At 41.9% G+C, this 144,179-nt stretch overlaps 2 protein-coding genes across 2 annotated transcripts; both read left to right on the top strand.

The window, feature by feature from the left end:
* The first annotated feature begins 28,975 nt into the window (after positions 1–28,975).
* On the top strand, positions 28,976–111,556 carry LOC135228870 (zinc finger protein 208-like). Its single transcript, XM_064278012.1, has 7 exons — positions 28,976–29,055; positions 29,571–31,162; positions 61,928–61,931; positions 62,324–63,297; positions 94,584–96,073; positions 100,488–100,601; positions 111,185–111,556. Exons 1-7 carry the CDS (start codon positions 28,976–28,978, stop codon positions 111,554–111,556), a joined length of 4,626 nt encoding a protein of 1,541 aa, XP_064134082.1.
* A 12,914-nt stretch (positions 111,557–124,470) lies between these two features.
* LOC135228869 (zinc finger protein OZF-like) lies at positions 124,471–126,085 on the top strand. Its single transcript, XM_064278006.1, has one exon. It carries the CDS (start codon positions 124,471–124,473, stop codon positions 125,941–125,943), a length of 1,473 nt encoding a protein of 490 aa, XP_064134076.1. The 3' UTR covers positions 125,944–126,085.
* The last annotated feature ends 18,094 nt before the right edge of the window (positions 126,086–144,179 follow it).

Raw genomic sequence — 144,179 nt, 5'->3', positions numbered from 1 at the left:
TGGTCAAATGGACACAGGGAACCCAGGGGATTCCAACTAATGCCACAAAAGAATATCTATGTAAATTTCTTAATATGAAACTAACTTAAGGTGTAATGTTTCACCTAAAGAATAAGAGAGGTTTTTTTTCATCACCCCAAAGAGACACTCTGTACCCAACAAGCAATAAGTCCCCATTTCCACTCCCTCCAGCGCCTGGTAACTAAGAATAAACTGTTCTCTCTGCCTTTGCCAGTTCTGGACATTTCACATAATCGGAATTGTATGAAATTCGTCCTTTAGTGTCTGGCTTATTTCACTCGTCATAATATGTGCTCAAGATTTATCGATCACCTTGCATATACCAAAACTTCATTTCTCTTTCTGGAGGAATAAATATTCAATTTCTTCATCTGTGGCGTTAGTTGTTGATGCATAAATTTGAATAATATTTGTATTCACTGTTCTTCCTTGTAGGCATATGGATATTATGGTGTCATTGACAGTGTTGTAATTCAGGATCTTGAAATGTTCTTTTTGATGATGAATGCGATTCCTTTCCTCTTCAATTTGTCATTCCTGGCATAGTTGTTCATACAAATGTCTGATATGGCCCATACCAGTCCATTTCAGCTCAATAAAACCTAGGATATTGATCTTTATGAGTTCCATTTCATTTCTGATAACTTCCAAAGCTGCAGAATTTCATTAACAACGGTAATGTGGGGCAGCTAACAGGATTGAGAAAATGCTCACCATCACTGGCCATTAAAGAAATGCAAATGAAAACTACTGCGAGGCAGGGAGAGAGGGATATTCACTAACTAGATAGCAGACAAAAATGTAGGCGATGGGAAGTACAACTGAAGAAAAACAAAAGGAATTTCCTCAATACAACCAAAAGCTTCAAAGGCCAGAGTAGTAAGGACAGGTGTCTGGAGACAATGGTTGCAAGGGACATGTCGGTCAACTGGCATAACAAAATGTATTAAGAAACCAGTCTGCATTCCACTTTGGTGAGAGGCCGCTGGGGTTTTAAACGCTAGGAAGCGGCCATCTAAGATGCATCAATTGGTCTGAACCCACCTGGAGCAAAGGAGAATGAAGAACACCAAAGACTCAAGATAAATACGAGCCCAAGAAACAGGGCCAGATAAACCAGAGACTCCACTAGCCTAAGACTCAAAGAACTAGATGGTGCCCAGCTGCTGGTGATCATTGCCCTGGGAGAACACAACAGAGAATACCTGATGGAACAGGACAATAGTGGGATGCAGATCTTAAAATCTCATAAAAAGCCCAGGCTTAATGGTCTGCCTGAGACCTAGGGACCCTGACAGCCATGGTCCCCGAACCCTTAGATAGCCCAAGATTGGAACCATTCCCGAAACCAACTCTACACACAGCGATTGGCCTGGACTATAAGACAATGATGCTGCTGAGGAGTGAACTTCATGGCTCAAGCAGACACATAGGATTATGTGGGCAACTCCTGTGTGGTGGCGAGATGAGAAGGAAGAGGGGGACAGGAGCTGGCTGAATGGACACGGGGAATGCAGGGTGGAGAGGAGGAATGTGCTGTCTCGTTAAGGGGAGCACAGCTAGGACTGCATAGCAAGGTCTGCACAGCTTTTTGTATGAGAGACTGACTTGATGTGTAAACTTTAACCTAAACCACATTAAGTTAAGGAAAACTATGAGCTACCTTCTTACCCCAACATTATTGGCACGTAAGAACAACAACAACAAAAACCCAAAAATCAATGCTGGAGAGGTTGCAGGGATGTCATGGGTTGAATTATGTCCCCCCGGAAATGTATTAACTTGGTTAAGTCATGATTCCCAGTATTCTGTGGTTGTCCTCCATTTTGTGATTGTAGTTTTATGTTAAAGAGGATTAGCGTGGGATATAACACCCTTACCAGGTCACCTCCCTGATCCAGTGAAAAGGGAGTTTCCCTGGGGTGTGGCATGCACCACCTTTCATGAGAGATAAAAGGAAAAAGAAGTGAGCAGAGAGACAGGGGAACCTCATACCGGAAAGCACTGCCGGGAGCAGAGCGTGTCCTTTGGACCCAGGGTCCCTGCTCAGAGAGGCTTCCAAAGCTGGGATAGATTGAGGAGAAGGCTGACAGTAAAAGCCTTTCCCTGGAGCCGACGTCTGAAATTTGGACTTTTAGCCTACTTTACTGTGAAGAAATAAATTTCTCTTTGTTAAAGCCATCCACTTGTGGTATCTCAGTTATACCAGCACTAGATGACTCAGACAAGGGAGATTCGAACTCTTATGCACTGCTGGTGAGAATGTAAAGTGGTACAACCATTTTGGAAGACGATTTGGTGCTTCCATAAAAAGCTAGGAATAGAAATACCATAGGATTCAGCAATGCCACTCCTAGGAATATACCCTAGAGAAATGAGCCATCACACAAATAGACATACCCATACGCATGTTCACTGCAGCATTGTCTACAATAGCAAAGCATGGAAATAACCTAAGTGCCCATCCACAGGTGAATGGATGTCTTAGTCAACGAGTGCTGCTGTAAGAGAAATGCCACAAGTGGATGGTTTTAACACAGAGAAATTTTATTCTCTCACAGTCCAGAAAGCTAGAAGTCTGAATTCAAGGCACTGTCCTCTCCAAGGGAAGTCTTTCTGTCTGTGCTGGCTCTGGAGGAAGTTCCTTGTCATCAGTCTTCCCTTAGTCTGGGAGCATCCCAGTGCAGGAACCTCAGGTCCAAAGGACACACACTGCTGCTGTCGCTGCTTACTTGGCGGTATGAGGTCCCCATGTCTCTCTGATGGTTTCTCTCTTTTATATCTCAGAAGAGATCGCCTTAAGACACTACCTAGGCTTGTAGACCTCATCAATATAAAAAAAATTTTTTTTTTTTTTGCCTGCCGCTAATTCATCTTATTACATCATAGTGATAGGATTTACAACACAGAGAAATCAGAAGATAAAATGGTAGACAATCATACAAGGGAATGATGACCTATCGAAATTGAGAGGTATTTTGGGGGGGATGCAATTCAACCCATGACAATGGGTAAACAACCTATGGTACCTGAACACAATGAAATACTATGCAAACATAATGAATGCTGAATCTGCGGAACTTCTCACAACACAGATGAGTTGGGAGGGCATTTTAATGAGTGAAATGGGTCAATCACAAAAGGACGAATACTGTTCGAGACCACTATTAAAAAACTCAAGAAGTTTTACACACAGAAACAATCTTTGATGGTTACAATGGAAGGGCGAGGAGGGAAAGAAAAATACTAGTGAATAGTTAAGAGGAAGCTTTGATGAAGGCTAAGGCACTAGGGAATACTGGGGAAGTCAGCAGAACTTGATCAAGCCAAGGTCATGGAAACTTCATAGACAAATCCAAATTCCCTGAGGCACCGAATTACTGGACTGAGGGCTAGGGACCTTTGACTCATTAATATTTAGCTCAATTGGCATAACACACTTTAAAAGGTAAGTGTTCTGCATCCTACTTTGTTGAGTAGCATCTGGGGTCTTAAAAGCTCGTGAGTGGCCATCTAAGATACTCCACTTTTCTCACCTTGTATGGAGCAAGGAATAATGAAGAACAGCACAGACACAAGGTAAAGCAGTAATGAACAACTACCACAGCCTCCACCAGACAGTCCAGCACAACCAGATGGTGCCCCGCTATCAACACCAACTGCTCTGACAGGGATCACAATAGAGGATCCCAGACAGACCTGGAGGAAAAAGTAGAACAAAATCCAAACTCACAAGAGAAAACCAGACTTACTGGTCTGACAGAGACTGAGAAACACCGAGAGTATGGCCCCCAGACAGCCTTTTAACTCAGTCCTGAACTCACTCCTGAGGTTCACTCTTTAGCCAAGGATTACAAAGGCACATTAAAAAAAAAAAAGGGGGGGGAGTGAATTGTAGAAAATATGAATCTAGGAAAATTGTAAGTCTCCATCCCTGCTACTCTTTTAACACAAGTCCAGTCCCTAATCATATTTCCCAAATTCCCAGATGTGACAAGGATGTAGTCCCCATTTATTTCCTTATAGCCTTATGAAATGTTTTCTTTCTGTTTTGGAGACACTCCCCCTACACCAGTGATTCTCAACTGGGGATCATTTTCCACCTCAGGATATCTGGCAATATCTGGAAACACTGCGAGGGAGGCACGTGCTAATACACTCTAGTGTTTTAGAGGCCAAGGAGGCTGCTGAACATCCTACATGCATCCTGGGGTATGCAGCCCTGGTGGAAGCCGTTGCACGTGGCCAAAAACTGGCCTAACAGTATGGGACAAAATCCAGGGACACATCAAAACTTCCCTTTTACATAACAATAGCCAACATCTACTTGGAACTTCACGTGGTATTTCTTGTGCTGATGATTTACCATATTAGCTCATTTAATCCTCATATCAACCACATGTGGCACATGTTGTCATAGCCTCTCTTTCCCAGATGAGGAAACTGAGGCACAGGGAAGCTAAGCATATTTCTCAAAACCACCTTCTATTAAGGTGGCATCAAGATTTTCAAGCCAGGAAAGGTAAACCTAAGAGTTCACACTATTAACTGCACTGTTCCATCACCCGTGGACTCACGTGTCCAGCACAGGACATTGGCGATGTCTCTGGCAGGAAGACTCACTGTAGAGAAATGTCTGCAGGGCTCCCTTTATGCCTTTGTTCACCAAGTTGTAGATGAAGCGCTTTGTCATGGAAGCGACCACCGTGTACAGAACGGCAAACACCCCTGCACAAGTGATGTGGATGTAGAACACACAGACATAAGCAGGCAGGCTTCGTAGAACGAGGAAACAAACGAGAGGTGAGACCCACAGGAGAAAATGCTTTATACTTCCCGTTACGGATCAAATCTGTATCCCCCAAAAGTATGTGTTATAAACCTTAATCCCTATACTTGTGGATATAGTCCTATTTGGGAGTGGGGTTTCTTGGTTATGTTAATGAGGCAGTATCAGTGTAAGGTATGTCTTAAGTCAATCTCTTTCGAGATGTAAAAAAAATCAGATTGAGCAAGCAATCAAGCAGACAAGCAGAGCTGGGGGAAGACAGATGCCACACCACATGAAGATAAGCAAGAAACTGAGATCAGAAGCTGAGAAGAGACAAGGACCTTCCCTCAGAGGCCACAGAGAAAGGAAGGCTTCCCTAGAGCTGGTGCCCTGAATTTGAACTTCCAGCTCCCTAAACTGTTGCGAAAATAGCTTTGTTTGTTACAGCCACCCACTTGTGTTATTTCTGTTATATCAACACTAGACAACTCAGAATTTGTTATGGGTCAGTGGGATGCTGCTCTAAAAAATATCTAAAATGTGGAAGTGGTTTTCGAATTGGGTAATAGGAAAAGCCTGGAAGAGTTTTAATGTGCGTAATAGTCAAAGCCTAGATGGTCTTCAAGAGAAGGTCGGTAGAACTATGGACATCAGAAGCAATTCTGGTGAGGGCTCAGAAAGAAGTGAGGAGAGCCCTAGAGAAAATTCTCCATCATTTCAGAGAGTAGGTTGGTGCCATCAACAGAATGTTGCTAGACATGTGGACATTAAATGTGCTTCTGCTGGGGCTTTAAAAGGTGAACCTGTGATTGGACGATGGAGGAGGACTAATTCTTTTTAGGCAACGTCAAAGAGCTTGCCTGAATTATGTCCAAATGTTTTGTGGGAGGCAAAACTTATAACTGATGAACCGGGATATAAGGGCAACGGGATTTCTAAGCAAGGTCTTAAAGAGGTCACATGGTTTCTTCTTTTGCTAATAGTAAAATGCAAGAGGAAAGAGATGGACTTAAAAATGAACTGTGCAACATGAAAACAGAACTTAAAGGTTTGGAAAATTCTGTTGAACAAACTAAGGACACGTGTCCTAGAATGTTTGCTAAGGATGTGGCTGCAAAAGGAAAGACCTCTGCCTCCTGGAATTCTACAGGCAAGAAAATGGGCAGAGGAGCTACGTCTGTTGTCCTCCAAGAGAAGAATAATCCCTGCAGCTGCTCTGAGATCAGTAGAGACGTTGGAAGGAACACTAGAACCAGGGCTGACTGATTGTCGAAGGGTGGAGCCAAGAACTCCTGGGTTTCAAAGGGTGCAGACACACCCTCCTAGGTTTCAAAGACTTAAATCTCCACCAACTCGGTTTTGGCATGTGGGGCTGCCATTCAGTTGTGCCAAGAGGGTTGGTCTGCTGCTGAAAGCTGAGGGAGTGGGGATGGCACGCACAAGGGGCAGGAGAATGGTGTCTGCCACGGTCGAGGGGAAATAGTCGCCGCTCAGGCGGACTAGGAGGATAGGGCTACCTAAAGCCAAGGGAGCAGAGTTGCCAACCCAGTGGCTTTGGAAGTTAGGTGTGAAACCCCAAGCCGAGAGACCTCCAACCAGAATCCAGAAAGCATGGCCAACACCCATGCTCTGGAGGGTGGGAACATTGCCCAGATGCTCTCAGGGAACAGGATTATTTTCAAGCCTTGAGAACTAATGAAATTTGTTCTGCTGGGTTTTGGACTTGGGTGGTGCCCATTATCCCTTCTTTCCCTCCGATTTCCCCCATTTGTAATGGAAATGTTTACCTTGTGCCTGTTCCACCATTGTGCTTTGGAAACAGATAACTTGTAGTCTAGGTTTCACAGGTTTGCAGATGCAAAGGAATTGTGCCCCATATTTCATTTACAGGTTTCAGAAGATGAGATTTTGGCCTTGGAGTCGATTTAAGAAATTTAGGATGGTGGGCCATGGTGAATGTTTTTTGCATGTGGTGAGGACATGAATTTGGGGGAAGTCAAAAAGTAAAATGTTATGTATTGAGTTGTGTCCCCCAGAAATCTGTGTTGTAAATCCTAAACCCTATCCCTGTGGTTATAATTCCGTCTGGGAGTGGGTTTTCTTATGTTAATGAGACAGTGTTAGTGAAGATAGTATGACTCACTTTTCAAATCTCAGAAATCTTACTTAAATCAATCTGTTTTTGAGATATAAAAAGAGAAATTTTAAGCAAGCAACCAAACAAACGCGCAGAGATCGAGGGAAACAGATGCCACATCACGTGAAGATCATCAAGGAACAGAAAAACACGACCTGAGACAAGGACGTTCCCCTGGAGCCGACAGAAAGAGAAAGCATTTCCCTAGAGGCAGCACCCTGAATTTAGGCTTCTAGCCTCCTAAAGTGTGAGAAAACAAATTTGGTAAAGCCACCCACTTCTGGTATTTCTGTTACAGCAACTCTAGGTAACTAAGTCACTTCCCTTCCTTTCTTCAGATGCTCAGTATATAATACGCAGTTTGGCATATATGAAAAGGATCCAAGCAAGAGGAAGAAAAACCATGACGTCTGTCACAATATATAACACAAGGTTATTGATGAAGGTGTTGGAGTAGGCAAGCTTGAGGACTTTGGTGAGCTCACAGAAATAGCGTGGGATTTCAATGCCTGCACAGAAAGTGCCAGCTCAGTCAAAGGGTCAGGGAGAGCACCCAGCATGCTGACAAGCAAAGGGTTTTGAATAACTATGTAGTGCTGAGACAGAAAGGTCCACATAAACCAGAGGGTCCATCACCCTGACACCAGAAGAACTAGATGGTGCACAGCTACCACCAATGACTGCCCTAACAGGGAACACAATAGAGAGCCCCTGACAGAGCAGGAGAAAAGCACCGTGCAGAACTCAAATTCTAGTAAAAAACCAGACTTAGTGGTCTGACTGAGACTGGACGAACCCCAGAAAACATGACCCCTGGACTCTCTGTTCACCCAGAACTAAAACCATTCCCAAAGCCAACTCTTGAGACATAGAATAGACTGCACTATAACGCATAAAATGATACTCATGAACAGTGTGCTTCTTAGTTCAAGCAGATACTCAAGACTAAATGGGCAGCTCCTGTCCAGAGGCGAGATGAGACAGCAAAAGGGATAGGAGCTAGTTGAATGGACACGGAAAATCCGGGGTGGAAAGGAGAAATGTGTGGTCACATTACAGGGATAGCAACTAGGGTCACATAACAATGTGTGTATAAACTTTTGTATGAGAAACTAACTTGAGCTGTAAATTTTCAACTAAAGCACACATACAAAAAAGAACAGGGTGTATTGGGTTTGAGGTGGTGGGGTTGCTGGAGGGATTAGAAGAATGGGGCCGCCCAAGGCAAGGGAGCAGTGTTGCCATCGCAGTGGGCCTCAAAGGCCAAGTTGAAGCTCAGGATTCAGGGGCCTACACCCAGAATCCAAAGATCATGGTCAACACCTAGACTGTGGAATGCAGGGTCATTGCCTGGATGTTCTCAGAGACCAGAGGATTATTTTGAAGACTTGAGGGATAATATATGTTGGGGTGCTGGGTTTTGGACTTATGTGGTGCCCCTTATCCCTTCTTGCCCTCTAATTTGCCCCTCTTGTGATGGAAATGTCAACCTTGTGTCTGTTCTATTATTGTACTTTGGAAACAGATAATTTGTAGCCTAGATTTCACAGGTTCACAGATGAAGAGGAATTTTGTCCGAGGTTGGAATATGCCTCAAGTCTCACCCGTATTTGATCTAGATGACTTGGAAGATGAGATTTTGAACTTAGAGTTGATTTAAGACTTTTGGAATGATGTGATGGGGTGAATGGGTTTTGCATGTGGCAGATATATTCAATTTGGGGGCCAAAGCGTGGAACGTTACAAACTGAATTCTCTCTCCCAAAAGTATTGTCATGAATCCTGCCCTGTATATCTGTGCTTATATTCCCATTTGGGAATGGGTTGCCTTTGTTATGTTAATGAGACAGGATTAGTGCTGGCTGTGTCTTGAGTCAATGTCTTTTGAGATATAAAAGAGACCCAACAAGTAAGCCAGAGAAACTGAGATGGAGGAAGAGAGTTGACAAGCCACATGAAGAACACTCAGAAGCAGCTCAGAAGAGATAAGGACCTTCTCTGAATGTTACTTATTTTGTTGTTGTTGAGTATACACATAGCAAAACATACACCAATTCAACAGTTTCTACATGTACCATTTAGTGACATTGATTCTTCAAGTTGTGTAACCATTCTCATCCTCCTTTTCTGCGTTCTTCTTCCCCCTTTAACATAAATTCATTGCTCCCTAAGTTTCCGATCTAATCTTCCCTGCTGCTGTTGTCAATTTGATCCCACATAGATAGTTCTTAAAAGGGTAGTACCCTCAAGGCATGCATTTTTTAGTAGTTAAGTTAAACTACTGTTCAGTTTTAAGAAGTCTTCAGGGGATATTTTTGGTTTAAGCATTAATGTTTATCTCAGAGCAATAGTTTCAGGGGTTCATTCAACCTTTATGGATTCAAGAAGACGGAGTCCGTGAGATTTTGAAATTCTTATCTGTATTTTATCCCTTTTTAGGAGGATTCTTCTATAGAGTCTTTGATCAAAATGTTCATTAATGGTAGCTGGGTACCATCCAGTTCTTCTGGTCTCATGGTACTTGAAGCAGTTTTTCATGGAGACAATTACGTACACTTCCCTTATTTTCCTTATATTCCTGTCTCACGTTTTTCCTCTGTTGTTCCAGGTGAATACCGACCAACTGCTATGCCTTTCATGGCCCCTTGTATGTGTTTAAGCCACCAGTCACTATGCAACAAACTAGAAAGTATCAGTACTAAGCATGTTATTAGGCCAATTAATCAGAATATGCCATGAAAACGTGATCCTAAACGCCCAACCCAAGAAATCAAATCTGATGAGATTTCAGCAGATTCAGCATCCCTTTTTTTATTGTTGTAAATATGTCTCACAAACCATTTCCTTCTTCATCATTTTTTATTTTTATTGTGCTTTAAGTAACAGTTTACAAATCAGATTAGTCGCTCGTATAAAAATTTATAAAACCTTGCTATGCTGAGATCTTGAGGGCCTATGAATCTGTGTTCTACCCCTCACCCACCTGGATAAGAGACTAGGCTGGATGTGGGGTCTTTACAACTCTAAAATCTCAAATTCCAAGAATCGCCAAGACGTGAGGTTGGGTGGGCATGTCCAAGTCAGACAAGTCCTTGGATAGAACTGTTGATCCACTGGGAGTTCAAAACTAACAGGTAAAAGAAGGCATGTGCAACACAGAGGTTTAGTCAGAGAATTCTCCTTTCTTCCATCTACAACAGTTCATCAACTGTTTTCCTTATCATGTGAGTTGGCTCTCGAATCATGAAAACATATACATTCTGTAGTTTGCCACCTCTCATTTTTAGTTAAATAACCAAGTTGTTTATGTCAGGAAGCTTCTAAATTGTAGTTTTGGTGGAGTAGAATTTGACCTACGGATATCTAAATGTGTTTATTTTCATCTTTTCGTAATGAAAAAGGAGCCCTGTTAGCACAGTGGCTAAGTGTTCAACTGCTAATGGAAGATAGGCGTTTGAAACCCACCAGCTGCTCTGCGGAAGGAAGACGTGGCAGTCTGCTTCTGTAAAAATTACAGCCTTGGAAACCCTATGGGACAATCCTATTCTGTCCTATAGAGTCCTTATGAGTTGTAATCCACTCGACATCAACAGGTCAGTAATCCCAATCTCTGTGCCATGATAGACACGTAATCTAACAATGTGGATACTTCTTTGATTTTCCTTTCCCTCTGTGTAAGAGCTTTCAAAATAGAAGCGTTCGGTGTACCTGAAAAGGCTAGTTCGAGCTTAGGCCTTGTGACTCCATTTTGTTATTTCCGCTTTTACATGACAACAGTTAATTTTCGTACAGGCTTAATCTGGTATCTAAAGAAATGTTTCTCTTTGTAACCGAGCTAAGAAAGAATGTTGTCAGCTTTTCCCCAGGGTCCCTGGATACAAACAGTGTACCTAACCTGTACATTCTCAGAAAAAATTGTCTTGCAAACCTGTGCAGAGAAACTCCTTAACCAGGTGAAGACTGATGACAAGGACTTTCCCCAAGAGCCAAAAGCGAGAAAGCCTTCCCCCGGAGATGGCACCCTTAATTTGGACCTGCAGTATTCTAGACAGTGAGAGAACAAATTTCTGTTTATTAAAGCCATGTGGTTTTTTGTTTTTCAACTGGGAATGGATAGAGGCTGGACGAGTTTTAAAGCGCCCAAGAGCAGAAGCGTAGATTGCCTTGAAGAGAGCGTTGGTGGAATTCTGGACATCAAAGACAATTGTGGTGAGCACTCAGAAGAAAGTGAAAAGAGCTGTTAAAGCCATCCACTTGGGGTATTTCGGATATAGCAGCACTAGATGAGTAAGACAACAGGTGAGCCTGGGGCTCCCTCTACTGGGCACTGGTTTGGGGTTCATGTTCCAAAACGCTATAAGCTGACTTTAGTAGAATTTCGGAATTTCAGTGATCACTTTGGGAAAATGAGTTCCCATTTGCATTGTCTATTTTCCTCTGTGGGGCACTTTTTTTGGTGATCAGGTTTTGGCAGAGGGTCTGATATACCTCCATGTGAGACTCTGGCAAGTTAATCAGTTTTATCTAAAACCTGTGTTTTTGTGGAATTGACTTGATCTTACCAAAGAAATGCTGTATACCGTTTAAGAAACTGGAATCCCTATTTGTTTTCCCTTATGTTGTTTAAGGGTAGAAGCTTGATTTGTGAGCTGGCCTCACAGACCATTAAATTTGTGATGTTCCTCTGTCCTCTTTTGTTCTCAAGCTTGAGTCTGATCTAGTAACTGTAATCATAGTAATCTTTTAGTCCACTCAGTCCTGTGTAGTTACTTTCATTTCTACATAATCCTGGATCAGCAGCAGTCTGTAAACCCATCAACTTCTACACGAGAGTTCTGGAAATCTTAATTCAGCCTAGTGTATTCCATCTTCAAAATATCACACCTTTTTCATACGTCCAATGTAGTCCATCTTTTGTTGGACAATTTTGATCAAGCATTTTCAGTGAGGCAGCAAGATAAAAACTTATATGCAAATGACAAAACTTTAAAAGGCCGTGATTAATTTATAATAGTTCTTAAAAGTGAAAGATCTAATGGAAATTAATTACAAAAGTAATGCAAAGTTAAATGAAGACAATTTAAAAAATTTTAGGAAAAAAATTTCTGAACAATAACTAACCTTATCTTCAAAGAACTTTGGATATAACACATAGTAATCTTGAGATGTACTACTATATAGTCAGGATACCATATTTTTACAGAAATAATGTGTACCTTCTACTTTTGTTTTGCAACCGTGCCTTTTCCCATGAAGTATTTTGCTAAGCGCCGTATGCTAGTTTTTATTACAGCAACATGAAAAAAATTGGCATAGCGGCACTTATGAAAATGCCTTGTGGGGGGAAAGTGCAGTTGGCAAAGAAAAACAGAAGGCCCTCGTTATTTCCGTAAAAATACAGGATACCCCAAGTATAACAAGGTCATCAAGTTTTTGGAGCCCTGGTGCACAGTTGTTATCAGCTCTGCTTCTAAACCAAAGGTTAGTTGGTTCAAATCCGCCAGCCACTCCTTGGAAACCCTATGGGGTAGTTCTACTCAAAATGGAATACACAGTAATAGGTTTGGTTTTGGTGTTTTGGATTAAGTCTCTAAACATCTGAAGAGTAATTAAAAAAAAAACACCCTCCATAGGTAAATGATGGGAATTCCCCATTAAAGACATTGCCTCAGATGATGCTAGATTCAAAAGAAATAATGACTAATTAAAAAATAAAATTATGACAGTATCATGTGCTTCTTGTCTAGTATCAGGCACGCTGACACATAAATTTTTAACCCAAAGAAAATTTGACACTTCTGATTTGACAACACATTTCATGTAACTCATAACATTCAATAAATCTTTTAAACAGTCTTTGTTATATATCTTTTGTTGAATCTAAAAATTTTTTTCTAATGTTTTTGTTTTTGTTGGGAATATGCACAGCAAACCATACACTAATTCAGGAGTTTCCATATGTACAATTTAGTGACAGATGATATTCTTCAAGGTGTGCAACCATTCTCATCATCCTTTTCTAAGCTGTTCTTCCCCTATTAACATAAATTCACTGACTCCTGAGATTCCTGTCAAATCTTTGGAGTTGTTGCTGTCAATTTGATACCTTATAGTCATTAAAAGTTTATAATGCTCAATGCAGACATTTTTCAGTAGTTAAGCTAAACATCGTTTGGTTTTAAGAAGACTTCAGGGAATTCTTACTGGTTTAAGGTTTAAAGATTATCTCAGGGGAAGAGTTTCAGGGGTTTATCCAACATTCATGGCTCCAGGAAGTCTGGAGTCCATGAATTTTTAAAAATTCTGTCCTGCATTTTCCCCGTTTTCATCAGGATTCTTTTATGAAATCTTTGATCAAAATGTTCACTAATGGTAGCCAGGCACAATCCAGTTCTTCTGATCACATGGCAAAGAAGGCAGTTGTTCATGAAGCCAATTAGCCACGTATTCCATATCTTCCTCCTATTCTTGACTCTCCTTCTTCTGTTGCTTCAGGTGAACAGAGTCCACCTGTGTATCTTGGATGGCAGCTTGTAAGCTTTTAAGACACCTGGTGCTACACAACAAACTAGAAGGTAGAACAGAAGCACTAAACATGTCATTAGGCCAATTAACTGGGATGTCCCATGAAACCATGGTCATAAACCTCTAAATCTCATGAGATTTAAGCAGCCTCAGCAAGTACTTTTGTTGTTGTTGTTATTGTTGTGAATATATTACACAAATTTTGCTAATTCAACTTTTTACAGGTTCCAACTTACCGGTAGTTATTAGAATAATCGGCCATGCAACACTGCCCTTAATCAATGTGGTATTTCTATCACCTTTAACCCCATCTCATTTTCGTTTTCCTTTCCCTCTCACCTCAATAACCACTAATGAAATTTCTTCTCCACACATTTGCTTTTCTTGTCTTTTTCCGGAGCCCTGGTATCGGAGTGGTTAAGCACTCGACTGCTAATTGAAAGGTTGGCGGTTTGAACTCACCAGTCACTCCACAGGAGAAAGATGTAACGGTCTGCTTCCGTAAATATTACAGCTTTAGAGCCCTATAGGGCAGTTCTATTCTGTCCTATAGGATTGCCCATGAGTCAGAATCGACTGGATGGCGGTGGATTTGGGTTTGCATTTTTACATCAGTCAAGTTGTACAGTATTTGTCCTTCTGCGATTGACTTATTTCACTCAGCAGAATGTCTTCCAGCTCCATCCGTATTGTAGCATGTGTACTGATAGTTCATTTCTTCTACATTTTGTTTATCCGTTCAAATGTAGATGGGCATTTATGTTGTTTCTACTTTTTGGCTATTGTGAACAGTGCTGCAGTGAACATGGATGTACAAGTCTCTGAGCCTCTGCTTGCAAGTCTTTTGGTTATGTAAGTAGGAGTGGAGTTGCTTGGTCACCTGAAAGTTCTATTTTTAGTTTTTGACGAACCACTACAGTTTTGCTGGAGGGCTTTACCATTTTGCATTCTGACTAGCAGTAGGTGTTTCCAATTTCCCTACATCCTAACTTGTTATTTTTCTTGATTTTTTAAATTTGGCTATCCTAGTGGAAGTGAAATAGTATGTCTATGGTTTTGATTTGCCCCTCTGTAATTGCTACTAAAGAGCATCCTCCTATTGAGTTTCTTAGAGCTATTTTTTACAGAAACTTTTACCCATGGAAGCAGCAGTCAAGAAATCAAATGATGAATTGGGCAAAACTATTGCAAAAGACCAGTTTAAACTGTTAAAAGCAGAAATATCACTTTGAGAAATAAGGTGAACCTGACCCAACCAATAGTATTTCATATGCATAGAAAAGCTGGAAATGAATAAGGAAGACTCAGGAACTGATGCCTTTGAGTTTCCGTGTTGGTGAAGAATAATGAATGTACTATGGACTGCCAGAAAAACGAAGGAATGTGTCTTGGAAGAAGTACAACCAGAATGCTACTTAGAAGCGAGGATGGCGAGAATTCGTCTGACGTACTTTGGCCATTATGAGGAGGGAGAAGTCCCTGGAGAAGGACATCATGCTTGTTAAAGTAGACGAAAGAGAGGAAGACCTTAAATGAGGTGGATTGACACAGTGGCTGCAATGATGGGATCAAGAATAGCAATGGTTGTGAAGATGGTGCAGGACCGGACAGTGTTTGGTTCTGTTCTACGTATGGTGACTATGAGTTGGAACCTACCTGATTGTACCTAAGATCAGCTGTGATTTTGTATGCTTATTTTTTTCCTACTCGTGTGTGCTCTATTAGACAAATAAATTACAAATATTCAATGCTCAATGCTTTCTTGGTTTGAATGCTACCTGGCCATATTACCTGCTTTGCTTGATAAATTCATGAATATTTTCGTTGTTATTTTGTTTTACGTTTTCCCATATGTCCAATGAATGAGATTAATCACTAGTTTCTGTGTTCCTATTGGACTTGTGCTGCTTCTCCTGCCCACCGGAAGCGGAAGTGTGCCTCCTTGGTCGCCGTCCGACCGGTTCCTCCGGTGTGTGGCAGCAACGGCTTCCTGGAGGCGTGTGTGTGTCGCTGCGTGGACAGGTGAGGTGGTGGGCACCAGCGCACCCCAGTGCTGCTTAGGGAGCTGGGAAACAAGCAGGGTCCCGGGTCTCCCGGGCGCCGGGGTCGCTCCCTGTGTGTGTCGGTGCGTGGACAGGTGAGGTGGTGGGAGCCGCTCAGACTTGTGCTGCTCAGGGGGCGGGGAGACATGCATGGTCCCGGGCCTCCCGGGCGCCGGGGTCGCTCCCTGTGTGTGTCGGTGCGTGGACAGGTGAGGTGGTGGGAGCCGCTCAGACTTGTGCTGCTCAGGGGGCGGGGAGACATGCATGGTCCCGGGCCTCCCGGGCACCTGGGTCGCTCCCTGTGTGTGTCGGTGCGTGGACAGGTGAGGTGGTGGGAGCCGCTCAGACCTGTGCCGTTTAGGGAGCTGGGAGACATGGAGGGTCCCGGGCCTCCCGGGCGCCGGGGTCGCTCCCTGTGTGTGTCGGTGCGTGGACAGGTGAGGTGGTGGGAGCCGCCCAGACCTGTGCTGCTAAGGAAACGCGGAGACATGCAGGGTCCCGGGCCTCCTGGGGGTTCGGGTCGCTCCCGGCGTCTGAATGGCGCGTCCCCACGTGTTGTGGAGACACAGGTGCGCGGTTACCTTGAGCTGCTCCTCAGCCCTCAGTCACTGCTGGCCCCTGCGTATATTTACCGTTTACTGAGCTGTTTCTGGAGGGCTGGGCACGGGGTCGAGGACTTCGTCTAAGGGACCTTCTCTGAGCCTCCAAACACCACTGCCAGGGAGCGACGGTTTGTAACGTTTTACAGAAGTCTAATAATCTCGGAGAAATTTAATACCTCGCCCGTAGACAAATATCTACTCAGTGGTAGTGTCTGAACTCAAATGCAAATCTGTTATTACTTCAAGGGGCATAGTGATCACAGTCTGCCTGCCTGAAACGGCTCCTCTTTCTTTTCTGTCCTTCATCAGGCAGGACTTTTGTTGAGTATTAGTGGTCCCGGGGAAATGAAGATTGTGGCGAGGAATATAACCTCCTCCTTTAATGGGTATATGTATTTAGGACTGATGAACAATCAACAAACATGACTTGGAAATAGTACGTACGTTTAGGAGCACGTTTATCCCAGTTTCAGGAGGAAAACATTTAATACAGGCACCTTTCGAGGAATTCCTGGGGCGTTAAGGCAGAAATTTTCATCACGATTGTGTGAGAAACCATACAGCCAGTCGTAGTTGGTCCGATATAAAATGTGATGTTGCTGAACGGTCTTAATGCAGGCGACGAACGATTTATAGAGATCACACACCCTGGGTGTGTAGTCTGTGCTAGATTGGGTACTGGGAATTGAACTGTAACCTAACCACTCGGGTTCTTGCCCTGTCTTATTAGCCGATTGAAATAAGATGGACACTGATTGCAAGGGCAACAGAAAGTGGCAAGTTTATTGTCTGCACATACAAGGAGCACCTGGGGTCTAGTGACCTTATGGCCACGTGCTGGCTGACTAGGGGAGCTGGGGAGCTTTTTGTTTCCAGTGGCCTCAGGGGCTGGGTTTGGTACCTGGAGTCTAATGCCTTTAGCCCTCCCCTGCTTATATTGGGGTGGGGGGAGGGTCAGGTGAAGGATGTGATTTCAATCTGTGCATGCTTCAGGGTGTAACTAGGGCTAGTCAATGGACCCAGCCAGTACCTGCTGCGACTTCCTGCTCAAAACAAGCTTGTGGTTAGCAAGACAAAGGGGGGGGGAGGGGTGTTGCCTGGGGTTTCCACTATGGCTGACAGCCTGTTTCAGAACCATTGTTTCTGCTACCAAAGAAGCACAGTCCTTAAAAAGTCCACGGCTTCTTGGAGCACAAACCCTGCGTATTCCTAGAGTCAGAGCGGTGAAAATTAGGAATGAAGGGAAGGTGGGAGGCCCTTGTAACGCCACTAACCCATATACTTCAGATCTTAGAGGGTCAGCGACACTGCAGTGTTGAAAAGGTCCCTCATCTTGTATAATAATTACTTTACACAGTGAAAGAGTGAAGTAGGGCGGCCCTGGGTGGCGGAAAAGGTTCAGATTATTAGCGGAAAGGTTGGTGGATTGAACTCACCCAGATGTGCCTTGAAAGACAGGCCTGTCTATGTGCTCCTGAAAGGTCACAGCGCTGAAAACCCTATGGAGCAAATTTCAAGTGTCTATATTTCAGTGTCCTGTTGGAGAAATTATTGAGAGTGCCAGTGCTTAATCTTTTTTAAAGTTGCTATGAATTATAGTTCCTGTTTTGTGTGTACATATATATTTAATTATTATTATGGAAGGAGTCTTTTTTTCACATATTAACCAGGTGATCTAGATCTAATTACCTTAAAAAACCAATTCTTTACACACTGCAGTTCTTGAAATGTGATTTTATTTCTTTAGGTTAGTACAGCCTGAGGTTGGTGTGAAATCTTAGAAATACCAGTTTTCCTGTCTATATCCTCACAGTATCTAAAGCTCCCTCCTTTCACTTACATTCCAACCAAGAAACTAAATTTCTTTCTTTCTTCTTAATAGTGTCATTTCATGGTACCTGTGTGTGTGTGTGTGGTAATATAAATATAACAAGTCTTTTTCCTTTTTCAACCATTTTTACATGCAGAATTCAACGTGAATTGCTTTCACCATGTTGTGCAACTATCACCTCTATCAATTTCCAAGATTTTCCATCACCATTAGAAGAAAGTCAGTGTCGCCTAAGCATTAACTCCCCTCCTCTCTCCCATCTTCCCCTAGTAACGATTTGGTCTCTATATACTTGGCTATTACAGATACTTAAGTGAGATTGTACAAGATTTATACTTTTGTGTCTGACTTGTTTAATTTAGCATAGAGTTTTCAAGATTCATCCATAGCGTAACATTTATGAGAACTTAATCTCTTTTTATGGCCGAATAATATTCTATTTTTTTAATCCATGCGTCTGTTGATGGACATTTGTTTTTTTTTTTACACTTTTTTGCTATTTTGAATAGTGGTGTTTGAACATTGGTGTAAAAATAGCTGTTTGCATCCCTACTTTCAAGACTTTTGTGTATCTACTTGTTAGGTATCATTGAGGTAATTTTAGACTCATGGTGAGACCACGTGACAGAGTAGAGCTGTAGTGTAGGGTTTTTTTGCTGTAATTTTAACGAAAGCAAATCATGGCGTCTTTGCCACAGGTGAAAAGTGCCAACTTTTGTTTTCTTTAGTTACATAATTTTATAATTTTGTTGTGGAGAATATACACAGCAAAACATACACCAATTCAACATTTTCTACAGGTACCGTTTACTGACATTGATTATGTTCTTCCAGTCTCACAACCATTCTCACTGAACTTTTCTCAGTTGTTCTCCCCTTAACATAAACTCAGTGCTCCCTAGGGTTCCTGTCAGCTCTTCTGAGTTGCTGTTGTCAGTTTGATCGCACAGAGACAGTTTTCTAAAGAGCAGAATGCTCAAGGCTCATTGTTTACTACTTAAGCTAAACTATTGTTCGATTTTAAGAAGACTCTAACGGATATTTTTGGTTTAAGGTTTAAAGATGATCGCAGGGCAATAGCTTCAGGGGTTCATCCAACCTTCATGGCTCCAGGAAGCCTGGAGTCCATAAGAATTTGAAATTCTGTTGTGCATTTTCCCTCTTTAGATCAGGATTCTGCTCTAGAAGTTTCGATGAAGATATTCCGTAATGGCAGCCAGGCACTCTCCTGTTCTTCTACTCTCATGGCCAATGAGGCAGCTGTTCATGGAGGCAGTTACCACACATTCCTTATCCTCCTCCTTTTCCTGACTCAACTTTTTCCTCGGTTGTTCCAGGTGAATACAGACCAACTTTTGTGCCTTGGATGGCAGCTTGTAAGACCCCAGGCACCACACAGTGAACTAGGAGGTTAAATCACTCAACACGTTATTAGGCCAGTTAACTGGGATGTCCCATGAAAGCGTAACCCTCAACCTCCAAAGCAAGGAACCACGTCCCATGAGGTATATGGTTGTTCATCAGCAGCCTCAACATCTGCTCTTTTTGTTGTTGTTCATACTGTCAGTCTTTTGGTTAGCAAGCGGGTACTTAACCATTTGCACCATCTGCGCTCCTATAAATGGAAATTTCTGGGTCATAGGCTATTCGTATGTTTAACATTTTGAAAAACAGGCACACTTTTCCACAGAGGCTGAACCATTTTGCAACCCTCCGGCAATTTCTTCATATTCTCTCCAACTCTTGTTGTTTCTGATAGTAGCCATCCTCCTAGGGATGAGGTGGTGTGTCTTGTGGTTTGGGTTTGCATTTCCCTAATGACAAGGGCATTCATCATCTTTTCATGTGTTTATTGACCATTTGCTTATCATCTTTGGTGAAATGTCTCCTTCAGTTTTTTGCCCAATTTTATAATTGTTGCTGACACTTAGGAGGTCTTTCTCTGTCCTGGATACTAAACCCTTATGGCATGTATGATTCCCAAATGCAGTGAAACCTGTGAAAGCTGGAACCTCTAAGGTGGAAACCTGTCAGAGTAGGAAAACTCAAATATTTTCCATTAAAGAAGTGACCAAAAAGTGGCAAGGCTGCGCTGCGTAAAAGGCGGAAAAATTGCAAGACCCAGAAAAAGAAGGCAATCCTCTCAAATTCCAGCTCTCACAGGTTTCAGTGTATTTTCTCCCATTCTGTAGATTGTCTCTTCCCTTTGTTGAGAGTCTTAATTGATCTGTTTTGTCTTTTATTCCTTGAGCTTTTTGCTATTGTAGCTCAGAATCCATTGTTGAAAGCTAGTGTGTGGAGAAAAGAAACGTGCTTCTTTTTTTAAATTGTAAAAATATAGTATGAGTCAAAAACTGTAAAACTGCGTACAGTAAAACCAATTTTTGAACAGCAGTTTTAATCTCAACATGGTGTTGAATAATGTGGTGCCTCCTATTTTCCTTCTCTAGAGATAGATATTCTAGGAGTACTCCCATTCTGGATGGGACTTTCCTTTGGAGACATGACTGTTGTCATGTTACTTCATGTCAAATTCAAGCCTTCATTCAAAACTACTGAGTTTTCCTCGGTGAGAATCTAAGAAATGCTCCTCAGATACCATGACAGTATCAGCTTTTTTTTTTTTTTCCAGCGAAGAAAGTTTTCTTCATTTTATTAGATTCTCTTCTCTCTCTCTCTCTCTCTCACACACACACACACGGTAGTCATTTAATTTCTTATTCAACGAAACAGGTTAAACCACATGAAGTTCCATGTTGGCGTTTTTCAAAGTTACCAAAAAGGCAGGTTCACATGCTTCTTCCAAATACGCCTGAGTGTTTACAAAGATCTAAAGAATTCACTGTAACGTGTACAACTATAAGCAGTGGTTCAGTTAAAATAAGGGATGTCTTCACTCAGGAGAAGTCTTCACACAGCCTTGAAAGTCAAGCAGAAAAAAAGAAGCTTTTCATCCAGAAGTTGACTGTAATTACCAGCCCCTGGTCTGCATCAAGCTTGTCCAGTCCCTTAGTACAGAAACCAAATGTCTGCTGTCAGACGTTAGAATCTGTGCCAGGAGCCATTAATTATTTGCTAAAGGCCTCATCCGTGCCAACACTCTGCTCTTCCTCTCCTTTAGCTTGCAGCTTCAGAAGTGGGAATGCAGCCTGTTTCAGAGGACACAGTGTGATTGTTCGTGGCCAGCAGAAGACGGCCCACAGGATGAGATTCAGGCTCCTGGGTCCGAATGGACTCAGACACCAAGTCCTTCCCATAGCCCACCTGGAACACTAAGGACTGTAACGCTCTGAAACCTAACGTGTCCAAGACAGAGCTTTTAAAATCTCACCTGAACAAATCTACTTCTCACCTGGCTTTCCCAGCCGGTAAGCTGCACCAGCCTTCATTCATTCACTGCATTCAGGGAAACAGTCCAAGCTACCGTGAGAGGGGAGCTCCCTTAGGAAGGCAGCTCTGAACTTTCTTCTCCTATTTCTCTTTTCAGAGGAAGTTACAGCCTCCACCCAGCAGCAAGAGGCAGATATCAACAATGTAAACCAAGCCAACTCTCAATCACATCCAGAAAAAATCCACATATTTTACCCTCTTTGGCAAGACCCTCCACATCTGACTTAAATTGAGAACACCCTCATATTTCATAGGCTCTTGACATCTTTTTAGAAAAATCTTTTTCAGACATGTCAACATTTTCCCTGCCTTTCGGCCTTCGCACCAAGTATTTCTGCTGATTAGAGGAAAACTTTTAAACTCTAGGAACCCAATAATTCCTATAATTCTTGTCTCACTTCAAATGTCACCTCTGCAGAAAGTGCCCCTCCTGTCCCCTCAGTTATTCCCACTCATTTCTATGTTTAAATGTCATTGAGGTTTTCAGAACGAGGTAAATCCAGTTGAGGTTGACATTAACCTTCATGATGCAAGTAAAAGCAAACTGAGTGCAATGTTCCATTTCCCTATGTGACAGACTTTTAGCAAGCCCAAAACTATGAAGCTCTGCATTGTGCTGCTGGCAGCTTTCATGCCCTCTCTGCCCTGTTAGTTGCTTAAGGGTCTGGTGAGTTCACTAGAGGTGTGATGCCCATTAGCTGTGTGTTGCTATTTCAATTAAAAGTAATTAAAACTAAAAGTAGAGTTCCTTCTTTGCACTAGTCATATGTTCTGTGGTGAATAGGCACATAGGCCTAGTGCCTACCATATTGGAGTGTACAGAAAGAGAACATGTCTATCTTCACATAAAGTACTCTTGGATAGTGCTGCTGAAGACTATATATAACAGGTAATAATCTGTGTGTGTCCTCAATGATCAGTGTCAAAGGCCAGAAGGAACAAGAAGACAAAATACAGAGTGTCTGCCCATAGATTTATCATCTAGCTTGGGAGACAGTTTTAAAGAAAGAATGAAAAACTAAGGATATGTGATATCTGTATTAAAAAGACCTAACCCGAGAGTGAGGTGCAACTGCTTGAAAAGGGAAATTATCTCAGTGAAGATTCACAAAATGTTTTTTTTTTAGCTACATGCAGTGTTGTGTAGAGCTGATACCATTTTGTATGGGTGGGGGTGGAAAGAGTATTTCAGTTGGGAAAAATAAATGTGTAAATCCCTGAGACAGCAGAGAACCCAGTATTATCTATTCATTGATGGAAGTCAGAAATGATTAAAGCAGAGAAAACAACAAGTGAGTGGTGAGGTTTGTGTGAGCTGGATTGGAACAGATCGTTTAGAACCGTGCTGAATACTCTGGGCTTTTGGAAGGCCCATGGACAGCCACTGATGGGCACTGAGCATTTCCTATGCCGCAGATAGAATTTGGAAGTGACAACGATGATTGAATGATGTCAGGCAGGAGCTTGTTATGAACAAATTAGGGAGGACTGTGAGGAGGCCTAGACGGGCAGATTGATTGTGAATCAGGAAGATAGCCAGTGATACAATAGAGGTGTGGATGGATAAAGGGCATCCCTTCATAGACTGCTCATTCCTGTACATCACTGAATGCTTCTCACGGTTGACTGTCAATGTGCATAACCCCCGGATCTGGTTGAAATGCAAATTTCGATTGAGAAATTCTGGGATGGGACTTGAGTTTTCCACATACTGAACAAGCTCGTGGTTTATGCTGGAAATACTAGTCGAGAAATAATGATGTGAATTAAAATTAGCGAGCTGTATTACAGAAAATAAAAAAAAAGAAGGATAACGTGTAGAGGGGAGACACTGGTGTAAAGATCTTGCAACAGAGAATTCATTGACAGTGAGACCAAGAAATGAAATAGGACTCAAGCTGGAGAGGGAGCAGGGTGAAAAGAAACAGGAAGTGAAGTACGAGACGGGTCCTTCGTGAAAGCATAAAGATTTTCTGATTTATTTGTTGATCTATATCAGGAAAAAAAAGTGTTCAGGAATCCCCCCAGATTTCTCAAAATCTTAGTGAGTGGTGTTCTCATGGTTTGAAAATGAAGGGGGAAAAAATACGAGACAAGTCAAGGGGCAGAAAGAAATGTTAGTTAATTCCAAAGGAACAGAAAAAATACTGATCAGATATTACAGTGTCATAAGTGAGATGAAAAAGTTTTAGAAAGCCACAGTGGAAGGTTTTTACAGCACATAACTTAAAAATAAATGAACCAGGATGAGTTCATTGTCAATATATGAAAAGTATGTTCTTAAAATTTCATCCATGTTAATGTCAGATAACAGTGACATCTGACACCAGGAACAAAGGTACATAGGTAAGCCCACAACTTGAACATTGAATCCCTAAGTCCCTGGAGGAAATCAGGTTCAAGTTTTGTAGCCTGGCCAGGCCTGGTTGCTTCTCATGCTGTGGGAGAGGTAAATTCCTCCATGTGTGATCTTGTTGCAGAAAGGAGAGGCCTGTGGAGCTTCCTGAAGAATGCGGGTGTGTCCTCTGTTGGCTGGAGCCTGTTCTGCCTTTAGTGTAAAGGCCCTCAGGGTGGAGCATTGCCCTGAGCCTGGGAGGAGGCCAAAGGCCTGTCAGTCCCTGCTTCCTCCACACTGTTTCTTCCCCATCCTTCTTCCATTTCAGACCTCAGGTGTGGTGCAGGGAGGACTAGTCCAGTCCAGGCAGCTGGGGACCTCAGGCGACCCTCTGGCACATCCATCAATCACAGGGAAGGATTTCAATTGCTGTCACTGGTGTGTGGACCAAACATTATTCATCTGCCTCCAGACTGCCCAGGCCTCTGCTTCCCGTCCTGTCCCTCTTCCTGGAAGTGGCTTCTTGGGGTCAGAGACGTCATTCCATAGACTCCCAGAAGCTGGAGAAGAAAATGGTGAGTTCTACGCAAAACTGGGTTATCCTTAACATTATGTGGGTGAGGCTGGATCTGAATTGTTGGGGAAGCAGCCGTGTGCTGCGGGACTGTGGTTTCAGTGAAGAAGGCAGTGACAGAGGAGGCTGAGGAACTGAGCCCTAGGAGGCACCCTAATACCTTGCTCCACTGTCTCTGGGCCCTTCATCCTTACATACATGGCATTTGAAGATTTGAATATCTGGTGTCACCTTCCTTATGTGACTCTCAGAGGTAGCATCACACGGTGTTAATATCCCCCCTTCCCCCGTCCCGGTTCTTGGTGTTCTGTGTTGAATGACAGAGTCTTCTGTCCTGAATCTGAAGACAGAGGAGCTCTGGCTGTGGAGGCTGAGCCCCGACCCTCTAGAGCCATCCTTGTCCCATGTCTCTGAACAGTGGTCTTGAGTCCCCCTAGGCACTGGAGCACTTTGAGTCTTTAAAGGATTGAGAGGTATCATACCAGTTTCCTCCACTGCTCAAAAGTGTAAAATTACTCAGCATTTCACTAAGATTAAAAGCCAGATTCTTTTCAGTTGCCAACGAGTTCCCCCGAACATGATAAGCCCACTGACCCCAATCACCCGTCCAGATTCCTAAGACGGTTTTTCATCTGCATTGCATTCGGCTCCAGCCACGCGGGGTCTTTGGCTCTTCCTAAGACATCCAAGACACCTTCACACCTTCTGACCTGTGCTCTGGCTGTTTCCTCCTTCTAGAACGGTTTCTTCTCAGAGACCTGAATTCTTTTATACAACACATTCCCACATAATAGTTATATATACATGTTTATGTATTTAAATTTACTGTCCCCACTCAAAGAATTTACTATCCATGTTCATCGGGGTGTTCGTTTTGTTCACTGCTGTAGCTGCTTTGCCAACGTGCGGTAGCCTCTGTATCAGTAGGACCTGAATGAATTTTAATGAATAAATGTAGCCACAGTTAAGGGTCTGGAGGGAAGAAGTCTTGTCTGAGACACAGGGCTTTGCCAGGAGAAGTATGTCCTGGTTGTAAGAATTGAATAGAATGTTTACCTTTGTCTCCTCTTCCTATTATCCAAGAGGACTTTAGATCATCTACTGGGTTTGGGTTTTTTTTTTTTTTTTTTTTTTTTATGCTGTTATTGGACGGTAACAGCAAAAATAACAACAAAACTGTATGCATATGGACAGAACTGGAGTTGTCAGCAATTTAGACTTTAAAGAGAAATTGACCTGCATTGTGATCCTGGCTCAGCAGAGTTCCATGTGGGAAACACTGAGGATGTGATTAAATGAACATCTCTAACTTTACTCAGCTATGACCTGTCTGAAATAATATCTGCTTAGAAGAGTCATGAAAGAAAAATCACAGTTGCTCAGTACATGGGACATTTCATCATTATTCTATAATAAATATCAGGGTTTTTGATGAGTTTAAAATATATAACCTCGCCCACTGCAGTGGAGGAGACCTTTGGCTTTGGGCTCTGGTTCAAAGTTGCTGTCATCCGATCATACCAGGACAGATTAGAGATGTCATAGGCTGCTCACGTCACCATTTCCCTGAGAAGAGGAGTCTTCTTTCTCTAAAATTACTCTGTTTCAGCACTGAAGGCGTCTTTTAGCAGCCTTTTCTCTCCTCTTGACACGAGGAACCCAACGGATTCCTGCTGTTTCAGAAAGGTCACTCTTACAGACCAGGGGCTTCCAGTGGTCAGGGTTCAGGTAGTCATGGTTAGGTGCCTTCCAGGGGCTGCGAATGTGAGAGAATTCTAAAGCACAGCCCCTAGAGGCTGGTGTGTAAGTCTATTTCCTAGGCTCCACGGGCAATTTAACCGGTAAACCATCTGCATTTCAGCTTACTTATAAAATTAATTTTTTTGTAGTAGAAGTTATACCTAACAAAATCTTTGTCAATTCAACAGTGTTTACATGTATAGTTTGGTGACACTGATTACGTTCATCATGTTTTACAGTCATTCCAACCAAAAACCGAACCAAGTGCCATCAAGTTGATTCCGACTCCTAGCGACCATATAGGACAGAGTAGAACTGCCCCATAGATATTCCAAAGAGCGCCTGGCGGATTTGAAGTGCCGAGCCTTTGGTTAGCAGCCGTAGCACTTAACCACTATGCCACCAGGGTTTCCAAATGGAAATGGTAACCTTTTGTCACTGAGGAAACACAAGGGCGTGCTGTCCTTGTTTCTGCAGAGGTTTTGCTCCTTGTCATCTTCTAACATTAGACTGTGTTTGTGGACCTATCACATTCCCACCTTGGGCCTTGGTGCTCTCTGTTGAATGAGAGTCTCCTGACCTGAATCAGCCACATGCTTATCTCCAAGAGTTGAAGAAAATATGACCAGCTCAGTGTTTGGGTTCCCAGTGTGTTGATAATTGGCCCCTGGTCCTCCCATGGTTGTGAGAAACAAAAGCAAAACTGCCCTTCTGCAGTGTTTACCAGTTACTATACATCATCCTGTCTCCACCCGGTGCTTTATGTTTTGTTGAGTGTGTTCTGGTAGGGCTTACGGAAGGAGTGGTAATTGTTTGTTCACAAGGAAGTGAAGATCTGAATGAGAGCATTTCTCTAATGTCTGCTATGTTTTCTAACCATTCCAGACTGTAAAGAGAGAGGAGAATACGACTGCAATTGGTCACAGTCGAACGGTAGAGAGATAATTTCAGGGCTGGAAGTCCGTGAGACAGAAAGCAATCAGTGAGGAAGTGAATGTAGTTAGTGAAGGGACGAGGCTGATGGCCATACCCTAGAGTAGACCTTGATAGTACACAGAACCTTGTGTCAAATCCCTAAGAATCCTCTGTTCCCCAGGACTGTCAGCCTCACCCTTCATTCTTGTACACACTGAAGTCCATGGTACCTTGCTGATGCAGAATGTGTCAATGTTTTAGGACTCAGTGGTTGTTGAGGATGTGGCTGTGGTCTTTACCCCGGAAGAGTGGGCTTTGCTGGATCTTACTCAGAGGAAACTCTACAGAGATGTGATGATCGAAACCTTCAGAAACCTGGCCTCAGTAGGTAGGACCAGATTCCTTTTTTTTTTTTTTTCGTTTTTCTATTATTCCTTTAGTGAAGAAAACTATTTTACTCATTAAGTTTACTCCAGAATTTGGGCTGAGGAATGAGAATAAATCATTAAATAAAGGAGGCATGGTCCTTTGGCCCACAGAGCTCCTCAGGTATCTTGGCTTTCCGTGAGCACAAAGCAGTATGTATTATACTTAGTTTTCATTTCTCTTGTAATTAAAAGCCTTGAGGCTCTTTAAGTGTTGTAAATGTAAGCACTGGCTAGGGGTCACTTTGGGGCACAGAGAGTATTGTATTTGGGGACCGTGTAGAGTATTACTGTGTTGATTACAAGTTTGACATGATTATTTTGCTGCAAATCAACCCACACCTGTCTATCTTCAGAGACCCTGAAGAGCAAAGTATTGCCTCAATGTCAAGGAACTCCTCATTACTCTTCACTGTCTTCCCTCATGATAAGCGTTTCTTCCTGAGCACCATGTCAGCTCTACCCATTTGTTTTCCCAGAGACACAACTTCACAGAAACCTGAGCTTCCTTTTCTGACTTTAGCAATCCTTTCACAGCTGCAGTTATTTGGATCCTTTTCCTCTTTTAATGTTACATGTATATCGTGTCCAGTATATTTCTACTTAGCTCTAACTACGCTTGTTCATGTCTCCGTCACTGTCAAAGTTCATAGAAGTATGTCCTAGTAAACTGCTTCTAAACCATTGGTAAAGTGCTGAAACAGTGTAATGTGGCTACGTCTTTATTAACAGTGGTCTTTTTTCCCCAAATAATTTCTTTCCATTTGTTTCATATTGCGAACCTCAACTTGAATTATTGGGTCAGACTTTGGAAACCTTAAGGATGGAGAAAAGTTACCCAGCAAAGATATAATGGTGGGATACATAAAAAATAACACCTGGTCCTCCATGTTAGGAGAAACCTCTGAATCACACAGTAAGAAAGATGATCATAAAAACCAAGAGAGTCGCTTGAGGTGAGTGTCATTCCAACAAGAGAAAACGGTGCTTCTGGAGAAAATCCTAAGTTGTGATGACGTTAAAATACACATTCATATGTTGATGTGTATATACCAAGGCTTCCAACTGTTTCAGAACAGTTCAGTAATTGCAAACATAAAGAAGGATGGTGTACACATTGCATAGCCTGTTGGATTTTGACCTGAGCAGAGAATAGTTGGCAGTGCCCTGCACAAAGACGATGTCCCACTACACTGCTTTGAATGTGTGTTGCTTGTCACAGTCCTGTTATTGAGTGTTCTGCAGCAGGTTCCTGACACTTTTTCGAATTCATGCAGATCAGATTATTGACAGTACTGTGGGCAGCGATGCACATTGAAAGCTGTGAGATTGGCTGCCATCTTTGTTCAGGGCTCTGTGGTTTGTTCCCAACACAGGTTGAAATCCGATGGGCAACAGATATCCAACGCGAACACTGCCGTTATTTACGTGGGCAATTGTTGAAGCAATACAAACCAGTTTGAAGCCCTGATATGTGCTTATACATATATAAATATATATATATGTGTACGTATATTGTGTATGTATAAACTTTGCTGAAAACTTACGTGTTCAGAGAATTTTCACAACCTTTTCATAAATGTGTGTCAGACATTGAGTATTTGAAACATATTTCACTTAAACACAATGATCAGAAAGCCTCATATTTTAGAAAAGCAGTGACGATTATGGTACTATTTCTGCTAGATGATTTGAAGTATGAAACAGGAGAGAAGCCAAGCGAAAAACTGCATGTTCGCTTTGTTAGGTAATGGTGAAGTGGAAATAATTGATTTCCAACAACATGTTGCCTGTTTTTAACAGAATTCATACAGTAGAACACCTCCGTGAAAAAAATGGAGACAATCCGTGTGGGAAAACCTTCAGGCGGATTCCAAATCTTACCGTGCAGAAAAGAAATCCTCCAGAAGTAAATCCTTTTGAATGCTCTGACTGTGAAAAAGCCATCATGGATCCCTCATCACATAACCACCATGCCTGTCAGTTTATTGCGTGTAGAGAAGCCTGTGGTGGTACCACTCCTATGAGACCTCTTAGTGGCAAGAAACCCCATAAATGTGAGGTATGTGGGAAGGATTTTATTTGTATCTCAACTCTTAAGAATCCTGTGACAACACTCACTAGTGACAATCAGTATAAATGTAATGAGTATGGGAAAGATTTCTGTAGTTTCTCGTCCTTTTGGACACATGTGAGAGGTCACAAGGGTGAAAGTAAAGAAAGTTCTTCTAGTGACCCTTTATCCCTCCTTTTCTATAACAGAGATAAGCCCTATGAATGTAGGGAATTTAGGAAAGCCTTTAATTTTTCCTCAGCCCTCACTGCACATTTAGGCACTCACAGTGAAGAGAGGCCTTATGAATGTAAGGAACATGGGAAAGCCTTTGGTTGGCCCTCATACCTCACTACACATATAACAACTCACACTGGAGAGAGGCCTTATGAATGTAATGAATGCGGGAAAGACTTTAGGCAATCCTCAAACCTCATTGTACATAGAAGGATTCAAAGTGGAGAAAGACCTTATGAATGTAAGGAATATGGAAAAGCCTTTAAGTGTTCCTCACATCTCACTAATGATAGAAAAACTCACAGTGGAGACAAGCCATATAAATGTACAGAATGTGCGAAAGCCTTTAGTCAGGCTTCATCCCTTATTACACATATAAGAACTCACAATGGACAGAGGCCTTACGAATGTAAGGAATGTGGGAAAACATTTAGGTATTCTTCTAACTTCACTTCACATATAAGAACTCACAGTGGAGAGAAGCCTTATGAATGTAAGCAATGTGGGAAAGCCTTTAGGCAGTCCTCAGGCCTCATGACACATAGAAGAATTCATACTGGAGAGAGGCCATATGAATGTAAGGAATGTGGGAAAGCCTTTACAGATCCCTCACACCTCACCTCGCATATGCGAACTCACAGTGGAGAGAGGCCTTATGAATGTGAGGAATGTGGGAAAGCCTTTAGTCAGTCAGGAAACCTCACTAAGCATATAAGAACTCACACTGGGCAGAGGCCTTATGAATGTAAGGAATGTGGGAAAGCCTTTAGTCTGCTCTCAACCCTCACTACACATATAAAAATTCACAGTGGAGAGAAGCCTTATGAATGTAAGCAATGTGGAAAAGCCTTTAGCAAGTCCTCAGGCCTCATGACACATAGAAGAATTCATACTGGAGAGAGGCCATATGAATGTAAGGAATGTGGGAAAGCCTTTAGTCACTCAGGAAACCTCACTAACCATATAAGAACTCACAATGGGCAGAGGCCTTATGAATGTAAGGAATGTGGGAAAGCCTATCATCAGCTCTCAAACCTCACTACACATATAAGAACTCACAGTGGAGAGAAGCCTTATGAATGTAAGCAATGTGGGAAAGCCTTTAGGCAGTCCTCAGGCCTCATGACACATAGAAGAATTCATACTGGAGAGAGGCCATATGAATGTAAGGAATGTGGGAAAGCCTTTACAGATCCCTCACACCTCACCTTGCATATGCGAACTCACAGTGGAGAGAGGCCTTATGAATGTGAGGAATGTGGGAAAGCCTTTAGTCACTCAGGAAACCTCACTAACCATATAAGAACTCACAATGGGCAGAGGCCTTATGAATGTAAGGAATGTGGGAAAGCCTTTCGTCAGCTCTCAAACCTCACCACACATATAAAAATTCACAGTGGAGAGAAGCCTTATGAATGTAAGCAATGTGGGAAAACCTTTAGGCAGTCCTCAGGCCTCATGACACATAGAAGAATTCATACTGGAGAGAGGCCATATGAATGTAAAGAATGTGGGAAGGCCTTTCGTACTTGCTCTTCTCTCACAAGACATATAAAAACTCATAGTGGAGGACTTAGGAATGTAAGGAGCGTGAGAAAGCCCTTCCCTGTTCATCACACCTCACATCACATATAACATCTCACTGTGGAGAGACTACTCTGTCAAAAGGGGGGTGTTTCATCCTTAATTCTATAATTTCAAACAGCAAATTTCTGAAAGTCAGTGATAAAAGAACAAAGTTTCTCAGTGTGTAACAAAGCAGTACTACCTCCAAGAAGGGGTCATTCGAATTCCTTTGTGCCTATGAAAGTTTCATTTTCACTATGGGCTTGTCCTCATCGGTGTTTGTTACTTTCTCAGTCCAAGCTAAATTTTACCTTTCGGAAAGTCCTTGACTATAACAAATAAGCCTGTAGGGAATAGCCAGGAGGAAATGTGGTTTTACATTTGTTAATACTTTTATGGATGTTATTTTGTATACAATGAAATACACTCTTCTTGTATTTGGTTTAAGAGTGTTTTTTGAAAAAAATTGTATTCCATGGGAATTCCACTTTGGAATGTAAGCTGAGAGTTCCTTCAAAATCTAAACACAGTCCTCCCATTCTGATCTAGCAGTAACACTCCTAGGTATTTACCCACATGAGTTAAAAACATATATCCATATAAAAACCTGCTCACAAATGTTTATAGCAGCTTTCTACATAATTACAATAATTGAAAGCACCCAAAATGTCATTGAATAGGTAAATGGGTAAACAAATAGTGAGACATCCATTCAACGGTGTATTATTCAGTGATGAAAATAATTAAGCTATCAAGGTAGGAAAAGTTATGGAGGAATCTCAAATCCACACTACGTGAAAGAAGCCGGTCTAGAAAAGCTACATCCTGTGTGATCCCAAGCCTATGGCATTCTGGAAAAGTATGAAGTGTAGAGGCAGTACAAAAATCATTGATTGCCAGGGGTTTGGGGAGAGGCAGGAGGAACGAATAGGTGGAGCCCAGGGAATTTTTACAACTGTGTAACTATTCTGTAGGAAATGTAATGATGGACTGATGACAGTATGCATTTGTCAAAACCTATAGGAGTATAAACACAAAGAGTGAACCCTGATAAAGTCTATGTATTTTAGTTGCAAACCACGTCTCACTATTGATGTGCCCGTTGTTACAAACATATCCCACACCACAGGAATGCAACATGTTAACAATAGGAGAAACACTGGGTGTAGGTGGGATGCATGGGGAGTCTGTACTTGATGCACAATTTTTCAGTAAATCCTCATGTCTCTGAAAACAAAGTCAATTTCAAAACTATGAAAACTATGGCATCCCATTTTTGTTTTGTTTTTATAACAGGGGCTGCAGAATCTATTGAAGTTTCTTATATCTTTTTCGTATGAACTAAGTAGACATCATTTGTTTTTGTTTCTTATAAGTGAATTTAAAAACTATTGTAAAATGCATGTAAAAAATAAATTTTGCCATTTTAACCATCTGAAGTGTACAAATGCATTAGTTACATTCACAATGTTGTGCAACCATCAACCCTCTTTCAAAAATTCTTCATCCCATCCCATTTGGAACAAAGGAGAATGAAGAAAACCAAACACACACAGAAAATTTAGCCCAAGGTACTAAAGGAGGACATGAACCAGAGACTGCACCAGCCTGAGACCAGAACAGCTAGATGGTGCCTGGCTGCCAGCAATGAGTGTCCTACCAGGGAACACAACACAGAGTCTCGGACAAAACGGGATAAAAATGTAGAACAGAGCTCAGATTCATGTTTGAGCAGATTTCATGGTCTGATAGAGACTGGAGGAGCCCCCGAGACCTTGGCCCCCAGACACACTGCAAACTGCTAACTGAAACCATTCTCCAAGCCCACTCATCAGACAAAGATTAGACAGGAGTGTAAAACCGGAAGTAATAAGCATGAGGAATGTGCTTCTTAGTTCAGTTAGATTTATAAGACCAAATAGGTAGCTCCTGCCCAAAAGCAGGATGAGAAGGCAGGAAGGGACAGGGAAATTGGTCAAATGGACACAGGGAACCCAGGGGATTCCAACTAATGCCACAAAACAATATCTATGTAAATTTCTTAATAAGAAACTAACTTAAGGTGTAATGTTTCACCTAAAGAATAAGAAAAGTTTTTTTTCATCACCCCAAAGAGAAACTCTGTACCCAACAAGCAATAAGTCCCCATTTCTACTCCCTCCAGCGCCTGGTAACTAATAATAAACTGTTCTCTCTGCCTTTGCCAGTTCTGGACATTTCACATAAACGGAATTGTATGAAATTCGTCCTTTAGTGTCTGGCTTATTTCACTCCTCGTAATATGTGTTCAAGGTTCATCGATCACCTTGCATATAATACCAGAACTTCATTTCTCTTTGTGGTTGAATAAATATTCAATTTCTTCATCAGTGGCATAAGTTGTTGATGCATAAATTTGAATAATATTTGTATTAACTGTTCTTCCTTGTAGGCATATGGATATTATGGTGTCATTGACAGTGTTGTAATGCAGGATCTTGAAATGTTCTTTTTGATCATGAATGCAATTCCATTCCTCTTCAATTTGTCATTCCTGGCATAGTTGGTCATACGAATGTCTGATGTGTTCCATACCAGTCCATTTCAGCTCAGTAAAACCTAGGATATTGATCTTTATGAGTTCCATTTCATTTCTGATAACTTCCAAAGCTGCAGAATTTCATTAATAACGGTAATTTGGGGCAGCTAACAGGATTGAGAAAATGCTCACCATCACTGCCATTAAAGAAATGCAAATGAAAACTACAATGAGTCAGGGAGAGAGGGATATTCACTAACTAGATAGCAGACAAAAATGTAGGCGACGGGAAGTACAACTGAAGAAAACCAAAAGGAATTTCCTCAATACAACCAACAGCTTCAAAGGCCAGAGTAGTAAGGACAGGTGTCTGGAGACAATGGTTGCAAGGGACATGTCGGTCAACTGGCATAACAAAATGTATTAAGAAACCAGTCTGCATTCCACTTTGGTGAGAGGCCGCTGGGGTTTTAAACGCTAGGAAGCGGCCATCTAAGATGCATCAATTGGTCTGAACCCACCTGGAGCAAAGGAGAATGAAGAACACCAAAGACTCAAGATAAATACGAGCCCAAGAAACAGGGCCAGATAAACCAGAGACTCCACCAGCCTGAGACTCAAAGAACTAGATGGTGCCCAACTGCTGGTGATCATTGCCCTGGGAGAACACAACAGAGAATACCTGATGGAACAGGACAATAGTGGGATGCAGATCTTAAAATCTCATAAAAAGCCCAGGCTTAATGGTCTGCCTGAGACCTAGGGACCCTGACAGCCAAGGTCCCCGAACCTTTGATAGCCCAAGATTGGAACCATTCCCAAAACCAACTCTACACACAGCGATTGGCCTGGACTATAAGACAATGATGCTGCTGAGGAGTGAACTTCATGGCTCAAGCAGACACATAGGATTATGTGGGCAACTCCTGTGTGGTGGCGAGATGGGAAGGAAGAGGGGGACAGGAGCTGGCTGAATGGACACGGGGAATGCAGGGTGGAGAGGAGGAATGTGCTGTCTCGTTAAGGGGAGCACAGCTAGGACTGCAAAGCAAGGTCTGCACAGCTTTTTGTATGAGAGACTGACTTGATGTGTAAACTTTAACCTAAACCACATTAAGTTAAAGAAAACTATGAGCTACCTTCTTACCCCAACATTATTGGCACGTAAGAACAACAACAACAAAAACCCAAAAATCAATGCTGGAGAGGTTGCAGGGATGTCATGGGTTGAATTATGTCCCCCCGGAAATGTATTAACTTGGTTAAGTCATGATTCCCATTATTCTGTGGTTGTCCTCCATTTTGTGATTGTAGTTTTATGTTAAGGAGGATTAGCATGGGATGTAACACCCTTTACCAGGTCACCTCCCTGATCCAATGAAAAGGGAGTTTCCCTGGGGTGTGGCATGCAACACCTTTCATGAGAGATAAAAGGAAAAAAGTGAGCAGAGAGACAGGGGAACCTCATACCGGAAAGCACTGCCGGGAGCAGAGCGTGTCCTTTGGACCCAGGGTCCCTGCTCAGAGAGGCTTCCAAAGCTGGGACAGATTGAGGAGAAGGCTGATAGTAAAAGCCTTTCCCTGGAGCCGACGTCTCAAATTTGGACTTTTAGCCTACTTTACTGTGAAGAAATAAATTTCTCTTTGTTAAAGCCATCCACTTGTGGTATCTCTGTTATAGCAGCACTAGATGACTAAGACAAGGGACAGTGGAACTCTTATGCACTGCTGGTGAGAATGTAAAGGGGTACAACCATTTTGGAAAACGATTTGGTGCTTCCATAAAAAAACTAGAAATAGAAATACCATAGGATTCAGCAATACCACTCCTAGGAATATACCCTAGAGAAATAAGAGCCATCACGCAAATAGACATACCCATACGCATGTTCACTGCAGCATTGTCTACAATAGCAAAAAGATGGAAATAACCTAAGTGCCCATCGACAGGTGAATGGATGTCTTAGTCATCTAGTGCTGCTATAAGAGAAATGCCACAAGTGGATGGTTTTAACACAGAGAAATTTTATTCTCTCACAGTCCAGAAGGCTAGAAGTCTGAATTCAAGGCACTGTCATCTCCAAGGGAAGACTTTCTCTCTGTGTTGTCATCAGTCTTGCCTTGGTCTGGGAGCATCCCAGTGCAGGAACCTCAGGTCCAAAGGACACACACTGCTGCTGGCACTGCTTTCTTGGCGATATGAGATCCCCATCTCTCTCTGATGGTTTCTCTCTTTTATATCTCAGAAGAGATCGCCTTAAGACACTACCTAGGCTTGTAGAGCTCATCAATGTAACTGCCGCTAATTCAGCTTCATACATCATAGTGATAGGATTTACAACACCTAGAGAAATCAGAAGATAAAATGGTAGACAATCATACAAGGGAATGATGGCCTATCGAAATTGAGAGATATTTTGGGGGGGATGCAATTCAACCCATGACAATGGGTAAACAACCTATGGTACCTGAACACAATGGAATACTATGCAAAAATAATGAAGAATGATGAATCTGCGAAACATGTCACAATACGGATGAGTTGGGAGGGCATTTTAATGAGTGAAATGGGTCAATCACAAAAGGACGAATACTGTAGGAGACCACTATTACAAAAACTCATAGGAAGTTTTAAACACAGAAACGATCTCTGATGGTTACAAGGAAAGGGCGAGGAAGGAGAGAAAAACACTAGTGAATAGTTAAGAGGTAGCTTTGATGAAGGCTAAGGCACTAGGGAATACTGGGGAAGTCAGCAGAACTTGATCAAGCCAAGGTCATGGAAACTTCATAGACAAATCCAAATTCCCTGAGGGACCGAATTACCGGACTGAGGGCTAGGGACCACTGACTCATTAATATTTAGCTCAATTGGCATAACACACTTTAAAACGAAAATGTTCTGCATCCTACTTTGTTGAGTAGCATCTGGGGTCTTAAAAGCTCGTGAGTGGCCATCTAAGATGCTCCACTTTTCTCACCTTGTCTGGAGCAAAGAATAATGAAGAACACCACAGACACAAGGTAAAGATTAGTTCAAAGCACTAATGAATAACTACCACAGCCTCCACCAGATAGTCCAGCACAACCAGATGGTGCCCTGATTTCAACACCGACTGCTCTGACAGGGATCACAATAGAGGATCCCAGACAGACCTGGAGGAAAAAGTAGAACAAAATCCAAACTCACAAGAGAAAACCAGACTTACTGGTCTGACAGAGACTGAGAAACCCTGAGAGTATGGCCCCCAGACAGCCTTTTAACTCAGTACTGAAGTCACTCCTCAGGTTCACTCTTCAGCCAAAGATTAGAAAGGCACCATAAAAAAAAAAAGGGAAGTGAATTGTAGAAAGTACGAATCTAGGAAAATTGGAAGTCTCCATTCCTGCTACTCTTTTAACACAAGTCCAGTCCCTAATCATATTTCCCAAGATTCCCAGATGGGACAAGTATATAGTCCCCATTTATTTCTTTATAGCCTTATGAAATGTTTTCTTTCTGTTTTGGAGACACTCCCCCTACATCAGTGATTCTCAACTGGGGACCATTTTCCACCTCAGGATATCTGGCAATATCTGGAAACACTGCGAGGGAGGCACGTGCTAATACACTCTAGTGTTTTAGAGGCCAAGGAGGCTGCTGAACATCCTACATGCATCCTGGGCTATGGAGCCCTGGTGGAAGCCGTTGCACGTGGCCAAAAACTGGCCTAACAGTATGGGACAAAATCCAGGGACACATCAAACCTTCCCTTTTACATAACAATAGCCAACATCTACTTGGAACTTCACGTGGTATTTCTTGTGCTGGTGATTTACCATATTAGCTCATTTAATCCTCATATCAACCACATGTGGCACACTTTGTCATAGCCTCTCTTTCCCAGATGAGGAAACTGAGGCACAGGGGAGCTAAGCATATTTCTCAAAACCACCTTCTATTAAGGTGGCATCAAGATTTTTAAGCCAGGAAAGGAAAACCTAACAGTTCACACTATTAACTGCTCTGTTCCATCACCCATGGACACATGTGTCCAGCACAGGACATTGGCCGTGTCTCTGGCAGGAACTCTCACTGTAGAGAAATGTCTGCAGGGCTCCCTTTACGCCTTTGTTCACCAAGTTGTAGATGAAGGGCTTTGTCATGGAAGCGACCACCGTGTACAGAACGGCAAACACCCCTGCAGAAGTGACACACAGACATAAGCAGGCAGGCTTCGTAGAACAAGGAGACAAACGAGAGGTGAGACCCACAGGAGAAAATGTTTTATACTTCCTGTTACGGATCGAATTTGTATCCCCCCAAAGGATGTGTTATAAACCTTAATCCCTATACTTGTGGATATAGTGCTATTTGGGAGTGGGGTTTCTTGGTTATGTTAATGAGGCAATATCAGTGTAAGGTATGTCTTAAGTCAGTCTGTTTCGAGATGCAAAATAATTAGATTGAGCAAGCAGGCGAGCAGAGCTGGGGGAAGACAGATGCCACACCACATGAAGATAACCAAGAAACAGAGATCAGAAGCTGAGAAGAGACAAGGACCTTCCCTCAGAGGCCACAGAGAAAGGAAGTCTTCCCTAGAGCTGGTGTCCTGAATTTGAACTTCCAGCTCCCTAAACTGTTGAGAAAATAGCTTTGTTTGTTACAGCCACCCACTTGTGTTATTTCTGTTATATCAACACTAGACAACTAAGAATTTGTTATGGGACAGTGGGATGCTGCTCTAAAAAATATCTAAAATGCGGAAGTGGTTTTCGAATTGGGTAATAGGAAAAGCCTGGAAGAGTTTTAATGTGCGTAATAGTCAAAGCCTAGATGGTCTTCAAGCGAAGGTCGGTAGAGCTATGGACATCAGAAGCAATTCTGGTGAGGGCTCAGAAAGAAGTGAGGTGAGCCATAGAAAATTCTCCATCATTTTAGAGAATACATATGGTGCCATCAACAGAATGTTGCTAGACATGTGGACATTAAATGTGCTTCTGCTAGTGCTTTAAAAGGTGAACATGTGATTGGACGATGGAGGAGGACTAATTCTTTTTAGGCAACGTCAAGGAGCTTGCCTGAATTATGTCCAAATGTTCTGTGGGAGGCAGACCTTGTAACTGATGACCTGGGATAGAAGGGTGAGGGGATTTCTAAGCAAGGTCTTAAAGAGGTCACATGGTTTCTTCCTACTGCTAATAGTAAAATGCAAGAGGAAAGAGATGGACTTAAAAGTGAACTGTGCAACATGAAAACAGAACTTAAAGGTTTGGAAAATTCTGTTGAACAAACTAAGGACACGTGTCCTAGAATGTTTGTCAAGGATGTGGCTGCAAAAGGAAAGCCCTCTGCCTCTTGGAATTCTACAGGCAAGAAAGTGGGCAGAGGAGCTACATCTGTTGTCCTCCAAAAGAAGAATAATCCCTGCAGCTGCTCTGAGATCAGCAGAAAAGTTGGAAGGAATAGCAGAACCAGGGCTGACTGATTGTCAAATGGTGGAGCCAAGAACTCCTGGGTTTCAAAGGGTGCAGACACACCCTCCTAGGTTTCAAAGACTTAAATCTCCAGCATCTCGGTTTTGACATGTGGGGCTGCCATTCAGTTGTGTCAAGAGGATTGGTCTGCTGCTGAAAGCTGAGGGAGTGGGGTTGCCATGCTCAAGGGGCAGGAGAATGGTGTCTGCCAGGGTCGAGGGGAAATAGTCGCCGCTCAGGTGGACTAGGAGGATAGGGCTACCTAAAGCCAAGGGAGCAGAGTAGCCAACCCAGTGGCCTTGGAAGTTAGGTGTGAAACCCCAAGCCGAGAGACCTCCAACCAGAATCCAGAAAGCATGGCCAACACCCACGCTCTGGAGGGTGGGAACATTGCCCAGATGCTCTCAGGGAACAGAGCATTATTTTCAAGCCTTTAGAAATAATGAAATTTGTTCTGCTGGGTTTTGGACTTGGTTGGTGCCTATTATCCCTTCTTTCCCTCCGATTTCTCCAATCTGTAATGGAAATATTTACCTTGTGCCTATTCCACCATTGTACTTTGGAAACAGATGACTTGTAGTCTAGGTTTCACAGGTTTACAGATGCAAAGGAATTTTGACACATCTTTGATTTTCAGGATTCAGAAGATGAGATTTTGGGCTTGGAGTTGATTTAAGACATTTAGGATGGTGTGACGTGAATGTTTTTTGGATGCGGTGAAGACACGCATTTGGAGGGAGTCAAAAGTGAAATGTTATGTATTGAATTGTGTCGCCCAGAAATCTGTGTTGTAAATCCTAAACCCTATCCCTGTGGTTATAATTCAGTCTGGGAGTGGGTTTTCTCATATTAATGAGACAGTGTTAGTGAAGATATTATGGATCATTTTTGTAATCTCAGAAATCTGTTTTGAGATATAAAAAGAGAAATTTTAAGCAAGCAACCTAACAAACATGCAGAGATCGAGGGAAAGACATGCCAGATCACGTGAAGATCATCAGGGAACAGAGAAACACGACCTGAGACAAGGACTTTCCCCGGAACCCACGGAAAGAGAAAGCATTTCCCTAGAGGCAGCACCCTGAATTTAGGCTTCTAGCCTCCTAAACTGTGAGAAAATTAATTTGTTAAAGCCAGCCACTTCTGGTATTTCTGTTATAGCAGCTCTAGGTAACAAAGGCACTTCCCTTCCTTTCTTGAGATGCTCAGTATATAATACGCAGTTTCTGCATATCTGAAAAGGATCCGAGCAAGAGGAAGAAAAACCATGACGTCTGTCACAATATATAACACAAGTTTGCTGATGAAGGTGTTGGAGTAGGCAAGCTTGAGGACTTTGGTGAGCTCACAGAAATAGCGTGGGATTTCAATGACTGCACAGAAAGTACCAGCACAGTCAAAGGGTCAGGAAGAGCACCCAGCATGCTGACAAGCCAAGGGTTTTGAATGACTGTGTAGTGCTGAGACAGAAAGGTCCACATAAACCAGAGGGTCCATCACCCTGACACCAGAAGAACTAGATGGTGCACAGCTACCACCAATGACTGCCCTAACAGGGAACACAATAGGGAGCCCCTGACAGAGCAGGAGAAAAGCGCGGTGCAAAACTCAAATTCTAGTAAAAAACCAGACTTAGTGGTCTGACTGAGACTGGAGGAACAACAGAAAACATGACCCCCGGACTCTCTGTTCACCCAGAACTAAAACCATTCCCAAAGCCAACTCTTGAGACATAGAATAGACTGCACTATAACGCATAAAATGATACTCTTGAAGAGTGTGCTTCTTAGTTCAAGCAGATACTCAAGACTAAATGGGCAGCTCCTGTCCAGAGGCGAGATGAGACAGCGAAAGGGATAGGAGCTAGTTGAATGGACACGGAAAATCTGGGGTGGAAGGGAGAAATGTGTGGTCACATTACAGGGATAGCAACTAGGTTCACATAAAAATATGTGTATAAACTTTTGTATTAGAAACTAACTTGAGCTGTAAATTTTCAACTAAAGCACACATACAAAAAAGAACAGGGCTTGTTGGGTTTGAGGTGGTGGGGCTGCCAGAGGGATTACAAGAATGGGGCCGCCCAAGGCAAGGGAGCAGTGTTGCCATCTCAGTGGGCTTCAAAGGCCAAGATCAAGCTCAGGATTCAGGGGCCTACGCCCAGAATCCGAAGATCATGGTCAACACCTAGACTCTGGAATGCAGGGTTATTGCCTGCATGTTCTCAGAGACCAGAGGATTATTTTGAAGCCTTGAGTGACAATATATGTTGGGGTGCTGGGTTTTGGACTTACTTGGTGCCCCTTATCCCTTCTTTCCCTCTAATTTGCCCCTCTTGTGATAGAAATGTCAACATTGTTTCTGTTCTACTATTGTACTTTGGAAACAGATAATTTGTAACCTAGATTTCACAGGTTCACAGATGAAGAGGAATTTTGTCCGAGGATGGAATATGCCTAAAGTCTCACCTGTATTTGATTTAGATGACTTGGAAGATGAGATTTTGAACTTAGAATTGATTTAAGACTTTTGGAATGATGTGATGGGGTGAATGGGTTTTGCATGTGGCAGATATATTCAATTTGGCGGCCAAAACGTGGAATGTTACAGACTCAATTGTGTCTCCCAAAAGTATTGTCATAAATCCTGCCCTATATATCTGTGGTCATATTCCCATTTGGGAATGGGTTGCCTGTGTTATGCTAATGAGACAGGATTAGTGCTGGCTGTGTCTGGAGTCAATGTCTTTTGAGATATAAAAGAGACCCAACAAGTAAGCCAGAGAAACTGAGATGGAGGAAGAGAGTTGACAAGCCACATGAAGAACACTCGGGAGCACCTCGGGAAGAGATAAGGACCTTCTCCGAATTGTATTTATTTTGTTGTTGTTGAGAATATACACAGCAAAACATACAGCAATTCAACAGTTTCTACATGTACCATTTAGTGATATTGATTGCATTCTTCAAGTTGTGTCACCCTTCTCGTCCTCCTTTTCTGAGTTCTTCTTCCCCCATTAACATAAATTCATTGCTCCCTAAGTTTCTTATCTAATCTTTCCTGCTGCTGTTGTCAGTTTGATCCCACATAGATAGTTCCTGAAAGGGCCCGATGCTCAAGGCAGGCATTTTTGACGAGTTAAACAATTGTTTAGGTTTAAGAAGACTTCAGGGGATATTTTTGGTTTAAGGTTTAATGTTTATCTCAGGGCAATATTTTCAGGGGTTCATTCAACCTTCATGGATTCAGGAAGTTGGAGTCCATGAGAATTTGAAATTCTTATCTGTATTTTATCCCTTTTTATGAGGATTCTTCTACAGAGCCTTTGATCAAAATGTTCAGTAATGGTACTCAGGTACCACCCAGTTCTTCTGGTCTCATGGTATTGGAAGCAGTTTTTCATGGAGACAATTATCTACACTTTCCATATGTTCTTTATATTCCTGACTCAAGTTTTTCCTCTGTTGCTGCCGGTGAATACAGACCGACTGTTATGTCTTTCATGGCTCCTTGTAAGTGTTTAAGATCCCAGGCACTACACAACTAACTAGAAGGTATAAGTACTAAACATGTGATTAGGCCACTTAATCAGAATATCCCATGAAACCATGATCCTAAACCTCCAAACCGAGTAAACAAATCTGAACAGATTTAAGCTGATTCAGCATCTACTTCATTTTTTAACGTTGTAAATATCTCTCACAAACCACTTCCTTCTTCATCATTTTTTATTTTTATTGCGCTTTACGTAAAAAAAAATTTTTTTTTAAGTTTACAAATCAGATAAGTCGCTCATACAAAAACTTATATAACCTTGCTATGTTGACATCTGAAGGGCCTATGCATCTGCATTCTACCCCTCACCCACCTGGATAAGAGACTAGGCTGGATGTGGGGTCTTTACATCTCTAAAATCCCAAATTCCAAGAATCGCCAAGACGTGAGGGTGGGTGGGCGTGTCCAAGTCAGAAAAGTCCTTGGATAGAACTGCTGATCCGCTGGGAGTTAAAAAATTAACAGGCAAAAGAAGGGATGTGCAACACAGAGGTTTAGTCAGAGAATTCTCCTTTCTTCCATCTACAACAGTTCATCAACTGTTTTCCTTATCATGGGAGTTGGCTCTCGAATCATGAAAAGATACACATTCTGTAGTTTGCCACCTCTCATTTTTAAATAACCAAGTTGTTTATGTCAGGAAGCCTCTAAATTGTAGTTTCGGTGGAGTAGAATTTGACCCAAGGATATCTAAATGTGTTTATTTTCATCTTTTCAATAATGAAAAAGGAGCCCTGTTAGCACAGTGGCTACGTGTTCAGCTCCTAACGAAAGATAGGCGTTTGAAACCCACCAGCTGCTCTGCGGAAGAAAGATGTGGCAGTCTGCTTCTGTAAAAACTACAGCCTTGGAAACCCTATGGGGCAATCCTACTCTGTCCTATAGAGTCCTTATGAGTTGCAATCCACTCGACGTCAACAGATCGGTAATCCAATTCTCTGTGCCATGAGAGACACGTAATCTAACAATGTGGATACTTCTTTGATTTTCCTTTCCCTCTGTGTAAGAGCTTTCAAAATAGAAGCGTTCGGTGTATCTAAAAAGGCGAGCTCGAGCCTCGGCCTCATGATTCCATTTTGTTATTTCCACTTTTACCAGACAACAGTTAATTTTCCGCCAGGCTTAATCTGGTATCTAAAGAAATGTTTCTCTTTGTAACCAAGCTAAGAAAGAATGTTGTCAGCTTTTCCCCAGGGTCCCTGGATACAAACAGTGTACCTAACCTGTACATTCTCAGAAAAAATTGTCTTGCAAACCTGTGCAGAGAAATTCCTTAACCAGGGGAAGACTGATGACAAGGACTTTCCCCAAGAGCTAAAAGAGAGAAAGCCTTCCCCTGGAGATGGCACCGTTAATTTGGACTTGTAGTATTCTAGACAGTGAGAGAACAAATTTCTGTTTATTAAAGCCATCCACCTGTGGTATTCCTGTTATAGCAGCGCTAGGTAACTAAGAATTTGGCAGTAGCAGTGGGGTGGTGGCGTGCTGCTTTGACAGATACCTAATATGTGGAAGCTGTTTTTCAACTGGGAATGGATAGAGGCTGGACGAGTTTTAAAGTGCCTAAGAGTAGAAGCATAGATTGCCTTGAAGAGAGTGTTGGTGGAATTCTGGACATCAAAGACAATTGTGGTGAGGACTCAGAAGAAAGTGAAAAGAGCTGTTAAAGCCATCCACTTGGGGAATTTCCGATATAACAGCACTAGATGAGTAAGACAACAGGTGAGCCTGGGGCTCCCTCTACTGGGCACTGGTTTGGGGTTCATGTTCCAAAACGCTATAAGCTGACTTTAGTAGAATTTCGGAATTTCAGTGATCACTTTGGGAAAATGAGTTCCCATTTGCATTGTCTATTTTCCTCTGTGGGGCACTTTTTTGGTGATCAGCTTTTGTCAGAGGGTCTGATATACCTCCATGTGAGACTCTGGCAAGTTAATCAGTTTTATCTAAAACCTGTGTTTTTGTGGAATTGACTTGATCTTACCAAAGAAATGCTGTATACCTTTTAAGAAACTGGAATCCCTATTTGTTTTCTCTTATGTTGTTTAAGGGTAGAAGCTTGATTTGTGAGCTGGCCTCACAGACTAGTAAGTTTATGATGTTCTTCTGTCCTTTTTGTTGTGAAGCTTGACTCTGATCTAGTAAGTGTAATCACAGTAATCTTTTAGTCCACTCAGTCCTATGTAGTTAATTTCAGTTCCACAGGATCCTGGGTCAGGAACAGTCTGTATACCCATCAACTTCTACACGAGAGTTCTGGAAATCTTCATTCAGCCTAGTGTATTCCATCTTCAAAATATCACACCTTTTTTCACAAGTCCAATGTAGTCCATCTTTTGTAGGACTATTTTGATCAAGGATTTTCAGTGAGGCAGCAAAATAAAAACTTATATGCAAATGACAAAACTTTCAAACGCCATGGTTAACTTATAATAATTCATAAAAGTGGAAGATCTGATGGAAACTAATTACAAAAGTAATGCAAAGTCAAATGAAGTAAATTGAAAAAAATTTCTAAACAATAACTAACCTTATCTTCAAAGAACTTTGGATACAACACATAGTAATCTTGAGATGTAATACTATATAGTCAGGGTACCATATTTTTACACAAACAATATGTACCTTCTATTTTTGTTTTGCAGCCGTGCCTTTTCCCATGAAGTATTTTGTTAAGCGCTGTATGCTAGTTTTTATTACAGCAACATGAAAAAAATTGGTATAGCGGCACTTATGAAAATGCCTTGTGGGGGGAAGGTGCAGTTGGCAACGAAAAACAGGAGGCCCTCGTTATTTGTGTAAAAATACAGGATACCCCAAATATAACAAGATCATCAAGTTTTTGGAGCCCTGGTGGCACAGTTGTTATCAGCTCTGCTGCTAAACCAAAGGTTAGTGATTCAAATCCACCAGCAACTCCTTGGAATCCCTATGGGGTAGTTCTACTCAAATTGACTAGACAGCAACATATTTGGTTTCGGTGTTTTGGATTAAGTCTCTAAACATCTGAACAGTAATTAAAAAAAAACTCCATAGGTAAATGATGGGAATTCCCCATTAAAAACATTGCCTCAGATGATGCTAGATTCAAAAGAAATAATGACTAATTAAAAAATAAAATTATGACAGTATCATGTGCTTCTTGTCTAGTATCAGGCACGCTGACACATAAATTTTTAACCCAAAGAAAATGACACTTCTGATTTGACAACACATTTCATGTAACTGATAACACATTCAATAAATCTTTTAAACAGTCTTTCTTATATATCTTTTGTTGAATCTAAAATTTTTTTTCTAAATTTTTTGTTTTTGTTGAGAATATGCACAGCAAACCATACACCAATCCAACAGTTTCCATATGTACAATTTAGTGACAGATGATATTCTTCAAGGTGTGCAACCATTCTCGTCATCCTTTTCTAAGCTGTTCTTCCCCTATTAACATAAATTCACTGACTCCTGAGATTCCTGTCAAATCTTTGGAGTTGTTGCTGTCAATTTGATACCTTACAGTTTTTAAAAGTTTATAATGCTCAATGCAGACATTTTTCAGTAGTTAAGCTAAACATCGTTTGGTTTTAAGAAGACTTCAGGGAATTCTTACTGGTTTAAGGTTTAAAGATTATCTCAGGGGAAGAGTTTCAGGGGTTTATCCAACGTTCCTGGCTCCAGAAAGTCTGGAGTCCATGAATTTTTAAAAATTCTGTCCTGCATTTTCCCCCTTTTCATCAGGGTTCTTTTATAAAATCTTTGATCAAAACGTTCAATAATTGTAGCCAGGCACAATCCAGTTCTTTTGATCACATGGCAAAGAAGGCAGTTGTTCATGGAGCCAATTAGCCATGTATTCCATGTCTTCCTCCTATTCTTGACTCTCCTTCTTCTGTTGCTCCAGGTGAACAGAGTCCACCTGTGTACCTTGGATGGCAGCTTGTAAGCTTTTAAGACACCTGGCACTACACAACAAACTAGAAGGTAGAACAGAAGCACCAAACGTGTCATTAGGCCAATTAACTGGGATGTCTCATGAATCCATGGTCATAAACCTCCAAATCTCATGAGATTTAAGCAGCCTCAGCAAGAACTTTTGTTGTTGTTGTTAGTGTTGTGAATATATTACACAAATTTTGCTAATTCAACTTTTTACAGGTTCCAACTTACCGGTAGTTATTAGAATAATCGGCCATGCAACACTGCCCTTAATCAATGTGGTATTTCTATCACCTTTAACCCCATCTCATTTTCGTTTTCCTTTCCCTCTCACCTCAATAACCACTAATGAAATTTCTTCTCCACACATTTGCTTTTCTTGTCTTTTTCCGGAGCCCTGGTATCGGAGTGGTTAAGCACTCGACTGCTAATTGAAAGGTTGGCGGTTTGAACTCACCAGTCACTCCACAGGAGAAAGATGTAACGGTCTGCTTCCGTAAATATTACAGCTTTAGAGCCCTATAGGGCAGTTCTATTCTGTCCTATAGGATTGCCCATGAGTCAGAATCGACTGGATGGCAGTGGATTTGGGTTTGCATTTTTACATCAGTCAAGTTGTACAGTATTTGTCCTTCTGCGATTGACTTATTTCACTCAGCAGAATGTCTTCCAGCTCCATCCGTATTGTAGCATGTGTACTGATAGTTCGTTTCTTCTACATTTTGTTTATCCGTTCAAATGCAGATGGGCATTTATGTTGCTTCTACTTTTTGGCTATTGTGAACAGTGCTGCAATGAACATGGATGTACAAGTCTCTGAGCCTCTGCTTGCAAGTCTTTTGGTTATGTAAGTAGGAGTGGAGTTGCTTGGTCACATGGAAGTTCTATTTTTAGTTTTGAGGAACCACTACAGTTTTGCTGGAGGGCTTTACCATTTGCATTCCGACTAGCAATAGGTGTTTCCAATTTCCCTACATCCTAACTTGTTTTTTTTTCCTGATTTTTTTAATTTGGCTATCCTAACTAGAAAAAAAAAAAAAAGTGGAAATGAAATGGTATGTCTATGGTATTGATTTGCCCCTCTGTAATTGCTACTAAAGAGCATCCTCCTATTGAGTTTCTTAGAGCTATTTTTTACAGAAACTTTTACCCATGGAAGCAGCAGTCAAGAAATCAAATGATGAATTGGGCAAAACTATTGTAAAAGACCAGTTTAAACTGTTAAAAGCAGAAATATCACTTTGAGAAATAAGGTGCACCTGACCCAAAAAATAGTATTTTCACTCACCTCATATGCATACAAAAGCTGGAAATGAATAAGGAAGACTCAAGAACTGATGCCTTTGAATTGCGGTGTTGGTGAAGAATATTGAATATACTGTGGACTGCCAGAAAAACGAAGGAATGTGTCTTGGAAGAAGTACAACCAGAATGCTACTTAGAAGCGAGGATGGCGAGAATTCGTCTGACGTACTTTGACTATTATCAGGAGGGAGAAGTCCCTGGAGAAGGACATCATGCTTGTTAAAGTAGACGAAAGAGAGGAAGACCTTAAATGAGGTGGATTGACACAGTGGCTGCAATGATGGGATCAAGAATAGCAATGGTTGTGAAGATGGTGCAGGACTGGACAGTGTTTGGTTCTGTCGTACGTATGGTGACTATGAGTTGGAACCTACCTGATTGTACCTAAGATCAGCTGTGATTTTATATGCTTATTTTTTTCCTACTCGTGTGTGCTCTGTTAGACAAATAAATTGCAAATATGCAATGCTCAATGCTTCCTTGGTTTGAATGCTACCTGGCCATATCACCTGCTTTCCTTGAGAAATTCATGAATATTTTCATTGCTATTTTGTTTTACTTTTTCCCATATATCCAATGAATGAGATTAATCACTAGTTTCTGTGTTCCTGTTGCAGTCCTGCTGCTTCTCCTGCTCACCGGAAGCGGAAGTGTGCCTCCTTGGTCGGCGTCCGTCCGGCTCCTCCGGTGTGTGGCAGCAACTGCTTCCTGGAGGCCTGTGTGTGTCAGTGCGTGGACAGGTGAGGTGGTGGGAGCCGCGCAGACCTGTGCTGCTAAGGAAACGCGGAGACATGCAGGGTCCCGGGCCTCCTGGGGTCTCGGGTCGCTCCGGCGTCTGAATGGCGCGTCCCCACGTGTTGTGGAGACACAGGTGCGCGGTAACCTTGAGCTGCTCCTCAGCCCTCAGTCACTGCTGGCCCCTGCGTGTATTTACCGTTTACTGAGCTGTTTCTGGAGGGCTGGGCACGGGGTCGAGGACTTCGTCTAAGGGACCTTCTCTGAGCCTCCAAACACCACTGCCAGGGAGCGACGGTTTGTAACGTTTTACAGAAGTCTAATAATCTCGGAGAAATTTAATACCTCGCGCGTAGACAAATATCTACTCAGTGGCAGTGTCTGAACTCAAATGCAAATCTGTTGTTACTTCAAGGGGCATAGTGATCACAATCTCCCTGCCTGAAACGGCTCCTCTTTCTTTTCTGTGCTTCATCAGGCAGGACTTTTGTTGATTATTAGTGGTCCTGGGGAAATGAAGATTGTGGCGAGGATTATAACCTCCTCCTTTAATGGGTATATGTATTTAGGACTGATGAACAATCAACAAACATGACTTGGAAATAGTACGTACGTTTAGGAGCATGTTTATCCCAGTTTCAGGAGGAAAACATTTAATACAGGTAGCTTTCGAGGAATTTCTTGGGCGTTAAGGCAGAAATTTTCATCACGATTGTGTGAGAAACCATACAGCCAGTCGTAGTTGGTCCGATATAAAATGTGATGTTGCTGAACAGTGTTAATGTAGGCGACGAACGATTTATAGAGATCACACACCCTGGGTGTGTAGTCTGTGCTAGATTGGGTACTGGGAATTGAACTGTAACCTAACCACTTTGGTTCTGGTCCTGTCTTATTAAAAAAAATTGAAATGAGATGGACACTGATTGCAAGGGTAACAGAAAGTGGCAAGTTTACTGTCTGCATATACGAGGAGCACCTGGGGTCTAGTGACCTTATGGCCACGTGCTGGCTGACTAGGGGAGCTGGGGAGCTTTTTGTTTCCAGTGGCCTCAGGGGTTGGGTTTGGTACCTGGAGTCTTCTGCCTTTAGCCCTCCCCTGCCTATATTGGGGTGGGGAGAGGGTCAGGTGAAGCATGTGATCTCAATCTGTGCATGCTTCAAGGCATGACTAGGGCTAGTCAATTGACCCAGCCAGTGCCTGCTGCGACTTCCTGCTCAAAACAAGCTTGTGGTTAGCAAGACAAAGGGGGGAGGGGGGAGGGGTGTTGACTGGGGTTTTCAGTATGGCTGACAGCCTGTTTCAGAACCACAGTTTCTGCTACCAAAGAAGCACAGTCCTTAAAAGGTCGACGGCTTCTTGGAGCACAAACCCTGCATATTCCTAGAGTCAGAGCGGCGAAAATTAGGAATGAAGGGAAGATGGGAGGCCCGTGTAATGCCACTAACCCATATACTTCAGATCTTAGAGGGTCAGCGACACTGCAGTGTTGAAAAGGTCCCTTATCTTGTATAATAATTACTTTACACAGTGAAAGAGTGAAGTAGGGCGGCCCTGGGTAGCTGAAAAGGTTCAGATTATTAGCGGAAAGGTTGGTGGATTGAACTCACCCAGATGAGCCTTGAAAGACAGGCCTGTCTATGTGCTCCTGAAAGGTCACAGCGCTGAAAACCCTATGGAGCAAATTTCAAGTGTCTGTATTTCAGTGTCCTGTTGGAGAAATTATTGAGAGTGCCAGTGCTTAATCTTTTTTAAAGTTGCTATGAATTATAGTTCGTGTTTTGTGTGTACATATATATTTATATATTGGTATGGAAGGAGTCTTTTTTTCACGTATTAACACGGTGATCTAGATCTAATTACGTTAAAAAAACAATTCTTTACGCACTGCAGTTCTTGAAATATGATTTTATTTCTTTAGATTAGTACAGCCTAAGGTTGGTGTGAAATCTTAGAAATACCAGTTTTCCTCTCAATATCCTCACAGCATCTAAAGCTCCCTCCTTTCACTTATACATTCTAACCAAGAAATTAAATTTCTTTCTTCTTAATACTGTCATTTCATGGTATCTGTGTGTGTTAAAATATATATAACAAGTCTTTTTCCTTTTTCAACCATTTTTACATGCAGAATTCAACGTTAATTGCTTTCACCATGTAGTGCAACTATCACCTCTATCAACTTCCAAGATTTTCCATCACCATTAGAAGAAAGTCAGTGTCGCTTAAGCATTAACTCCCGTCCTCTCTCCCAGCTCCCACTAGTAACGATTTGGTCTCTATATACTTGCCTATTACAGATACTTAAGTGGGACTGTACAAGATTTATACTTTTGTCTCTGACTTGTTTAACTTAGCATAGTGTTTTCAAGGTTCATCCATGGCGTAACATTTATGAGAACTTAATCTCTTTTTGTGACCGAATAATATTCTATTTTTTTAATCCATGCGTCTGTTGATGGACATTTGGGTTTTTTTTTTTTACACTTTTTTGCTATTTTGAATAGTGGTGTTTGAACATTGGTGTAAAAATAGCTGTTTGCATCCCTACTTTCAAGCCTTTTGTGTATCTACTTGTTAGGTATCATTGAGGTAATTTTAGACTCATGGTGAGACCACGTGACAGAGTAGAGCTGTAGCGTAGGGTTTTTTTCCTGTAATTTTAACGAAAGCAAATGATGGCATCTTTGCCACAGAGGTGCTGGGGTGGGTGGAAACTGCCAACTTTTGTTTTCTTTAATTACATAATTTTATACTTTTGTTGTGGAGAATATACACAGCAAAACATACACCAATTCAACATTTTCTACAGGTACCGTTTACTGACATTGATTATGTTCTTCCAGTCACACAACCATTCTCACTGAACTTTTCTCAGTTGTTCTCCCCTTAACATAAACTCAGTGCTCCCTAGGGTTCCTGTCAGCTCTTCTGAGTTGCTGTTGTCAGTTTGATCGCACAGAGACAGTTTTCTAAAGAGCAGAATGCTCAAGGCTCATTGTTTACTACTTAAGCTAAACTATTGTTCGATTTTAAGAAGACTCTAACGGATATTTTTGGTTTAAGGTTTAAAGATGATCGCAGGACAATAGCTTCAGGGGTTCATCCAACCTTCATGGCTCCAGGAAGCCTGGAGTCCATAAGAATTTGAAATTCTGTTGTGCATTTTCCCTCTTTAGATCAGGATTCTGCTCTAGAAGTTTCGATGAAGATATTCCGTAATGGCAGCCAGGCACTCTCCTGTTCTTCTACTCTCATGGCCAGTGAGGCAGCTGTTCATGGAGGCAGTTACCACACATTCCTTATCCTCCTCCTTTTCCTGCCTTAACTTTTTCCTCGGTTGTTCCAGGTGAGTACAGACCGACTTTTGTGCCTTGGATGGCAGCTTGTAAGACCCCAGGCACCACACAGTGAACTAGGAGGTTAAATCACTCAACACGTTATTAGGCCAGTTAACTGCGATGTCCCATGAAAGCGTAACCCTCAACCTCCAAAGCAAGAAACCACGTCCCATGAGGTATATGGTTGTTCATCAGCATCCTCAACATCTGCTCTTTTTGTTGTTATTCATACCGTCAGTCTTTTGGTTAGCAAGCGGGTACTTAACCATTTGCACCATCTGCGCTCCTATAAATGGAAATTTCTGGGTCATAGGCTATTTGTATGTTTAACATTTTGAAAAACAGGCACACTTTTCCACAGAGGCTGAACCATTTTACAACCCACCGGCAATTTCTTCATATTCTCCCCAACTCTTGTTGTTTCTGATAGTAGCCATCCTCCTAGGGATGAGGTGGTGTGTCTTGTGGTTTGGGTTTGTATTTCCCTAATGACAAGGGAATTCATCATCTTTTCATGTGTTTATTGACCATTTGCTTATCATCTTTGGTGAAATGTCTCCTTCAGTTTTTTGCCCAATTTTACAATTGTTGCTGACACTTAGGAGGTCTTTCTCTGTCCTGGATACTAAACCCTTATGGCATGTATCATTCCCAAATGCAGTGAAACCTGTGAAAGCTGGAACCTCTAAGGTGGAAACCTGTCAGAGTAGGAAAACTCAAATATTTTCCATTAAAGAAGTGACCAAAAAATGGCAAGGCTGCGCTGCGTAAAAGGCGGAAAAATTGCAAGACCCAGAAAAAGAAGGCAATCCTGTGAAATTCCAGCTCTCACAGGTTTCAGTGTATTTTCTCCCATTCTGTAGATTGTCTCTTCCCTTTGTTGAGAGTCTTAATTGATCTATTTTGTCTTTTATTCCTTGAGCTTTTTGCTATTGTAGCTCAGAATCCATTGTTGAAAGCTAGTGTGTGGAGAAAATAAACGTGCTTTTTTTTTTAAACTGTAAAAGTATTTGTATGAGTCAAAAACTTTAAAAATGCGTACAATAAAACCAATCATTAAACACCACTCTTAATCTCAACATAGTGTTGAATAATGTAGTGCCTTCTATTTTCCTTCTCTAGACATAGATATTCTAGAAGTACTCCCATTCTGGATGGGACTTTCCTTTGGAGACATGACTGTTGTCATATTACTTCATGTCGAATTCAAGCCTTCATTCAAAACTACTGAATTTTCCTAGGTGAGAATCTAAGAAATGCTCCTCAGATACCATGACATTATCAGTTTTTTTTTTTTTCAGCCAAGAAAGCTTTTTAATTTTATTTGGTTCTTTTCCCTCTTTTTCTCTCTCTCTCTAACACACACACGGTAGTCATTTAATTTCTTCTTGAACAAGACAGGTTAAACCACATGAAGTTCCATGTTGGCGTTTTTCAAAGTTACCAAAGAGGCAGGTTCACATGCTTCCTCCAAATACGCCTGGGTGTTTACAAAGATCTAAAGAATTCACTGTAACGTGTACAACTATAAGCAGTGGTTCAGTTAAAAGAAGGGATGTCTTCACTCAGGAGAAGTCTTCACAGAGCCTTGAAAGTCAAGCAGAAAAAAAGAAGCTTTTCATCCAGAAGTTGACTGTAATTACCAGCCCGTGGTCTGCATCGAGCTCGTCCTGTCCCTTAGTACAGAAGCCAAATGTCTGCTGTCAGACGTTACAATCTGTGCCAGGAACCATTAATTATTTGCTAAAGGCCTCATCCATGCCAACACTCTGCTCTTCCTCTCCTTTAGCTTGCAGCTTCAGAAGTGGGAATGCAGCCTGTTTCAGAGGACACAGTGTGATTGTTCGTGGCCAGCAGAAGACGGCCCACAGGATGAGATTCAGGCTCTTGGGTCCCAATGGACTCAGACACCAAGTCCTTCCCATAGCCCACCTGGAACACTAAGGACTGTAACGCTCTGAAACCTAACGTGTCCAAGACAGAGCTTTTAAAATCTCACCTGAACAAATCTACTTCTCACCTGGCTTTCCCAGCCGGTAAGCTGCACCAGCCTTCATTCATTCACTGCATTCAGGGAAACAGTCCAAGCTACCGTGAGAGGGGAGCTCCCTTAGGAAGGCAGCTCTGAACTTTCTTCTCCTATTTCTCTTTTCAGAGGAAGGTACAGCCTCCACCCAGCAGCAAGAGGCAGATATCAACAATGTAAACCAAGCCAACTCTCAATCACATCCAGAAAAAATCCACATATTTTACCCTCTCTGGCAAGACCCTCCACATCTGACTTAAATTGAGAACACCCTCATATTTCATAGGCTCTTGACATCTTTTTAGAAAAATCTTTTTCAGACATGTCAACATTTTCCCTGCCTTTCGGCCTTCGCACCAAGTATTTCTGCTGATTAGAGGAAAACTTTTAAACTCTAGGAACTCAATAATTCCTATAATTCTTGTCTCACTTCAAATGTCACCTCTGCAGAAAGTGCCCCTCCTGTCTCCTCTGTTATTCCCACTCATTTCTATGTTTAAATGTCATTGAGGTTTTCAGAATGAGGTAAATCCAATTGAGGTTGACATTAACCTTCATGATGCAAGTAAAAACAAACTGAGTGCAATGTTCCATTTCCCTATGTGACAGACTTTTAGCAAGCCCAAAACTGTGAAGCTCTGCATTGTGCTGATGGCAGCTTTCATGCCCTCTCTGCCCTGTTGGTTGCTTAAGGGTCTGGTGAGTCTACTTGAGCTGTGATGCCCACTAGCCAGGTGCTGCTATTTCAATTAAAAGTAATTAAAACTAAAAGTAGAGTTCCTTCATTCCACTAGTCATATATTCTGTGGTGAATAGGCACATAGGGCTAGTGACTACCATATTGGGCTGTACAGAAACAGAACATGTCTATCTTCACATAAAGTACTCTTGGATAGTGCTGCTGAAGACTATATATAACAGGTAATAATCTGTGTGTGTCCTCAATGATCAGTGTCACAGGCCAGAAGGAACAAGAAGACAAAATACAGAGTGTCTGCCCATAGATTTATAGTCTAGCTTGGGAGACAGTTTTAAAGAAAGAATGAAAAACTAAGGATATGTGTTATCTGTATTAAAAAGACCTAACCCGAGAGTGAGGTTCAACTGCTTGAAAAGGGAAATTATTTCAGTGAAGATTCAGAAAATTGTTTTTTTTTAGCTACATGCAGTGCTGTGTAGAGCTGATACCATTTTGTATGGGTGGGAGTGGAAAGAGTATTTCAGTTGGGAAAAATAAATGTGTAAATCCCTGAGGCAGCAGAGAACCCAGTATTATCCATTCATTGATGGAAGACAGAGATGATTAAAGCAGAGAAAACAACAAGTGAGTGGTGAGGTTTGTGTGACGGATTGGAACAGATCGTTTAGAACCGTGCTGAAAACTCTGGGCTTTTGGAAGGCCCATGGACAGCCACTGATGGGCACTGAGCATTTCCTATGCCGCAGATAGATTTTGGAAGTGACAACGATGATTGAATGATGTCAGGCAGGAGGTTGTTATGAACAAATTAGGGAAGACTGTGAGGAGGCCTAGACGTGGAGATTGATTCTGAATCAGGAAGATAGCCAGTGATACAATAGAGGTGTGGATGGATGAAAGGGCATCCCTTCATAGACTGCTCATTCCTGTACATCACTGAATGCTTCTCACCTTTGAGTGTCAATGTGGATAACCCCCGGATCTGGTTGAAATGCAAATTTCGATTGAGAAATTCTGGGATGGGACTTGAGATTTCCACATAGTGAACAAGCTCCTGATTTATGCTGGGAATACTAGTCGAGAAATAATGATGTGAATTAAAATTACAGAGCTGTATTACAGAAAATAAAAAAAAAAGAAGGATAACGTGTAGAGGGGAGCCACTCGTGTAAAGATCTTGCAACGGAGAATTCATTGACAGTGAGACCAAGAAATGAAATAGGACTCAAGTTGGAAAGGGCGCAGGGAGAAAAGAAATAGGAAGTGAGGCACGAGACGGGTCCTTAGTGAAAGCATAAAGATTTTCTGATTTATTTGTTGATCTATTTAATACCAGAAAGAGAAAGTGTTCAGAAATCCCCCCAGATTTCTCAAAATCTTAGTGAGTGGTGTTCTCATGGTTTGAAAATGAAGGGGGAAAAAATACCAGAAAAGTCAAGGGGCAGAAAGAAATGTTAGTTAATTCCAAAGGAACACAAAAATACTGATCAGATATTAGTGTCATAAATAAGATGAAAAAGTTTTAGAAAAGCACAGTGAAAGGTTTTTTACAGCACATAACTTAAAAATAAATGAACCATGATGAGTTCATTGTCAATATATGAAAAGCATGTTCTTTCTTAAAAATTCATCCATGTAAATGTCAGATAACACTGAGATTTGATACTAGGAACAAAGATACATAGGTAAGCCCACAACTTGAACATTGGATCCCTAAGTCCCTGGAGGAAATCAGGTTCAAGTTTGGCAGCCTGGCCAGGCCTGGTTGCTCCTCATGCTGTGGGAGAGGTAAATTCCTCCATCTGTGATCTTGTTGCAGAAAGGAGAGGCCTGTGGAGCTTCCTGAAGAATGCAGGTGTGTGCTGTGGGGGCTGGAGCCTGTTCTGCCTTTAGTGTAAAGGCCCTCAGGGTGGAGCATTGCCCTGAGCCTGGGAGGAGGCCAAAGGCCTGTCACTCCCTGCTTCCTCAACACTGTTTCCTCTACATCCTTCTTCTATTTCAGGTCTCAGGTGTGGTGCAGGGAGAACTAGTCCAGTCCAGGCAGCTGGGGACCTCAGGCGACCATCTGGCACATCCATCAATCACAGGGAAGGATTTCAATTGCTGTCACTGGCGTGTGGACCCAACATTATTCATCTGCCTCCAGACTGCCCAGGCCTCTGCTTCCAGTCCTGTCCCTCTTCCTGGAAGTGGCTTCTTGGGGTCAGAGACGTCATTCCATAGACTCCCAGAAGCTGGAGAAGAAAATGGTGAGTTCCACACAGAACTGGGTTATCCTTAGCATTATGTGGGTGAGGCTGGATCTGAATTGTTGGGGAAGCAGCCGTGTGCTGCGGGACTGTGGTTTCAGTGAAGAAAACAGTGACAGAGGAGGCTGAGGAACTGAGCCCTAGGAGGCACCCTAATACCTTGCTCCACTCTCTCTGGGCCCTTCATCCCTACATACATGGCATTTGAAGATTTGAATACCTGGTGTCACCTTCCTTATGTGACTCTCAGAGGTAGCATCACACGGTGTTAATATCCCCACCCTACTCCCGGGTTCTTGGTGTTCTGTGTTGAATGACAGAGTGTTCTCTCCTGAATCTGAAGACGGAGCAGCTCTGGATGTGAAGTCTGAGCCCCGACCCGCTAGAGCCATCCTTGTCCCATGTCTCTGAACAGTGTTCTTGAGTCCCCCTAGGCACTGGAGCACTTTGAGTCTTAAAAGGATTGAGAGGTATCATACCAGTTTCCTCCACTGCTCAAAAGTGTAAAATTACTCAGCATTTCACTAAGATTAAAAGCTAGATTCTTTTCAGTTGCCAACGAGTTCCCCCGAACATGATAAACCCACTGACCCCCAATCACCCGTCCAGATTCCTAATCCGGTTTTTCCTCTGCATTGCATTCTGCTCCAGCCACGTGGGCCTTTGGCTCTTCCTAAGACATCCAAGACACCTTCACACCTTCTGAGCTGTGCTCTGGCTGTTTCCTCCTTCTAGAACGGTTTCTTCTCAGAGACCTGAATTCTTTTATAGAACATATTGCCACATGATAGTTATAAATACATGTTTATGTATCTAAATTTACTGTCCCCACTCAAAGAATTTACTATCCATGTTCATCTGGGTGTTCGTTTTGTTCACTGCTGTATCTGCTTTGCCAATGTGCAGTAGCCTCTGTATCAGTAGGACCTGAATCAATTTTAATGAATGAATGTAGCCACTTAAGGGTCTGGAGGGAAGAAGTCTTGTCTGAGACACAGGGCTTTGCCAGGAGAAGTATGTCCTGGTTGTATGAATTGAGTAGAATGTTTACCTTTGTCTCCGCTTCCTATTATCCACGAGGACTTCAGATCATCGAGTGGGTTTGGGTTTTTGTTTTATTTTTTTTGTGGTGTTATTGGACGGTAACAGCAAAAATAACAACAAAACTGTATGCATATGGACAGAACTGGAGTTGTCAGCAATTTAGACTTCAAAGAGAAATTGACCTGCATTGTGATCCTGGCTCAGCAGTGTTCCATGTGGGAAGCACTGAGGATGTGATTAAATGATCGTCTCTAACTTTACTCAGCTATGCCCTGTCTGAAATAATATCTGCTTAGAAGAGTCATGAAAGAAAAATCACAGTTGCTCAGTACATGGAACATTTCATCATTATTCTATAATAAATATCAGGGTTTTTGGTGAGTTCAAAATATATAAGCTCGCCCACTGCAGTGGAGGAGACCTTTGGCTTTGGGCTCTGGTTCAAAGTTGTTGTGACCCCATCATACCAGGATGGATTAGAGATGACATAGGCTGCTCACGTCACCATTTCCCTGAGAAGAGGAGTCTTCTTTCTCTAAAATTACTCTGTTTCAGCACTGAAGGCGTCTTTTAGCAGCCTTTTCTCTCCTCTTGACACGAGAAACCCAACGGATTCCTACTGTTTCAGAAAGGTCACTCTTACAGACCAGGGGATTCCAGTGGTCAGGGTTCAGGTAGTCTTGGTTAGGTGCCTTCCAGGGGCTGGAAATGTGAGAGAATTCTAAAGCACAGCCCCTAGAGGGCTGGTGTGTAAGTCTATTTCCTAGGCTTCATAGGCAATTTAACCGGTAAACTCTCTGCATTTCAGCTCTACTTATAATATTAATTTTTTTGTAGTAGAAGTTATACCTAACAAAATATTTGTCAATTCAACAGCGTTTACATGTATAGTTTGGTGACACTGATTACGTTTATCATGTTTTACAGTCATTCCAACGAAAAACCAAACCAAGTGCCATCAAGTTGATTCCGACTCGCAGCGACCGTATAGGACAGAGTAGAACTGCCCACATAGACTTTCCAAGGAGCGCCTGGCGGATTTGAACTGCTGGCCCTTTGGTTAGCAGCCGTAGCACTTAACCACTATGCCACCAGGGTTTCCAAATGGAAATGGTAACCTTTTGTCACTGAGGAAACACAAGGGCGTGCTGTCCTTGTTTCTGCAGAGGTTGTGCTCCTTGTCGTCTTCTAACATTAGACTGTGTTTGTGGACCTGTGACATCCCCAGTTTGGGCCTTGGTGCTCTCTGTTGAATGAGAGTCTCCTGACTTGAATCAGCCACATGCTGATCTCCAAGAGTTGAAGAAAATATGACCAGCTCAGTGTTTGGGTTGCCAGTGTGTTGATATTGGCCCCTGGTCCTCTCATGGTTGTGAGAAACAAAAGCAAAACTGCCCTTCTGCAGTGTGTACCAGTTACTATACATCATCCTGTCTCCACCCGGTGCTTTATGTTTTGTTGAGTGTGTTCTGGTAGGGCTTACGGAAGGAGGGGTAATTGTTTGTTCACAAGGAAGTGAAGATCTGAATGAGAGCATTTCTCTAATGTCTGCTATGTTTTCTAACCATTCCAGACGGTAAAGAGAGAGGAGAATACAACTGCAATTGGTTGCAGTCGAACTGTAGAGAGATAATTTCAGTGCTGGACGTCTGTGAGACAGAAAGCAATCAGTGAGGAAGTGAATGTAGTTAGTGAAGGGACGAGGCTGATGGCCATACCGTAGAGTAGACCTTGATAGTACACAGAACCTTGTGTCAAATCCCTAAGAATTCTCTGTTCCCCAGGACTGTCAGCCTCACCCTTCATTCTTGTACACACTGAAGTCCATGGTACCTCGCTGATGCAGAATGTGTCAATGTTTTAGGACTCAGTGGTTGTTGAGGATGTGGCTGTGGTCTTTACCCCGGAAGAGTGGGCTTTGCTGGATCTTACTCAGAGAAAACTCTACAGAGATGTGATGATCGAAACCTTCAGAAACCTGGCCTCAGTAGGTAAGAACAGATTCCTTTTTTTTTCTTCTTTTTTCTGTTATTCCTTTAGTGAGCAAACCTCTTTTACTCATTAACTTTACTCCAGAATTTGGGCTGAGCAATGAGAATGAATCATTACATAAAGCAGGCATGGTCCTTTGGTTTATAGAGCTCACGTATCTTGGCTTCTCCGTGAACACAAAGCACTACGTATTACACTTAACTTTCACTTCTCTTGTGATGAAAAGCCTTGAGGCTCTTTAAGTGTTGTAAATGTAAGCATTGGCTTTAGGGGTCACTTTGGGGTGCAGACGGTATTGTATTTTGGGACCGCGTAGAGTATTACTGTGTTGATTACAAGTTTGACATGATTATTTTGCTGCAAATCAACCCACACCTGTCTATCTTCAGAGACCCTGAAGAGCAAAGTATTGGCTCAATATCAAGGAACTCCTCATTACTCTTCACTGCCTTCCCTCATGATAAGCGTTTCTTCATGAGCACCATGTCAGCTCTACACATTTGTTTTCCCAGAGACACAACTTCACGGAAACCTGAGCTTCCTTTTCTGACTTTAGTGATCCTTTCACAGCTGCGGTCATGCGGATCCTTTTTCTCATTTAATGTTACATGTATATTGTGTCCAATATCTTTCTACTTAGCTCTAATTACGCTTATTCATGTCACCATTACTCTCAAGGTTCCTAAAAGTATGTCCTAGTAAATTGCTTCTAAACCATTGGTAAAGTGCTGAAACCGTGAAATGTGGCTACGTCTTTATTAACAGTGGTCCTTTTTCCCCTAATAATTTCTTTCTGTTTGTTTCATATCGCGAACCTCAACTTGAATTATTGGGTCAGACTTTGGAAAGCTTAAGGATGGAGAAAAGTTACCCAGGAAACATATAATGATGCGATACATAAAAAATAACATCTGGTCGTCCACGTTAGGAGAAATCTCTGAATTACATAGTAATAAAGATGATCATAAAAACCAAGAGAGACGTTTGAGGTGAGTGTCATTCAAAGAAGAGAAAGCGGTGCTTCACGAGACAATCCTGAGTTGTGATGACCTTAAAATACACATTCGTATGTTCATGTGTGTATACCAAGGTTTCCAACTGTTTCACAACAGTTCAGTAATTGTAAACATAAAGAAGGTTGGTGTACGCATTGCATAGCCTCCAAACCTATTGCCTGTTGGATTTTGACCTGAGCAGAGAACAGTTGGCGGTGCCCTGCACAAACACGGTGTCCCACTACACTGCTTTGAATGTGTGTTTCTCGTCATACTCCTGCTATTCAGGATTCTGCAGCAGGTTCCTGAAACTTTTTTGGAATCCATGCAGGTGGGATTATTCACAGTACTGTGCGGAGCGACACGCATTGAAACCTATGAGATTGCCTGCCATCTTTGTTCAGGGCCCTGTGGTGTTTCCAACACAGGTTTAAATCCGATGGGCAGCAGATATTCAACGCAAACACTGCCCTTATTTACGTTGGCAATTTTTGAAGTAATACGAACCAGTTCGAAGCCCTGACATGTACTCATACATATATAAATATATATGTGTATGTATATTTGTATATGTATAAACTTTGCTGTAAACTTACGTGTTCAGGGAATTTTCACAACTTTTTCATAAATGTGTGTCAGACATTGAGTATTTGAAACATATTTCACTTACACACAATGATCAGAAAGTCTCATATTTTAGAAAAACAGTAACAATTATGGTAGTATTTCTGCTAGATGATTTAAGCTATGAAACAGGAGAGAAGTCAAGCCAAAAACTGCGTGTTCACTTTGTTTGGTAATGAGGAAGTGGAAATAATTGATTTCCAACATGTTACCTGTTTTTAACAGAATTCATACAGTAGAAAACCTCTGTGAAAGTAACGAAGGCAATCAGTGTGGGAAAACCTTCAGCCGGGTTCCAAATCTTACCGTGCAGAAAAGAAATCCTCCAGAAGTAAATCCTTTTGAATGCTCTGACTGTGAAAAAGCCATCATGGATCCCTCATCACATAACCACCATACCTGTCAGTTTATTACATCTAGAGAAGCCTGTGGTGGTACCACTCCTATGAGACCTCTTAGTGGCAAGAAACCCCATAAGTGTGAGGTATGTGGGAAGGATTTCATTTGTATCTCAACTCTTAAGAATCCTGTGACAACACTCACTAGTGACAATCAGTATAAATGTAATGAGTATGGGAAAGATTTCTGTAGTTTCTCGTCCTTTTGGACACATGTGAGAGGTCACAAGGGTGAATGTAAAGAAAGTTCTTCTAGTGACCCTTTATCCCTCCTTTTCTCTAACAGAGATAAGCCCTATGAATGTAGGGAATTTAGGAAAGCCTTTAGTTTTTCCTCAGCCCTCACTGCACATTTAGGAACTCACAGTGAAGAGAGGCCTTACGAATGTAACGAATGTGGGAAAGCCTTTAGATGGCCCTCATACCTCACTAAGCATATGCGAACTCACAGTGGAGAGAGGCCTTATGAATGTCAGGAATGTGGGAAAGGCTTTAGTCAGTCAGGACACCTCACTACCCATATAAGAACTCACACTGGGCAGAGGCCTTATGAATGTAAGGAATGTGGGAAAGCCTTTAGTCGGGTCTCAACCCTCACTACACATATAACAACTCACAGTGGAGAGAAGCCTTATGAATGTAAGCAATGTGGGAAAGCTTTTAGGCAGTTCTCAGGCCTCATATCACATAGAAGGATTCATACTGGAGAAAGGCCATATCAATGTAAGGAATGTGGGAAAGCCTTTAGGTATTCTTCAGCCATCGCTTTGCATAGGAGAATTCATAGCGCTGTCAGGCCTTATGAATGTAAGGAATGTGGGAAATCATTTAAGTATTCTTCTACCTTCACTTCACATATAAGAATTCACAGTGGAGAGAGGCCTTATGAATGTAAGGAATGTGGGAAAGTCTTTAGGCAATCCTCAAACCTCACTGTACATAGAAGGATTCACAGTGGAGAAAGGCCTTACGAATGTAAGGAATGTGGAAAAGCCTTTAATTGTTCCTCACATCTCAGTAATCATAGAAGAACTCACAGTGGAGACAAGGCATATAAACGTACACAATGTGGGAAAGCCTTTAGTCAGGTCTCATTCCTCACTAAACATACAAGAACTCACAGTGCAGAGAAGCCTTATGAATGTAAACAGTGTGGGAAAGCCTTTAGACAGTCCTCAGACGTCGTGACACATAGAAGAGTTCATACTGGAGAGAGGCCATATCAATGTAAGGAATGTGGGAAGGCCTTCGTGATTTCTCGTCCTTCAGAAGACATATAAAAACTCATCGTGGAGGACTTAGGAATGTCAGGAGTGTGAGAAAGCCTTTCCTTGTTCATCACACCTCATATCACATATAAGATCTCACTGTGGAGAGACTACTCTGTCTAAAGGGGGGTGTTTCATTCTTAATTCTGTAATTTCAAACAGCAAATTTCTGAAAGTCAGTGATAAAAGAACAAAGTTTCTCAGTGTGTAACAAAGCAGTACTACCTCCAAGAAGGGGTCATTCGAATTCCTTTGTGCCTATGAAAGTTTCAGTTTCACTATGGCGTTGTCTTCATCAGTGTTTCTTACTTTCTCAGTCGAAGCCAAATTTTACCTTTCGGAAAGTCCTTGACTATAACAAATAAGCCTGTAGGGACTAGCCAGGAGCAAATGTGGTTTTATATTTGTTAATATTTTTATGGATGTTATTTTGTATACAATGAAATGCACTCTTCTTGTATTTAGTTTAAGAGTGTTTTTTGAAAAAAATTGTATTCCATGGGAATTCCACTTTGGAATACAAGCTGACAGTTCCTTCGAAATCTAAACACAGGCCTCCCATTCTGATCCAGCAGTAACACTCCTAGGTATTTACCCACATGAGTTAAAAACATATATCCATATAAAAACCTGCTCACAAATGTTTATAGCAGCTTTCTTCATAATTACAATAACTGAAAGCACCCAAAATGTCATTGAATAGGTAAATGGGTAAACAAATAGTGAGACATCCATGCAATGGTGTATTATTCAGCGATGAAAATAATTAAGCTATCAAGGTAGGAAAAGTTATGGAAGAATCTCAAATCCACACTAAATGAAAGAAGCTGGTCTAGAAAAGCTACATCCTGTGTGATCCCAAGCTGATGACGTTCTGGAAAAGTATGAAGTGTAGAGGCAGTACAAAGATCATTGATTGCCAGGGGTTTGGGGAGAGGGAGGAGGAACGAATAGGTGGAGCCCAGGAAATTTTTACAACTGCGTAACTATTCTGTAGGATATGTAATAATGGACTCATGACATTATGCATTTATCAAAACCTAACACAAAGAATGAACCCTGATGAAGTCTATGTATTTTAGTTAAAAGCCACGTCTCACTATTGATGTGCCAGTTGTTACAAACGTACCCCACACCACAGGAATGCAAGATGTTAATAGGAGAAACACTGGGTGTAGGTGGGGTGCATGGGGACTGTGTACTTGATGCACAATTTTTTAGTAAATACGTCTCTAAAAATAGTCAATTTCAAAACTATGAAAAATATGGCATCCCATTTTTGTTTTGTTTTTATAACAGAGGGTGCAGAATCTATCGAAGTTTCTTATATCTTTTTTGTATGAACTAAGTAGACATCATTTGTTTTTGTTTCTTATAAGTGAATTTAAAAACTATTGTAAAATACATGTAAAAAATACATTTGCCATTTTAAATATCTTAAGTGTACAAATGCATTAGTTACATTGACAATGTTGTGCAACCATCAACCCTATTTCAAAAATTCTTCATCCCATCCCATTTGGAGCAAAGGAGAATGAAGAAAACCACACACACACAGAAAATATTAGCCCAAAGTACTAAAGGAGTACATGAAGCAGAGACTGCACCAGCCTGAGACCAGAACAACTAGATGGTGCCTGGCTGCCAGCAATGAGTGTACTACCAGGGAACACAACACACATTCTCGGACAAAACATGATACAAATGTAGAACAGAGCTCAGATTCATGTTTGAGCAGATTTCATGGTCTGATAGAGACTGGAGGAGCCCCCGAGACCTTGGCCCCCAGACACACTGCAAACCGTTAACTGAAACCATTCTCCAAGCCCACTCATCAGACAAAGATTAGACAGGAGTGTAAAACCGGAAGTAATAAGCATGAGGAATGTGCTTCTTAGTTCAATTAGATTTATAAGACCAAATAGGTAGCTCCTGCCCAAAAGCAGGATGAGAAGGCAGGAAGGGACAGGGAAATTGGTCAAATGGACACAGGGAACCCAGGGGATTCCAACTAATGCCACAAAACAATATCTATGTAAATTTCTTAATAAGAAACTAACTTAAGGTGTAATGTTTCACCTAAAGAATAAGAGAGGTTTTTTTTCATCACCCCAAAGAGAAACTCTGTACCCAACAAGCAATAAGTCCCCATTTCCACTCCCTCCAGTGCCTGGTAACTAAGAATAAACTGTTCTCTCTGCCTTTGCCAGTTCTGGACATTTCACATAAACGGAATTGTATGAAATTCGTCCTTTAGTGTCTGGCTTATTTCACTCGTCATAATATGCGCTCAAGGTTCATCGATCACCTTGCATATACCAGAACTTCATTTCTCTTTCTGGAGGAATAAATATTCAATTTCTTCATCTGTGGCGTTAGTTGTTGATGCATAAATTTGAATAATATTTGTATTAACTGTTCTTCCTTGTAGGCATATGGCTATTATGGTGTCATTGACAGTGTTGTAATGCAGGATCTTGAAATGTTCTTTTTGATCATGAATGCGATTCCATTCCTCTTCAATTTCTCATTCCTGGCATAGTTGGTCATACAAATGTCTGATATGGTCCATACCAGTCCATTTCAGCTCAGTAATGCCTAGGATATTGATCTTTATGAGTTCCATTTCATTTCTGATAACTTCCAAAGCTGCAGAATTTCATTAATAATGGTAATGTGGGGCAGCTAACAGGATTGAGAAAATGCTCACCATCACTGGCCATTAAAGAAATGCAAATCAAACCTACAATGAGGCAGGGAACGAGGGATATTCACTAACTAGATAGCAGACAAAAATGTAGGCGATGGGAAGTACAACTGAAGAAAACCAAAAGGAATTCCTCAATACAACCAAAAGCTTCAAAGGCCAGAGTAGTAAGGACAGGTGTCTGGAGACAATGGTTGCAAGGGACATGTCGGTCAACTGGCATAACAAAATGTATTAAGAAACCAGTCTGCATTCCACTTTGGTGAGAGGCCGCTGGGGTTTTAAACGCTAGGAAGCGGCCATCTAAGATGCATCAATTGGTCTGAACTCACCTGGAGCAAAGGAGAATGAAGAACACCAAAGACTCAAGAGAAATACGAGCCCAAGAAACAGGGCCACATAAACCAGAGACTCCACCAGCCTGAGACTCAAAGAACTAGATGGTGCCCAGCTGCTGGTGATCATTGCCCTGGGAGAACACAACAGAGAATACCTGATGGAACAGGACAATAGTGGGATGCAGATCTTCAAATCTCATAAAAAGCCCAGGCTTAATGGTCTGCCTGAGACCTAGGGACCCTGACAGCCAAGGTCCCCGAACCCTTTGATAGCCCAAGATTGGAACCATTCCCAAAACCAACTCTACACACAGCGATTGGCCTGGGCTATAAGACAATGATGCTGCTGAGGAGTGAACTTCATGGCTCAAGCAGACACATAGGATTATGTGGGCAACTCCTGTGTGCTGGCGAGATGAGAAGGAAGAGGGGGACAGGAGCTGGCTGAATGGACACGGGGAATGCAGGGTGGAGAGGAGGAATGTGCTGTCTCATAAAGAGGAGCACAGCTGGGACTGCATAGCAAGGTCTGCACAGCTTTTTGTATGAGAGACTGACTTGATGTGTAAACTTTCACCTAAACCACAATAAGTTAAGGAAAACTATGAGCTACCTTCTCACCCCAACATTATTGGCACGTAAGAACAACAACAAAAAAAAAACAAAAATCAATGCTGGAGAGGTTGCAGGGATGTCATGGGTTCAATTATGTCCCCCCGGAAATACTAACTTGGTTAAGTCATGATTTCCAGTATTCTGTGGTTGTCCTCCATTTTGTGATTGTAGTTTTATGTTAAAGAGGATTAGCGTGGGATATAACACCCTTACCAGGTCACCTCCCTGATCCAGTGAGAAGGGAGTTTCCCTGGAGTGTGGCATGCACCACCTTTCATGAGAGATAAAAGGAAAAAGAAGTGAGCAGAGAGACAGGGGAACCTCATACCGGAAAGCACTGCCGGGAGCAGAGTGTGTCCTTTGGACCCAGGGTCCCTGCTCAGAGAGGCTTCCAAAGCTGGGATAGATTGAGGAGAAGGCTGACAGTAAAAGCCTTTCCCTGGAGCCGACGTCTCAAATTTGGACTTTCAGCCTACTTTACTGTGAAGAAATAAATTTCTCTTTGTTAAAGCCATCCACTTGTGGTATCTCTGTTATAGCAGCACTAGATGACTCAGACAAGGGAGATTTGAACTCTTATGCACTGCTGGTGAGAATGTAAAGTGGTACAACCATTTTGGAAGACGATTTGGTGCTTCCATAAAAAAACTAGAAATAGAAATACCATAGGATTCAGCAATGCCACTCCTAGGAATATACCCTAGAGAAATGAGCCATCACACAAATAGACATACCCATACGCATGTTCACTGCAGCATTGTCTACAATAGCAAAAAGATGGAAATAACCTAAGTGCCCATCGACAGGTGAATGGATGTCTTAGTCATCTAGTGCTGCTATAAGAGAAATGCCACAAGTGGATGGTTTTAACACAGAGAAATTTTATTCTCTCACAGTCCAGAAGGCTAGAAGTCTGAATTCAAGGCACTGTCCTCTCCAAGGGAAGACTTTCTGTCTGTGCTGGCTCTGGAGGAAGTTCCTTGTCATCAGTCTTCCCTTGGTCTGGGAGCATCCCAGTGCAGGAACCTCAGGTCCAAAGGACACACACTGCTGCTGTCGCTGCTTACTTGGCGGTATGAGGTCCCCATGTCTCTCTGATGGTTTCTCTCTTTTATATCTCAGAAGAGATCGCCTTAAGACACTACCTAGGCTTGTAGACCTCATCAATATAAAAAAAAAATTTTTTTTTTTTGCCTGCCGCTAATTCATCTTATTACATCATAGTGATAGGATTTACAACACAGAGAAATCAGAAGATAAAATGGTAGACAATCATACAAGGGAATGATGACCTATCGAAATTGAGAGATATTTGGGGGGGGATGCAATTCAACCCATGACAATGGGTAAACAACCTATGGTACCTGAACACAATGAAATACTATGCAAATATAATGAAGAATGATGAATCTGCGGAACATCTCACAACACAGATGAGTTGGGAGGGCATTTTAATGAGTGAAATGGGTCAATCACAAAAGGACGAATACTGTTCGAGACCACTATTAAAAAACTCAGGAAGTTTTACACACAGAAACAATCTTTGATGGTTACAATGGAAGGGCGAGGAGGGAAAGAAAAATACTAGTGAATAGTTAAGAGGAAGCTTTGATGAAGGCTAAGGCACTAGGGAATACTGGGGAAGTCAGCAGAACTTGATCAAGCCAAGGTCATGGAAACTTCATAGACAAATCCAAATTCCCTGAGGCACCGAATTACTGGACTGAGGGCTAGGGACCATTGACTCATTAATATTTAGCTCAATTGGCATAACACACTTTAAAAGGTAAGTGTTCTGCATCCTACTTTGTTGAGTAGCATCTGGGGTCTTAAAAGCTCGTGAGTGGCCATCTAAGATACTCCACTTTTCTCACCTTGTCTGGAGCAAGGAATAATGAAGAACAGCACAGACACAAGGTAAAGCAGTAATGAACAACTACCACAGCCTCCACCAGACAGTCCAGCACAACCAGATGGTGCCCCGCTATCAACACCAACTGCTCTGACAGGGATCACAATAGAGGATCCCAGACAGACCTGGAGGAAAAAGTAGAACAAAATCCAAACTCACAAGAGAAAACCAGACTTACTGGTCTGACAGAGACTGAGAAACCCCAAGAGTATGGCCCCCAGACAGCCTTTTAACTCAGTCCTGAACTCACTCCTGAGGTTCACTCTTTAGCCAAGGATTACAAAGGCACATTAAAAAAAAAAGGGGGGGGGGAGTGAATTGTAGAAAATACGAATCTAGGAAAATTGTAAGTCTCCATCCCTGCTACTCTTTTAACACAAGTCCAGTCCCTAATCATATTTCCCAAATTCCCAGATGTGACAAGGATGTAGTCCCCATTTATTTCCTTATAGCCTTATGAAATGTTTTCTTTCTGTTTTGGAGACACTCCCCCTACACCAGTGATTCTCAACTGGGGATCATTTTCCACCTCAGGATATGTGGCAATATCTGGAAACACTGCGAGGGAGGCACGTGCTAATACACTCTAGTGTTTTAGAGGCCAAGGAGGCTGCTGAACATCCTACATGCATCCTGGGGTATGCAGCCCTGGTGGAAGCCGTTGCACGTGGCCAAAAACTGGCCTAACAGTATGGGACAAAATCCAGGGACACATCAAAACTTCCCTTTTACATAACAATAGCCAACATCTACTTGGAACTTCACGTGGTATTTCTTGTGCTGGTGATTTACCATATTAGCTCATTTAATCCTCATATCAACCACATGTGGCACACTTTGTCATAGCCTCTCTTTCCCAGATGAGGAAACTGAGGCACAGGGAAGCTAAGCATATTTCTCAAAACCACCTTCTATTAAGGTGGCATCAAGATTTTCAAGCCAGGAAAGGAAAACCTAAGAGTTCACACTATTAACTGCACTGTTCCATCACCCGTGGACTCATGTGTCCAGCACAGGACATTGGCGATGTCTCTGGCAGGAAGACTCACTGTAGAGAAATGTCTGCAGGGCTCCCTTTATGCCTTTGTTCACCAAGTTGTAGATGAAGGGCTTTGTCATGGAAGCGACCAACGTGTACAGAACGTCAAAGACCCCTGCCCAAGTGATGTGGATATAGAACACACAGACATAAGCAGGCAGGCTTCGTAGAACGAGGAGACAAAAGAGAGGTGAGACCCTCAGGAGAAAATGCTTTATACTTCCCGTTACGGATCGAATCTGTATCCCCCAAAAGTATGTGTTATAAACCTTAATCCCTATACTTGTGGATATAGTCCTATTTGGGAGTGGGGTTTCTTGTTTATGTTAATGAGGCAATATCAGTGTAAGGTATGTCTTAAGTCAATCTCTTTCGAGATGTAAAAAAAATCAGATTGAGCAAGCAATCAAGCAGACAAGCAGAGCTGGGGGAAGACAGATGCCACACCACATGAAGATAAGCAAGAAACTGAGATCAGAAGCTGAGAAGAGACAAGGACCTTTCCTCAGAGGCCACAGAGAAAGGAAGGCTTCCCTAGAGCTGGTGCCCTGAATTTGAACTTCCAGCTCCCTAAACTGTTGCGAAAATAGCTTTGTTTGTTATAGCCACCCACTTGTGCTATTTCTGTTATATCAACACTAGACAACTAAGAATTTGTTATGGGTCAGTGGGATGCTGCTCTAAAAAATATCTAAAATGCGGAAGTGGTTTTCGAATTGGGTAATAGGAAAAGCCTGGAAGAGTTTTAATGTGCGTAATAGTCAAAGCCTAGATGGTCTTCAAGAGAAGGTCGGTAGAACTATGGACATCAGAAGCAATTCTGGTGAGGGCTCAGAAAGAAGTGAGGAGAGCCCTAGAGAAAATTCTCCATCATTTCAGAGAGTAGGTTGGTGCCATCAACAGAATGTTGCTAGACACGTGGACATTAAATGTGCTTCTGCTGGGGCTTTAAAAGGTGAACCTGTGATTGGACGATGGAGGAGGACTAATTCTTTTTAGGCAACGTCAAAGAGCTTGCCTGAATTATGTCCAAATGTTTTGTGGGAGGCAGAACTTATAACTGATGAACCGGGATATAAGGGCAAGGGGATTTCTAAGCAAGGTCTTAAAGAGGTCACATGGTTTCTTCTTTTGCTAATAGTAAAATGCAAGAGGAAAGAGATGGACTTAAAAATGAACTGTGCAACATGAGAATAGAATTTAAAGGTTTGGAAAATTCTGTTGAAGAAACTAAGGACATGTGTCCTAGAATGTTTGTCAAGGATGTGGCTGCAAAAGGAAAGACCTCTGCCTCTTGGAATTCTACAGGCAAGAAAATGGGCAGAGGAGCTACATCTGTTGTCCTCCAAAAGAAGAATAATCCCTGCAGCTGCTCTGAGATCAGTAGAGAAGTTGGAAGGAACACTAGAACCAGGGCTGACTGATTGTCGAAGGGTGGAGCCAAGAACTCCTGGGTTTCAAAGGGTGCAGACACACCCTCCTAGGTTTCAAAGACTTAAATCTCCAGCAACTCGGTTTTGGCATGTGGGGCTGCCATTCAGTTGTGCCAAGAGGATTGGTCTGCTGCTGAAAGCTGAGGGAGTGGGGATGGCATGCTCAAGGGGCAGGAGAATGGTGTCTGCTGGGTCGAGGGGAAATAGTCGCCACTCAGGCAGACTAGGAGGATAGGGCTACCTAAAGCCAAGGGAGCAGAGTAGCCAACCCAGTGGCTTTGGAAGTTAGGTGTGAAACCCCAAGCCGAGAGACCTCCAACCAGAATCCAGAAAGCATGGCCAACACCCACGCTCTGGAGGGTGGGAACATTGCCCAGATGCTCTCAAGGAACAGAGGATTATTTTCAAGCCTTGAGAACTAATGAAATTTGTTCTGCTGGGTTTTGAACTTGGTTGGTGCCCATTATCCCTTCTTTCCCTCCGATTTCAACCATTTGTAATGGAAATGTTTACCTTGTGCCTGTTCCACCATTGTACTTTGGAAACAGATAACTTGTAGTCTACGTTTCACCGGTTTGCAGATGCAAAGTAATTTTGCCCCATATTTCATTTACAGGTTTCAGAAGATGAGATTTTGGGCTTGGAGTCGATTTAAGAAATTTAGGATGGTGGGCCATGGAGAATGTTTTTTGCATGTGGTGAGAGCATGAATTTGGGGAAGTCAAAAAGTAAAATGTTATGTATTGAGTTGTGTCCCCCAGAAATCTGTGTTGTAAATCCTAAACCCTATCCCTGTGGTTATAATTCCGCCTGGGAGTGGGTTTTCTTATGTTAAGGAGACAGTGTTAGTGAAGATAGTACGAATCATTTTTGTAATCTCAGAAATCTTACTTACTTAAACCAATCTGTTTTTGAGATATAAAAAGAGAAATTTTAAGGAAGCAACCAAACAAACACGCAGAGATCGAGGGAAACAGATGCCACATCACGTGAAGATCATCAAGGAACAGAAAAACACGACCTGAGACGAGGACGTTCCCCTGGAGCCGACAGAAAGAGAAAGAATTTCCCTAAAGGCAGCACCCTGAATTTAGGCTTCTAGCCTCCTAAAGTGTGAGAAAACAAATTTGGTAAAGCCACCCACTTCTGGTATTTCTGTTACAGCAACTCTAGGTAACTAAGTCACTTGCCTTCCTTTCTTCAGATGCTCAGTATATAATACGCAGTTTGGCATATATGAAAAGGATCCAAGCAAGAGGAAGAAAAACCATGACGTCTGTCACAATATATAACACAAGGTTATTGATGAAGGTGTTGGAGTAGGCAAGCTTGAGGACTTTGGTGAGCTCACAGAAATAGCGGGGGATTTCACTGCACAGAAAGTACCAGCACAGTCAAAGGGTCAGGAAGAGCACCCAGCATGCTGACAAGCCAAGGGTTTTGAATGACTGTGTAGTGCTGAGACAGAAAGGTCCACATAAACCAGAGGGTCCATCACCCTGACACCAGAAGAACTAGATGGTGCACAGCTACCACCAATGACTGCCCTAACAGGGAACACAATAGAGAGCCCCTGACAGAGCAGGAGAAAAGCACCGTGCAGAACTCAAATTCTAGTAAAAAACCAGACTTAGTGGTCTGACTGAGACTGGACGAACCCCAGAAAACATGACCCCTGGACTCTCTATTCACCCAGAACTAAAACCATTCCCAAAGCCAACTCTTGAGACATACAATAGACTGCACTATAACGCATAAAATGATACTCATGAAGAGTGTGCTTCTTAGTTCAAGCAGATACTCAAGACTAAACGGGCAGCTCCTGTCCAGAGGCGAGATGAGACAGCAAAAGGGATAGGAGCTAGTTGAATGGACACGGAAAATCCGGGGTGGAAAGGAGAAATCTGTGGTCACATTACAGGGACAGCAACTAGGGTCACATAACAATGTGTGTATAAACTTTTGTATTAGAAACTAACTTGAGCTGTAAATTTTCAACTAAAGCACACATACAAAAAAGAACAGGGTTTATTGGGTTTGAGGTGGTGGGGTTGCTGGAGGGATTAGAAGAATGGGGCCGCCCAAGGCAAGGGAGCAGTGTTGCCATCGCAGTGGGCCTCAAAGGCCAAGTTGAAGCTCAGGATTCAGGGGCCTACACCCAGAATCCAAAGATCATGGTCAACACCTAGACTGTGGAATGCAGGGTCATTGCCTGGATGTTCTCAGAGAACAGAGGATTATTTTGAAGACTTGAGGGATAATATATGTTGGGGTGCTGGGTTTTGGACTTATGTGGTGCCCCTTATCCCTTCTTGCCCTCTAATTTGCCCCTCTTGTGATGGAAATGTCAACCTTGTGTCTGTTCTATTATTGTACTTTGGAAACAGATAATTTGTAGCCTAGATTTCACAGGTTCACAGATGAAGAGGAATTTTGTCCGAGGTTGGAATATGCCTCAAGTCTCACCCGTATTTGATCTAGATGACTTGGAAGATGAGATTTTGAACTTAGAGTTGATTTAAGACTTTTGGAATGATGTGATGGGGTGAATGGGTTTTGCATGTGGCAGATATATTCAATTTGGGGGCCAAAGCGTGGAACGTTACAGACTGAATTCTCTCTCCCAAAAGTATTGTCATGAATCCTGCCCTGTATATCTGTGCTTATATTCCCATTTGGGCATGGGTTGCCTTTGTTATGTTAATGAGACAGGATTAGTGCTGGCTGTGTCTTGAGTCAATGTCTTTTGAGATATAAAAGAGACCCAACAAGTAAGCCAGAGAAACTGAGATGGAGGAAGAGAGTTGACAAGCCACATGAAGAACACTCAGAAGCAGCTCAGAAGAGATAAGGACCTTCTCTGAATGTTACTTATTTTGTTGTTGTTGAGTATACACATAGCAAAACATACACCAATTCAACAGTTTCTACATGTACCATTTAGTGACATTGATTCTTCAAGTTGTGTAACCATTCTCATCCTCCTTTTCTGCGTTCTTCTTCCCCCTTTAACATAAATTCATTGCTCCCTAAGTTTCCGATCTAATCTTCCCTGCTGCTGTTGTCAATTTGATCCCACATAGATAGTTCTTAAAAGGGTAGTACGCTCAAGGCATGCATTTTTTAGTAGTTAAGTTAAACTACTGTTCAGTTTTAAGAAGTCTTCAGGGGATATTTTTGGTTTAAGCATTAATGTTTATCTCAGAGCAATAGTTTCAGGGGTTCATTCAACCTTTATGGATTCAAGAAGACGGAGTCCGTGAGATTTTGAAATTCTTATCTGTATTTTATCCCTTTTTAGGAGGATTCTTCTATAGAGTCTTTGATCAAAATGTTCATTAATGGTAGCTGGGTACCATCCAGTTCTTCTGGTCTCATGGTACTTGAAGCAGTTTTTCATGGAGACAATTACGTACACTTCCCTTATTTTCCTTATATTCCTGTCTCACGTTTTTCCTCTGTTGTTCCAGGTGAATACCGACCAACTGCTATGCCTTTCATGGCCCCTTGTATGTGTTTAAGCCACCAGTCACTATGCAACAAACTAGAAAGTATCAGTACTAAGCATGTTATTAGGCCAATTAATCAGAATATGCCATGAAAACGTGATCCTAAACGCCCAACCCAAGAAATCAAATCTGATGAGATTTCAGCAGATTCAGCATCCCTTTTTTGATTGTTGTAAATATGTCTCACAAACCATTTCCTTCTTCATCATTTTTTATTTTTACTGTGCTTTAAGTAACAGTTTACAAATCAGATAAGTCGCTCGTACAAAAATTTATAAAACCTTGCTATGCTGAGATCTTGAGGGCCTATGAATCTGTGTTCTACCCCTCACCCACCTGGATAAGAGACTAGGCTGGATGTGGGGTCTTTACAACTCTAAAATCTCAAATTCCAAGAATCGCCAAGACGTGAGGTTGGGTGGGCATGTCCAAGTCAGACAAGTCCTTGGATAGAACTGTTGATCCGCTGGGAGTTCAAAACTAACAGATAAAAGAAGGCATGTGCAACACAGAGGTTTAGTCAGAGAATTCTCCTTTCTTCCATCTACAACAGTTCATCAACTGTTTTCCTTATCATGTGAGTTGGTTCTCGAATCATGAAAAGATACACATTCTGTAGTTTGCCACCTCTCATTTTTAGTTAAATAACCAAGTTGTTTATGTCAGGAAGCTTCTAAATTGTAGTTTTGGTGGAGTAGAATTTGACCTACGGATATCTAAATGTGTTTATTTTCATCTTTTCGTAATGAAAAAGGAGCCCTGTTAGCACAGTGGCTAAGTGTTCAACTGCTAATGGAAGATAGGCGTTTGAAACCCACCAGCTGCTCTGCGGAAGGAAGACGTGGCAGTCTGCTTCTGTAAAAATTACAGCCTTGGAAACCCTATGGGACAATCCTATACTGTCCTATAGAGTCCTTATGAGTTGTAATCCACTCGACATCAACAGGTCAGTAATCCCAATCTCTGTGCCATGATAGACACGTAATCTAACAATGTGGATACTTCTTTGATTTTCCTTTCCCTCTGTGTAAGAGCTTTCAAAATAGAAGCGTTCAGTGTACCAGAAAAGGCTAGTTCGAGCTTAGGCCTTGTGACTCCATTTTGTTATTTCCGCTTTTACATGACAACAGTTAATTTTCGTACAGGCTTAATCTGGTATCTAAAGAAATGTTTCTCTTTGTAACCGAGCTAAGAAAGAATGTTGTCAGCTTTTCCCCAGGGTCCCTGGATACAAACAGTGTACCTAACCTGTACATTCTCAGAAAAAGTTGTCTTGCAAACCTGGGCAGAGAAGCTCCTTAACCAGGTGAAGACTGATGACAAGGACATTCCCCAAGAGCCAAAAGAGAGAAAGCCTTCCCCCGGAGATGGCACCCTTAATTTGGACCTGCAGTATTCTAGACAGTGAGAGAACAAATTTCTGTTTATTAAAGCCATCCACTTGTGGTATTCCTGTTATAGCAGTACTAGGTAACTAAGAATTTGGCAGTAGGAGTGGGGTGCTGCTTTGACAGATACCTAATATGTGGAAGCTGTTTTTCAACTGGGAATGGATAGAGGCTGGACGAGTTTTAAAGTGCCCAAGAGTAGAAGCGTAGATTGCCTTGAAGAGAGTGTTGGTGGAATTCTGGACATCAAAGACAATTGTGGTGAGCACTCAGAAGAAAGTGAAAAGAGCTGTTAAAGCCATCCACTTGGGGTATTTCCGATATAACAGCACTAGATGAGTAAGACAACAGGTGAGCCTGGGGCTCCCTCTACTGGGCACTGGTTTGGGGTTCATGTTCCAAAACGCTATAAGCTGACTTTAGTAGAATTTCGGAATTTCAGTGATCACTTTGGGAAAATGAGTTCCCATTTGCATTGTCTATTTTCCTCTGTGGGGCACTTTTTTTGGTGATCAGGTTTTGGCAGAGGGTCTGATATATCTCCATGTGAGACTCTGGCAAGTTAATCGGTTTTATCTAAAACCTGTGTTTTTGTGGAATTGACTTGATCTTACCAAAGAAATGCTGTATACCGTTTAAGAAACTGGAATCCCTATTTGTTTTCCCTTATGTTGTTTAAGGGTAGAAGCTTGGTTTGTGAGCTGGCCTCACAGACCATTAAATTTGTATGTTCCTCTGTCCTCTTTTGTTCTCAAGCTTGAGTCTGATCTAGTAACTGTAATCATAGTAATCTTTTAGTCCACTCAGTCCTGTGTAGTTACTTTCAGTTCTACATAATCCTGGATCAGCAGCAGTCTGTAAACCCATCAACTTCTACACGAGAGATCTGGAAATCTTAATTCAGCCTAGTGTATTCCATCTTCAAAATATCACACCTTTTTCATACGTCCAATGTAGTCCATCTTTTGTTGGACTATTTTGATCAAGCATTTTCAGTGAGGCAGCAAGATAAAAACTTACATGCAAACGACAAAACTTTAAAAGGCCATGATTAACTTATAATAATTCTTAAACATGAAAGATCTGATGGGAATTAATTACAAAAGTAATGCAAAGTCAAATGAAGTCAATTTAAAAAATTTAGGAAAAAAAATTCTGAACAATAACTAACCTTATCTTCAAAGAACTTTGGATATAACACATAGTAATCTTGAGATGTAATACTATATAGTCAGGATACCATATTTTTACAGAAACAATGTGTACCTTCTACTTTTGTTTTGCAACCGTGCCTTTTCCCATGAAGTATTTTGCTAAGCGCTGTATGCTAGTTTTTATTACAGCAACATGAAAAAAATTGGCATAGTGGCACTTATGAAAATGCCTTGTGAGGGGAAAGTGCAGTTGGCAAAGAAAAACAGAAGGCCCTCGTTATTTCCGTAAAAATACAGGATACCCCAAGTATAACAAGGTCATCAAGTTTTTGGAGCCCTGGTGCACAGTTGTTATCAGCTCTGCTTCTAAACCAAAGGTTAGTTGGTTCAAATCCGCCAGCCACTCCTTGGAAACCCTATGGGGTAGTTCTACTCAAAATTGACTACACAGTAATAGGTTTGGATTTGGTGTTTTGGATTAAGTCTCTAAACATCTGAACAGTAATTAAAAAAAAAAAAAACCTCCATAGGTAAATGATGGGAATTCCCCATTAAAGACATTGCCTCAGATGATGCTAGATTCAAAAGAAATAATGACTAATTAAAAAATAAAATTATGACAGTATCATGTGCTTGTTGTCTAGTATCAGGCACGCTGACACATAAATTTTTAACCCAAAGAAAATTTGACACTTCTGATTTGACAACACATTTCATGTAACTCATAACATTCAATAAATCTTTTAAACAGTCTTTGTTATATATCTTTTGTTGAATCTAAAAATTTTTTTCTAATGTTTTTGTTTTTGTTGGGAATATGCACAGCAAACCATACACTAATTCAGGAGTTTCCATATGTACAATTTAGTGACAGATGATATTCTTCAAGGTGTGTAACCATTCTTATCATCCTTTTCTAAGCTGTTCTTCCCCTATTAACATAAATTCACTGACTCCTGAGATTCCTGTCAAATCTTTGGAGTTGTTGCTGTCAATTTGATACCTTATAGTCATTAAAAGTTTATAATGCTCAATGCAGACATTTTTCAGTAGTTAAGCTAAACATCGTTTGGTTTTAAGAAGACTTCAGGGAATTCTTACTGGTTTAAGGTTTAAAGATTATCTCAGGGGAAGAGTTTCAGGGCTTTATCCAACGTTCCTGGCTCCAGGAAGTCTGGAGTCCATGAATTTTTAAAAATTCTGTCCTGCATTTTCCCCGTTTTCATCAGGATTCTTTTATGAAATCTTTGATCAAAATGTTCACTAATGGTAGCCAGGCACAATCCAGTTCTTCTGATCACATGGCAAAGAAGGCAGTTGTTCATGAAGCCAATTAGCCACGTATTCCATATCTTCCTCCTATTCTTGACTCTCCTTCTTCTGTTGCTTCAGGTGAACAGAGTCCACCTGTGTATCTTGGATGGCAGCTTGTAAGCTTTTAAGACACCTGGTGCTACACAACAAACTAGAAGGTAGAACAGAAGCACTAAACATGTCATTAGGCCAATTAACTGGGATGTCCCATGAAACCATGGTCATAAACCTCTAAATCTCATGAGATTTAAGCAGCCTCAGCAAGAACTTTTGTTGTTGTTGTTAGTGTTGTGAATATATTACACAAATTTTGCTAATTCAACTTTTTACAGGTTCCAACTTACCGGTAGTTATTAGAATAATCAGCCGTGCAACACTGCCCTTAATCACTGTGGTATTTCTATCACCTTTAACCCCATCTCATTTTCGTTTTCCTTTCCCTCTCACCTCAATAACCACTAATGAAATTTCCTCTCCACACATTTGCTTTTCTTGTCTTTTTCCGGAGCCCTGGTATCGGAGTGGTTAAGCACTCGACTGCTAATTGAAAGGTTGGCGGTTTCAACTCACCAGTCACTCCACAGGAGAAAGATGTAATGGTCTCCTTCCGTAAATATTACAGCTTTAGAGCCCTATAGGGCGGTTCTATTCTGTCCTATAGGATTGCCCATGAGTCAGAATCGACTGGATGGCGGTGGATTTGGGTTTGCATTTTTACATCAGTCAAGTCGTACAGTATTTGTCCTTCTGCGATTGACTTATTTCACTCAGCAGAATGTCTTCCAGCTCCATCCGTATTGTAGCATGTGTACTGATAGTTCATTTCTTCTACATTTTGTTTATCCGTTCAAATGTAGATGGGCATTTATGTTGTTTCTACTTTTTGGCTATTGTGAACAGTGCTGCAGTGAACATGGATGTACAAGTCTCTGAGCCTCTGCTTGCAAGTCTTTTGGTTATGTAAGTAGGAGTGGAGTTGCTTGGTCACATGAAAGTTCTATTTTTAGTTTTGAGGAACCACTACAGTTTTGCTGGAGGGCTTTACCATTTTGCATTCCGACTAGCAATAGGTGTTTCCAATTTCTCTACATCCTAACTTTTTTTTCTTGATTCTTTTAATTTGGCTATCCTAGTGGAAGTGAAATAGTATGTCTATGGTTTTGATTTGCCCCTCTGTAATTGCTACTAAAGAGCATCCTCCTATTGAGTTTCTTAGAGCTATTTTTTACAGAAACTTTTACCCATGGAAGCAGCAGTCAAGAAATCAAATGATGAATTGGGCAAAACTATTGCAAAAGACCAGTTTAAACTGTTAAAAGCAGAAATATCACTTTGAGAAATAAGGTGCACCTGACCCAACCAATAGTATTTTCAGTCACCTCATATGCATACAAAAGCTGGAAATGAATAAGGAAGACTCAAGAACTCATGCCTTTGAGTTGCCGTGTTGGTGAAGAATAATGAATGTACTATGGACTGCCAGAAAAACGAAGGAATCTGTCTTGGAAGAAGTACAACCAGAATGCTACTTAGAAGCGAGGATGGCGAGAATTCGTCTGACGTACTTTGGCCATTATCAGGAGGGAGAAGTCCCTGGAGAAGGACATCATGCTTGTTAAAGTAGACGAAAGAGAGGAAGACCTTAAATGAGGTGGATTGACACAGTGGCTGCAATGATGGGATCAAGAATAGCAATGGTTGTGAAGATGGTGCAGGACCGGACAGTGTTTGGTTCTGTCGTACGTATGGTGACTATGAGTTGGAACCTACCTGATTGTACCTAAGATCAGCTGTGATTTTATATGCTTATTTTTTTCCTACTCGTGTGTGCTCTGTTAGACAAATAAATTGCAAATATGCAATGCTCAATGCTTCCTTGGTTTGAATGCTACCTGGCCATATCACCTGCTTTCCTTGATAAATTCATGAATATTTTCATTGCTATTTTGTTTTACGTTTTCCCATATGTCCAATGAATGAGATGAATCACTAGTTCCTGTGTTCCTGTTGGAGTCCTGCTGCTTCTCCTGCTCACCGGAAGCGGAAGTGTGCCTCCTTGGTCGGGGTCCGACCGGCTCCTCCGGTGTGTGGCAGCAACTGCTTCCTGGAGGCCTGTGTGTGTCGGTGCGTGGACAGGTGAGGTGGTGGGAGCCGCCCAGACCTGTGCTGCTAAGGAAACGCGGAGACATGCAGGGTCCCGGGCCTCCTGGGGGCTCGGGTCGCTCCCGGCGTGTGAATGGCGCGTCCCCACGTGTTGTGGAGACACAGGTGCGCGGTTACCTTGAGCTGCTCCTCAGCCCTCAGTCACTGCTGGCCCCTGCGTATATTTACCGTTTACTGAGCTGTTTCTGGAGGACTGGGCACGGGGTCGAGGACTTCGTCTAAGGGACCTTCTTTGAGCCTCCAAACACCACTGCCAGGGAGCGACGATTTGTAACGTTTTACAGAAGTCTAATAATCTCGGAGAAATTTAATACCTCGCCCGTAGACAAATATCTACTCAGTGGTAGTGTCTGAACTCAAATGCAAATCTGTTGTTACTTCAAGGGGCATAGTGATCACAGTCTCCCTGCCTGAAACGGCTCCTCTTTCTTTTCTGTCCTTCATCAGGCAGGACTTTTGTTGAGTATTAGTGGTCCTGGGGAAATGAAGATTGTGGCGAGGAATATAACCTCCTCCTTTAATGGGTATATGTATTTAGGACTGATGAGCAATCAACAAACATGACTTGGAAATAGTACGTACGTTTAGGAGCACGTTTATCCCAGTTTCAGGAGGAAAACATTTAATACAGGCACCTTTCGAGGAATTCCTGGGGCGTTAAGGCAGAAATTTTCATCACGATTGTGTGAGAAACCATACAGCCAGTCGTAGTTGGTCCGATATAAAATGTGATGTTGCTGAATGGTCTTAATGCAGGCGACGAACGATTTATACAGATGAAACACCCTGGGTGTGTAGTCTGTGCTAGATTGGGTACTGGGAATTGAACTGTAACCTAACCACTCGGGTTCTTGCCCTGTCTTATTAGCCGATTGAAATAAGATGGACACTGATTGCAAGGGCAACAGAAAGTGGCAAGTTTATTGTCTGCACATACAAGGAGCACCTGGGGTCTAGTGACCTTATGGCCACGTGCTGGCTGACTAGGGGAGTTGGGGAGCTTTTTGTTTCCAGTGGCCTCAGGGGCTGGGTTTGGTACCTGGAGTCTTCTGCCTTTAGCCTATATTGGGGTGGGGGGGAGGGTCAGGTGTAGGATGTGATTTCAATCTGTGCATGCTTCAGGGTGTAACTAGGGCTAGTCAATGGACCCAGCCAGTACCTGCTGCGACTTCCTGCTCAAAACAAGCTTGTGGTTAGCAAGACAAAGGGGGGGGGAGGGGTGTTGCCTGGGGTTTCCACTATGGCTGACAGCCTGTTTCAGAACCATTGTTTCTGCTACCAAGGAAGCACAGTCCTTAAAAAGTCCACGGCTTCTTGGAGCACAAAGCCTGCGTATTCCTAGAGTCAGAGCGGCGAAAATTAGGAATGAAGGGAAGGTGGGAGGCCCGTGTAACGCCACTAACCCATATACTTCAGATCTTAGAGGGTCAGCGACACTGCAGTGTTGAAAAGGTCCCTCATCTTGTATAAGAATTATTTTACACAGTGAAAGAGTGAAGTAGGGCGGCCCTGGGTGGCGGAAAAGGTTCAGATTATTAGCGGAAAGGTTGGTGGATTGAACTCACCCAGATGTGCCTTGAAAGACAGGCCTGTCTATGTGCTCCTGAAAGGTCACAGCGCTGAAAACCCTATGGAGCAAATTTCAAGTGTCTATATTTCAGTGTCCTGTTGGAGAAATTATTGAGAGTGCCAGTGCTTAATCTTTTTTAAAGTTGCTATGAATTATAGTTCCTGTTATGTGTGTACATATATATTTAATTATTATTATGGAAGGAGTCTTTTTTTCACATATTAACCAGGTGATCTAGATCTAATTACCTTAAAAAACCAATTCTTTACACACTGCAGTTCTTGAAATGTGATTTTATTTCTTTAGGTTAGTACAGCCTGAGGTTGGTGTGAAATCTTAGAAATACCAGTTTTCCTGTCTATATCCTCACAGTATCTAAAGCTCCCTCCTTTCACTTACATTCCAACCAAGAAACTAAATTTCTTTCTTTCTTCTTAATAGTGTCATTTCATGGTACCTGTGTGTGTGTGTGTGGTAATATAAATATAACAAGTCTTTTTCCTTTTTCAACCATTTTTACATGCAGAATTCAACGTGAATTGCTTTCACCATGTTGTGCAACTATCACCTCTATCAATTTCCAAGATTTTCCATCACCATTAGAAGAAAGTCGGTGTCGCCTAAGCATTAACTCCCCTCCTCTCTCCCATCTTCCCCTAGTAACGATTTGGTCTCTATATACTTGCCTATTACAGATACTTAAGTGAGATTGTACAAGATTTATACTTTTGTTTCTGACTTGTTTAACTTAGCATAGAGTTTTCAAGGTTCATCCATAGCGTAACATTTATGAGAACTTAATCTCTTTTTATGGCCGAATAATATTCTATTTTTTTTAATCCATGCGTCTGTTGATGCACATTTGTTTTTTTTTTACACTTTTTTGCTATTTTGAATAGTGGTGTTTGAACATTGGTGTAAAAATAGCTGTTTGCATCCCTACTTTCAAGACTTTTGTGTATCTACTTGTTAGGTATCATTGAGGTAATTTTAGACTCATGGTGAGACCACGTGACAGAGTAGAGCTGTAGTGTAGGGTTTTTTTGCTGTAATTTTAAGGAAAGCAAATCATGGCGTCTTTGCCACAGGTGAAAAGTGCCAACTTTTGTTTTCTTTAATTACATAATTTTATAATTTTGTTGTGGAGAATATACACAGCAAAACATACACCAATTCAACATTTTCTACAGGTACCGTTTACTGACATTGATTATGTTCTTCCAGTAACACAACCATTCTCACTGAACTTTTCTCAGTTGTTCTCCCCTTAACATAAACTCAGTGCTCCCTAGGGTTCCTGTCAGCTCTTCTGAGTTGCTGTTGTCAGTTTGATCCCACAGACACAGTTTTCTAAAGAGCAGAATGCTCAAGGCTCATTGTTTACTACTTAAGCTAAACTATTTTTCGATTTTAAGAAGACTCTAACGGATATTTTTGGTTTAAGGTTTAAAGATGATCGCAGGGCAATAGCTTCAGGGGTTCATCCAGCCTTCATGGCTCCAGGAAGCCTGGAGTCCTTAAGAATTTGAAATTCTGTTGTGCATTTTCCCTCTTTAGATCAGGATTCTGCTATAGAAGTTTCGATGAAGATATTCCGTAATGGCAGCCAGGCACTCTCCTGTTCTTCTACTCTCATGGCCAGTGAGGCAGCTGTTCATGGAGGCAGTTACCACACATTCCTTATCCTCCTCCTTTTCCTGACTCAACTTTTTCCTCGGTTCTTCCAGGTGAATACAGACCAACTTTTGTGCCTTGGATGGCAGCTTGTAAGACCCCAGGCACCACACAGTGAACTAGGAGGTTAAATCACTCAACACGTTATTAGGCCAGTTAACTGTGATGTCCCATGAAAGCGTAACGCTCAACCTCCAAAGCAAGGAACCACGTCCCATGAGGTATATGGTTGTTCATCAGCAGCCTCAACATCTGCTCTTTTTGTTGTTATTCGTACCGTCAGTCTTTTGGTTAGCAAGCGGGTACTTAACCATTTGCACCATCTGCGCTCCTATAAATGGAAATTTCTGGGTCATAGGCTATTTGTATGTTTAACATTTTGAAAAACAGGCACACTTTTCCACAGAGGCTGAACCATTTTACAACCCACCGGCAATTTCTTCATATTCTCCCCAACTCTTGTTGTTTCTGATAGTAGCCATCCTCCTAGGGATGAGGTGGTGTGTCTTGTGGTTTGGGTTTGCATTTCCCTAATGACAAGGGCATTCATCATCTTTTCATGTGTTTATTGACCATTTGCTTATCATCTTTGGTGAAATGTCTCCTTCAGTTGTTTGCCCAATTTTACAATTGTTGCTAACACTTAGGAGGTCTTTCTCTGTCCTGGATACTAAACCCTTATGGCATGTATGATTCCCAAATGCAGTGAAACCTGCGAAAGCTGGAACCTCTAAGGTGGAAACCTGTCAGAGTAGGAAAACTCAAATATTTTCCATTAAAGAAGTGACCAAAAAGTGGCAAGGCTGCGCTGCGTAAAAGGTGGAAAAATTTCAAGACCCAGAAAAAGAAGGCAGTCCTGTCAAATTCCAGCTCTCACAGATTTCAGTGTATTTTCTCCCATTCTGTAGATTGTCTCTTCCCTTTGTTGAGAGTCTTAATTGATCTGTTTTGTCTTTTATTCCTTGAGCTTTTTGCTATTGTAGCTCAGAATCCATTGTTGAAAGCTAGTGTGTGGAGAAAAGAAACGTGCTTCTTTTTTTAAATTGTAAAAATATAGTATGAGTCAAAAACTTTAAAACTGCGTACAGTAAAACCAATTTTTGAACAGCACTTTTAATCTCAACATGGTGTTGAATAATGTGGTGCCTCCTATTTTCCTTCTCTAGAGATAGATATTCTAGGAGTACTCCCATTCTGGATGGGACTTTCCTTTGAAGACATGACTGTTGTCATGTTACTTCATGTCAAATTCAAGCCTTCATTCAAAACTACTGAGTTTTCCTCGGTGAGAATCTAAGAAATACTCCTCAGATACCATGACAATATCAGTTTTTTTTTTTTTCAGCCAAGAAAGCTTTTTAATTTTATTTGGTTCTTTTCCCTCTCTCTCTCTCTCTCTCACACACACACACGGTAGTCATTTAATTTCTTCTTGAACAAGACAGGTTAAACCACATGAAGTTCCATGTTGGCCTTTTTCAAAGTTACCAAAAAGGCAGGTTCTCATGCTTCCTCCAAATACGCCTGGGTGTTTACAAAGATCTAAAGAATTCACTGTAACATGTACAACTATAAGGAGTGGTTCAGTTAAAATAAGGGATGTCTTCACTCAGGAGAAGTCTTCACAGAGCCTTGAAAGTCAAGCAGAAAAAAAGAAGCTTTTCATCCAGAAGTTGACTGTAATTACCATCCCCTGGTCTGCATCAAGCTCGTCCAGTCCCTTAGTACAGAAACCAAATGTCTGCTGTCAGACGTTAGAATCTGTGCCAGGAGCCATTAATTATTTGCTAAAGGCCTCATCCGTGCCAACACTCTGCTCTTCCTCTCCTTTAGCTTGCAGCTTCAGAAGTGGGAATGCAGCCTGTTTCAGAGGACACAGTGTGATTGTTCGTGGCCAGCAGAAGACGGCCCACAGGATGAGATTCAGGCTCTTGGGTCCCAATGGACTCAGACACCAAGTCCTTCCCATAGCCCACCTGGAACACTAAGGACTGTAACGCTCTGAAACCTAACGTGTCCAAGACAGAGCTTTTAAAATCTCACCTGAACAAATCTACTTCTCACCTGGCTTTCCCAGCCGGTAAGCTGCACCCGCCTTCATTCATTCACTGCATTCAGGGAAACAGTCCAAGCTACCGTGAGAGGGGAGCTCCCTTAGGAAGGCAGCTCTCAACTTTCTTCTCCTATTTCTCTTTTCAGAGGAAGGTACAGCCTCCACCCAGCAGCAAGAGGCAGATATCAACAATGTAAACCAAGCCAACTCTCAATCACATCCAGAAAAAATCCGCATATTTTACCCTCTCTGGCAAGACCCTCCACATCTGACTTAAATTTAGAAAACCCTCATATTTCATAGGCTCTTGACATCTTTTTAGAAAAATCTTTTTCAGACATGTCAACATTTTCCCTGCCTTTCGGCCTTCGCACCAAGTATTTCTGCTGATTAGAGGAAAACTTTTAGACTCTAGGAACTCAATAATTCCTATAATTCTTGTCTCACTTCAAATGTCACCTCTGCAGAAAGTGCCCCTCCTGTCCCCTCAGTTATTCCCACTCATTTCTATGTTTAAATGTCATTGAGGTTTTCAGAATGACGTAAATCCAATTGAGGTTGACATTAACCTTCATGATGCAAGTAAAAGCAAACTGAGTGCAATGTTCCATTTCCCTATGTGACAGACTTTTAGCAAGCCCAAAACTGTGAAGCTCTGCATTGTGCTGCTGGCAGCTTTCATGCCCTCTCTGCCCTGTTGGTTGCTTAAGGGTCTGGGGAGTTCACTTGAGCTGTGATGCCCATTAGCTGTGTGTTGCTATTTCAATTAAAAGTAATTAAAACTAAAAGTAGAGTTCCTTCTTTGCACTAGTCATATATTCTGTGGTGAATAGGCACATAGGCCTAGTGCCTACCATATTGGAGTGTACAGAAACAGAACATGTCTATCTTCACATAAAGTACTCTTGGATAGTGCTGCTGAGGACTATATATAACAGGTAATAATCTGTGTGTGTCCTCAATGATCAGTGTCAAAGGCCAGAAGGAACAAGAAGACAAAATACAGAGTGTCTGCCCATAGATTCATCATCTAGCTTGGGAGACAGTTTTAAAGAAAGAATGAAAAACTAAGGATATGTGATATCTGTATTAAAAAGACCTAACCCGAGAGTGAGGTGCAACTGCTTGAAAAGGGAAATTATCTCAGTGAAGATTCAGAAAATGGTTTTTTTTTTAGCTACATGCAGTGTTGTGTAGAGCTGATACCATTTTGTATGGGTGGGGGTGGAAAGAGTATTTCAGTTGGGAAAAATAAATGTGTAAATCCCTGAGACAGCAGAGAACCCAGTATTATCTATTCATTGATGGAAGTCAGAGATGATTAAAGCACAGAAAACAACAAGTGAGTGGTGAGGTTTGTGTGAGCTGGATTGGAACAGATCGTTTAGAACCGTGCTGAATACTCTGGGCTTTTGGAAGGCCCATGGACAGCCACTGATGGGCACTGAGCATTTCCTATGCCACAGATAGAATTTGGAAGTGACAACGATGATTGAATGATGTCAGGCAGGAGCTTGTTATGAACAAATTAGGGAAGACTGTGAGGAGGCCTGGACGTGGAGATTGATTGTGAATCAGGAAGATAGCCAGTGATACAATAGAGGTGTGGATGGATGAAAGGGCATCCCTTCATAGACTGCTCATTCCTGTACATCACTGAATGCTTCTCACGGTTGAATGTCAATGTGCATAACCCCCGGATCTGGTTGAAATGCAAATTTTGATTGAGAAATTCTGGGATGGGACTTGAGTTTTCCACATACTGAACAAGCTCGTGGTTTATGCTGGAAATACTAGTCGAGAAATAATGATGTGAATTAAAATTAGAGAGCTGTATTACAGAAAATAAAAAATAAGGGTAATTCGTAGAGGGGAGACACTGGTGTAAAGATCTTGCAACAGAGAATTCATTGACAGTGAGACCAAGAAATGAAATAGGACTCAAGCTGGAGAGGGAGCAGGGTGAAAAGAAATAGGAAGTGAAGTACGAGACGGGTCCTTCGTGAAAGCATAAAGATTTTCTGATTTATTTGTTGATCTATATCAGGAAGAAAAAGTGTTCAGGAATCCCCCCAGATTTCTCAAAATCTTAGTGAGTGGTGTTCTCATGGTTTGAAAATGGAGGGGGAAAAAATACGAGACAAGTCAAGGGGCAGAAAGAAATGTTAGTTACTTCCAAACGAACAGAAAAAATACTGATCAGATATTACAGTGTCATAAGTGAGATGAAAAAGTTTTAGAAAGCCACAGTGGAAGGTTTTTACAGCACATAACTTAAAAATAAATGAACCATGATGAGTTCATTGTCAATATATGAAAAGTATGTTCTTAAAATTTCATCCATGTTAATGTCAGATAACAGTAACATCTGACACCAGGAACAAAGGTACATACGTAAGCCCACAACTTGACCATTGAATCCCTAAGTCCCTGGAGGAAATCAGGTTCAAGTTTTGTAGCCTGGCCAGGCCTGGTTGCTTCTCATGCTGTGGGAGAGGTAAATTCCTCCATGTGTGATCTTGTTGCAGAAAGGAGAGGCCTGTGGAGCTTCCTGAAGAATGCAGGTGTGTGCTGTGGGGGCTGGAGCCTGTTCTGCCTTTAGTGTAAAGGCCCTCAGGGTGGAGCATTGCCCTGAGCCTGGGAGGAGGCCAAAGGCCTGTCACTCCCTGCTTCCTCCACACTGTTTCTTCCCCATCCTTCTTCCATTTCAGACCTCAGGTGTGGTGCAGGGAGAACTAGTCCAGTCCAGGCAGCTGGGGACCTCAGGCGACCCTCTGGCACATCCATCAATCACAGGGAAGGATTTCAATTGCTGTCACTGGTGTGTGGACCAAACATTATTCATCTGCCTCCAGACTGCCCAGGCCTCTGCTTCCAGTCCTGTCCCTCTTCCTGGAAGTGGCTTCTTGGGGTCAGAGACGTCATTCCATAGACTCCCAGAAGCTGGAGAAGAAAATGGTGAGTTCTATGCAAAACTGGGTTATCCTTAGCATTATGTGGGTGAGGCTGGATCTGAATTGTTGGGGAAGCAGCCGTTTGCTGCGGGACTGTGGTTTCAGTGAAGAAGACAGTGACAGAGGAGGCTGAGGAACTGAGCCCTAGGAGGCACCCTAATACCTTGCTCCACTGTCTCTGGGCCCTTCATCCCTACATACATGGCATTTGAAGATTTGAATACCTGGTGTCACCTTCCTTATGTGACTCTCAGAGGTAGCATCACACGGTGTTAATATCCCCCCTCCCCCCGTCCAGGTTCTTGGTGTTCTGTGTTGAATGACAGAGTCTTCTGTCCTGAATCTGAAGACAGAGGAGCTCTGGCTGTGGAGGCTGAGCCCCGACCCTCTAGAGCCATCCTTGTCCCATGTCTCTGAACAGTGGTCTTGAGTCCCCCTAGGCACTGGAGCACTTTGAGTCTTTAAAGGATTGAGAGGTATCATACCAGTTTCCTCCACTGCTCAAAAGTGTAAAATTACTCAGCATTTCACTAAGATTAAAAGCCAGATTCTTTTCAGTTGCCAACGAGTTCCCCCGAACATGATAAGCCCACTGACCCCAATCACCCGTCCAGATTCCTAAGACGGTTTTTCATCTGCATTGCATTCTGCTCCAGCCACGCGGGGCCTTTGGCTCTTCCTAAGACATCCAAGACACCTTCACACCTTCTGACCTGTGCTCTGGCTGTTTGCTCCTTCTAGAACGGTTTCTTCTCAGAGACCTGAATTCTTTTATAGAACACATTGCCACATGATAGTTATATATACATGTTTATGTATTTAAATTTACTGTCCCCACTCAAAGAATTTACTATCCATGTTCATCGGAGTGTCCGTTTTGTTCACTGCTGTAGCTGCTTTGCCAGTGTGCAGTAGCCTCTGTATCAGTAGGACCTGAATGAATTTTAATGAATGAATGTAGCCACTTAAGGGTCTGGAGGGAAGAAGTCTTGTCTGAGACACAGGGCTTTGCCAGGAGAAGTATGTCTTGGTTGTAAGAATTGAATAGAATGTTTACCTTTGTCTCCTCTTCCTATTATCCAACAGGACTTTAGATCATCTACTGGGTTTGGGTTTTTTTTTTTTTTTTTTATGCTGTTATTGGACGGTAACAGCAAAAATAACAACAAAACTGTATGCATATGGACAGAAATGGAGTTGTCAGCAATTTAGACTTTAAAGAGAAATTGACCTGCATTGTGATCCTGGCTCAGCAGAGTTCCATGTGGGAAACACTGAGGATGTGATTAAATGATCCTCTCTAACTTTACTCAGCTATGACCTGTCTGAAATAATATCTGCTTAGAAGAGTCATGAAAGAAAAATCACAGTTGCTCAGTACATGGAACATTTCATCATTATTCTATAATAAATACCAGGGTTTTTGCTGAGTTTAAAATATATAAGCTCGCCCACTGCAGTGGTGGAGACCTTTGGCTTGGAGCTCTGGTTCAAAGTTGTTGTGACCCCATCATACCAGGACGGATTAGAGATGTCATAGGCTGCTCACGTCACCATTTCCCTGAGAAGAGGAGTCTTCTTTCTCTAAAATTTCTCTGTTTTAGCACTGAAGGCGTCTTTTAGCAGCCTTTTCTCTCCTCTTGACACGAGGAACCCAACGGATTGCTGCTGTTTCAGAAAGGTCACTCTTACAGACCAGGGGCTTCCAGTGGTCAGGGTTCAGGTAGTCACGGTTAGGTGCCTTCCAGGGGCTGCGAATGTGAGAGAATTGTGAAGCACAGCCCGTAGAGGGCTGGTGTGTAAGTCCATTTCCTAGGCTGCACGGGCAATTTAACCGATAAACCATCTGCATTTCAGCTTACTTATAAAATTAATTTTTTTGTGGTAGAAGTTATACCTAACAAAATCTTTGTCAATTCAACAGCGTTTACATCTATAGTTTGGTGACACTGATTACGTTCATCATGTTTTACAGTCATCCCAACCAAAAACCAAACCAAGTGCCATCAAGTTGATTCCGACTCCTAGCGACCGTATAGGACAGAGTAGAACTGCCCCATAGACATTCCAAAGAGCGCCTGGCGGATTTGAAGTGCCGAGCCTTTGGTTAGCAGCCGTAGCACTTAACCACTATGCCACCAGGGTTTCCAGATGGAAATGGTAAGCTTTTCTCACTGAGCAAACACAAGGGTGTGGTGTTGTTGTTTCTGCAGATGTTTTGCTCCTTGTCATCTTCTAACATTAGACTGTGTTTGTGGACCTATCACATTCCCACCTTGGGCCTTGGTGCTCTCTGTTGAATGAGAGTCTCCTGACCTGAATCAGCCACATGCTTATCTCCAAGAGTTGAAGAAAATATGACCAGCTCAGTGTTTGGGTTGCCAGTGTGTTGATAATTGGCCCCTGGTCCTCCCATGGTTGTGAGAAACAAAAGCAAAACTGCCCTTCTGCAGTGTTTACCAGTTACTATACATCATCCTGTCTCCACCCGGTGCTTTATGTTTTGTTGAGTGTGTTCTGGTAGGGCTTACGGAAGGAGTGGTAATTGTTTGTTCACAAGGAAGTGAAGATCTGAATGAGAGCATTTCTCTAATGTCTGCTATGTTTTCTAACCATTCCAGACGGTAAAGAGAGAGGAGAATACAAGTGCAATTGGTTGCAGTCGAACTGTAGAGAGATAATTTCAGTGCTGGGCGTCTGTGAGACAGAAAGCAATCAGTGAGGAAGTGAATGTAGTTAGTGAAGGGACGAGGCTGATGGCCATACCCTAGAGTAGACCTTGATAGTACACAGAACCTTGTGTCAAATCCCTAAGAATTCTCTGTTCCCCAGGACTGTCAGCCTCACCCTTCATTCTTGTACAGACTGAAGTCCATGGTACCTTGCTGATGCAGAATGTGTCAATGTTTTAGGACTCAGTGGTTGTTGAGGATGTGGCTGTGGTCTTTACCCCGGAAGAGTGGGCTTTGCTGGATCTTACTCAGAGAAAACTCTACAGAGATGTGATGATCGAAACCTTCAGAAACCTGGCCTCAGTAGGTAGGACCAGATTCCTTTTTTTTTTTTTTCGGTTTTCTATTATTCCTTTACTGAAGAAAACTATTTTACTCATTAAGTTTACTCCAGAATTTGGGCTGAGGAATGAGAATAAATCATTAAATAAAGGAGGCATGGTCCTTTGGCCCACAGAGCTCATGTATCTTGGCTTTCCGTGAGCACAAAGGAGTATGTATTATATTTAGTTTTCATTTCTCTTGTGATTAAAAGCCTTGAGGCTCTTTCAGTGTTGTAAATGTAAGCACTGGCTTTAGGGGTCACTTTGGGGCACAGAGAGTATTGTATTTGGGGACCGTGTAGAGTATTACTGTGTTGATTACAAGTTTGACATGATTATTTTGCTGCAAATCAACCCACACCGGTCTATCTTCAGAGACCCTGAAGAGCAAAGTATTGCCTCAATGTCAAGGAACTCCTCATTACTCTTCACTGTCTTCCCTTATGATAAGCGTTTCTTCCTGAGCACCATGTCAGCTCTACACATTTGTTTTCCCAGAGACACAACTTCACAGAAACCTGAGCTTCCTTTTCTGACTTTAGCAATCCTTTCACAGCTGCAGTTATTCGGATCCTTTTCCTCTTTTAATGTTACATGTATATCGTGTCCAGTATATTTCTACTTAGCTCTAACTACGCTTGTTCATGTCTCCGTCACTGTCAAAGTTCATAGAAGTATGTCCTAGTAAACTGCTTCTAAACCATTGGTAAAGTGCTGAAACAGTGAAATGTGGCTACGTCTTTATTAACAGTGGTCTTTTTTCCCCAAATAATTTCTTTCCATTTGTTTCATATTGCGAACCTCAACTTGAATTCTTGGGTCAGACTTTGGAAACCTTAAGGATGGAGAAAAGTTACCCAGCAAAGATATAATGGTGGGATACATAAAAAATAACACCTGGTCCTCCATGTTGGGAGAAACCTCTGAATCACACAGTAAGAAAGATGATCATAAAAACCAAGAGAGTCGCTTGAGGTGAGTGTCATTCCAACAAGAGAAAACGGTGCTTCTGGAGAAAATCCTAAGTTGTGATGACGTTAAAATACACATTCATATGTTGATGTGTATATACCAAGGCTTCCAACTGTTTCAGAACAGTTCAGTAATTGCAAACATAAAGAAGGATGGTGTACACATTGCATAGCCTGTTGGATTTTGACCTGAGCAGAGAATAGTTGGCAGTGCCCTGCACAAAGACGATGTCCCACTACACTGCTTTGAATGTGTGTTGCTTGTCACAGTCCTGTTATTGAGTGTTCTGCAGCAGGTTCCTGACACTTTTTCGAATTCATGCAGATCAGATTATTGACAGTACTGTGGGCAGCGACGCACACTGAAAGCTGTGAGATTGGCTGCCATCTTTGTTCAGGGCTCTGTGGTTTGTTCCCAACACAGGTTGAAATCCCATGGGCAACAGATATCCAACGCGAACAATGCCGTTATTTACGTGGGCAATTGTTGAAGCAATACAAACCAGTTTGAAGCCCTGATATGTGCTTATACATATATAAATATATATATGTGTGTACGTATATTGTGTATGTATAAACTTTGCTGAAAACTTACGTGTTCAGAGAATTTTCACAACCTTTTCATAAATGTGTGTCAGACATTGAGTATTTGAAACATATTTCACTTAAACACAATGATCAGAAAGCCTCATATTTTAGAAAAGCAGTGACGATTATGGTACTATTTCTGCTAGATGATTTGAAGTATGAAACAGGAGAGAAGTCAAGCGAAAAACTGCATGTTCGCTTTGTTAGGTAATGGTGAAGTGGAAATAATTGATTTCCAACAACATGTTGCCTGTTTTTAACAGAATTCATGCAGTAGAAAACCTCCGTGAAAAAAATGGAGACAATCCGTGTGGGAAAACCTTCAGGCGGATTCCAAATCTTACCGTGCAGAAAAGAAATCCTCCAGAAGTAAATCCTTTTGAATGCTCTGACTGTGAAAAAGCCATCATGGATCCCTCATCACATAACCACCATGCCTGTCAGTTTATTACATCTAGAGAAGCCTGTGGTGGTACCACTCCTATGAGACCTCTTAGTGGCAAGAAACCCCATAAGTGTGAGGTATGTGGGAAGGATTTCATTTGTATCTCAACTCTTAAGAATCCTGTGACAACACTCACTAGTGACAATCAGTATAAATGTAATGAGTATGGGAAAGATTTCTGTAGTTTCTCGTCCTTTTGGACACATGTGAGAGGTCACAAGGGTGAAAGTAAAGAAAGTTCTTCTAGTGACCCTTTATCCCTCCTTTTCTATAACAGAGATAAGCCCTATGAATGTAGGGAATTTAGGAAAGCCTTTAATTTTTCCTCAGCCCTCACTGCACATTTAGGCACTCACAGTGAAGAGAGGCCTTATGAATGTAAGGAACATGGGAAAGCCTTTGGTTGGCCCTCATACCTCACTACACATATAACAACTCACACTGGAGAGAGGCCTTATGAATGTAATGAATGCGGGAAAGACTTTAGGCAATCCTCAAACCTCATTGTACATAGAAGGATTCAAAGTGGAGAAAGACCTTATGAATGTAAGGAATATGGAAAAGCCTTTAAGTGTTCCTCACATCTCACTAATGATAGAAAAACTCACAGTGGAGACAAGCCATATAAATGTACAGAATGTGCGAAAGCCTTTAGTCAGGCTTCATCCCTTATTACACATATAAGAACTCACAATGGACAGAGGCCTTACGAATGTAAGGAATGTGGGAAAACATTTAGGTATTCTTCTAACTTCACTTCACATATAAGAACTCACAGTGGAGAGAAGCCTTATGAATGTAAGCAATGTGGGAAAGCCTTTAGGCAGTCCTCAGGCCTCATGACACATAGAAGAATTCATACTGGAGAGAGGCCATATGAATGTAAGGAATGTGGGAAAGCCTTTACAGATCCCTCACACCTCACCTCGCATATGCGAACTCACAGTGGAGAGAGGCCTTATGAATGTGAGGAATGTGGGAAAGCCTTTAGTCAGTCAGGAAACCTCACTAAGCATATAAGAACTCACACTGGGCAGAGGCCTTATGAATGTAAGGAATGTGGGAAAGCCCTTAGTCTGCTCTCAACCCTCACTACACATATAAAAATTCACAGTGGAGAGAAGCCTTATGAATGTAAGCAATGTGGAAAAGCCTTTAGCAAGTCCTCAGGCCTCATGACACATAGAAGAATTCATACTGGAGAGAGGCCATATGAATGTAAGGAATGTGGGAAAGCCTTTAGTCACTCAGGAAACCTCACTAACCATATAAGAACTCACAATGGGCAGAGGCCTTATGAAAGTAAGGAATGTGGGAAAGCCTATCGTCAGCTCTCAAACCTCACTACACATATAAGAACTCACAGTGGAGAGAAGCCTTATGAATGTAACCAATGTGGGAAAGCCTTTAGGCAGTCCTCAGGCCTCATGACACATAGAAGAATTCATACTGGAGAGAGGCCATATGAATGTAAGGAATGTGGGAAAGCCTTTACAGATCCCTCACACCTCACCTTGCATATGCGAACTCACAGTGGAGAGAGGCCTTATGAATGTGAGGAATGTGGGAAAGCCTTTAGTCACTCAGGAAACCTCACTAACCATATAAGAACTCACACTGGGCAGAGGCCTTATGAATGTAAGGAATGTGGGAAAGCCTTTCGTCAGCTCTCAAACCTCACCACACATATAACAATTCACAGTGGAGAGAAGCCTTATGAATGTAAGCAATGTGGGAAAACCTTTAGGCAGTCCTCAGGCCTCATGACACATAGAAGAATTCATACTGGAGAGAGGCCATATGAATGTAAAGAATGTGGGAAGGCCTTTCTAACTTGCTCTTCCCTCACAAGACATATAAAAACTCATAGTGGAGGACTTAGGAATGTAAGGAGCGTGAGAAAGCCTTTCCTTGTTCATCATACCTCACATCACATATAAGATCTCACTGTGGAGAGACTACTCTGTCAAAAGGGGGGTGTTTCATCCTTAATTATATAATTTCAAACAGTAAGTTTCTGAAAGTCAGTGATAAAAGAACAAAGTTTCTCAGTGTGTAACAAAACAGTACTACCTCCAAGAAGGGGTCATTCGAATTCCTTTGTGCCTATGAAAGTTTCATTTTCACTATGGGCTTGTCCTCATCGGTGTTTGTTACTTTCTCAGTCCAAGCTAAATTTTACCTTTCGGAAAGTCCTTGACTATAACAAATAAGCCTGTAGGGAATAGCCAGGAGGAAATGTGGTTTTATATTTGTTAATATTTTTATGGATGTTATTTTGTATACAATGAAATACACTCTTCTTGTATTTGGTTTAAGAGTGTTTTTTGAAAAAAATTGTATTCCATGGGAATTCCACTTTGGAATACAAGCTGACAGTTCCTTTGAAATCTAAACACAGTCCTCCCATTCTGATCTAGCAGTAACACTCCTAGGTATTTACCCACATGAGTTAAAAACATATATCCATATAAAAACCTGCTCACAAATGTTTATAGCAGCTTTCTACATAGTTACAATAATTGAAAGCACCCAAAATGTCATTGAATAGGTAAATGTGTAAACAAATAGTGAGACATCCATACAACGGTGTATTATTCAGTGATGAAAATAATTCAGCTATCAAGGTAGGAAAAGTTATGGAGGAATCTCAAATCCACACTACGTGAAAGAAGCCGGTCTAGAAAAGCTACATCCTGTGTGATCCCAAGCCTATGGCATTCTGGAAAAGTATGAAGTGTAGAGGCAGTACAAAGATCATTGATTGCCAGGGGTTTGGGGAGAGGGAGGAGGAACGAATAGGTGGAGCCCAGTGAATTTTTACAACTGTGTAACTATTCTGTAGGAAATGTAATGATGGACTGATGACAGTATGCATTTGTCAAAACCTATAGGAGTATAAACACAAAGAGTGAACCCTGATGAAATCTATGTATTTTAGTTGAAAACCACGTCTCACTATTGATGTACCCGTTGTTACAAACGTATCCCACACCACAGGAATGCAACATGTTAACAATAGGAGAAACACTGTGTGTAGGTGGGATGCATGGGGAGTCTGTACTTGATGCACAATTTTTCAGTAAATCCTCATGTCTCTGAAAACAAAGTCAATTTCAAAACTATGAAAACTATGGTATCCCATTTTTGTTTTGTTTTTATAACAGGGGCTGCAGAATCTATTGAAGTTTCTTATATCTTTTTCGTATGAACTAAGTAGACATCATTTGTTTTTGTTTCTTATAAGTGAATTTAAAAACTATTGTAAAATGCATGTAAAAAATAAATTTTGCCATTTTAACCATCTGAAGTGTACAAATGCATTAGTTACATTGACAATGTTGTGCAACCATCAACCCTCTTTCAAAAATTCTTCATCCCATCCCATTTGGAACAAAGGAGAATGAAGAAAACCAAACACACACAGAAAATATTAGCCCAAAGTACTAAAGGAGTACATGAACCAGAGACTGCACCAGCCTGAGACCAGAACAACTAGATGGTGCCTGGCTGCCAGCAATGAGTGTCCTACCAGGGAACACAACACAGAGTCTCGGACAAAACGGGATAAAAATGTAGAACAGAGCTCAGATTCATGTTTGAGCAGATTTCATGGTCTGATAGAGACTGGAGGAGCCCCCGAGACCTTGGCCCCCAGACACACTGCGAACCGCTAACTGAAACCATTCTCCAAGCCCACTCATCAGACAAAGATTAGACAGGAGTGTAAAACCGGAAGTAATAAGCATGAGGAATGTGCTTCTTAGTTCAATTAGATTTATAAGACCAAATAGGTAGCTCCTGCCCAAAAGCAGGATGAGAAGGCATTTGTGGTATCTCTGTTATAGCAGCACTAGATGACTAAGACAAGGGACAGTGGAACTCTTACGCACTGCTGGTGAGAATGTGAAGGGGTACAACCATTTTGGAAGACGATTTGGTGCTTCCATAAACAATCTAGAAATAGAAATACCATAGGATTCAGCAATGCCACTCCTAGGAATATACCCTAGAGAAATAAGAGCCATCACACAAGTAGACATACCCATACCCATGTTCACTGCAGCATTGTCTACAATAGCAAAAAGATGGAAATAACCTAAGTGCCCATCGACAGGTGAATGGATGTCTTAGTCATCTAGTGCTGCTATAACAGAAATGCCACAAGTGGTTGGTTTTAAGAAAGAGAAATTTTATTCTCTCACAGTCCAGAAGGCTAGAAGTCTGAATTCAAGGCACTGTCATCTCCAAGGGAAGACTTTCTCTCTGTGTTGTCATCAGTCTTGCCTTGCTCTGGGAGCATCCCAGTGCAGGAACCTCAGGTCCAAAAGACACACACTGCTGCTGGCACTGCTTTCTTGGCGATATGAGATCCCCATCTCTCTCTGATGGTTTCTCTCTTTTATATCTCAGAAGAGATCGCCTTAAGACACTACCTAGGCTTGTAGACCTCATCAGTATAACTGCTGCTAATTCATCTTATTACATCATAGTGATAGGATTTACACCAGATAGAGAAATCAGAAGATAAAATGGTAGACAATCATACAAGGGAATCATGACCTACTGAAAATGAGAGATATATTGGGGGGGGGGGATGCAATTCAATCCATGACAATGGGTAAACAACCTATGGTACCTGAACACAATGGAATACTATGCAAATATAACGAAGAATGATGAATCTGCGGAACATCTCACAACACGGATGAGTTGGGAGGGCATTTTAATGAGTGAAATGGGTCAGTCACAAAAGGACGAATACTGTTCGAGACCACTATTAAAAAACTTAAGAAGTTTTAGACACGGAAACAATCTTTGATGGTTACAATGGAAGAGCGAGGAGGGAAAGAAAAACACTAGTGAATAGTTAAGAGGTAGCTTTGATGAAGGCTAAGGCACTAGGGAATACTGGGGAAGTCAGCAGAACTTGATCAAGCCAAGGTCATGGAAACTTCATAGACAAATCCAAATTCCCTGAGGGACCGAATTACTGGACTGAGGGCTAGGGACCATTGACTCATTAATATTTAGCTCAATTGGCATAACACACTTTAAAACGAAAATGTTCTGCATCCTACTTTGTTGAGTAGCATCTGGGGTCTTAAAAGCTCGTGAGTGGCCATCTAAGATGCTCCACTTTTCTCACCTTGTCTGGAGCAAGGAATAATGAAGAACACCACAGACACAAGGTAAAGATTAGTTCAAAGCACTAATGAATAACTACCACAGCCTCCACCAGATAGTGCAGCACAACCAGATGGTGCCCTGCTTTCAACACCGACTGCTCTGACAGGGATCACAATAGAGGATCCCAGACAGACCTGGAGGAAAAAGTAGAACAAAATCCAAACTCACAAGAGAAAACCAGACTTACTGGTCTGACAGAGACTGAGAAACCCTGAGAGTATGGCCCGCAGACAGCCTTTTAACTCAGTACTGAAGTCACTCCTCAGGTTCACTCTTCAGCCAAAGATTAGAAAGGCACCATAAAAAAAAAAAAAAAAAAGGAAGTGAATTGTAGAAAGTACGAATCTAGGAAAATTGGAAGTCTCCATTCCTGCTCCTATTTTAACACAAGTCCAGTCCCTAATCATATTTCCCAAATTCCCAGATGGGACAAGTATATAGTCCCCATTTATTTCTTTATAGCCTTATGAAATGTTTTCTTTCTGTTTTGGAGACACTCCCCCTACATCAGTGCTTCTCAACTGGGGACCATTTTCCACCTCAGGATATCTGGCAATATCTGGAAACACTGCGAGGGAGGCACGTGCTAATACACTCTAGTGTTTTAGAGGCCAAGGAGGCTGCTGAACATCCTACATGCATCCTGGGCTATGGAGCCCTGGTGGAAGCCGTTGCACATGGACAAAAACTGGCCTAACAGTATGGGACAAAATCCAGGGACACATCAAAACTTCCCTTTTACATAACAATAGCCAACATCTACTTGGAACTTCACGTGGTATTTCTTGTGCTGGTGATTTACCATATTAGCTCATTTAATCCTCATATCAACCACATGTGGCACATGTTGTCGTAGCCTCTCTTTCCCAGATGAGGAAACTGAGGCACAGGGGAGCTAAGCATATTTCTCAAAACCACCTTCTATTAAGGTGGCATCAAGATTTTTAAGCCAGGAAAGGAAAACCTAACAGTTCACACTATTAACTGCTCTGTTCCATCACCCATGGACACATGTGTCCAGCACAGGACATTGGCCGTGTCTCTGGCAGGAACTCTCACTAGAGAAACGTCTGCAGGGCTCCCTTTATGCCTTTGTTCACCAAGTTGTAGATGAAGGGCTTTGTCATGGAAGCGACCACCGTGTACAGAACGGCAAACACCCCTGCAGAAGTGACACACAGACATAAGCAGGCAGGCTTCGTAGAACAAGGAGACAAACGAGAGGTGAGACCCACAGGAGAAAATGTTTTATACTTCCTGTTACGGATCGAATTTGTATCCCCCCAAAGGATGTGTTATAAACCTTAATCCCTATACTTGTGGATATAGTGCTATTTGGGAGTGGGGTTTCTTGGTTATGTTACTGAGGCAATAGCAGTGTAAGGTATGTCTTAAGTCAGTCTCTTTCGAGATGCAAAAAAATTAGATTGAGCAAGCAGGCGAGCAGAGCTGGGGGAAGACAGATGCCACACCACATGAAGATAACCAAGAAACAGAGATCAGAAGCTGAGAAGAGACAAGGACCTTCCCTCAGAGGCCACAGAGAAAGGAAGTCTTCACTAGAGCTGGTGTCCTGAATTTGAACTTCTAGCTCCCTAAACTGTTGCGAAAATAGCTTTGTTTGTTACGGCCACCCACTTGTGTTATTTCTGTTATATCAACACTAGACAACTAAGAATTTGTTATGGGACAGTGGGATGCTGCTCTAAAAAATATCTAAAATGTGGAAGTGGTTTTCGAATTGGGTAATAGGAAAAGCCTGGAAGAGTTTTAATGTGCGTAATAGTCAAAGCCTAGATGGTCTTCAAGCGAAGGTCGGTAGAGCTATGGACATCAGAAGCAATTCTGGTGAGGGCTCAGAAAGAAGTGAGGTGAGCCATAGAAAATTCTCCATCATTTTAGAGAATACATATGGTGCCATCAACAGAATGTTGCTAGACATGTGGACATTAAATGTGCTTCTGCTAGTGCTTTAAAAGGTGAACATGTGATTGGACGATGGAGGAGGACTAATTCTTTTTCGGCAACGTCAAGGAGCTTGCCTGAATTATGTCCAAATGTTCTGTGGGAGGCAGACCTTGTAACTGATGACCTGGGATAGAAGGGTGAGGGGATTTCTAAGCAAGGTCTTAAAGAGGTCACATGGTTTCTTCTTACTGCTAATAGTAAAATGCAAGAGGAAAGAGATGGACTTAAAAGTGAACTGTGCAACATGAAAACAGAACTTAAAGGTTTGGAAAATTCTGTTGAACAAACTAAGGACACGTGTCCTAAAATGTTTGTCAAGGACGTGGCTGCAAAAGGAAAGCCCTCTGCCTCTTGGAATTCTACAGGCAAGAAAGTGGGCAGAGGAGCTACATCTGTTGTCCTCCAAAAGAAGAATAATCTCTGCAGCTGCTCTGAGATCAGCAGAAAAGTTGGAAGGAATAGCAGAACCAGGGCTGACTGATTGTCAAAGGGTGGAGAAAAGAACTCCTGGGTTTCAAAGGGTGCAGACACACCCTCCTGGGTTTCAAAGACTTAAATCTCCAGCATCTCGGTTTTGGCATGTGGGGCTGCCATTCAGTTGTGTCAAGAGGATTGGTCTGCTGCTGAAAGCTGAGGGAGTGGGGTTGCCATGCTCAAGGGGCAGGAGAATGGTGTCTGCCAGGGTCGAGGGGAAATAGTCGCCGCTCAGGTGGACTAGGAGGATAGGGCTACCTAAAGCCAAGGGAGCAGAGTAGGCAACCCAGTGGCCTTGGAAGTTAGGTGTGAAACCCCAAGCCGAGAGACCTCCAACCAGAATCCAGAAAGCGTGGCCAACACCCACGCTCTGGAGGGTGGGAACCTTGCCCAGATGCTCTCAGGGAACAGAGCATTATTTTCAAGCCTTTAGAAACAATGAAATTTGTTCTGCTGGGTTTTGGACTTGGTTGGTGCCTATTATCCCTTCTTTCCCTCCGATTTCTCCAATCTGTAATGGAAATATTTACCTTGTGCCTATTCCACCATTGTACTTTGGAAACAGATGACTTGTAGTCTAGGTTTCACAGGTTTACAGATGCAAAGGAATTTTGACACATCTTTGATTTTCAGGATTCAGAAGATGAGATTTTGGGCTTGGAGTTGATTTAAGACATTTAGGATGGTGTGACGTGAATGTTTTTTGCATGCCGTGAAGACACGCATTTGGGGGGAGTCAAAAGTGAAATGTTATGTATTGAATTGTGTCGCCCAGAAATCTGTGTTGTAAATCCTAAACCCTATCCCTGTGGTTATAATTCAGTCTGGGAGTGGGTTTTCTCATATTAATGAGACAGTGTTAGTGAAGATATTATGGATCATTTTTGTAATCTCAGAAATCTGTTTTGAGATATAAAAAGAGAAATTTTAAGCAAGCAACCTAACAAACATGCAGAGATCGAGGGAAAGACATGCCAGATCACGTGAAGATCATCAGGGAACAGAGAAACACGACCTGAGACAAGGACTTTCCCCGGAACCCACGGAAAGAGAAAGCATTTCCCTAGAGGCAGCACCCTGAATTTAGGCTTCTAGCCTCCTAAACTGTGAGAAAATTAATTTGTTAAAGCCAGCCACTTCTGGTATTTCTGTTACAGCAACTCTAGGTAACTAAGTCACTTCCCTTCCTTTCTTCAGATGCTCAGTATATAATACGCAGTTTGGCATATATGAAAAGGATCCGAGCAAGAGGAAGAAAAACCATGATGTCTGTCACAATATATAACACAAGGTTATTGATGAAGGTGTTGGAGTAGGCAAGCTTGAGGACTTTGGTGAGCTCACAGAAATAGCGTGGGATTTCACTGCACAGAAAGTACCAGCACAGTCAAAGGGTCAGGAAGAGCACCCAGCATGCTGACAAGCCAAGGATTTTGAATGACTGTGTAGTGCTGAGACAGAAAGGTCCACATAAACCAGAGGGTCCATCACCCTGACACCAGAAGAACTAGATGGTGCACAGCTACCACCAATGACTGCCCTAACAGGGAACACAATAGGGACCACTGACAGAGCAGGAGAAAAGCACCGTGCAGAACTGAAATTCTAGTAAAAAACCAGACTTAGTGGTCTCACTGAGACTGGAGGAACCCCCGAAAACATGACCCCCGGATTCTCTGTTCACCCAAAAGTAAAACCATTCCCGAAGCCAACTCTTCAGACGTAGAATAGACTGCACTATAACGCATTAAATGATACTCATGAAGAGTGTGCTTCTTAGTTCAAGCAGATACACAAGACTAAATGGGCAGCTCCTGTCCAGAGGCGAGATGAGACAGCGAAAGGGATAGGAGCTAGTTGAATGGACAAGGAAAATCTGGGGTGGAAGGGAGAAATGTGTGGTCACATTACACGGGTAGCAACTAGGGTCACATAACAATGTGTGTATAAACTTTTGTATTAGAAACTAACTTGAGCTGTAAATTTTCAACTAAAGCACACATACAAAAAAGAACAGGGCTTGTTGGGTTTGAGGTGGTGGGGCTGCCAGAGGGATTACAAGAATGGGGCCGCCCAAGGCAAGGGAGCAGTGTTGCCATCTCAGTGGGCTTCAAAGGCCAAGATCAAGCTCAGGATTCAGGGGCCTACACCCAGAATCCGAAGATCATGGTCAACACCTAGACTCTGGAATGCAGGGTTATTGCCTGGATGTTCTCAGAGACCAGAGGATTATTTTGAAGCCTTGAGTGATAATATATGTTGGGGTGCTGGGTTTTGGACTTACTTGGTGCCCCTTATCCCTTCTTGCCCTCTAATTTGCCCCTCTTGTGATGGAAATGTCAACCTTGTGTCTGTTCTACTATTGTACTTTGGAAACAGATAATTTGTAACCTAGATTTCGCAGGTTCACAGATGAAGAGGAATTTTGTCCGAGGATGGAATATGCCTAAAGTTTCACCCGTATTTGATTTAGATGACTTGGAAGATGAGATTTTGAACTTAGAATTGATTTAAGACTTTTGGAATGATGTGATGGGGTGAATGGGTTTTGCATGTGGCAGATATATTCAATTTGGCGGCCAAAACATGGAATGTTACAGACTGAATTGTGTCTCCCAAAAGTATTGTCATAAATCCTGCCCTATATATCTGTGGTCATATTCCCATTTGGGAATGGGTTGCCTGTGTTATGCTAATGAGACAGGATTAGTGCTGGCTGTGTCTGGAGTCAATGTCTTTTGAGATATAAAAGAGACCCAACAAGTAAGCCAGAGAAGCTGAGATGGAGGAAGAGAGTTGACAAGCCACATGAAGAACACTCGGGAGCACCTCGGGAAGAGATAAGGACCTTCTCCGAATTGTATTTATTTTGTTGTTGTTGAGAATATACACAGCAAAACATACAGCAATTCAACAGTTTCTACATGTACCATTTAGTGATATTGATTGCATTCTTCAAGTTGTGTCACCCTTCTCGTCCTCCTTTTCTGAGTTCTTCTTCCCCCATTAACATAAATTCATTGCTCCCTAAGTTTCCTATCTAATCTTTCCTGCTGCTGTTGTCAGTTTGATCCCACATAGATAGTTCCTGAAAGGGCCCGATGCTCAAGGTAGGCATTTTTGACGAGTTAAACAATTGTTTAGGTTTAAGAAGACTTCAGGGGATATTTTTGGTTTAAGGTTTAATGTTTATCTCAGGGCAATATTTTCAGGGGTTCATTCAACCTTCATGGATTCAGGAAGTTGGAGTCCATGAGAATTTGAAATTCTTATCTATATTTTATCCCTTTTTATGAGGATTCTTCTACAGAGCCTTTGATCAAAATGTTCAGTAATGGTACTCAGGTACCACCCAGTTCTTCTGGTCTCATGGTATTGGAAGCAGTTTTTCATGGAGACAATTATCTACACTTTCCATATGTTCTTTATATTCCTGACTCAAGTTTTTCCTCTGTTGCTGCCGGTGAATACAGACCGACTGTTATGTCTTTCATGGCTCCTTGTAAGTGTTTAAGACCCCAGGCACTACACAACTAACTAGAAGGTATAAGTACTAAACATGTGATTAGGCCACTTAATCAGAATATCCCATGAAACCATGATCCTAAACCTCCAAACCGAGTAAACAAATCTGAACAGATTTAAGCTGATTCAGCATCTACTTCATTTTTTAACGTTGTAAATATCTCTCACAAACCACTTCCTTCTTCATCATTTTTTATTTTTATTGCGCTTTACGTAAAAAAAAATTTTTTTTTAAGTTTACAAATCAGATAAGTCGCTCATACAAAAACTTATATAACCTTGCTATGTTGACATCTGAAGGGCCTATGCATCTGCATTCTACCCCTCACCCACCTGGATAAGAGACTAGGCTGGATGTGGGGTCTTTACATCTCTAAAATCCCAAATTCCAAGAATCGCCAAGACGTGAGGGTGGGTGGGCGTGTCCAAGTCAGAAAAGTCCTTGGATAGAACTGCTGATCCGCTGGGAGTTAAAAAATTAACAGGCAAAAGAAGGGATGTGCAACACAGAGGTTTAGTCAGAGAATTCTCCTTTCTTCCATCTACAACAGTTCATCAACTGTTTTCCTTATCATGGGAGTTGGCTCTCGAATCATGAAAAGATACACATTCTGTAGTTTGCCACCTCTCATTTTTAAATAACCAAGTTGTTTATGTCAGGAAGCCTCTAAATTGTAGTTTCGGTGGAGTAGAATTTGACCCAAGGATATCTAAATGTGTTTATTTTCATCTTTTCAATAATGAAAAAGGAGCCCTGTTAGCACAGTGGCTACGTGTTCAGCTCCTAACGAAAGATAGGCCTTTGAAACCCACCAGCTGCTCTGCGGAAGGAAGATGTGGCAGTCTGCTTCTGTAAAAACTATAGCCTTGGAAACCCTATGGGGCAATCCTACTCTGTCCTATAGAGTCCTTATGAGTTGCAATCCACTCGACGTCCACAGATCAGTAATCCAATTCTCTGTGCCATGATAGACACATAATCTAACAATGTGGATACTTCTTTGATTTTCCTTTCCCTCTGTGTAAGAGCTTTGAAAATAGAAGCGTCCGGTGAATCTAAAAAGGCTAGCTCGAGCCTCGGCCTCATGATTCCATTTTGTTATTTCCACTTTACATGACAACAGTTAATTTTCCGACAGGCTTAATCTGGTATCTAAAGAAATGTTTCTCTTTGTAACCAAGCTAAGAAAGAATGTTGTCAGCTTTTCCCCAGGGTCCCTGGATACAAACAGTGTACCTAACCTGTACATTCTCAGAAAAAATTGTCTTGCAAACCTGTGCAGAGAAATTCCTTAACCAGGGGAAGACTGATGACAAGGACTTTCCCCAAGAGCTAAAAGAGAGAAAGCCTTCCCCTGGAGATGGCACCCTTAATTTGGACTTGCAGTATTCTAGACAGTGAGAGAACAAATTTCTGTTTATTAAAGCCATCCACCTGTGGTATTCCTGTTATAGCAGCACTAGGTAACTAAGAATTTGGCAGTAGGAGTGGGGTGGTGGCGTGCTGCTTTTTTTTTAATATGTGGAAGCTGTTTTTCAACTGGGAATGGATAGAGGCTGGACGAGTTTTAAAGTGCCTAAGAGTAGAAGCGTAGATTGCCTTGAAGAGAGTGTTGGTGGAATTCTGGACATCAAAGACAATTGTGGTGAGGACTCAGAAGAAAGTGAAAAGAGCTGTTAAAGCCATCCACTTGGGGAATTTCTGATATAACAGCACTAGATGAGTAAGACAACAGGTGAGCCTGGGGCTCCCTCTACTGGGCACTGGTTTGGGGTTCATGTTTCAAAACGCTATAATTTCGGAATTTCAGTGATCACTTTGGGAAAATGAGTTCCCATTTGCATTGTCTATTTTCCTCTGTGGGGCACTTTTTTGGTGATCAGTTTTTGTCAGAGGGTCTGATATACCTCCATGTGAGACTCTGGCAAGTTAATCAGTTTTACCTAAAACCTGTGTTTTTGTGGAATTGACTTGATCTTACCAAAGAAATGCTGTATACCTTTTAAGAAACTGGAATCCCTATTTGTTTTCTCTTATGTTGTTTAAGGGCAGAAGCTTGATTTGTGAGCTGGCCTCACAGACTAGTAAGTTTATGATGTTCTTCTGTCCTCTTTTGTTGTGAAGCTTGACTCTGATCTAGTAAGTGTAATCATAGTAATCTTTTAGTCCACTCAGTCCTATGTAGTTAATTTCAGTTCCACAGAATCCTGGGTCAGGAACAGTCTGTATACCCATCAACTTCTACACGAGAGTTCTGGAAATCTTCATTCAGCCTAGTGTATTCCATCTTCAAAATATCACACCTTTTTTCACAAGTCCAATGTAGTCCATCTTTTGTAGGACTATTTTGATCAAGGATTTTCAGTGAGGCAGCAAAATAAAAACTTATATGCAAATGACAAAACTTTCAAACGCCATGGTTAACTTATAATAATTCATAAAAGTGGAAGATCTGATGGAAACTAATTACAAAAGTAATGCAAAGTCAAATGAAGTAAATTGAAAAAAATTTCTAAACAATAACTAACCTTATCTTCAAAGAACTTTGGATACAACACATAGTAATCTTGAGATGTAATACTATATAGTCAGGGTACCATATTTTTACACAAACAATATGTACCTTCTATTTTTGTTTTGCAGCCGTGCCTTTTCCCATGAAGTATTTTGTTAAGCGCTGTATGCTAGTTTTTATTACAGCAACATGAAAAAAATTGGTATAGCGGCACTTATGAAAATGCCTTGTGGGGGGAAGGTGCAGTTGGCAACGAAAAACAGGAGGCCCTCGTTATTTGTGTAAAAATACAGGATACCCCAAATATAACAAGATCATCAAGTTTTTGGAGCCCTGGTGGCACAGTTGTTATCAGCTCTGCTGCTAAACCAAAGGTTAGTGATTCAAATCCACCAGCAACTCCTTGGAATCCCTATGGGGTAGTTCTACTCAAAATTGACTAGACAGCAACAGATTTGGTTTTGGTGTTTTGGGTTAAGTCTCTAAACATCTGAACAGTAATTAAAAAAAAACTCCATAGGTAAATGATGGGAATGCCCCATTAAAAACATTGCCTCAGATGATGCTAGATTCAAAAGAAATAATGACTAATTAAAAAATAAAATTATGACAGTATCATGTGCTTGTTGTCTAGTATCAGGCACGCTGACACATAAATTTTTAACCCAAAGAAAATTTGACACTTTTGATTTGACAACACATTTCATGTAACTGATAACACATTCAATAAATCTTTTAAACAGTCTTTCTTATATATCTTTTGTTGAATCTAAAATTTTTTTTCTAAATTTTTTGTTTTTGTTGAGAATATGCACAGCAAACCATACCCCAATCCAACAGTTTCCATATGTACAATTTAGTGACAGATGATATTCTTCAAGGTGTGCAACCATTCTCGTCATCCTTTTCTAAGCTGTTCTTCCCCTATTAACATAAATTCACTGACTCCTGAGATTCCTGTCAAATCTTTGGAGTTGTTGCTGTCAATTTGATAGCTTACAGTTTTTAAAAGTTTATAATGTTCAATGCAGACATTTTTCAGTAGTTAAGCTAAACATCGTTTGGTTTTAAGAAGACTTCAGGGAATTCTTACTGGTTTAAGGTTTAAAGATTATCTCAGGGGAAGAGTTTCAGGGGTTTATCCAACGTTCATGGCTCCAGAAAGTCTGGAGTCCATGAATTTTAAAAAATTCTGTCCTGCATTTTCCCCCTTTTCATCAGGATTCTTTTATAAAATCTTTGATCAAAAGGTTCAGTAATTGTAGCCAGGCACAAGCCAGTTCTTTTGATCACATGGCAAAGAAGGCAGTTGTTCATGGAGCCAAGTAGCCACGTATTCCATATCTTCCTCCTATTCTTGACTCTCCTTCTTCTGTTGCTCCAGGTGAACAGAGTCCACCTGTGTATCTTGGATGGCAGCTCGTAAGCTTTTAAGACACCTGGCACTACACAACAAACTAGAAGGTAGAACAGAAGCACCAAACGTGTCATTAGGCCAATTAACTGGGATGTCTCATGAATTCATGGTCATAAACCTCTAAATCTCATGAGATTTAAGCAGCCTCAGCAAGTACTTTTGTTGTTGTTGTTAGCGTTGTGAATATATTACACAAATTTTGCTAATTCAACTTTTTACAGGTTCCAACTTATCGGTAGTTAATAGAATAATCAGCCACGCAACACTGCCCTTAATCAATGTGGTATTTCTATCACCTTTAACCCCATCTCATTTTCGTTTTCCTTTCCCTCTCACCTCAATAACCACTAATGAAATTTCTTCTCCACACATTTGCTTTTCTTGTCTTTTTACGGAGCCCTGGTATTGGAGTGGTTAAGCACTCGACTGCTAATTGAAAGGTTGGCGGTTTGAACTCATCAGTCACTCCACAGGAGAAAGATGTAACGGTCTGCTTCCGTAAATATTACAGCTTTAGAGCCCTATAGGGCAGTTCTATTCTGTCCTATAGGATTGCCCATGAGTCAGAATCGACTGGATGGCGGTGGATTTGGGTTTGCATTTTTACATCAGTCAAGTTGTACAGTATTTGTCCTTCTGCGATTGACTTATTTCACTCAGCAGAATGTCTCCCAGCTCCATCTGTATTGTAGCATGTGTACTGATAGTTCATTTCTTCTACATTTTGTTTATCCGTTCAAGTGTAGATGGGCATTTATGTTGCTTCTACTTTTTGGCTATTGTGAACAGTGCTGCAGTGAACATGGATGTACAAGTCTCTGAGCCTCTGCTTGCAAGTCTTTTGGTTATGTAAGTAGGAGTGGAGATGCTTGGTCACATGGAAGTTCTATTTTTAGTTTTTGAGGAACCACTACAGTTTTGCTGGAGGGCTTTACCATTTTGCATTCCGACTAGCAATAGGTGTTTCCAATTTCCCTACATCCTAACTTGTTTTTTTTTCCTGATTTTTTAAATTTGGCTATCCTAGTGGAAGTGAAATGGTATGTCTATGGTATTGATTTGCCCCTCTGTAATTGCTACTAAAGAGCATCCTCCTATTGAGTTTCTTAGAGCTATTTTTTACAGAAACTTTTACCCATGGAAGCAGCAGTCAAGAAATCAAATGATGAATTGGGCAAAACTATTGCAAAAGACCAGTTTAAACTGTTAGAAGCAGAAATATCACTTTGAGAAATAAGGTGCACCTGACCCAACGAATAGTATTTTCACTCACCTCATATGCATACAAAAGCTGGAAATGAATAAGGAAGACTCAAGAACTGATGCCTTTGAATTGCGGTGTTGGTAAAGAATATTGAATATACTGTGGACTGCCAGAAAAACGAAGGAATGTGTCTTGGAAGAAGTACAACCAGAATGCTACTTAGAAGCGAGGATGGCGAGAATTCGTCTGACGTACTTTGACTATTATCAGGAGGGAGAAGCCCCTGGAGAAGTGCATCATGCTTGTTAAAGTAGAAGAAAGAGAGGAAGACCTTAAATGAGGTGGATTGACACAGTGGCTGCAATGATGGGATCAAGAATAGCAATGGTTGTGAAGATGGTGCAGGACCGGACAATGTTTGGTTCTGTCGTACGTATGGTGACTATGAGTTGGAACCTACCTGATTGTACCTAAGATCAGCTGTGATTTTATATGCTTATTTTTTTCCTACTCGTGTGTGCTCTGTTAGACAAATAAATTGCAAATATGCAATGCTCAGTGCTTCCTTGGTTTGAATGCTACCTGGCCATATCACCTGCTTTCCTTGAGAAATTCATGAATATTTTCATTGCTATTTTGTTTTACTTTTTCCCATATATCCAATGAATGAGATGAATCACTAGTTTCTGTGTTCCTGTTGGAGTCCTGCTGCTTCTCCTGCTCACCGGAAGCAGAAGTGTGCCTCCTTGGTCGGCGTCCGTCCGGCTCCTCCGGTGTGTGGCAGCAACTGCTTCCTGGAGGCCTGTGTGTGTCGGTGCGTGGACAGGTGAGGTGGTGGGAGCCGCGCAGACCTGTGCTGCTAAGGAAACGCGGAGACATGCAGGGTCCCGGGCCTCCTGGGGTCTCGGGTCGCTCCCGACGTCTGAATGGCGCGTCCCCATGTGTTGTGGAGACACAGGTGCGCGGTTACCTTGAGCTGCTCCTCAGCCCTCAGTCACTGCTGGCCCCTGCGTATATTTACCGTTTACTGAGCTGTTTCTGGAGGGCTGGGCACGGGGTCGAGGACTTCGTCTAAGGGACCTTCTCTGAGCCTCGAAACACCACTGCCAGGGAGCGACGATTTGTATCGTTTTACAGAAGTCTAATAATCTCGGAGAAATTTAATACCTCGCGCGTAGACAAATATCTACTAAGTAGCAGTGTCTGAACTCAAATGCAAATCTGTTGTTACTTCAAGGGGCATAGTGATCACAGTCTCCCTGCCTGAAACGGCTCCTCTTTCTTTTGTGTCCTTCATCAGGCAGGACTTTTGTTGATTATTAGTGGTCCTGGGGAAATGAAGATTGTGGCGAGGACTATAACCTCCTCCTTTAATGGGTATATGTATTTAGGACTGATGAACAATCAAAAAACATGACTTGGAAATAGTACGTACGTTTAGGAGCATGTTTATCCCAGTTTCAGGAGGAAAACATTTAATACAGGTAGCTTTCGAGGAATTTCTTGGGCGTTAAGGCAGAAATTTTCATCACGATTGTGTGAGAAACCATACAGCCGGTCGTAGTTGGTCCGATATAAAATGTGATGTTGCTGAACGGTCTTAATGCAGGCGACGAACGATTTATTGAGATCACACACCCTGGGTGTGTAGTCTGTGCTAGATTGGGTACTGGGAATTGAACTGTAACCTAACCACTCGGGTTCTGGTCCTGTCTTATTAGCTGATTGAAATAAGATGGACACTGATTGCAAGGGTAACAGAAAGTGGCAAGTTTACTGTCTGCATATACGAGGAGCACCTGGGGTCTAGTGACCTTATGGCCACGTGCTGGCTGACTAGGGGAGCTGGGGAGCTTTTGGTTTTCAGTGGCCTCAGGGGTTGGGTTTGGTACCTGGAGTCTTCTGCTTTTAGCCCTCCCCTGCCTATATTGGGGTGGGGAGAGGGTCAGGTGAAGCATGTGATCTCAATCTGTGCATGCTTCAAGGCATGACTAGGGCTAGTCAATGGACCCAGCCAGTACCTGCTGCGACTTCCTGCTCAAAACAAGCTTGTGGTTAGCAAGACAAAGGGGGGAGGGGGAGGGGGGAGGGGTGTTGACTGGGGTTTTCAGTATGGCTGACAGCCTGTTTCAGAACCACAGTTTCTGCTACCAAAGAAGCACAGTCCTTAAAAGGTCGACGGCTTCTTGGAGCACAAACCCTGCATATTCCTAGAGTCAGAGCGGCGAAAATTAGGAATGAAGGGAAGATGGGAGGCCCGTGTAATGCCACTAACCCATATACTTCAGATCTTAGAGGGTCAGCGACACTGCAGTGTTGAAAAGGTCCCTTATCTTGTATAATAATTACTTTACACAGTGAAAGAGTGAAGTAGGGCGGCCCTGGGTAGCTGAAAAGGTTCAGATTATTAGCGGAAAGGTTGGTGGATTGAACTCACCCAGATGTGCCTTGAAAGACAGGCCTGTCTATGTGCTCCTGAAAGGTCACAGCGCTGAAAACCCTATGGAGCAAATTTCAAGTGTCTGTATTTCAGTGTCCTGTTGGAGAAATTATTGAGAGTGCCAGTGCTTAATCTTTTTTAAAGTTGCTATGAATTATAGTTCGTGTTTTGTGTGTACATATATATTTATATATTGGTATGGAAGAAGCCTTTTTTTCACATATTAACAAGGTGATCTAGATCTAATTACATTAAAAAACCAATTCTTTACGCACTGCAGTTCTTGAAATATGATTTTATTTCTTTTAAGGTTGGTGTGAAATCTTAGAAATACCAGTTTTCCTCTCAATATCCTCACAGCATCTAAAGCTCCCTCCTTTCACTTATACATTCTAACCAAGAAATTAAATTTCTTCCTTCTTAATACTGTCATTTCATGGTATCTGTGTGTGTTAAAATATATATAACAATTCTTTTTCCTTTTTCAACCATTTTTACATGCAGAATTCAATGTTAATTGCTTTCACCATGTAGTGCAACTATCACCTCTATCAACTTCCAAGATTTTCCATCACCATTAGAAGAAAGTCAGTGTCGCTTAAGCATTAACTCCCGTCCTCTCTCCCAGCTCCCACTAGTAACGATTTGGTCTCTATATACTTGCCTATTACAGATACTTAAGTGGGACTGTACAAGATTTATACTTTTGTCTCTGACTTGTTTAACTTAGCATAGTGTTTTCAAGGTTCATCCATGGCGTAACATTTATGAGAACTTAATCTCTTTTTGTGACCGAATAATATTCTATTTTTTTAATCCATGCGTCTGTTGATGGACATTTGGGTTTTTTTTTTTACACTTTTTTGCTATTTTGAATAGTGGTGTTTGAACATTGGTGTAAAAATAGCTGTTTGCATCCCTACTTTCAAGCCTTTTGTGTATCTACTTGTTAGGTATCATTGAGGTAATTTTAGACTCATGGTGAGACCACGTGACAGAGTAGAGCTCTAGTGTAGGGTTTTTTTCCTGTAATTTTAACGAAAGCAAATGATGGCGTCTTTGCCACAGAGGCGCTGGGGTGGGTGGAAACTGCCAACTTTTGTTTTCTTTAATTACATAATTTTATACTTTTGTTGTGGAGAATATACACAGCAAAACATACACCAATTCAACATTTTCTACAGGTACCGTTTACTGACATTGATTACGTTTTTCCAGTCACACAACCATTCTCACTGAACTTTTCTGAGTTGTTCTCCCCTTAACATAAACTCAGTGCTCCCTAGGGTTCCTGTCAGCTCTTCTGAGTTGCTGTTGTCAGTTTGATCCCACATAGACAGTTTTCTAAAGAGCAGAATGCTCAAGGCTCATTGTTTACTACTTAAGCTAAACTATTGTTCGATTTTAAGAAGACTCTAACGGATATTTTTGGTTTAAGGTTTAAAGATGATCGCAGGGCAATAGCTTCAGGGGTTCATCCAACCTTCTTGGCTCCAGGAAGCCTGGAGTCCATAAGAATTTGAAATTCTGTTGTGCATTTTCCCTCTTTAGATCAGGATTCTGCTATAGAAGTTTCGATGAAGATATTCCGTAATGGCAGCCAGGCACTCTCCTGTTCTTCTACTCTCATGGCCAGTGAGGCAGCTGTTCATGGAGGCAGTTACCACACATTCCTTATCCTCCTCCTTTTCCTGACTCAACTTTTTCCTCGGTTGTTCCAGGTGAACACAGACCAACTTTTGTGCCTTGGATGGCAGCTTGTAAGACCCCAGGCACCACACAGTGAACTAGGAGGTTAAATCACTCAACACGTTATTAGGCCAGTTAACTGCGATGTCCCATGAAAGCGTAACGCTCAACCTCCAAAGCAAGGAACCACGTCCCATGAGGTATATGGTTGTTCATCAGCAGCCTCAACATCTGCTCTTTTTGTTGTTATTCGTACCGTCAGTCTTTTGGTTAGCAAGTGGGTACTTAACCATTTGCACCATCTGCACTCCTATAAATGGAAATTTCTGGGTCATAGGCTATTTGTATGTTTAATATTTTGAAAAACAGGCACACTTTTCCACAGAGGCTGAACCATTTTACAACCCACCGGCAATTTCTTCATATTCTCCTCAACTCTTGTTGTTTCTGATAGTAGCCATCCTCCTAGGGATGAGGTGGTGTGTCTTGTGGTTTGGGTTTGCATTTCCCTAATGACAAGGGCATTCATCATCTTTTCATGTGTTTATTGACCATTTGCTTATCATCTTTGGTGAAATGTGTCCTACAGTTTTTTGCCCGATTTTACAATTGTTGCTGACACTTAGGAGGTCTTTCTCTGTCCTGGATACTAAACCCTTATGGCGTGTATGATTCCCAAATGCAGTGAAACCTGCGAAAGCTGGAACCTCTAAGGTGGAAACCTGTCAGAGTAGGAAAACTCAAATATTTTCCATTAAAGAAGTGACCAAAAAATGGCAAGGCTGCGCTGTGTAAAAGGCGGAAAAATTGCAAGACCCAGAAAAAGAAGGCAATCCTGTCAAATTCCAGCTCTCACAGGTTTCGGTGTATTTTCTCCCATTCTGTAGATTGTCTCTTCCCTTTGCTGAGAGTCTTAATTGATCTGTTTTGTCTTTTATTCCTTGAGCTTTTTGCTATTGTAGCTCAGAATCCATTGTTGAAAGCTAGTGTGTGGAGAAAATAAACGTGCTTTTTTTTTTAAACTGTAAAAATATTGTATGAGTCAAAAACTTTAAAAATGCGTACAATAAAACCAATCATTAAACACAACTCTTAATCTCAACATAGTGTTGAATAATGTGGTGCCTTCTATTTTCCTTCTCTACACATAGATATTCTAGAAGTACTCCCATTCTGGATGGGACTTTCCTTTGGGGACATGACTGTTGTCATATTACTTCATGTCGAATTCAAGCCTTCATTCAAAACTACTGAATTTTCCTAGGTGAGAATCTAAGAAATGCTCCTCAGATACCATGGCAATATCAGTTTTGTTTTTTTTTTTCAGCCAAGAAAGCTTTTTAATTTTATTTGGTTCTTTACCCTCTCTCTCTCTCTCTCTCACACACACACACGGTAGTCATTTAATTTCTTCTTGAACAAGACAGGTTAAACCACATGAAGTTCCATGTTGGCGTTTTTCAAAGTTACCAAAAAGGCAGGTTCTCATGCTTCCTCCAAATACGCCTGGGTGTTTACAAAGATCTAAAGAATTCACTGTAACGTGTACAACTATAAGCAGTGGTTCAGTTAAAATAAGGGATGTCTTCACTCAGGAGAAGTCTTCACACAGCCTTGAAAGTCAAGCAGAAAAAAAGAAGCTTTTCATCCAGAAGTTGACTGTAATTATCAGCCCCTGGTCTGCATCAAGCTCGTCTAGTCCCTTAGTACAGAAACCAAATGTCTGCTGTCAGACGTTGGATTCTGTGCCAGGAATCATTAATTATTTGCTAAAGGCCTCATCCGTGCCAACACTCTGCTCTTCCTCTCCTTTAGCTTGCAGCTTCAGAAGTGGGAATGCAGCCTGTTTCAGAGGACACAGTGTGATTGTTCGTGGCCAGCAGAAGACGGCCCACAGGATGAGATTCAGGCTCTTGGGTACCAATGGACTCAGACACCAAGTACTTCCCATAGCCCACCTGGAACACTAAGGACTGTAACGCTCTGAAATCTAACGTGTCCAAGACAGAGCTTTTAAAATCTCACCTGAACAAATCTACTTCTCACCTGGCTTTCCCAGCCGGTAAGCTGCACCCGCCTTCATTCATTCACTGCATTCAGGGAAACAGTCCAAGCTACCGTGAGAGGGGAGCTCCCTTAGGAAGGCAGCTCTGAACTTTCTTCTTCTATTTCTCTTTTCAGAGGAAGGTACAGTCTCCACCCAGCAGCAAGAGGCAGATATCAACAATGTAAACCAAGCCAACTCTCAATCACATCCAGAAAAAATCCACATATTTTACCCTCTCTGGCAAGACCCTCCACATCTGACTTAAATTTAGAACACCCTCATATTTCATAGGCTCTTGACATCTTTTTAGAAAAAACCTTTTCAGACATGTCAACATTTTCCCTGCCTTTCGGCCTTCACACCAAGTATTTTTGCTGATTAGAGGAAAACTTTTAAACTCTAGGAACTCAATAATTCCTATAATTCTTGTCTCACTTCAAATGTCACCTCTGCAGAAAGTGCCCCTCCTGTCTCCTCTGTTATTCCCACTCATTTCTATGTTTAAATGTCATTGAGGTTTCCAGAATGAGGTAAATCCAATTGAGGTTGACATTAACCTTCATCATGCAAGTAGAAACAAACTGAGTGCAATGTTCCATTTCCCTATGTGACAGACTTTTAGCAAGCCCAAAACTGTGAAGCTCTGCATTGTGCTGCTGGCAGCTTTCATGCCCTCTCTGCTCTGTTGGTTGCTTAAGGGTCTGGTGAGTCCACTTGAGCTGTGATGCCCACTAGCCAGGTGCTGCTATTTCAATTAAAAGTAATTAAAACTAAAAGTAGAGTTCCTTCATTCCACTAGTCATATATTCTGTGGTGAATAGGCACATAGGGCTAGTGACTACCATATTGGGCTGTACAGAAACAGAACATGTCTATCTTCACATAAAGTACTCTTGGATAGTGCTGCTGAAGACTATATATAACAGGTAATAATCTGTGTGTGTCCTCAATGATCAGTGTCACAGGCCAGAAGGAACAAGAAGACAAAATACAGAGTGTCTGCCCATAGATTTATAGTCTAGCTTGGGAGACAGTTTTAAAGAAAGAATGAAAAACTAAGGATATGTGTTATCTGTATTAAAAAGACCTAACCCGAGAGTGAGGTTCAACTGCTTGAAAAGGGAAATTATCTCAGTGAAGATTCAGAAAATTGTTTTTTTTTAGCTACATGCAGTGCTGTGTAGAGCTGATATCATTTTGTATGGGTGGGAGTGGAAAGAGTATTTCAGTTGGGAAAACTAAATGTGTAAATCCCTGAGGCAGCAGAGAACCCAGTATTATCCATTCATTGATGGAAGACAGAGATGATTAAAGCAGAGAAAACAACAAGTGAGTGGTGAGGTTTGTGTGAGCTGGATTGGAACAGGTCGTTTAGAACCGTGCTGAAAACTCTGGGCTTTTGGAAGGCCCATGGACAGCCACTGATGGGCACTGAGCATTTCCTATGCCACAGATAGAATTTGGAAGTGACAACGATGATTGAATGATGTCAGGCAGGAGGTTGTTATGAACAAATTAGGGAAGACTGTGAGGAGGCCTGGACGTGGAGATTGATTGTGAATCAGGAAGATAGCCAGTGATACAATAGAGGTGTGGATGGATGAAAGGGCATCCCTTCATAGACTGCTCATTCCTGTACATCACTGAATGCTTCTCACCTTTGAATGTCAATGTGGATAACCCCCGGATCTGGTTGAAATGCAAATTTCGATTGAGAAATTCTGGGATGGGACTTGAGATTTAAACATAGTGAACAAGCTCCTGATTTATGCTGGGAATACTAGTCGAGAAATAATGATGTGAATTAAAATTAGCGAGCTGTATTACAGAAAATAAAAAAAAGAAGGATAACGTGTAGAGGGGAGACACTCGTGTAAAGATCTTGCAACGGAGAATTCATTGACAGTGAGACCAAGAAATGAAATAGGACTCAAGTTGGAAAGGGCGCAGGGAGAAAAGAAATAGGAAGTGAGGCACGAGAAGGGTCCTTAGTGAAAGCATAAAGATTTTCTGATTTATTTGTTGATCTATTTAATACCAGAAAGAGAAAGTGTTCAGGAATCCCCCCAGATTTCTCAAAATCTTAGTGAGTGGTGTTCTCATGGTTTGAAAATGAAGGGGGAGAAAATACCAGAAAAGTCAAGGGGCAGAAAGAAATGTTAGTTAATTCCAAAGGAACAGAAAAATACTGATCAGATATTAGTGTCATAAATAAGATGAAAAAGTTTTAGAAAAGCACAGTGAAAGGTTTTTTACAGCACATAACTTAAAAATAAATGAACCATGATGAGTTCATTGTCAATATATGAAAAGTATGTTCTTTCTTAAAAATTCATCCATGTAAATGTCAGATAACACTGAGATTTGATATTAGGAACAAAGATACATAGGTAAGCCCACAACTTGAACATTGAATCCCTAAGTCCCTGGAGGAAATCAGGTTCAAGTTGGGCAGCCTGGCCAGGCCTGGTTGCTCCTCATGCTGTGGGAGAGGTAAATTCCTCCATCTGTGATCTTGTTGCAGAAAGTAGAAGCCTGGGGAGCTGCCTGAAGAATGCAGGTGTGTGCTGTGGGGGTTGGAGCCTGTTCTGCCTTTAGTGTAAAGGCCCTCAGGGTGGAGCATTGCCCTGAGCCTGGGAGGAGGCCAAAGGCCTGTCACTCCCTGCTTCCTCAACACTGTTTCCTCTATATCCTTCTTCTATTTCAGGTCTCAGGTGTGGTGCAGGGAGAACTAGTCCAGTCCAGGCAGCTGGGGACCTCAGGCGACCCTCTGGCACATCCATCAATCACAGGGAAGGATTTCAATTGCTGTCACTGGTGTGTGGACCAAACATTATTCATCTGCCTCCAGACTGCCCAGGCCTCTGCTTCCAGTCCTGTCCCTCTTCCTGGAAGTGGCTTCTTGGGGTCAGAGACGTCATTCCATAGACGCCCAGAAGCTGGAGAAGAAAATGGTGAGTTCTACGCAGAACTGGGTTATCCTTAGCATTATGTGGGTGAGGCTGGATCTGAATTGTTGGGGAAGCAGCCGTGTGCTGCGGGACTGTGGTTTCAGTGAAGAAGACAGTGACAGAGGAGGCTGAGGAACTGAGCCCTAGGAGGCACCCTAATACCTTGCTCCACTGTCTCTGGGCCCTTCATCCCTACATACATGGCATTTGAAGATTTGAATACCTGGTGTTACCTTCCTTATGTGACTCTCAGAGGTAGCATCACGCGGTGTTAATATCCCCACCCTACCCCCCGGTTCTTGGTGTTCTGTGTTGAATGACAGAGTGTTCTCTCCTGAATCTGAAGACGGAGAAGCTCTGGATGTGGAGGCTGAGCCCCGACCCTCTAGAGCCATCCTTGTCCCATGTCTCTGAACAGTGTTCTTGAGTCTCCCTAGGCACTGGAGCACTTTGAATCTTAAAAGGATTGAGAGATATCATACCAGTTTCCTCCACTGCTCAAAAGTGTAAAATTACTCAGCATTTCACTAAGATTAAAAGCTAGATTCTTTTCAGTTGCCAACGAGTTCCCCCGAACATGATAAGCCCACTGACCCCAATCACCCGTCCAGATTCCTAATCCGGTTTTTCCTCTGCATTGCATTCGGCTCCAGCCACGTGGGCCTTTGGCTCTTCCTAAGACATCCAAGACACCTTCACACCTTCTGACCTGTGCTCTGGCTGTTTCCTCCTTCTAGAACGGTTTCTTCTCAAAGACCTGAATTCTTTTATAGAACATATTGCCACATGATAGTTATATATACATGTTTATGTATTTAAATTTACTGTCCCCACTCAAAGAATTTACTATCCATGTTCATCTGGGTGTTCGTTTTGTTCACTGCTGTATCTGCTTTGCCAATGTGCAGTAGACTCTGTGTCAGTAGTACCTGAATCAATTTTAATGAATGAATGTAGCCACTTAAGGGTCTGGAGGGAAGAAGTCTTGTCTGAGACACAGGGCTTTGCCAGGAGAAGTATGTCCTGGTTGTATGAATTGAATAGAGTGTTTACCTTTTTCTCCTCTTCCTATTATCCACAAGGACTTCAGATCATCGACTGGGTTTGGGTTTTTGTTTTATTTTTTTTGTGGTGTTATTGGACGGTAACAGCAAAAATAACAACAAAACTGTATGCATATGGACAGAACTGGAGTTGTCAGCAATTTAGACTTCAAAGAGAAATTGACCTGCATTGTGATCCTGGCTCAGCAGTGTTCCATGTGGGAAGCACTGAGGATGTGATTAAATGATCGTCTCTAACTTTACTCAGCTATGCCCTGTCTGAAATAATATCTGCTTAGAAGAGTCATGAAAGAAAAATCGCAGTTGCTCAGTACATGGAACATTTCATCATTATTCTATAATAAATATCAGGGTTTTTGGTGAGTTCAAAATATATAAGCTTGCCCACTGCAGTGGAGGAGACCTTTGGCTTTGGGCTCTGATTCAAAGTTGTTGTGACCCCATCATACCAGGATGGATTACAGATGACATAGGCTGCTCACGTCACCATTTCCCTGAGAAGAGGAGTCTTCTTTCTCTAAAATTACTCTGTTTTAGTACTGAAGGCGTCTTTTAGCAGCCTTTTCTCTCCTCTTGACACGAGAAACCCAACGGATTCCTGCTGTTTCAGAAAGGTCACTCTTACAGACCAGGGGATTCCAGTAGTCAGGGTTCAGGTAGTCATGTTTAGGTGCCTTCCAGGGGCTGGAAATGTGAGAGAATTCTAAAGCACAGCCCCTAGAGGGCTGGTGTGTAAGTCTATTTCCTAGGCTTCATAGGCAATTTAACCGGTAAACTCTCTGCATTTCAGCTCTCCTTATAATATTAATTTTTCTGTAGTAGAAGTTATACCTAAAAAAATGTTTGTCCATTCAACAGCGTTTACAGGTATAGTTTGGTGACACTGATTACGTTTATCATGTTTTACAGTCATTCCAACGAAAAACCAAACCAAGTGCCATCAAGTTGATTCCGACTCACAGCGACCATATAGGACAGAGTAGAACTGCCCACATAGACTTTCCAAGGAGTGCCTGGCGGATTTGAACTGCTGGCCCTTTGGTTAGCAGCCGTAGCACTTAACCACTATGCCACCAGGGTTTCCAAATGGAAATGGTAACCTTTTGTCACTGAGGAAAAACAAGGGCGTGCTGTCCTTGTTTCTGCAGAGGTTGTGCTCCTTGTCGTCTTCTAACATTAGACTGTGTTTGTGGACCTGTGACATCCCCAGTTTCGGCCTTGGTGCTCTCTGTTGAATGAGAGTCTCCTGACTTGAATCAGCCACATGCTGATCTCCAAGAGTTGAAGAAAATATGACCAGCTCAGTGTTTGGGTTGCCAGTGTGTTGATATTGGCCCCTGGTCCTCTCATGGTTGTGAGAAACAAAAGCAAAACTGCCCTTCTGCGGTGTTTACCAGTTACTATACATCATCCTGTCTCCACCCGGTGCTTTATGTTTTGTTGAGTGTGTTCTGGTAGGGCTTACGGAAGGAGGGGTAATTGTTTGTTCACAAGGAAGTGAAGATCTGAATGAGAGCATTTCTCTAATGTCTGCTATGTTTTCTAACCATTCCAGACGGTAAAGAGAGAGGAGAATACAAGTGCAATTGGTTGCAGTCGAACTGTAGAGAGATAATTTCAGTGCTGGGCGTCTGTGAGACAGAAAGCAATCAGTGAGGAAGTGAATGTAGTTAGTGAAGGGACGAGGCTGATGGCCATACCGTAGAGTAGACCTTGATAGTACACAGAACCTTGTGTCAAATCCCTAAGAATCCTCTGTTCCCCAGGACTGTCAGCCTCACCCTTCATTCTTGTACACACTGAAGTCCATGGTACCTTGCTGATGCAGAATGTGTCAATGTTTTAGGACTCAGTGGTTGTTGAGGATGTGGCTGTGGTCTTTACCCCGGAAGAGTGGGCTTTGCTGGATCTTACTCAGAGAAAACTCTACAGAGATGTGATGACCGAAACCTTCAGAAACCTGGCCTCAGTAGGTAAGAACAGATTCCTTTTTTTTTCTTCTTTTTTCTGTTATTCCTTTAGTGAGCAAACCTCTTTTACTCATTAACTTTACTCCAGAATTTGGGCTGAGCAATGAGAATGAATCATTAAATAAAGCAGGCATGGTCCTTTGGTCTATCGAGCGCATGTACCTTGGCTTCTCCGTGAACACAAAGCACTATGTATTACACTTAGCTTTAACTTCTCTTGTGATTAAAAGCCTTGAGGCTCTTTAAGTGTTGTAAATGTAAGCATTGGCTTTAGGGGTCACTTTGGGGTACAGACGGTATTGTATTTTGGGACCGCGTAGAGTATTACTGTGTTCATTACAAGTTTCACATGATTATTTTGCTGCAAATCAACCCACACCTGTCTATCTTCAGAGACCCTGAAGATCAAAGTCTTGGCTCAATGTCAAGGAACTCCTCATTACTCTTCACTGCCTTCCCTCATGATAAGCGTTTCTTCATGAGCACCATGTCAGCTCTACACATTTGTTTTCCCAGAGACACAACTTCACGGAAACCTGAGCTTCCTTTTCTGACTTTAGTGATCCTTTCACAGCTGCGGTCATGCGGATCCTTTTTCTCATTTAATGTTACATGTATATCGTGTCCAATATCTTTCTACTTAGCTCTAATTACGCTTATTCATGTCACCATTACTCTCAAGGTTCATAAAAGTATGTCCTAGTAAATTGCTTCTAAACCATTGGTAAAGTGCTGAAACCGTGAAATGTGGCTACGTCTTTATTAACAGTGGTCCTTTTTCCCCTAATAATTTCTTTCTGTTTGTTTCATATCGCGAACCTCAACTTGAATTATTGGGTCAGACTTTGGAAACCTTGAGGATGGAGAAAAGTTACCCAGGAAACATATAATGATGCGATACATAAAAAATAACATCTGGTCGTCCACGTTAGGAGAAATCTCTGAATTACATAGTAATAAAGATGATCATAAAAACCAAGAGAGACGTTTGAGGTGAGTGTCATTCAAAGAAGAGAAAGCGGTGCTTCACGAGACAATCCTGAGTTGTGATGACCTTAAAATACACATTCGTATGTTCATGTGTGTATACCAAGGTTTCCAACTGTTTCACAACAGTTCAGTAATTGTAAACATAAAGAAGGTTGGTGTACGCATTGCATAGCCTCCAAACCTATTGCCTGTTGGATTTTGACCTGAGCAGAGAACAGTTGGCGGTGCCCTGCACAAACACGGTGTCCCACTACACTGCTTTGAATGTGTGTTTCTCGTCATACTCCTGCTATTCAGAATTCTGCAGCAGGTTCCTGAAACTTTTTTGGAATCCATGCAGGTGGGATTATTCACAGTACTGTGCGGAGCGACACGCGTTGAAACCTATGAGATTGCCTGCCATCTTTGTTCAGGGCCCTGTGGTGTTTCCAACACAGGTTTAAATCCGATGGGCAGCAGATATTCAACGCAAACACTGCCCTTATTTACGTTGGCAATTTTTGAAGTAATACGAACCAGTTCGAAGCCCTGATATGTACTCATACATATATAAATATATATGTGTATGTATATTTGTATATGTATAAACTTTGCTGTAAACTTACGTGTTCAGGGAATTTTCACAACTTTTTCATAAATGTGTGTCAGACATTGAGTATTTGAAACATATTTCACTTACACACAATGATCAGAAAGCCTCATATTTTAGAAAAACAGTGACAATTATGGTAGTATTTCTGCTAGATGATTTAAGCTATGAAACAGGAGAGAAGTCAAGCCAAAAACTGCATGTTCACTTTGTTTGGTAATGAGGAAGTGGAAATAATTGATTTCCAACATGTTACCTGTTTTTAACAGAATTCATACAGTAGAAAACCTCTGTGAAAGTAACGAAGGCAATCCGTGTGGGAAAACCTTCAGCCGGGTTCCAAATCTTACCGTGCAGAAAAGAAATCCTCCAGAAGTAAATCCTTTTGAATGCTCTGACTGTGAAAAAGCCATCATGGATCCCTCATCACATAACCACCATACCTGTCAGTTTATTACATCTAGAGAAGCCTGTGGTGGTACCACTCCTATGAGACCTCTTAGTGGCAAGAAACCCCATAAGTGTGAGGTATGTGGAAAGGATTTCATTTGTATCTCAACTCTTAAGAATCCTGTGACAACACTCACTAGTGACAATCAGTATAAATGTAATGAGTATGGGAAAGATTTCTGTAGTTTCTCGTCCTTTTGGACACATGTGAGAGGTCACAAGGGTGAATGTAAAGAAAGTTCTTCTAGTGACCCTTTATCCCTCCTTTTCTCTAACAGAGATAAGCCCTATGAATGTAGGGAATTTAGGAAAGCCTTTAGTTTTTCCTCAGCCCTCACTGCACATTTAGGAACTCACAGTGAAGAGAGGCCTTACGAATGTAATGAATGTGGGAAAGCCTTTAGATGGCCCTCATACCTCACTAAGCATATGCGAACTCACAGTGGAGAGAGGCCTTATGAATGTCAGGAATGTGGGAAAGGCTTTAGTCAGTCAGGACACCTCACTACCCATATAAGAACTCACACTGGGCAGAGGCCTTATGAATGTAAGGAATGTGGGAAAGCCTTTAGTCGGGTCTCAACCCTCACTACACATATAACAACTCACAGTGGAGAGAAGCCTTATGAATGTAAGCAATGTGGGAAAGCTTTTAGGCAGTTCTCAGGCCTCATATCACATAGAAGGATTCATACTGGAGAAAGGCCATATCAATGTAAGGAATGTGGGAAAGCCTTTAGGTATTCTTCAGCCATCGCTTTGCATAGGAGAATTCATAGCGCTGTCAGGCCTTATGAATGTAAGGAATGTGGGAAATCATTTAAGTATTCTTCTACCTTCACTTCACATATAAGAATTCACAGTGGAGAGAGGCCTTATGAATGTAAGGAATGTGGGAAAGTCTTTAGGCAATCCTCAAACCTCACTGTACATAGAAGGATTCACAGTGGAGAAAGGCCTTACGAATGTAAGGAATGTGGAAAAGCCTTTAATTGTTCCTCACATCTCAGTAATCATAGAAGAACTCACAGTGGAGACAAGGCATATAAACGTACACAATGTGGGAAAGCCTTTAGTCAGGTCTCATTCCTCACTAAGCATGTAAGAACTCACAGTGGAGAGAAGCCTTATGAATGTAAACAATGTGGGAAAGCCTTTAGCCAGTCCTCAGACCTCGTGACACATAGAAGAGTTCATACTGGAGAGAGGCCATATCAATGTAAGGAATGTGGGAAGGCCTTCGTGATTTCTCGTCCTTCAGAAGACATATAAAAACTCATCGTGGAGGACTTAGGAATGTCAGGAGTGTGAGAAAGCCTTTCCTTGTTCATCACACCTCATATCACATATAAGATCTCACTGTGGAGAGACTACTCTGTCAAAAGGGGGGTGTTTCATTCTTAATTCTGTAATTTCAAACAGCAAATTTCTGAAAGTCAGTGATAAAAGAACAAAGTTTCTCAGTGTGTAACAAAGCAGTACTACCTCCAAGAAGGGGTCATTCGAATTCCTTTGTGCCTATGAAAGTTTCGTTTTCACTATGGCATTGTCTTCATCAGTGTTTCTTATTTTCTCAGTCCAGGCCAAATTTTACCTTTCGGAAAGTCCTTGACTATAACAAATAATCCTGTAGGGACTAGCCAGGAGCAAATGTGGTTTTATATTTGTTAATATTTTTATGGATGTTATTTTGTATACAATGAAATGCACTCTTCTTGTATTTAGTTTAAGAGTGTTTTTTGAAAAAAATTGTATTCCATGGGAATTCCACTTTGGAATACAAGCTGACAGTTCCTTCGAAATCTAAACACAGGCCTCCCATTCTGATCCAGCAGTAACACTCCTAGATATTTACCCACATGAGTTAAAAACATATATCCATATAAAAACCTGCTCACAAATGTTTATAGCAGCTTTCTTCATAATTACAATAATTGAAAGCACCCAAAATGTCATTGAATAGGTAAATGGGTAAACAAATAGTGAGACATCCATGCAGTGGTGTATTATTCAGCGATGAAAATAATTAAGCTATCAAGGTAGGAAAAGGTATGGAAGAATCTCAAATCCACACTAAATGAAAGAAGCTGGTCTAGAAAAGCTACATCCTGTGTGATCCCAAGCCGATGACGTTCTGGAAAAGTATGAAGTGTAGAGGCAGTAGAAAGATCATTGATTGCCAGGGGTTTGGGGAGAGGGAGGAGGAACGAATAGGTGGAGCCCAGGAAATTTTTACAACTGCGTAACTATTCTGTAGGATATGTAATAATGGACTCACGACATTATGCATTTATCAAAACCTAACACAAAGAGTGAACCCTGATGAAGTCTATGTATTTTAGTTAAAAGCCACGTCTCACTATTGATGTGCCAGTTGTTACAAACGTACCCCACACCACAGGAATGCAAGATGTTAATAGGAGAAACACTGGGTGTAGGTGGGGTGCATGGGGACTGTGTACTTGATGCACAATTTTTTAGTAAATACGTCTCTAAAAATAGTCAATTTCAAAACTATGAAAAATATGGCATCCCATTTTTGTTTTGTTTTTATAACAGAGGGTGCAGAATCTATCGAAGTTTCTTATATCTTTTTTGTATGAACTAAGTAGACATCATTTGTTTTTGTTTCTTATAAGCGAATTTAAAAACTATTGTAAAATACATGTAAAAAATAAATTTGCCATTTTAACCATCTGAAGTGTACAAATGCATTAGTTACATTGACAATGTTGTGCAACCATCAACCCTCTTTCAAAAATTCTTCATCCCATCCCATTTGGAGCAAAGGAGAATGAAGAAAACCACACACACAGAAAATATTAGCCCAAAGTACTAAAGGAGTACATGAACCAGAGACTGCACCAGCCTGAGACCAGAACAACTACATGGTGCCTGGCTGCCAGCAATGACTGTCCTACCAGGGAACACAACAAACATTCTCGGACAAAACAGGATACAAATGTAGAACAGAGCTCAGATTCATGTTTGAGCAGATTTCATGGTCTGACAGAGACTGGAGGAGCCCCCGAGGCCATGGCCCCCAGACACACTGCGAACCGCTAACTGAAACCATTCTCCAAGCCCACTCATCAGACAAAGATTAGACAGGAGTGTAAAACCGGAAGTAATAAGCATGAGGAATGTGCTTCTTAGTTCAATTAGATTTATAAGACCAAATAGGTACCTTCTGCCCAAAAGCAGGATGAGAAGGCAGGAAGGGACAGGGAAATTGGTCAAATGGACACAGGGAACCCAGGGGATTCCAACTAATGCCACAAAACAATATCTATGTAAATTTCTTAATAAGAAACTAACTTAAGGTGTAATGTTTCACCTAAAGAATAAGAGAGGTTTTTTTTTCATCATCCCAAAGAGACACTCTGTACCCAACAAGCAATAAGTCCCCATTTCCACTCCCTCCAGCGCCTGGTAACTAAGAATAAACTGTTCTCTCTGCCTTTGCCAGTTCTGGACATTTCACATAAACGGAATTGTATGAAATTCGTCCTTTAGTGTCTGGCTTATTTCACTCGTAATATGTGCTCAAGGTTCACGATCACCTTGCATATACCAGAACTTCATTTCTCTTTGTGGTGGAATAAATATTCAATTTCTTGATCTGTGGCGTTAGTTGTTGATGCATAAATTTGAATAATGTTTGTATTAACTGTTCTTCCTTGTAGGCATATGGCGATTATGGTGTCATTGACAGTGTTGTAATGCAGGATCTTGAAATGTTCTTTTTGATCATGAATGCGATTCCTTTCCTCTTCAATTTGTCATTCCTGGCATAGTTGGTCATACAAATGTCTGACATGGCCCATAGCAGTCCATTTCAGCTCAGTAATGCCTAGGATATTGATCTTTATGAGTTCCATTTCATTTCTGATAACTTCCAAAGCTGCAGAATTTCATTAATAATGGTAATGTGGGGCAGCTAACAGGATTGAGAAAATGCTCACCATCACTGGCCATTAAAGAAATGCAAATGAAAACTACAATGAGTCAGGGAGAGAGGGATATTCACTAACTAGATAGCAGACAAAAATGTAGGCGACGGGAAGTACAACTGAAGAAAACCAAAAGGAATTTCCTCAATACAACCAACAGCTTCAAAGGCCAGAGTAGTAAGGACAGGTGTCTGGAGACAATGGTTGCAAGGGACATGTCGGTCAACTGGCATAACAAAATGTATTAAGAAACCAGTCTGCATTCCACTTTGGTGAGAGGCCGCTGGGGTTTTAAACGCTAGGAAGCGGCCATCTAAGATGCATCAATTGGTCTGAACCCACCTGGAGCAAAGGAGAATGAAGAACACCAAAGACTCAAGAGAAATACGAGCCCAAGAAACAGGGCCACATAAACCAGAGACTCCACCAGCCTGAGACTCAAAGAACTAGATGGTGCCCAGCTGCTGGTGATCATTGCCCTGGGAGAACACAACAGAGAATATCTGATGGAACAGGACAATAGTGGGATGCAGATATTAAAATCTCATAAAAAGCCCAGGCTTAAGGGTCTGCCTGAGACCGAGCGACCCTGACAGCCAAGGTCCCCGAACCCTTTGATAGCCCAAGATTGGAACCATTCCCGAAACCAACTCTACACACAGCGAATGGCCTGGGCTATAAGACAATGATGCTGCTGAGGAGTGAACTTCATGGCTCAAGCAGACACATAGGATTATGTGGGCAACTCCTGTGTGCTGGCGAGATGAGAAGGAAGAGGGGGACAGGAGCTGGCTGAATGGACACGGGGAATGCAGGTTGGAGAGGAGGAATGTACTGTCTCATTAAGAGGAGCACAGCTGGGACTGCATAGCAAGGTCTGCACAGCTTTTTGTATGAGAGACTGACTTGATGTGTAAACTTTCACCTAAACCACAATAAGTTAAGGAAAACTATGAGCTACCTTCTCACCCCAACATTATTGGCACATAAGAACAACAACAAAAAAAAACAAAAATCAATGCTGGAGAGGTTGCGGGGATGTCATGGGTTCAATTATGTCCCCCCGGAAATATTAACTTGGTTAAGTCATGATTTCCAGTATTCTGTGGTTTTCCTCCATTTTGTGATTGTAGTTTTATGTTAAAGAGGATTAGCGTGGGATATAACACCCTTACCAGGTCACCTCCCTGATCCAGTGAAAAGGGAGTTTCCCTGGGGTGTGGCATGCACCACCTTTCATGAGAGATAAAAGGAAAAAGAAGTGAGCAGAGAGACAGGGGAACCTCATACCGGAAAGCACTGCCGGGAGCAGAGGGTGTCCTTTGGATCCAGGGTCCCTGCTCAGAGAGGCTTCCAAAGCTGGGATAGATTGAGGAGAAGGCTGACAGTAAAAGCCTTTCCCTGGAGCCGACGTCTCAAATTTGGACTTTTAGCCTACTTTACTGTGAAGAAATAAATTTCTCTTTGTTAAAGCCATGCACTTGTGGTATCTCTGTTATAGCAGCACTAGATGACTCAGACAAGGGAGATTCGAACTCTTATGCACTGCTGGTGAGAATGTAAAGGGGTACAACCATTTTGGAAGACGATTTGGTGCTTCCATAAAAAACTAGAAATAGAAATACCATAGGATTCAGCAATACCACTCCTAGGAATATACCCTAGAGAAATGAGCCATCACACAAATAGACATACCCATACGCATGTTCACTGCAGCATTGTCTACAATAGCAAAAAGATGGAAATAACCTAAGTGCCCATCGACAGGTGAATGGATGTCTTAGGCAACGAGTGCTGCTATAAGAGAAATGCCACAAGTGGATGGTTTTAACACAGAGAAATTTTATTCTCTCACAGTCCAGAAGGCTAGAAGTCTGAATTCAAGGCACTGTCCTCTCCAAGGGAAGACTTTCTGTCTGTGCTGGCTCTGGAGGAAGTTCCTTGTCATCAGTCTTCCCTTGGTCTGGGAGCATCCCAGTGCAGGAACCTCAGGTCCAAAGGACACACACTGCTGCTGTCGCTGCTTACTTGGCGGTATGAGGTCCCCATGTCTCTCTGATGGTTTCTCTCTTTTATATCTCAGAAGAGATCGCCTTAAGACACTACCTAGGCTTGTAGACCTCATCAATATAAAACAAAAAAATTTTTTTTTTGCCTGCCGCTAATTCATCTTATTACATCATAGTGATAGGATTTACACCACATAGAGAAATCAGAAGATAAAATGGTAGACAATCATACAAGGGAATGATGACCTATCGAAATTGAGAGATATTTGGGGGGGGGGAATCAATTCAATCCATGACAATGGGTAAACAACCTATGGTACCTGAACACAATGAAATACTATGCAAATATAATGAAGAATGATGAATCTGCAGAACATCTCACAACACGGATGAGTTGGGAGGGCATTTTAATGAGTGAAATGGGTCAATCACAAAAGGACGAATACTGTTCGAGACCACTATTAAAAAACTCAAGAAGTTTTAGACACGGAAACAATCTTTGATGGTTACAATGGAAGGGCGAGGAGGGAAAGAAAAATACTAGTCAATAGTTAAGAGGTAGCTTTGATGAAGGCTAAGGCACTAGGGAATACTGGGGAAGTCAGGAGAACTTGATCAAGCCAAGGTCATGGAAACTTCATAGACAAATCCAAACTCCCTGAGGCACCGAATTACTGGACTGAGGGCTAGGGACCGTTGACTAATTAATATTTAGCTCAATTGGCATAACACACTTTAAAATGAAAGTGTTCTGCATCCTACTTTGTTGAGTAGCATCTGGGGTCTTAAAAGCTCGTGAGTGGCCATCTAAGATACTCCACTTTTCTCACCTTGTATGGAGCAAGGAATAATGAAGAACAGCACAGACACAAGGTAAAGCAGTAATGAACAACTACCACAGCCTCCACGAGACAGTCCAGCACAACCAGATAGTGCCCCGCTATCAACACCAACTGCTCTGACAGGGATCACAATAGAGGATCTCAGACAGACCTGGAGGAAAAAGTAGAACAAAATCCAAACTCACAAGAGAAAACCAGACTTACTGGTCTGACAGAGACTGAGAAACCCCGAGAGTATGGCCCCCAGACAGCCTTTTAACTCAGTCCTGAACTCACTCCTGAGGTTCACTCTTTAGCCAAGGATTACAAAGGCACATTAAAAAAAAAAGGGGGGGGGAGTGAATTGTAGAAAATACGAATCTAGGAAAATTGTAAGTCTCCATCCCTGCTACTCTTTTAACACAAGTCCAGTCCCTAATCATATTTCCCAAATTCCCAGATGTGACAAGGATGTAGTCCCCTTTTATTTCCTTATAGCCTTATGAAATGTTTTCTTTCTGTTTTGGAGACACTCCCCCTACACCAGTGATTCTCAACTGGGGATCATTTTCCACCTCAGGATATGTGGCAATATCTGGAAACACTGCGAGGGAGGCACGTGCTAATACACTCTAGTGTTTTAGAGGCCAAGGAGGCTGCTTAACATCCTACATGCATCCTGGGCTATGGAGCCCTGGTGGAAGCCGTTGCACGTGGCTAAAAACTGGCCTAACAGTATGGGACAAAATCCAGGGACACATCAAAACTTCCCTTTTACATAACAATAGCCAACATCTACTTGGAACTTCACGTGGTATTTCTTGTGCTGGTGATTTACCATATTAGCTCATTTAATCCTCATATCAACCACATGTGGCACATGTTGTCATAGCCTCTCTTTCCCAGATGAGGAAACTGAGGCACAGGGAAGCTAAGCATATTTCTCAAAACCACCTTCTATTAAGGTGGCATCAAGATTTTCAAGCCAGGAAAGGAAAACCTAAGAGTTCACACTATTAACTGCACTGTTCCATCACCCGTGGACTCATGTGTCCAGCACAGGACATTGGCGATGTCTCTGGCAGGAAGACTCACTGTAGAGAAACGTCTGCAGGGCTCCCTTTATGCCTTTGTTCACCAAGTTGTGGATGAAGGGCTTTGTCATGGAAGCGACCACCGTGTACAGAACGGCAAAGACCCCTGCACAAGTGATGTGGATGTAGAACACACAGACATAAGCAGGCAGGCTTCGTAGAACGAGGAGACAAACGAGAGGTGAGACCCACAGGAGAAAATGCTTTATACTTCCCGTTACGGATCAAATTTGTATCCCCCAAAAGTATGTGTTATAAAACTTAATCATTATACTTGTGGATATAGTCCTATTTGGGAGTGGGGTTTCTTGGTTATGTTAATGAGGCAATATCAGTGTAAGGTATGTCTTAAGTCAATCTCTTTGGAGATGTAAAAAAAATCAGATTGAGCAAGCAATCAAGCAGACAAGCAGAGCTGGGGGAAGACAGATGCCACACCACATGAAGATAAGCAAGAAACTGAGATCAGAAGCTGAGAAGAGACAAGGACCTTTCCTCAGAGGCCACAGAGAAAGGAAGGCTTCCCTAGAGCTGGTGCCCTGAATTTGAACTTCCAGCTCCCTAAACTGTTGAGAAAATAGCTTTGTTTGTTACAGCCACCCACTTGTGTTATTTCTGTTATATCAACACTAGACAACTAAGAATTTGTTATGGGTCAGTGGGATGCTGCTCTAAAAAATATCTAAAATGCGGAAGTGGTTTTCGAATTGGGTAATAGGAAAAGCCTGGAAGAGTTTTAATGTGCGTAATAGTCAAAGCCTAGATGGTCTTCAAGAGAAGGTCGGTAGAACTATGGACATCAGAAGCAATTCTGGTGAGGGCTCAGAAAGAAGTGAGGAGAGCCCTAGAGAAAATTCTCCATCATTTCAGAGAGTAGGTTGGTGCCATCAACAGAATGTTGCTAGACACGTGGACATTAAATGTGCTTCTGCTGGGGCCTTAAAAGGTGAACCTGTGATTGGACGATGGAGGAGGACTAATTCTTTTTAGGCAACGTCAAAGAGCTTGCCTGAATTATGTCCAAATGTTTTGTGGGAGGCAGAACTTATAACTGATGAACCGGGATATAAGGGCAAGGGGATTTCTAAGCAAGGTCTTAAAGAGGTCACATGGTTTCTTCTTTTGCTAATAGTAAAATGCAAGAGGAAAGAGATGGACTTAAAAATGAACTGTGCAACATGAGAATAGAATTTAAAGGTTTGGAAAATTCTGTTGAAGAAACTAAGGACATGTGTCCTAGAATGTTTGTCAAGGATGTGGCTGCAAAAGGAAAGACCTCTGCCTCTTGGAATTCTACAGGCAAGAAAATGGGCAGAGGAGCTACATCTGTTGTCCTCCAAAAGAAGAATAATCCCTGCAGCTGCTCTGAGATCAGTAGAGAAGTTGGAAGGAACACTAGAACCAGGGCTGACTGATTGTCGAAGGGTGGAGCCAAGAACTCCTGGGTTTCAAAGGGTGCAGACACACCCTCCTAGGTTTCAAAGACTTAAATCTCCAGCAACTCGGTTTTGGCATGTGGGGCTGCCATTCAGTTGTGCCAAGAGGATTGGTCTGCTGCTGAAAGCTGAGGGAGTGGGGATGGCATGCTCAAGGGGCAGGAGAATGGTGTCTGCTGGGTCGAGGGGAAATAGTCGCCACTCAGGCAGACTAGGAGGATAGGGCTACCTAAAGCCAAGGGAGCAGAGTAGCCAACCCAGTGGCTTTGGAAGTTAGGTGTGAAACCCCAAGCCGAGAGACCTCCAACCAGAATCCAGAAAGCATGGCCAACACCCACGCTCTGGAGGGTGGGAACATTGCCCAGATGCTCTCAAGGAACAGAGGATTATTTTCAAGCCTTGAGAACTAATGAAATTTGTTCTGCTGGGTTTTGAACTTGGTTGGTGCCCATTATCCCTTCTTTCCCTCCGATTTCAACCATTTGTAATGGAAATGTTTACCTTGTGCCTGTTCCACCATTGTACTTTGGAAACAGATAACTTGTAGTCTACGTTTCACCGGTTTGCAGATGCAAAGTAATTTTGCCCCATATTTCATTTACAGGTTTCAGAAGATGAGATTTTGGGCTTGGAGTCGATTTAAGAAATTTAGGATGGTGGGCCATGGAGAATGTTTTTTGCATGTGGTGAGAGCATGAATTTGGGGAAGTCAAAAAGTAAAATGTTATGTATTGAGTTGTGTCCCCCAGAAATCTGTGTTGTAAATCCTAAACCCTATCCCTGTGGTTATAATTCCGCCTGGGAGTGGGTTTTCTTATGTTAAGGAGACAGTGTTAGTGAAGATAGTACGAATCATTTTTGTAATCTCAGAAATCTTACTTACTTAAACCAATCTGTTTTTGAGATATAAAAAGAGAAATTTTAAGGAAGCAACCAAACAAACACGCAGAGATCGAGGGAAACAGATGCCACATCACGTGAAGATCATCAAGGAACAGAAAAACACGACCTGAGACGAGGACGTTCCCCTGGAGCCGACAGAAAGAGAAAGAATTTCCCTAAAGGCAGCACCCTGAATTTAGGCTTCTAGCCTCCTAAAGTGTGAGAAAACAAATTTGGTAAAGCCACCCACTTCTGGTATTTCTGTTACAGCAACTCTAGGTAACTAAGTCACTTGCCTTCCTTTCTTCAGATGCTCAGTATATAATACGCAGTTTGGCATATATGAAAAGGATCCAAGCAAGAGGAAGAAAAACCATGACGTCTGTCACAATATATAACACAAGGTTATTGATGAAGGTGTTGGAGTAGGCAAGCTTGAGGACTTTGGTGAGCTCACAGAAATAGCGGGGGATTTCACTGCACAGAAAGTACCAGCACAGTCAAAGGGTCAGGAAGAGCACCCAGCATGCTGACAAGCCAAGGGTTTTGAATGACTGTGTAGTGCTGAGACAGAAAGGTCCACATAAACCAGAGGGTCCATCACCCTGACACCAGAAGAACTAGATGGTGCACAGCTACCACCAATGACTGCCCTAACAGGGAACACAATAGAGAGCCCCTGACAGAGCAGGAGAAAAGCACCGTGCAGAACTCAAATTCTAGTAAAAAACCAGACTTAGTGGTCTGACTGAGACTGGACGAACCCCAGAAAACATGACCCCTGGACTCTCTATTCACCCAGAACTAAAACCATTCCCAAAGCCAACTCTTGAGACATACAATAGACTGCACTATAACGCATAAAATGATACTCATGAAGAGTGTGCTTCTTAGTTCAAGCAGATACTCAAGACTAAACGGGCAGCTCCTGTCCAGAGGCGAGATGAGACAGCAAAAGGGATAGGAGCTAGTTGAATGGACACGGAAAATCCGGGGTGGAAAGGAGAAATCTGTGGTCACATTACAGGGACAGCAACTAGGGTCACATAACAATGTGTGTATAAACTTTTGTATTAGAAACTAACTTGAGCTGTAAATTTTCAACTAAAGCACACATACAAAAAAGAACAGGGTGTATTGGGTTTGAGGTGGTGGGGTTGCTGGAGGGATTAGAAGAATGGGGCCGCCCAAGGCAAGGGAGCAGTGTTGCCATCGCAGTGGGCCTCAAAGGCCAAGTTGAAGCTCAGGATTCAGGGGCCTACACCCAGAATCCAAAGATCATGGTCAACACCTAGACTGTGGAATGCAGGGTCATTGCCTGGATGTTCTCAGAGACCAGAGGATTATTTTGAAGACTTGAGGGATAATATATGTTGGGGTGCTGGGTTTTGGACTTATGTGGTGCCCCTTATCCCTTCTTGCCCTCTAATTTGCCCCTCTTGTGATGGAAATGTCAACCTTGTGTCTGTTCTATTATTGTACTTTGGAAACAGATAATTTGTAGCCTAGATTTCACAGGTTCACAGATGAAGAGGAATTTTGTCCGAGGTTGGAATATGCCTCAAGTCTCACCCGTATTTGATTTAGATGACTTGGAAGATGAGATTTTGAACGTAGAGTTGATTTAAGACTTTTGGAATGATGTGATGGGGTGAATGGGTTTTGCATGTGGCAGATATATTCAATTTGGGGGCCAAAGCGTGGAACGTTACAGACTGAATTCTCCCTCCCAAAAGTATTGTCATAAATCCTGCCCTGTATATCTGTGCTTATATTCCCATTTGGGAATGGGTTGCCTTTGTTATGTTAATGAGACAGGATTAGTGCTGGCTGTGTCTTGAGTCAATGTCTTTTGAGATATAAAAGAGACCCAACAAGTCAGCCAGAGAAACTGAGATGGAGGAAGAGAGTTGACAAGCCACATGAAGAACACTCAGAAGCAGCTCAGAAGAGATAAAGACCTTCTCTGAATGTTACTTATTTTGTTGTTGTTGAGTATACACATAGCAAAACATACACCAATTCAACAGTTTCTACATGTACCATTTAGTGACATTGATTCTTCAAGTTGTGTAACCATTCTCATCCTCCTTTTCTGCGTTCTTCTTCCCCCTTTAACATAAATTCATTGCTCCCTAAGTTTCCGATCTAATCTTCCCTGCTGCTGTTGTCAATTTGATCCCACATAGATAGTTCTTAAAAGGGTAGTACGCTCAAGGCATGCATTTTTTAGTAGTTAAGTTAAACTACTGTTCAGTTTTAAGAAGTCTTCAGGGGATATTTTTGGTTTAAGCATTAATGTTTATCTCAGAGCAATAGTTTCAGGGGTTCATTCAACCTTTATGGATTCAAGAAGACGGAGTCCGTGAGATTTTGAAATTCTTATCTGTATTTTATCCCTTTTTAGGAGGATTCTTCTATAGAGTCTTTGATCAAAATGTTCATTAATGGTAGCTGGGTACCATCCAGTTCTTCTGGTCTCATGGTACTTGAAGCAGTTTTTCATGGAGACAATTACGTACACTTCCCTTATTTTCCTTATATTCCTGTCTCACGTTTTTCCTCTGTTGTTCCAGGTGAATACCGACCAACTGCTATGCCTTTCATGGCCCCTTGTATGTGTTTAAGCCACCAGTCACTACACAACAAACTAGAAAGTATCAGTACTAAGCATGTTATTAGGCCAATTAATCAGAATATGCCATGAAAACATGATCCTAAACGCCCAACCCAAGAAATCAAATCTGATGAGATTTCAGCAGATTCAGCATCCCTTTTTTGATTGTTGTAAATATGTCTCACAAACCATTTCCTTCTTCATCATTTATTTTTATTGTGCTTTAAGTAACAGTTTACAAATCAGATAAGTCGCTCATACAAAAATTTATAAAACCTTGCTATGCTGAGATCTTGAGGGCCTATGAATCTGTGTTCTACCCCTCACCCACCTGGATAAGAGACTAGGCTGGATGTGGGGTCTTTACAACTCTAAAATCTCAAATTCCAAGAATCGCCAAGACGTGAGGTTGGGTGGGCATGTCCAAGTCAGACAAGTCCTTGGATAGAACTGTTGATCCGCTGGGAGTTCAAAACTAACAGATAAAAGAAGGCATGTGCAACACAGAGGTTTAGTCAGAGAATTCTCCTTTCTTCCATCTACAACAGTTCATCAACTGTTTTCCTTATCATGTGAGTTGGCTCTCGAATCATGAAAAGATACACATTCTGTAGTTTGCCACCTCTCATTTTTAGTTAAATAACCAAGTTGTTTATGTCAGGAAGCTTCTAAATTGTAGTTTTGGTGGAGTAGAATTTGACCTATGGATATCTAAATGTGTTTATTTTCATCTTTTCGTAATGAAAAAGGAGCCCTGTTAGCACAGTGGCTAAGTGTTCAACTGCTAATGGAAGATAGGCGTTTGAAACCCACCAGCTGCTCTGCGGAAGGAAGACGTGGCAGTCTGCTTCTGTAAAAATTACAGCCTTGGAAACCCTATGGGACAATCCTATTCTGTCCTATAGAGTCCTTATGAGTTGTAATCCACTCGACATCAACAGGTCAGTAATCCCAATCTCTGTGCCATGATAGACACGTAATCTAACAATGTGGATACTTCTTTGATTTTCCTTTCCCTCTGTGTAAGAGCTTTCAAAATAGAAGCGTTCAGTGTACCAGAAAAGGCTAGTTCGAGCTTAGGCCTTGTGACTCCATTTTGTTATTTCCGCTTTTACATGACAACAGTTAATTTTCGTACAGGCTTAATCTGGTATCTAAAGAAATGTTTCTCTTTGTAACCGAGCTAAGAAAGAATGTTGTCAGCTTTTCCCCAGGGTCCCTGGATACAAACAGTGTACCTAACCTGTACATTCTCAGAAAAAGTTGTCTTGCAAACCTGGGCAGAGAAGCTCCTTAACCAGGTGAAGACTGATGGCAAGGACATTCCCCAAGAGCCAAAAGAGAGAAAGCCTTCCCCCGGAGATGGCACCCTTAATTTGGACCTGCAGTATTCTAGACAGTGAGAGAACAAATTTCTGTTTATTAAAGCCATCCACTTGTGGTATTCCTGTTATAGCCGTACTAGGTAACTAAAAATTTGGCAGTAGGAGTGGGGTGCTGCTTTGACAGATACCTAATATGTGGAAGCTGTTTTTCAACTGGGAATGGATAGAGGCTGGACGAGTTTTAAAGTGCCCAAGAGTAGAAGCGTAGATTGCCTTGAAGAGAGTGTTGGTGGAATTCTGGACATCAAAGACAATTGTGGTGAGCACTCAGAAGAAAGTGAAAAGAGCTGTTAAAGCCATCCACTTGGGGTATTTCGGATATAACAGCACTAGATGAGTAAGACAACAGGTGAGCCTGGGGCTCCCTCTACTGGGCACTGGTTTGGGGTTCATGTTCCAAAACGCTATAAGCTGACTTTAGGAGAATTTCGGAATTTCAGTGATCACTTTGGGAAAATGAGTTCCCATTTGCATTGTCTATTTTCCTCTGTGGGGCACTTTTTTTGGTGATCAGGTTTTGTCAGAGGGTCTGATATACCTCCATGTGAGACTCTGGCAAGTTAATCAGTTTTATCTAAAACCTGTGTTTTTGTGGAATTGACTTGATCTTACCAAAGAAATGCTGTATACCGTTTAAGAAATTGGAATCCCTATTTGTTTTCCCTTATGTTGTTTAAGGGTAGAAGCTTGATTTGTGAGCTGGCCTCACAGACCATTAAATTTGTGATGTTCCTCTGTCCTCTTTTGTTCTCAAGCTTGAGTCTGATCTAGTAACTGTAATCATAGTAATCTTTTAGTCCACTCAGTCCTGTGTAGTTACTTTCAGTTCTACATAATCCTGGATCAGCAGCAGTCTGTAAACCCATCAACTTCTACACGAGAGTTCTGGAAATCTTAATTCAGCCTAGTGTATTCCATCTTCAAAATATCACACCTTTTTCATACGTCCAATGTAGTCCATCTTTTGTTGGACTATTTTGATCAAGCATTTTCAGTGAGGCAGCAAGATAAAAACTTATATGCAAATGACAAAACTTTAAAAGGCCATGATTAACTTATAATAATTCTTAAAAGTGAAAGATCTAATGGAAATTAATTACAAAAGTAATGCAAAGTCAAATGAAGACAATTTAAAAAAATTTAGGAAAAAAATTTCTGAACAATAACTAACCTTATCTTCAAAGAACTTTGGATATAACACATAGTAATCTTGAGATGTAATACTATATAGTCAGGATACCATATTTTTACAGAAACAATGTGTACCTTCTACTTTTGTTTTGCAACCGTGCCTTTTCCCATGAAGTATTTTGCTAAGCACCGTATGCTAGTTTTTATTACAGCAACATGAAAAAAATTGGCATAGCGGCATTATGAAAATGCCTTGTGGGGGGAAAGTGCAGTTGGCAAAGAAAAACAGAAGGCCCTCGTTATTTCCGTAAAAATACAGGATACCCCAGCTATAACAAGGGCATCAAGTTTTTGGAGCCCGGGTGCACAGTTGTTATCAGCTCTGCTTCTAAACCAAAGGTTAGTTGGTTCAAATCCGCCAGCCACTCCTTGGAAACCCTATGGGGTAGTTCTACTCAAAATTGACTACACAGTAATAGGTTTGGTTTTGGTGTTTTGGATTAAGTCTCTAAACATCTGAAGAGTAATTAAAAAAAAAAAAAAAACCTCCATAGGTAAATGATGGGAATTCCCCATTAAAGACATTGCCTCAGATGATGCTAGATTCAAAAGAAATAATGACTAATTAAAAAATAAAATTATGACAGTATCATGTGCTTGTTGTCTAGTATCAGGCACGCTGACACATAAATTTTTAACCCAAAGAAAATTTGACACTTCTGATTTGACAACACATTTCATGTAACTCATAACATTCAATAAATCTTTTAAACAGTCTTTGTTATATATCTTTTGTTGAATCTAAAAATTTTTTTCTAATGTTTTTGTTTTTGTTGGGAATATGCACAGCAAACCACACACCAATTCAGCAGTTTCCATATGTACAGTTTAGTGACAGATGATATTCTTCAAGGTGTGCAACCATTCTCATCATCCTTTTCTAAGCTGTTTTCCCCTATTTACATAAATTCACTGACTCCTGAGATTCCTGTCAAATCTTTGGAGTTGTTGCTGTCAATTTGATACCTTATAGTCATTAAAAGTTTATAATGCTCAATGCAGACATTTTTCAGTAGTTAAGCTAAACATCGTTTGGTTTTAAGAAGACTTCAGGGAATTCTTACTGGTTTAAGGTTTAAAGATTATTTCAGGGGAAGAGTTTCAGGGGTTTATCCAACATTCATGGCTCCAGGAAGTCTGGAGTCCATGAATTTTTAAAAATTCTGTCCTGCATTTTCCCCGTTTTCATCAGGATTCTTTTATGAAATCTTTGATCAAAATGTTCACTAATGGTAGCCAGGCACAATCCAGTTCTTCTGATCACAAGGCAAAGAAGGCAGTTGTTCATGAAGCCAATTAGCCACGTATTCCGTATCTTCCTCCTATTCTTGACTCTCCTTCTTCTGTTGCTTCAGGTGAACAGAGTCCACCTGTGTATCTTGGATGGCAGCTTGTAAGCTTTTAAGACACCTGGCGCTACACAACAAACTAGAAGGTAGAACAGAAGCACTAAACATGTCATTAGGCCAATTAACTGGGATGTCCCATGAAACCATGGTCATAAACCTCTAAATCTCATGAGATTTAAGCAGCCTCAGCAAGTACTTTTGTTGTTGTTGTTATTGTTGTGAATATATTACACAAATTTTGCTAATTCAACTTTTTACAGGTTCCAACTTATCGGTAGTTATTAGAATAATCGGCCATGCAACACTGCCCTTAATCAATGTGGTATTTCTATCACCTTTAACCCCATCTCATTTTCGTTTTCCTTTCCCTCTCACCTCAATAACCACTAATGAAATTTCTTCTCCACACATTTGCTTTTCTTGTCTTTTTACGGAGCCCTGGTATCGGAGTGGTTAAGCACTCGACTGCTAATTGAAAGGTTGGCGGTTTGAACTCATCAGTCACTCCACAGGAGAAAGATGTAACGGTCTGCTTCCGTAAATATTACAGCTTTAGAGCCCTATAGGGCTGTTCTATTCTGTCCTATATGATTGCCCATGAGTCAGAATCGACTGGATGGCGGTGGATTTGGGTTTGCATTTTTACATCAGTCAAGTCGTACAGTATTTGTCCTTCTGCGATTGACTTATTTCTCTCAGCAGAATGTCTTCCAGCTCCATCCGTATTATAGCATGTGTACTGATAGTTCATTTCTTCTACATTTTGTTTATCCGTTCAAATGTAGATGGGCATTTATGTTGTTTCTACTTTTTGGCTATTGTGAACAGTGCTGCAGTGAACATGGATGTACAAGTCTCTGAGCCTCTGCTTGCAAGTCTTTTGGTTATGTAAGTAGGAGTGGAGTTGCTTGGTCACATGAAAGTTCTATTTTTAGTTTTGAGGAACCACTACAGTTTTGCTGGAGGGCTTTACCATTTTGCATTCCGACTAGCAATAGGTGTTTCCAATTTCCCTACATCCTAACTTGTTATTTTTCTTGATTTTTTCAATTTGGCTATCCTAGTGGAAAAAAAAAAAAAAGTGGAAGTGAAATAGTATGTCTATGGTTTTGATTTGCCCCTCTGTAATTGCTACTAAAGAGCATCCTCCTATTGAGGTTCTTAGAGCTATTTTTTACAGAAACTTTTACCCATGGAAGCAGCAGTCAAGAAATCAAATGATGAATTGGGCAAAACTATTGCAAAAGACCAGTTTAAACTGTTAAAAGCAGAAATATCACTTTGAGAAATAAGGTGCACCTGACCCAACCAATAGTATTTTCAATCACCTCGTATGCATAGAAAAGCTGGAAATGAATAAGGAAGACTCAAGAACTGATGCCTTTGAGTTGCCGTGTTGGTGAAGAATAATGAATGTACTATGGACTGCCAGAAAAACGAAGGAATGTGTCTTGGAAGAAGTACAACCAGAATGCTACTTAGAAGCGAGGATGGCGAGAATTCGTCTGACGTACTTTGGCCATTATGAGGAGGGAGAAGTCCCTGGAGAAGGACATCATGCTTGTTAAAGTAGAAGAAAGAGAGGAAGACCTTAAATGAGGTGGATTGACACAGTGGCTGCAATGAAGGGATCAAGAATAGCAATGGTTGTGAAGATGGTGCAGGACCGGACAATGTTTGGTTCTGTCGTACGTATGGTGACTATGAGTTGGAACCTACCTGATTGTACCTAAGATCAGCTGTGATTTTGTATGCTTATTTTTTTCGTACTCGTGTGTGCTCTATTAGACAAATAAATTACAAATATTCAATGCTCAATGCTTTCTTGGTTTGAATGCTACCTGGCCATATTACCTGCTTTGCTTGATAAATTCATGACTATTTTCGTTGTTATTTTGTTTTACGTTTTCCCATATGTCCAATGAATGAGATTAATCACTAGTTTCTGTGTTCCTATTGGACTTGTGCTGCTTCTCCTGCCCACCGGAAGCGGAAGTGTGCCTCCTTGGTCGCCGTCCGACCGGTTCCTCCGGTGTCTGGCAGCAACGGCTTCCTGGAGGCCTGTGTGTGTCGGTGCGTGGACACGTGAGGTGGTGGGCGGCATGGGAGCCGCGCAGACGTCTGCTGCTGCGGGAGCTGGGAGACTTGCGGGGTCCCGGGCCTCCCGGGCGCCGGGGTCGCTTCCTGTGTGTGTCGGTGCGTGGACAGGTGAGGTGGTGGGAGCCGCTCAGACCTGTGCCGTTTAGGGAGTTGGGAGACATGGAGGGTCCCGGGCCTCCCGGGCGCCGGGGTCGCTCCCTGTGTGTGTCGGTGCGTGGACAGGTGAGGTGGTGGGAGCCGCTCAGACCTGTGCCGTTTAGGGAGCTGGGAGACATGGAGGGTCCCGGGCCTCCCGGGCGCCGGGGTCGCTCCCTGTGTGCGTCGGTGCGTGGACAGGTGAGGTGGTGGGAGCCGCCCAGACCTGTGCTGCTAAGGAAACGCGGAGACATGCAGGGTCCCGGGCCTCCTGGAGTCTCGGGTCGCTCCGGCGTCTGAATGGCGCGTCCCCACGTGTTGTGGAGACACAGGTGCGCGGTTACCTTGAGCTGCTCCTCAGCCCTCAGTCACTGCTGGCCCCTGCGTATATTTACCGTTTACTGAGCTGTTTCTGGAGGGCTGGGCACGGGGTCGAGGACTTCGTCTAAGGGACCTTCTCTGAGCCTCCAAACACCACTGCCAGGGAGCGACGGTTTGTAACGTTTTACAGAAGTCTAATAATCTCGGAGAAATTT

The sequence above is a fragment of the Loxodonta africana genome, chromosome X (assembly GCF_030014295.1).
Source record: "Loxodonta africana isolate mLoxAfr1 chromosome X, mLoxAfr1.hap2, whole genome shotgun sequence".
NCBI classification, from domain to species: Eukaryota; Metazoa; Chordata; class Mammalia; order Proboscidea; family Elephantidae; genus Loxodonta; species Loxodonta africana.
This window is presented reverse-complemented; position numbering and strand designations above follow the sequence as displayed.

Excerpts from the sequence above, each read along its gene's own strand:
- LOC135228869 (XM_064278006.1), top strand. The coding sequence starts at position 124,471 with ATGTTACCTGTTTTTAACAGAATTCATACAGTAGAAAACCTCTGTGAA.
- LOC135228870 (XM_064278012.1), top strand. The coding sequence starts at position 28,976 with ATGGTACTATTTCTGCTAGATGATTTGAAGTATGAAACAGGAGAGAAG. Across the intron at positions 29,056-29,570 it reads CTGCATGTTCGCTTTGTTAG|AGATAAGCCCTATGAATGTA; the intron begins GTAATGGTGAAG and ends TTTCTATAACAG. Across the intron at positions 63,298-94,583 it reads GAAGGCCTTCGTGATTTCTC|CCTTTGGTTGGCCCTCATAC; the intron begins GTCCTTCAGAAG and ends AACATGGGAAAG.